At 44.4% G+C, this 144,179-nt stretch overlaps 1 protein-coding gene across 1 annotated transcript; it reads right to left on the bottom strand.

The window, feature by feature from the left end:
- Nucleotides 1-54,689: 54,689 nt before the first annotated feature.
- ACTR1B (actin related protein 1B) lies at nucleotides 54,690-109,158 on the bottom strand. The gene is made up of 11 exons (XM_069214393.1): nucleotides 109,045-109,158; nucleotides 96,181-96,245; nucleotides 76,959-77,034; nucleotides 76,478-76,603; nucleotides 72,344-72,468; nucleotides 72,036-72,252; nucleotides 71,750-71,842; nucleotides 71,470-71,644; nucleotides 70,514-70,575; nucleotides 59,598-59,638; nucleotides 54,690-59,088 (listed from the first exon to the last, which is right to left on the bottom strand). The coding sequence occupies exons 1-11, from the start codon at nucleotides 109,090-109,092 to the stop codon at nucleotides 58,986-58,988; spliced, it is 1,131 nt and encodes a 376-aa protein (XP_069070494.1). The 5' UTR covers nucleotides 109,093-109,158; the 3' UTR covers nucleotides 54,690-58,985.
- Nucleotides 109,159-144,179: the final 35,021 nt, after the last annotated feature.

Below are 144,179 nucleotides of genomic sequence, written 5' to 3'. Positions count from 1 at the left end.
AGTATTTGTCACTGATAGGGATTTTCAAGTTGGTCAATAGGGTTCAATGGTTGTGGTGTTTGAGGATAGATTTGTATAAGCCAGTAGGGAAAAGGATCTTGACGCTCTTACTTGTTATTACATGCTCCTTGGCATCAGATCTACCACACAGCTCTCTTTGTTTTACATTCAGGAGTCATAACAAGAGGACATAACAATGTGTGGGCTAGAGAAGTAAATGTATGGGACATCTGCAATATGCAGCTGTGGGGAAACATTCAGTGCAAAGAGAAAATGTGGTATTAAAAGAGGTCATGTTAGGTGCACAACATGTGCCCCAGCATTACTTTGCGTCTTCACAGTACATTAATGTGCAAATTACCGTTCATTCAACTTTAGCACGAAAGTGGAAAACATCTAGGAGTTCAGATTAGATTTAAAGGTTTAAAATAGTTCTAAGTGCAAAGAATTGTTACACTTATAATCAAAATCACATTTAGGTGCAAATGCACCCTTGGTGCAGTATCAGCAGGAATATAGAAAACCTCGAGGACAGTGGTTCTTAACTTGTGGTCCATCCATGATAGCTTCTCCCCAACGTTTAACAAACAATATTAGCAGATTAATAAAGTATACATACATAAAAAAATATATATATTAAATTGAAAAAAATACCAGCTCTCTTAATGTGAAAGAAATAGAAATTGAAGGCTTGAAATTAAGTTGCTCTCCTTAGCTTGAGTTTTTGGGAGCAAACAAAATCTAGTTTGAATGATTGGTGGCCTCAATGAAAGCATTGATATGCACTGTCAAAAAGAGAGCAAGGATATGGAGCCAAACGAACAGTGTTATGCTGAGTCTAGTATTACTTTGTCCTTTAGAAATAAAATCAAATGTGGACTTTTGTTTTTTCTTTGTGTGATAAATAAATAATATCTGTATTTGTGAAGTATAATTGCTTCTGTATTGTTTTATGGTTCAAATTATAGAAATTGCTTAGGCCAGGGACCCCGGTTCCGATAGTGATTCAGTGGGGGTCTGCAGAAATTAAACAGTGAATAACCTCTGCTTTAGGAGTACAGATCACATTTAGATGTACAATACCTTTTTAGTCAATCACCCATGAGGGTCTTGAGACGCTGGAGCTGTATGCTGCTGCGTGGAAGAATGATCATTTGAACATCCAGCTCTTTAGTTCTCTTCTCAATCGCTGGAGTGATGGTGTGGTCCTGAGGTGCAGGGGTGGTTATTCCAAGCCTTGGCTGCCAGGTGTGAAAAGGTGCATCCTCTGCTGTTGGCTCAATGGATCTGTGGGGTGTCTGCGATGGAGAGGGAAGCAGGTCAGATGTGCCTGTTCAGTTGGTGAAAGGTGAGGCGTTTGTTGATGTATGCTGGTCCTTCATTGTTCAGGGCCTTGTAGGTGTGGGTCAGCATCTTGAACTGGCATATCTTATGAATCGGAAGCCTGTGTAGTTTTTTTAAAATGGGGTGTGATGTGGGTCCTTCTGGGACGGTCGAGTACGAGTCTTGCCACTGAGTTCTCTATTGTCTGAAGTCTCTTCAGGAGGTGTGCTCTGATTCCTACGTAGAGCATGTTTCCATAGTCCAGTCTGCTGGTGATAAGAGCCTGCATAATGGTCCTTCTGGTGTCTGCTGGGAGTCACCTGAAGATCTTGTGGAGCATGTGAAGGGTGTGGAAAAAGGCAGATAAGACCTTGTCAACTTGTTTCTTCATGGATAGCTTGCAATCCAGGATGATGCAGAGGTTGCAGGCATGGGCTGTTGGGGCAGGGTGTGTGCCGAGCTCTACGGGCCAACCTGTGTCAGTCCGTGGTGAGGTGTTGTACCCAAAGATGAGGACTTCCGTTCATTTGGCGTTGAGTTTGAGACAGTTGTCCTTCATCCAATTTGCTACGTTCTGCATGCATCTGTAGAAGTTAACTTTTGTGGTAGCGGGATCTTTGGACAGTGAGAGAATGAGCTGTTTTATCACCGTAGGAGATGATTCTTAGTCCGTGTGATCGGACGGTGAAGGCCAAGGGGTGCCACGTAGGTGTGAGGCTGAAGGACTATCCTTGGGAGACTCCACAGATGATCTTCTTGGGCTCTGAGGTGAAAGGTGGTAGATTGATCATTTGGATTCTGCCAGTGAGGTATAAGGCGATCCATTTGAGGGCGATTCCTTGAATCCCAAAGTATTTGAGTTGGTTGATCAGGATGTAGTGGGAGTCAGCATCAAACACAGCAGACAGATCCAGAAGGATGACTGCTGCTGTTTCCCCATGGTCCAGGAGGGCTCTGATGTAATCAGTGGCTACAATCAGGACTGTCTTGGTGCTGTGGTTAGCTCAAAATCCAGATAGATTGGGAGGGGGTCCAAGATGTTGTAGTCTTCTAGGTGTTGGGTGAGTTGCTGGCTGGTAGTTTTTTAGAGGACTTTTGCCGGATAGGGGAGCAGAGAGATGGACCAGTAGTTCTTCAGTTCGGCTGGGTCAGCAGATGGGTTTTTCAGGGGGAGCCTAATTTCAGCATGTTTCCAAACCTCCCGGAAGGAGGCCACAGTGAAGGAGGTATTCAGGACCTTCCTGAGCTCGCCACTAATTGTCTTGCTTCAGAGGTTGAAGACGTGGTCGGGGGCAAGGGTCCATGGGTGCTCCCAAGTATACAGACTTTATGATGGAGATAGTGTCTTGCGTGGTTAGGAGTTCCCAGTGGATGAGAAGGTGTTTGGAGTTTGTGTTTGTGCATGTGAGCTGGTTGATGCTGTCTGCAGCGGAGGGTTGACGTTTGAAGTTTTCGTAGATAGCCGAGATCTTGTCGTGGAAGAAGTCTGCAAGGTTGTCTCACAATTCCTGTAAGGGAGTGATGTCATTCTCTGTGGCTGTGGGATTGGTGAACTCAGTCATGATGGCGAAAAGGTCTGTGCTGTGGTTTGTGCTGGCTTTGATGCGGTCTGCTAGTGCGTTCTGCCTGTTTTCTTTCAGTAGTCGGTGCTACTGGTTGAGGGTGGTCCTGAAGGCGTACAGTCTTCTGTGTTTTTTTTTGCTGATGCACCACTTCCTTTCAAGTTGTTGGGAGTTGCATTGGAGGAGTGCAGTTCCTTGGTGAACCAGCTTGCTCTTTTGCTTTGCTCTTTGACCTTGGCTGTCTTGGTGGGGATGACGGAGGCGGCACATTCTGTGATCCTCTGGGAGAAGCTCTTTGCTGCTTCTTCGGGGTTGTGTGTAGAGTCTGGGAGCAGAGAGTGTCATTCCACTGGTCTTTTGATACCTTTGTCCAGTTTCTTCGTGTGGATCTGGGGGGGCAGTGCCAGGGTATGTGGGTCCAGAGATGGTGAAGTGTACACTGTGGTGGTCGGACCAGATGAGTGGGGTGGTGTGGTGTGGATGTACCTGACTGTCGTTAGAGGTGAAGATGGGGTTAAGCATGTCGCCTGAGATGTGGGTAGGTTTGATGATGAGCTGCTTGAGGCCGATGCTGCTCAAGCATTCCAGGAGGTCAATGGCATTGGCGTCGCTAGGGTCTTCAAGGTGGAAGCTGAGGTAGTGCTTGGAGTCAATTGCTTGTGGAATGATGAGTTCTGGAATGGTGTTTTAGAACCTGGGGCATGATCCTGGTGATCTGTAGGTAAGGGTGTCTCTGATGGTGCTTTTTCTGTCTGTGTGGGGTTGGAAGTTGAGGTGTTCCATTACGGGTGTCAGGTCATCAGGGATATTGTGCAGCGGATGGTGTCCCTGTAGATGATGGCAGTTCCGCCTCTGTACTTGTTGGTTTGGTCCGGGTGTGTTATCTTGTAACCTTCGGAGGGGCGGTGGCGATGTCTGGTACAGAGGTGGGGTTGAACCAGGTTTCTGTGAGGAAGATGACGTCCAGGGTGAGGGAGAAGATCGTGCCCCAGACCTCAGTGGTGTGTTTAACTAGTCAATGTGCGTTGAGTAGGATGACCTGGAGTTATGTCGTGGTGGTCTCGGTCGATGTGCCGGGTGCATTGGTTGCTTCGGTGCTGAAGGTGAGGCAGCATTGTTGGAAGGAGAATGGTCCTCTGGTAGCATGTGAGGATGAGCAGCAGCAGTGGTTGTTGGTGTGTCCAGGCCTTGGAGGTCAGCAGCAGAAGTGAAAGAGCCAGGCATTGTGGGACTGGGCACGGTCCAGGCACAGATGGCTTGCCTTCAGCGCGTCAGTGCTGGGGCTTCCATTAAGTAGGTCCTGGGAGGAGAAAGGGTCGCTGAGAGGCAGTGGGTGGGAGGCGGGAGCAAGAAAGGAGGCAAAAAGCAGGAGAAACTACTCAGTAAAATGGGGTGAAAGGAGGGAGAAAGCAGCTAAAAAATAGGCAAAATAAGGAGAAAGCATTAAAAAAACAGAGGGAAGGGAAGGATAAAGCAGCCAAAACAAGGCAGAAAGCAGGAGAAAGGATCAAAAACAAGGAAGAAAGCAGGAGAAAGCACACAGAAAAACAGGGGAAGGAGGGAGCAGGAGAAAGCACTCAGAAAAATGAAGGGAAATGAGGGAGAAAGCAGTGAAAACGAGGCAGAAAGCAGGAGAAAGCACTCAGAAAAACAAGGGAAGAGGAGGAGAAGGTTGTGAGAACGGGCAGCAAACAGGAGTGAGTGATGCAGCAGCAGGGGAGAGCTGGCCTGGGACCGGCTCAATGGAGTTGCAGTGCGGCCTCCATTAAGTAAGTCCTGGGAGAAGGGACGGGTGCTGGGAGGCGGAGGGTGGGGCTAGGTGGGAAAACGGGTAGCAAATGGGAATGGGGAAAAAAGAATGAACAGAGAAAGAAATGAGGCAAAAAGCAGGAGAAAGTACTCAGAAAAATGGGGGGAAGGAGGTAGAAAGCAAAAAACGAGGGAAAAGGTGAAAGCACTTCGTAAAATGGAGCGAAATGAGGGCAAAAGCAGTGACAACGAGGCAGAAGACAGGAGAAAGCACTTTGAAAAACAGGATGAGAATGAGGCAGCAAACAGGAGAGACGAAGCAGCAGCAGAGGAGAGCTGCTTTTAGTTTCAAAATCACCTTTAAGTGCTAAATCACACTCTGAAACTAACCACAGTGTAAAACACAAACAAGAGCAAAAATCACATTTGTGTGTACAGACACATACAGGTGCACAATCGCTATTGGTGGAAAGTCAGCAACTATGGCATTACACTTGGCTTTAAACTCATTTTTAGGTGCAGAATCGCCCATGGAGCAATTTAAGCACCATTGGCTTTAGTGTGGAATCCAGTAGCAGCTCAAGTGACATTTAAGAGCAAAACCATAATTAAGTACTGATGGTGAAACATCAACAGGAAAGTGTAACATCTTTGGGACCACACATGTACTCTTATGCAAAGCATTGACAGCTCATTTCAACGTCTACGCAGTGCAATGGGAATGCACTCTTTCGGCAGGTGAGCTAACACAACTAACAACCAATTAACTATGAGACTGACATACTAAACTGGAAAGATCTAATTTGTGAATTAAACTTTCACTAAGTAGTGGTTGAAAAGGGCAGACATAAACAAACCTGTGCCTGAGGAGGGCTGACTCTAAGCATGTGTATATGAAACCATCTCTATTAACAACTCAGGAAGAGAGCACATTTGCAACAAAAGGGTTCAGAAATGTGGGTACCTAAAGTTCTGGATCAAATCAGTAGATAAATGGCACTTGACTACATGGTGTGCATAATATCGTTTGAATGAGGCCGTGGTCCAACAAGAGATAAACACTAGACAGGTCAACTGTTTTAAGTGTAACATGTAAATTTACATTTACCCTGTAACAACAAATGGTCCAATAACAAAGAAAACAAAGCATTCAGCAATAAAGCAAAAATTATGGAGGGGGGAGATAGTGGAAATGTACAATTGACGGGTCCCATTAATGTCATAAAAGCGGATGAGACATAGAACTGATGTATTAGGCATGAAGAACAGCCCATCAGCCCAGGCTCTGATGGAAGTTCAACTGAGGAATAAACACCATAACATACTGTAACCCCAGGTGCACAGCAAATATGTGTTGTGTTGCAGGTGCCCCTCATATTAGTGCACTACCTGTCCTTTATCTCCCTCATGGCAGTTGCAACCAGTGCTGGCTTGACACCTTTACCGAACATGCTGCATGGAAATCATCGCTACAGGAGTTACACTGCTGACCTGACTATATTCGGCTCAGTTCAGTAACACCTATACGTCCTGGATGCCAGGTAAAGCAGAGCAGAGCTGCTTTTGCAACATGCGGTATCATAATAAATCCTACATCACTTTGGTTTAGTAAACCAGTCAATACTAAAAAAAAAAAAAAAAGTTATTGGCTGAAGAGACCATCCGCAAATAGCTGCAACAATGGAGAATTCGAATATAGTTTATCCTTGCAGATACAACCTACTGTCCTCAGGAATCTTAGACATGTTTTACTCACATAAAGGATGCATGTGATGCAGGACATCCAGGAAGATCTCTCCTCCTTTTCTCCTCCATTTGCCTATTCCTCCCAGACTCGCAAGACTTTACACAGTCCTCGACCCAACTGCTACAGTCATTATGGTAAATAAATTGAAATATAAAGCAAAATACAACACCGTACCTGCAGTCTAAATCATAGCCACAATCAAAGCCACTAGCTAACAAAATATAATACAACTTGTGCGCCTAGCTTAGACTTATTCCTCCATCACAGCGCTAGGCACTGCGTCCATGATAACAGCAACTCTGGCCACTCATGCCACCAAAACACTTGCCATATAAATTCACAATTAATAAAACACTCATCCAATCACGCACTCCACCCACAGTGCTACCCATCCGATAATGCAGGTTGACTCATCAGTGGAGTGTGAAGTGCTACATACATGCTATGCTACAATACCATGGTTATAAGGCAAGTGATGGTGCATAGGTCGAATTGTTTCTGCTGGTGGGCATGCTGTTGATGGTGCCTGCATTGCGCACACAGAACTTGCAGAACATGGCCAGAATTCATACACACATCCCGTATACGCTGTCTATGGATTGCGTGAGCAACAACACTGCTTCTTGCATAGGCAATTCAGGTGCAACCTGCATAATTCCCCACACAGAGAAAATATACAAATGCACATCAGAAGTGCAAGCTTCCCTCACACAGAGAAAAGGAAAATCATCCATATCATAACTTAAGTCTTTTGTACTCTATGGATCTTATTTAGTAAAAGTTCTCGTTTTAGGATTTAACTGGCCAGATGATAACAAAAAGCTGTCAAGGATGCCGAGAGCTGTGTGATAGATTTATATTGGCTACTCCTCCCACAATACCTCAGCCAACAAACTGGGTTAATTCCTTGTTCGTGTAATGTTAAGGTCGGGGGCTGTTTGGAGACAGGAAGGTTCAGGACAACCAATATTATGAAAAGTACCACGGCCCAGTGGGGGCCACAAGGGATTAGGATATACACTGAATACTATGGACACAATTATCTAGCAGGTAGGTAATTTGATAAAGCATTGGAGTACCCAGCCTCCACATTCTTCGGTAGAGCCTGAGACATAATGGACAACTCCTTTTGAGGCATAATGGTACACCAACGATCAGGAAGATGGTACTAATGCCCAAGTTGTAACCACAACGGGTGGGGCATTCCTGGCAAGGACAAGAAGAAGAAATAGTCCCTTTCAGGTCATACACATCACTCACTGCTTAGCAAGCCAGCAAAAGAAGGCCTGCAAAGCTACCGTACTACTTGGTGAGTTAAGCTTGAGAAAACAATGTATGGTAAAAAGGGACATATGCAATAAATTCACTTGTCCATAACCACTGATAGATTGTTGATTTATGCTCAATCTAAAATGTCACATAAGATGTTAGATGTTTTCAAATTAATTTGCATCAACCTTTTGAAATTGTAATTCTTCCTACTTGTTGAATAAAACTGTGGCCACTAAAATTCAAAGGTTGACTAAGTATAATTTATTGTGTGTATATCTTGAAGGGTCATGGGCTAGTGACAGGAGAAATTGTGAAGGCGACCAAGGGTCTAGAAAGCCCAATGCTGCACAAAGTGGCATAGGTGGGAAGAAGTCTGTGAAAACGCCAGGCTCCTAATGCTATAGTGCATGTAAAACCAAACTATAGAAGTAATTTTCCCACAACAATTGAAAGGGTCAAGCAAGGGGTCAAGGAGGCCAATTTAAGAAGGCCTCTGAGAGCCAGCCATCACATTCTTCTATGGCAGCCAAGACCCACTCAGCCACACCAAATAAGGAAGTCAGCATATAGGGACCACTACGGTATGATTTGTCAGTAGATTCGCAGCTATGCGGAAATGCATGCACGCTAGAGATAGTACAAAGTAGACAGTCTGCTTTATTGCTTATCTGTGTCAGAAGACTGTGGGCTAATGACATGAAAGCTTGGCTATCAATTTACAAAGTAGTGGCTGTACTATATCTTAAGGTTTCACTGCATGCACATTCCATGAATATAAGCTTCAAGTCAGGCTTCTGAAGTCTCTTATTACCAGAGTCTGCTATGTTCTAAACTGTTTGGATATATGCTGCTCTGGCCTTCTCGGGTGTTTGGTTCTTCATCAGTTCAACACTCGTGCTCAAGGAATCCAGACTAACCTCAAAAGGCTTTTGGCCTCCCTAGAAGTCCGCTACTATTATTATAGTAGTAAATTCTGGCATCGTTTTTACATAGGGAGAAAGGGAAGACAGATTAGCACACTGGCTCTTTCAGTGGGCAGATGGTCAGTGAAGCAACATTTCCTCAGACAAAAGGTGTGGTACAGGGTCCAGGAAAGATAGCAACGCTTTCCATTCCAATATTGCAAAACATCCTTTTGCAACTAAAGAACTCCCATAGCAGCACTGTTTTGCAGGAGGGCCATAAGTGAGAAGGAAGGATACAGTAATGAATCTAGTAACTGCCATGCCTCCTTTGCTGTTTTTATAACACACATTTGTAATAAGTCTTTGATGACCTGACTCCCAGTGCCCCCTACTCCACAAAAACACAACTCAGTGGGAGGGGTAAGAGACACCAGCCAGTTTTCCTTTTTTTCTGAAAAGATTGTAGTTTCCTTCCGGCACACGGGAAATCCATTGGTTGCGACCCTATATTATCAAGGTAGCACAACAAGGCATCCAGCTTTATGGGCCTGACCCCTGAAAGCCTGATACCCCAAACATTTTAGGCACACATCTTAAACCTGGGACATCCTGAGATGTTTTAGATCCTTCTTAGGCATATAGAATATGTCCCAATGAACAAGTTACTGATCTTCATTGATGCTCTTTCTAGTTGAAACTCTCTAATCGCAGATTCCTCACCTTTAAAATGTCACGTGAGTGCCAGATTAGATTTGGAAATCTTAAAAGCAGTGCTCCTCGATGCCGACAGATGGTACTGTGTGACTCCGTGTCAATGCCCTTCCGCCGTGGATGTGATGAATGGACCATAAATAAGCGTCACCCATCTGACATCAGTTTCTTTCAAGAACTCTTTCGTGTCCTCAGATGCAAAGCCCATTTGTAAGTTGATTGGGCTAGTGTGCAAATTCCTCAAGTGAAGTATTTTTAAGTGGAAGAGATCATACCATAGAATGGGGAGGTGGGACAGTGGTGAGGAATCTGCAGTTATATAGTGTATCCGCCAGAAACAGCATTACTAAAGGTAAGTAACTTGTTCTTCTAATTGATACTTCTAACCACAGATTCCTCACCTTTAGGGCAGATGCCAAAGCAGTATATCTCAAGGTGATGGGTCAGTAAAATGAGTCAAACATAAATGTCATGCAAGACATAGCAGACAAAATACCCATCTCAATGGACCTCACTGTTGAGCAGTAGTTCTTTGTGACACACTGGTAGCAGCCTTGGCCCTGGTGGAATGGGCCCGATGTCTTCTGGATTCTTCTTAGCCAATGTGTAGCACATCTTAGTGCAGAGGACTAGTCATTGAGAGATGTGCAGTTTCGCCATCTCTTTGCCCTTCTTCATCCCAGATAATCCCACAAAGAGCTTTTTATCCACCTATTATTCTCTGGTACGACTGATATGAAAATTGAGTGCCTTGTGCAGTCCAAACAATGGATTCTGTCTTCTATTTTTGAGGGATAAGGTGGAGGTATGAAGAGTAATGGCTTGTCCAAGATGGAACGGCAAATCCGTGGAAAGGCCTTTGGTAGGACGCAGCTTGAGCTCTTAACTCCAGTTTGTCTGATTAAAAAGGTGAAAAAGGGAGGCTTGACCGAAAGGGTCTGCAGGTCATTCACCAGTCATGCAAATGTTATCACTACCAGGAAGACCGTTTTAAGGGAGAGTAGATATAATGGGCAACAGTGACTCGGTTAAAAAGGGGTACAGATTGGAAACATGAGAACCAAATTTTAGTTCCACTATGGCATCACAAAGGACTTAGGCCTGATTTAGAACTTGGCCGGAAGGGTTATTCCTCACAACGGTGACTGATATCCCGTCTGCCAAAATCTAAATCCCATTCTATCCTTTGGGAATTGGATTTCGGCTGAGAGGATATCTGTCACTATTGTGATGGAGTAAACTGTCCGTGGGGTTCCAAACCGGGCCTTAGTTGGAAACATGTTAGAAAACGCATCACCCCTGTTATTTGAATACTAACGGTTGGTCCGGCAAACAAATGTAAAAAGTCTGAAAGTGCTGACAGGGAACCTTTAACTGTGCCCAGAGCAATTCCTTGCCATGCTAAAAACAAAGCAAACAACAACACATTAGAACAGGAAAGATTGATAATGTAAGACAGATTGTTTTTGGTAACCTATACAACGACGCAGCACTTTTGGCCATATCTCATAGGTACGAGGCTACTTCACAAGATCTAACAAAAGGTAGTAGTCAAAAATTCTCTCTCAAGTTTATCTGTGCTTGAGGATGGACTTTCTGGGAACCAATTTACAACTACCCAAAAAACAAAATCTAAAGCTGAAAACGAAGGGAGTGCTAAAGAGAAGAAACCAGAGGCAGAGAAATCCAAAGGAGATGGCTCAAGAGCTCAGAAAAAATTTCCTTATAAAACAGCTTCAGTATAATCACGGAAAGGAAGATCTACAGGAATACAACGTGAGAGACAGAAAGGGGTTGAGCGCTCCAGTGAGATTACAGTACTTTGAAAGGCATTATACTCATCATCCGCAGGATCATAAAGACAGACATTCTTATCCACAGAAGAGTACCTATTCACCCCATAAATCAGAGAAGGGACAAGTTTATCAGCTGGGGCAAGGGGATGGAAAATTATTAGACCAAAAACAACACTTGCAAAAGAAGAAGGTAGCTGCCACAAAGACAAAACGTCTCACAAAAAAGGGACCTTCTGTAGAACGGAGAGTAGAAGTGCCCATCCTAGATAGTGAGGCAGAAATCACAGCAGTGCCTTTAAATCTTATTGATGTGAACCAGATTTAACATACAAAACTTACATTTGGTCTGAGGAGAATATTGGGAAGAATACCTCAACGATCTTCTGGGCTCAGCTGACAGATTCACTATGAAGCCCAATGCAAACATGGATTTAAAACAAATTCTACAGAAGTTGCAACATCAGGGAATAATCAACCCATGCACAGCTACAGGGAATACCCTGATTTTTCAGTTTTTAAATCCCAATGGAGATTAGTTTTAGACAATCGAACTCTCAACCAACATTATAAAATACATGCTGTTCAAAATGCTCATAGTACCGGGCTAATGACGCAGCGTACATGCAAAAATATATAAAAGTACCATAGATTTGGCGAATTGATTTTGCAGTATTTCACTCCATTCACAGTTGTAAGGGAACAGTGCCGATTCACTTCATTGGAACAAGGGTATACAAGTTGCTGGCAAACATTTCAGCAAGCATCACAGACTAAAGACAGAAAGGTATTATTAAACTGTCCTATGTGGTTTACACATACCTTACTGATGATGATGTAGAGAACCACGTTGACGGGTATGACAAAAGCTTACAAAACGAATTTTTAAACAGTAATATTTAAATTTTAACGTTTTTTTAAAGATAGGAGTTAAGCAGTGAGGGGAAGGGACTTGCCTCAAAGTTTCTGAAAAAGTGTGGAGTACTTGAACTACAGAATACACTCCAAACATGATCTGCATTAATCGATTTTCTACATTTCAGTTGCACAAACCTTGCACATTAAGCAGAAATGGTAAAACACTGTATCAACTTATTAATAATTCCATTCACGAAGAAAGACTTCAAGGAAGAACATACCTGTATACTCAGGGAGCTACAGAATTAAACATTCTTTCAGGTTGTATGTAGACATGCGGCACTTTAAATTTAGTGATTAGACTAGAGTCACATAATTTACTTAAATAATGTACAAACGACGGCCAGACTGCAACAGCACAAGAACGCTTTTTTTTTATTCAGCTGCAGAGAAGCAATTATTCCAGAAGAGAAGATTCTCACTATATTACAAACAGCTCTAATCGAAGAAGGACCCTCAAGAATGGGGTTGACCAATATCACCAATACTCTGGAAACAGCTACAAAAGCTAGCAGCTAGCAATCCAAATTCTAGAGCTTTCCAAATTGGATGGGAGCAATGGGCCATTAACCAAGCAAGTTCCGATATTAATGAGATTGATACTTATCGTCATGCAATTCCATACATATTGTCTGTAAAGTCATTAAGTGAATATCACATTGTATGACTGATTAGAGAAAACAATAACAGCTAAACAGCTCTGGGTAGGGATCAGTGCCTTCAAAATACATCGTCCATTGGTCGGTATTAGGCACACACTAGCACATCAGTGAGTGAATCCACTTAAAGGGCAATTCTGTCTCTCACAAATGGCACAGATATGCAAAGCAGCATCAGTGACTAGATAGTAGGCTAAAATCGACACAGAAATTACCTCAGTGATACAGAATTAACAGAAAAAGACAGCCACGCCTCCAGGATTTCTGGTGACATACAATTATCACATGGGTCATCATTGCTTCCCTAATTTTACAATACTGGGAATGGGCGACTGATTCATAACAAATTAGTCCGTTTGATCTGAACTAATCAGAGGAGAGCATTTAGGCATTGCTTCAATTCATTCTGGAGTATTGCAACTTTAAATATTACATGATCATTACTGTTTGGCGGTCATTGCCCAAACCAACCCAGCCAATTAATTAAACAATCAACACTAACCAGGTCACCTCAAACGCATCTCACGAAAACAGTTAAACATTTCAAAAAGATTTATATCATATTGATCCATTCAAGCCAGTAGAAAAAAAATTCTATACGGATAGCGGTAGATCCCCTGAAGTCACTTTATATTGGAATTACCTCAGTTTTAAGCCATAACTAGGAAAATACTTGTGCTTCTGGTAGAAAGTGCATCCTTCACTTAAATAAGGAACCTGCTTTTACTTTAGGGTGACCACCCGTCCGTAAATTTCACGGGCTGCCTGTAATTTCACCCTGCCGTCCGTTGTCCGTGATGAAAGGCTTAACGGACAGAATTTGTCTGTAATTTTAGCCTTTCACCTAGTAATTAGGACAGATCAGTTCCCCAGCTGGACTGAAAGGCAGGGAGTCTCCTGCGCTCTGAGGGAGGGGCAGACAGATACTAAAAGGCCTTCTTGCCAGGGTGTCTCCTTCCCTAAAGAAATGTAAATGTGGGCAACTGGTAAATCTGCAAATGCTAAGGGGCTTGGAAACCTGAAGCTTTCTGATGACAAAGATATTTTCTTTTAGAGAGATAATATAAGGGTGTTCCAAGGTGAGCTGTGGAGCGTGTGGTTTTATTGGACTGTTATAAAAAAATGTTTGTACTAGGTATAAACTGTATATTATTCAAATCTGTATTTTAGAAGGACTTTTTTTTATTTAACCGAAATGTATTGGCGCTTTTTGTAGCAGCCTATATTGAGGTGTGTGTAATGCATGTTTAAAATAAGGACTTACACATTCACAGTTCTTTCAGGGACCTCGGTACCTCATAGTACTAACAAACATTGATCAACCAATAGGTCTTGTCTACGCAAGAATTATTGGCTTTGCTAATTTGTTTTGGCCATGTTATGCACCTGAGTGGCTGCTGTTCATGGCTAAAGGTTAGTAGCATAGTGGTGTACAGTGGAGTAGAGTGGCATAGGAGCAGTGGCGTAGAGCCCAGAGATACAGAGTAAAGTGCAGTTGTGTACAGTGCAGTTGTTTAGAGTGCACTGGCATGGAGTGGTGTGGGGCAAAGTAGAGCAGAGTAGAGAGACACAGAGTGCAGTAGTGTAGAGTGGTACAGTGGCATAGAATGCAGAGTAGACTCACGTGGCATAGAGTGCAGTGACAGAGTGGTGCAGTGCAGAATAGAGTCTAGTGCTGTAGAGTGCAGTGGTGTGGAGTGATGCAGAGTAGAGTGGCATAGAGTGCAGTGGCATAAAGTGCAATGGCGTAGAATGCAATAGAGTGGTGTAGAGTACAGTGGCGGACAGTGCAATGTTGCAGAGTAGAGTGTCAGTGCAGAGGTGTAGAGTGAAACAGAGAGCAGTGGTGTGGAGTACAGTGGTGCAGAGTAGAGGGCAGTGCCGTAGAGTGCAGTTTAGAATGCATTGGTGTAGAGTGCAGTGGCACAGAGAGGCATGGGGCAGAGTAGTGTGGCATAGAGTGGAGTAGAGTGGCAGAGACTGCAGTAGTGCAGATTGTGCAGTGGCATAGAGTGCAGAGTAGACTCGTGTGGCATAGATTGGTGCAAAGTGGAGTAGTGTAAAGTAGTGCAGTGCATAGTAGAGTATAGTGATGTAGAGTGAAGTGGCAGAGTGCAGTGGCATATAATACAGTACTACAGAGTAGAGTGGTGTAGAGTACTGTGGGGGAGAGTGAAATGTTGCAGAGTAGAGTGTCAGTGCAGTGGTGTAGAGTGGCGTAGAGTGGTACAAAGTAGTGGCATAGAGTACAGTGGTGCAGAGTAAATGGCAGTGGCATACAGTGCAGTTGTTTAGAGTGCATTGGTGCAGAGTGCAGTGGCATAGAGCAGAGTAGAGTGGCTAAGAGTGCAGTGGAATAGAGTGGCATACAATAGAGTGTCAGAGTGCAGTAGTGTAGAGTAGATGAGTGGCATAGTGTGCAGTCATATGGTGGTGCAGAGTGTAGTAGTGTAGCGTGGTGCAGTGCAGAGCAGAGTATAGTGCTGTAAAGTGCAGTGAGTGAAATTATGCAGAGTAGTGGTATAGAGTGCAGTGGAATATAGTGTATTGGTGCAGAATGCAGTAGTACAGAGTAGAGTGGTGTAGTGTATCATGGTGGCCAGTGTAGTGTTGCAGAGTAGAGTGTCAGAGTGCAGAGGGCACATAGTGCAGTTGTTTAGAGTGCATTGAAGTAGCGTGCAGTGGTTTAGAGTACAGTGGGGCATAGAGTGCAGTGGCATGGAATAGATTGTTTCAGAGTAGAGTGAAGTGGCATAGAGTGGAGAGGTGCAGGGTAGAGTGCAGTGGCGCAGAGTGCAGTGGAGTAAAGTAAATTGTTTCACAGTAAAGTGAAGTGGCGTAGAGTGGAGAGGTGCAGGGTAGAGTGGAGTTGTATAGAGTGGCATAGAGTGTGACGGCATAGAGTAAAGTGGTGTAGAGTGCCGTGGCACTGAGTAGATTAGAGTGACGGACAGTGTACTGATGTAGAGTACAAGGGCATAGAGTTGAAGGTTACAGAGTAAAGTGCACTAGCATAGAGTGTATTCACATAGAGTGCAGTGGCGTACAGTGCAGTGTTGCAGAGTTGCATAGAGTGGAGTTGTGCGGACTAGATTGGTGTTGCCTAGACTGGAGTAGTATAGCGTGCAGAGGCGCAGGGCGCAGTGGTGTAGAGAGGCGTAAAATGTGTTAGCATAGAGTAGAGTGGTACAGAGTAGAGCGGTGTAGTGTGGAGCACCATAAGGTGCAGTGGCATGGAGTGTAGTGGTCCAGAGTGGAGAAGAGTGCAGTGTCCCACAGTGCAGTGGTGTAAAGTGGAGTGATGCAGAGTAGGATGCAGTGGTGTGGAGTGGTGCAGAGCAGAGTGTAGTATGCATGGTGTGGTAACACACTGCCATTACAGACAACACATTTTTGATTGAAATGACCATTACAATGCACAGACATACAGTTTTTCAAATAAAACTTTACAGTGCACTGATGATGTGTGGAAATTGCATCACCTAATGCAATGATTTGTTTTAATCATATAAAATGTATTTGTTTCAGGCACAGTTCAGAATTAACAAAAGTGTGCTTAATTTGTACTCCTAATTCTGATATATTTTGAAGTTTATTTAAATGTTGTCATGTGATAGAAAAACTCTTTCCTAACCCCAGTATCCAGCAAAATTGTTGGATAAATCCTCTCACTTTGAAGTCAGAGAAAGAAAAGTAAACACTTAGTTCCCACTGAAGACAGACTGACATTTGACCTTTTTCTTTGAATGCACAGCAAATGTGATGAGATAAGAACAAGAGTTACAGGCCTATGAATATACTTAATGTGACAGCCGAAGGATACATTGTGTGGTAAGTACAGTATTTTAGTCCTGGAGTGGTCTCAGTGTTGTAGGAAAGGTCTGTACACCCATTCTGTCAGTTTGCCACCAGTCCCTATGGTGTACACCTCATGTAGGGTTAGTGCTAGGTGGCAGACATGAAATAGGGCATTTAATGATTGTTTAAGGTGGATGTAAGTAAGGAGTTGACCGGGATGAAGATGATAGTCTGTCACAAGGGTTTGGAAATTTAATAGCTCGCCATCCAGAACCAAATCCCCCACCTGCTGCATGCCAATGATCGAATTGCTCTGAGCACAGCCATCCTGTGAAAGTGGGAAGGCTTAGCAAAGGTAGTGCAGGAGCACAGGTTTTCTTCATGTCAGTGAGTTTACAGGTTCTAGCATGGCAAGAGAAAGCTGTGCATGATAACCCCGGATGGTGATCCGTAGAATGGTCAGTAGGAAACAATGAGCAGTGCAGTAGGCCCTCCTTAAAAGTCTTTATGGATAAATCCCATTTCATGCCACGCATTGGACCTGTGCAGCTGAATAATAGCGCTCTAAGTCCAGAAGACCTAATCCACCCACAGTCATGGGTAGCTTTAGAGTGGAAAGAGGTACCCGATAGCGCCCCAGCAACCAAATCAGATGTGTGGCATGTCTGAAGAAGGACGAGCAGGGGAAGGTTTGCAAAATATGCTATCATCAGAGTAGCACACCATCTTCACTAGTGCCATGTGGCACACTACAGAAAGCAGAAGAGAAGACCGAAAAGCAAACAGGGCTCGGAAGGACCGTGACGCTCTGCCGAGATTTCAACCCTGCAAATCATTTGGAGAATGGTAGATATTAATCACTAGGTATCGAAAGGTAACTGGTTCCTAGTTCAATCTGAGGCCTATTTGTATATAAAGGGGAAAGCAGTGCCATATGTTAAAGAAACACTAATTACACTTTAAAATGTTCACATTTTATTTGTGCAATTTATATCCCAAATATTTTGAAGATTCTATGTGTACTTGACACTTAGGGATAACCCAGATCACTAGTTTGGCTTTTGCTCAATTTCAAAACCATTTAAGACATGGACAAAGTAGGCAATTGCCTTGCACAACCTTGCAAGGGGTCAGGCCCCTGCTCACCCTTCACAAGCACGAACAGTGGACCACTGCACCAGAAGAGTTTGCCAAGGTGGGTGGGTACTGCTTGTTCAACCACTTGACAGTGCCTCTTCTGTTTTTGTGACTACAGACAAGTTGTGGGTAATTCACATCCTGACATTAGGGTGGGATTGTCTCCCACACCATCTGCCCTGCCTCATTAATTCTTTTTAGGGTGAAATTCCATGGGTGGTTGGGGTGAGCCAGATGTTTTTGTTCAATTTGTTTAAACTAGCACAAGATAAATTACATTACATTTTCCCAAACTGTTTGCCAGAGCTTTTAAAATGTTCAGAAACATAATCAAAATGTTGTTGTTACTTTCTCTTTAAGGATTGGGTAGATTTAGGTAGAGGTGATGGCCTTAATACAGTGCTGAAGGGCATTAATTTACTACTGAACAAGGATGTTAATGTGACACCTGAATGTAGCATATTGGGAGGCAGTTACAAAAAGACAATAGTGAATAAATAGTACTATGTTAAAAAGAGTAAGTAAATGCACTGATAACGTAATGGGGTATGGCCTCTCTTGGGTGTGTCTGTAAAACTGAGGTTTGTTCTTGAATTTTTGTCCTGACTTTTGACCCTTTGTCCTGAATGTTTGTCCTGAATGTTGACCCTTTGCCCTGAATTTTTTTAAGTCCTGTCCAGAATTTGCCTCAATGCCAGGTGATCACCCTACTAAGGTGTTGGTGGGGGCCTTAATGGGTGGGTAAACTTAAAATTGTTTAATTCCTTGAATGCTAAGTCAAACAGTGGGAATGGGACGTTTAAATAAGTCTTAACTGTGAGGGTTTTAAGTAGTAGTGCACCCTAGCTAAATACCCTTTATTGAGCACAGAGAGCTTTGAATTATTTGCTGTGGCATGTATTACTTAATTGTGCAAATTATGAAGTATTGTTTGCATGAGATTGTCGCACCAAACGTTTTAGGGGATGAAAGCCCTCATGATACATTGTGCTATAATCTGTTACAGGGTTTGCAGCAAACTTGGCTAAGTTTGTGTGAAGTGCAGGCTACTGTCATTGGCTTGCTGATCTCATTACCAAAAGGTAGGTTGAAAATGAGCAATTTGACCAGTCTACGGAAAACCTGTGCCATTTACACCTATGGAAAATACCAGAACTGTAATTTTGCTGTCAAACATATTGAAAAAAAAGCTGAGTGTCAACTCATTTATTCAAGCCTGATCATGTGGCCCATTCTTCACAGTCAGCCAGTGCTGCTGACAGACAGCGCCACAGCCAGGAAACCCTCCTAATAAAGCGCAACTGAGTAAGCACTCTTGTGGTTAAAAGTGAAAGAGAACATGCTGCTCTGCTGTAGGGCTGTCAGCACCACCAATATCTCCTGTCCCAGAAATGCCTGACATAGAACATTCAACTAATTTAATAATCAATTCACCATAACCCCGCCATATTCAGACTTTCATCTTTCAGAGCACTGCTTCATGTGAAGAGTTGAGCGATGCACAAACCGAAACCCTTCATTCATATAGATTTGAATTTGCTGTGCATTTTAGTGTAAATTGGCAAAATAGAGGAGTTCCATTCAGGCGTGCAATTTAATGCATACACTAGATTCCTAAGGACTTACGTATGCAAAGTTGAGATGATTAGATTTGTAATATGGATTTCATTTGTAATACCGAGTACAATGGTGGTGTTTTCTCATACAAAGCGTGCATGGAGAATACTGGACAGACGTTTAGTTCAGTTACAGTAAGACTGGGCAAGGAATATGTGTTTCACAGATATACACGGTGTCTGCTGTCAACCTGACAGCCATTTCGCTGCAAGATGATATCTATTGGAAGGTATTGGGGTACCAGATACTGCGACTAGCAGAAACTGTGCTGGTGTCACATCTCTTTCACCTAAGCCTAGATGAGATTGCCTCACCAGGACCTTCTGCCAGTAAACAGGATGAAGACACTGCCAAGAATTTCACCAACCTACAGTCCTATCCTTGCTCATATGCTGCAGATCCTTTTATGAACAAACGTAGCTACAAAGATATGTAATGTTTTAGTTGGTATGCAGACAAATCTCAAATGCTACTAAGGTGGTGTTTCCTCACTTGCAGTGAGAACATTGCTCTGTTCAGAGATGGGATCACACACTAAAAAGTGCAGTCTAATTTCCCTATTTCAAAGTCACATAAAAATACTCATTTGATCCATGCATGTATTTCTATACTCAGAATACCAGAACCTAAGTGGTATCTTTCACTCTAAAGATAAAATGATATATGCATCTTCATTTTAAAATAAGCATGATGAAAAGGGTTTTGTGCTCTAAATCGCAATTATTATTTTGCAGATATTTTGGGGAAATCAAGATTAGCACATGCAAGGAGCTGATACCTTTTTATAGCATGTTATCGAAGGGATTTTCAGTTTTAAATGATGCCATATAACAGACAGCATTCTGTTTTTTTTAGTAGGAATTTAATAGTGCCTACAGTACCGAAACAAAATAGTTTACATTTTGCTAACTGGAAAAGCAGTAGGGTGCTATGCAGTTAAGAAATAAATGCAGTACTAGAAAATGGTACATTTGATATAGTAACTAATGTGTGCAAAGGAACTCACATTTGAAATTTCCATGACATAAAATAAATGTCATAAGTAATTTGTTAGAGGAGTTTCAAGACCACTAGGCAACTGTACATCCTAGGTAAGGTTACAATTTACTGTGCCAGGAAGCTTTGTCAGATGTGGTCTAATGATTTTTCACTGGCTGCAATCACACGACCACACTGAATCCTTAAATGAAAATATGAATCCAAATGTTTTTCTAAACAGTCCACAATGAACACACGGACTGAAGCAGTATTTGAGAACACTTGCAGAAATGGTGGTTATGCAAAAATCATCATATTCTGCTAGAGAAACATCTAGCCGCATGAGAAAAAAACAACAACCAATTGAATAAGAAGGTGACCTTAAATAGTAAATGAAAGCACACATGGTGATTCAGAACTCACATTGTCAGTTTTTGTGAACAAAACAGTACAAAGTACTATTTGCATGGCAGTCTACTTAACAGATTCTGCCGACTCACTGGGTGCCATGGAGCTTCATCAACGACAGCCATTTTAAAAAACTTTATGAGATTAATTTTATGACAAGACCAGAGGCTCATATTATACTATCTTTTCTTGCTTTTAATCGAATAGCAGCCACAGTCAAGAAAGATTGAACCAATCCCAAGGGCAAGCGAACAAGCAGCAGATGGGAAAATGCAGAATATATCATACACCAATCAGACACAGGCAGCTACGTAAGGTATACCAATCTTGAACGCAAGCAGCCCTCTTTTCTTGCTGCTCGCAGTTAAGATAAGTATATTTTCCATTACATGCCGAATGTTAAATTACATCGCATACTGTGCAAGCTGTGTTTTGTTCAAGACGTATTTACTGGTTTATTAACTTCTCCTCTTACTCTTCATCGCTTCCCCTCTCCCCACACCGTTACCCCTTGGTGCCGGCCTTAACGGCTCCTGATCACAACATGCATCTTGTTAACAACTCATTTCTACTATCTGTCAGAGCGCGTCATCTACCCGCTCCTTCCTTCCTCACCCCTTAAAATAATCCTGTTGCCACTCCTGCGGGGCCCTTCATTACGGAGCTCCAACCGCGTTGTAAGAGCCTCTCCGCAATACTTTGTTGGTATTTCCTGTGAGAGTGCGGCCTTTCCCTCGGCCTGTCACACCCCTCTTCATCGGCTTCAACAGTTTGCCCCTCCCTTACTCACAAAAATCTCCTTCCAGAACAATACCCTTATTTATTTTTATTTTTTTAACCTTTTCCTTACCAAAATTGATTTTTCATATGAAACTAATGACAGTAAAGAGTAGTTTAAAAGTAATTTAAATACATTTATTCAATCCTCTGTCGCCAAGGCAGTTTCAGCCTCAATGACCAAGGTTTCCAAGCAATTTGAGAATACTGTGTCATCTTTTATGTCACAATCTAACTTGGCCCTATCTACGAGGGAAAGCAGAAATCGGAAATCCATGGTGGGTTCTCAAAATAGCCAATCTAAATCTAATTCTGTGCTTTTGGATGATGAGTCTTCCTCACAATTGATAGAGGACTACGTTCCTCACAGCCCTCCTAATCAGGAGGGGAAAACTTCGGGCAGTAAATGTAAGTCAAAAACAAAACATTTATCTCCTGCCCAAAAGATTGTGATTTTTACTATAAAAGACACAAATGACAATCTGGAGGATCCTGATTCAGATGATGCGGATGAAACGCATAGTTCAGATTTCTGGTCTGGTCCTCTTCCGAAAACGCTAACATTTTCTCTCTTGACTGATCCTTTTGATTCCAAAACAATTCCAGACTCAGATGGCAATCCCATGTTCGACCCTAAATTGATCCACCATCCTAATGCCACGGAGTGGCTACCCTCAGACCATGTGGGAGATTATAGTACTGCAAAACTACGTTTGCCATTGGACAAGCAATTCAGATATAAACTCCGTTCCGAATGCCCAGACCTTCTTTACCCCTACACATAACTTGTACTCCAGTTATTGACCCTTCTATGATTACCTTCTTTACCAAATTTGGAAAAGATCCTCATAAAGGAATTGACAGAGCTTGGTCCGTCTGCCAAGACAAAATGTTGGATATCATTGGTCCTCTTTCCCTTATTTTTGACATGGCAGAAATTGCAACACTGGGGAATAATGTTATTGATCCAGAGGAATTATCTCTATGGGTTCAGAGAGCTTTCTGTCTCTTAGGCAAAGTGAACTCTGCCATAACACACAAGAGACGCATAGGGTCACTTCTCAACCTGGATTCCAAATTAGCCAACCTAGCTGTTATGGATCCAGGACCTAAAGCTGATGGCTTATTGTTTGGAGATTCCTTCATCAAGGAACTCAGCAGGTACGTCACTACGTTTGCTTTATCTGGACAAGGCTCAACAGTCACTTAAGAAGGTTTTCAACAATGGTGTTTTTGCCAGGGCCAGTAGAGAATGGAGACGCTTTACCGGCCGCTTTGGCAGATCTCAAAGTTTCAGAAGCTCCTCAAATTCTTCCCAACAAGAATATTGCCCACAGTTCTACCCCAGAGAACAAGAGAGTTCAGAGGTAAAAATCAGAAGAACTTCAGATTCCATCACCCAGCAAGTAAGTGTTCCTTCTGGCCATCTTTCCGTAGGAGGTCGCTTAAAAAGTTTTCTCCACAGATGGAAAAATATCACTTCACATCCGTGGTTCTAAATACAGTATAGGGCTATTACATACAACTCTACAAAAAAACCTTTTCAAACGTCTCTTCCCTTTCCCCTAACTTTCTCCTCAAGTATCCTTCACAAACACGCAATTCAAATAACCCATCGACATCCAATGGGGTTTATAAGTTCTATCTTTCTGGTTCAAAAGAAGAACAAGAAAATGAGGCCGGTCATAAATCTGAATCAGTTCAACCAATTTGTGGTGTATCGACACTTCAAAATGGAGACTATCTTGCATCTCAGGGATTCTTTACTTCAGAACAATTGGATGGTACATCCAAGATGATCGAGTTGTCAGGTAACCTCACTATTTCTATTCATCATCATCACAGAAAATTCTCACAATTTCAGTGGCAGAATCAAACTTATCAATTCTCCTCTCTTCCTTTTGGTCTGTCATCAGCCCCATGGTGTTTTACCAGATTAATGAAATCCACGGTGGCTCCTCTCAGAGCATCAGATTAATAATTTACCTGGACAACATCCTTATGAGTCAAAATCTTCATACTGTTCACAAACAAAACCATTATACCTCTTCTATCGAACTTTGGCTTCATAATAAACAGAGAAAACTCTATTCTAACTCCTTCTCGAGTCATGTAGTTTCTTGGTTTTCTGGTGAACTCCACAGAAGCTACTCTTCATCTGCCCCATTTGAAAATAAATGCTATAAAATCAGAAATAACCCAATCTTTACGCCTTCTCCCTGAGGTCTCTTGCAAGGATTGTATGTCTACTTTCTTCTTCCATTCAAGCTATTTTTTCAGGACCTCTCCACAATCAGGCCCTTCAGAGATTGAAAATTCGCCACCTAAGCAAGGGTCTTGCTTACTCAGAATCCATCCCCCTGGTTCAAGAATCCCATATAGAACTTCAATGGTGGCTAGATCACCTGGACGCTTGGAACGGCAAGACTATCTTTGCATCAGCCCCAGATCTTGTGTTAGAATACGATGCAAGCCTAACAGGTTGGGGCGCAAGATGGGGACCTATATCGACTGGAGGTATATGGTCTCCACAGGAGTCCCTATTGCACATCAATTGTTTAGAGATGCTTGCAGGCTCCTTTGCAATCAAAAGCAAAGTTCACTGCTCTATTCTTCTACGGATGGACAATGTCTCTGCCGTCAGGTATATCAATCATCTGGGCGGTATCAAATCCAAACCATTAGCAAAAATAGCGAAAAGTTTCTGGGAGTTCTGCCTCCAGAACAGAATATCAGTTCAAGCAGAATACTTACCAGGAGATCTCATCTCAGTTGCGGATTAGTATATCCGCCATTTGCCCGACGCCAGTGATTGGAAGCTTCATCCATTTGTCTTCCATGCCCTTTCACAGAAATGGGGTCCTCTACACATAGATCTCTTCGCGTCCTGCCTAAATTCCCATCTTCCTCTATTCTTCAGTTGGAGGCCGGATCCCCTAGCCTTAGCAACAGATGCCTGTCTGCAGGACTGGTCCCGGTCAACAAACTACGCTTTCCCTCCTTTTCTGATGATCAACAAGGTACTCGCCCAGGTGAGACGACAAAAAGCCATTCTGATCTTGGTGGTTCCGTTCTGGCATTCACAGGTTTGGTACCCTCACCTCCTAGAACTGGCAATGGACTTCCTGATTCTCCTCCCCTCCTTTCCCGATCTCCTTCTCAACCCTCAGGGTCTTCCTCACGACCTTGTCCTCAACAACACACTTCATCTTTCAGCCTGGAAGGTCACGGTTCTTCCCTCTCTTATCCAGGAATTTCAGCTGAAGCTTCAAACTATATCAGCAACTCATGGGCTCCAGGCACAATGAAGGCATTTAAATCAGCCTGGTCCATTTGGTCTAGTTGGTGTTTGGGAAAATCTTGCAATCCCTTTTCAGCGCATATCTCTCTAATTGCTAACTTTCTGGCTTCTCAAGCCAGTTCAGGCAAATCTTATAGAACAATCAACCTCTATTGTTCGGCCATTTTCGATAAATCATCCTTTCATTAACGGCAAGCCTGTTGGTTAGCACAATCTAGTATGCCATCTGTTAAAGGGAGTAAAAATCTCTAATCCTCCTATTCCTAAATAGTGAATTATGGGATGTTAATCTCGTTTTAAAGTTAGTTTTTGTCCTGGCCTGATAATTATTCATTATCTCTCAAAGTGCTCTTGGCTAAATAAACAATGTTATTATGTTTGATTTTGATAAGGCAACTTTCAGATGTAAAGGCTTTAGATATTTCAGCCCGTCATGTCACCACTAATGGTATTCTTTTCAGTGTTACAAGATGTACTAAAACTAACATTTCTACTGTCTTTTAACCTTTTTTTTCCCCCCAGTCAACCGAAACTGTGCATTGGAAATTGTAGAACTTTCCATCTCAGAACGTCCTTTGTTACCTTGTCGTAGTTTGGACTCTTGCTCTGGGCAAGACTGCTGGTTTAATGATGACAGTACTTATGTTTGTAGGCGACTATGCCTATCCTACAACAAGTCGCAACTGTCGTCCCATGCCTTTCCGGCTCACTAGCAGCACCTCACCAAAAACACAAATAGTAAAAGGTGATTTGTGGCAGCCTTTACGCATGGACTCGAGAATAAGACATCTCAGGGAGTGTCGTGGTTAAACGGAGATTACCCCTTTCTCACAGATAGATACATCATGTCTCATCCAAACACAGGCAATAACGAAGATGCAGTAAAGTTTCAATAGTTTTTATTTAACACAACTGCAATCTGCGATATGTTGCATGGGCTGCAATGATTAGGGTAATGAACAGTGTAAGAAACAGAATTATAAAGACAAGAGTCATTATTACAAAGACCCCCACCATCTTACAATAGCATATAAAAGACATAAGATGTGTAATATGTCCTAATACCCTAATATGATAGGCCTAACCTCCTACCTAAAGGAGAGCTGGGTTTGCTAAACCTAATCTGCCAATGCCATGTCCATGAGAGGAGCCCCCGACCCTTGTTACCTTGGAATGAGGTCTCTATCTCAGACTCCGCAGGGACACGAAGACTGGGTCAGCGTCAGGACTACGTGCTGCATCCATATCAGTGATGGTGGCGATGTCCTCTGGTCGGAATCCCTCTGATTATCTGTCTAAAGTGCGATGTATTTATACAGATCTATCAGGACCCCTGACGTAGGTGTGTTCCCAAACAATAGATAACAGACATGCTTGGGGCAGCAATTATTATAAACAAATCCCTCAAAGGTATAGAGAGGGAAAGTCCCTAAGTGTGAACACCTACTGTTTGTTTGTCTTTGTCACCTGATCTTGATGTCTTAGCGCGGTGGCACTGATAATGCAAAGAATAACAAGTGGCCTAACTATAAACAAGGCAGCCATCTTAGATGAATTAAATAATTAAATGGGCTAAGACAGAGCAAGCTAAGTAGGTTAAAAGTCACTAGGTGAAGGGGGCACGAGTCTGCAAGCCAAAGGCTAAGATAACTCCTGTTATCCCATTAAAACAAACTAGGATTCAATACAACCCAACTCCTCATATCCTTCAGGAAACCCCACAAACCTGTTTCGTCTCCCACACTAGCTCGATGGGTTAAATGAGTCATGTCCCTAGTGGGTATTGACACCTCTAAATTTGGAGCCCATTCTTCCTGGGGTGCCATGGCTTCCAAAGTCTTTTGGGCAGGTTCCCGTTTAGAGGACAGTCTGAGATTGGCCAATTGGTCTAATGATTCTATATTTCGCACTTTCTATTGCAAACCTATTAATACAGCATCGTCTGTGGTTATTGATATGCTTTAAAAAAGTGTAATATGAGCCTCTGGTCTTGCCATAAAATGTAGATTTTCCAAATAAATGATGTAGGAAAGTCTTAATTTTATTGAAGACCCGGAGGCGAGTATTATCCCGCCTCAGGATTTCATTAACTGTGTTTATTTCTCTCTTCCCTCCCTTAGACTCAGAAAACGCAACATCATCTTCCACCTAATAATCTTCATTACAACGTTTCTCTAGGCTGGAGTTTTCTAACGGCGGCTGTTTCTTCCAAGGACCCTTCTCCTCATGTTCCAGACAGAACTGTTACAGACTTCCATTTGGACCGGATTCAAGACTTTTTCTCTCTAGGTTTGGCTGTTGGCATTATTGCATGTATTTTACCAATGTTTAATACTTTCTCATGACTATTCTTGCACAAGAAAAGAGGGCTGCTTGCGTTCAAGATTGGTGTACCTTACATAGCTGCCTGTGTATGATATATTCTGTTTTTCCCCATTGGTTGCTTGTTCTCTTGCCTTTGGGATTGGTTCAATGTTTCTTGACTGTAACTGCTATTCGATTAAAAGCAAGAAAAGATAGCATAATACTTGCCTCTGCGTCTTTAATAAAATGAAGACTTCCCTACATAATTTATTTGGAAAATCTACATTCTAAATAACAGGGAATAAGTAGGAAATATTCAATGCATAATCTAATCTCAGACCTAATATTTGAAATATCACTTTTCACCATTTGAAAAGCATAGCCGTTAGTGGCTCATCCACTGAGTAATGTTCATAGCAAGAAAGCAATACAATTTGATGGCCAATCATTGGTAAATTATGTTTTTTGCTGGATAACCAGCATTATTTTTAAGCACAACTGAGTGCACTAGCCTACTAGGAAATTCATTTTTACATTAAACTCCGAATTTAATTGCCAGAGAGCTGACTGTCTCAGCCTGTGTCAGCAAAACAATCCATTTCAGAAGTATGTATAGTTTTGAAGAATGGGACGTATCTATTCTATTTGAAAGAACAAGCTGTTTTTTAATGAGCAAGGTCCATTTACTTAACTGTAAATGAACAGATTAAATGATTACGATATGAATTACTACAAGGAACACAAAAATCAGCTGTGTTGCTTTGCTGTCCAAACACTAATAAGGTCTCACGCAAACCTTGACAAACTAGAAAGCACAATATCATTTTTTCTGTGAAACGTTAAGGGCAAGCTATTACACCTGAGAACGCATAATGAAAACCAATTAATAAAAGCAGACCATCCTTCTGCATTCAGTGAAACATTAGATACTATTTTACATGTTTCTAATACATCAGAGACAATTTCACATTCAAAGTCAGCTAGTAAACTTTTACTGAACGCATTTCATTGTAACCTAGGAACAGTTGTTGTTTTAATCAGGCTGCTGTTTTGAAGAAAATGAAGGAGGAAAGCAATGTTTCAAACTCAACAGACCGCATGGGAGTTGAAATGTGAAAGATATGATGAAAAAGAATGACTTTTGATACTGAAGCAGTGTTGTGCACGAACTGTGTTCCGGAGAAAAAGTACTGAAACTAAACATGGAATAAGAGAAGAACATAAGAAATAAGTTACTTCACCTGTAACTGTAGTTCTCCAGTATTGGAAACTTTCATAGATTCACATGCTTGAATCCTTCCCTGTCGTCGAGATGGGAGCCCCAGGTGTTATACAAAAGCTGTGTTCCAATGTAGATACACATTATATGCATTAGGCCTTTAACTTAGTAACATATCACAGTCATTTTGAAGAAGAAAAAAAAAAACTCCACAATCCACCAATCCGGTTACACCATCCTCTAAAATCCTCCTGTGAGGAGCTGCCTTCCCTCAGATTTTCCAAGCATAGGTGCTATAATATAGATCAGACTGAGAGAATGAAGATGAGCTTCCCAGAGGAGGCGGGTGGGTAGCATGTGCATCTATTACAGTTTCCATTACTGGAGAACTACAGTTACAGGTAAGTAACTTATTTCTTACTCCAGTATTGGAACTTTCATAGATTCACATGCTTGAATCAGAATAGCAAGCAGTAAGAAGCACATTTTCTGTAGTTAGGTATACAAGCACTATCATGATACATGAATATGGGCATTCCAACGTTTATGATTAGCCATTAATATGATAATAAAAGAACTGCAAAATTATAGAAAATGTGCTTATAGACAGTAAGAAGTGGATGGTGGGTAATACCAGACTGGCTCACTTTCATTGGAACAGATGTCCGAGTAATGCTTGACCAACCGCTGCATCCCTGATGGTTTCAGTGTCCAAGCAGTAGCGTCTTGTGAAAGTGTGTGCCATTTTCCACGTTGCAGCTCAACAGATGTCTGGTAATGAAACTCCTGAAAATAACGCACAGACATGGAAATGGCCCCAGTTGAATGTGCATGTACTTTAGAGTCTAAAGGTAGACCAGCCTTGGTATGACAATTAATGATTGCACTAGTAATCTAGCAAGGTATTGTCTGTTTGTTCACTGGGAACCCTTTTGTAGGGTTACTGTAAGCTATGAAAAGTTGGTTTGATTTCCGAAAAGGTTTTGTTCTTTGTAGATAAAACTTGAGACATCTCTTTAAATCCAGCAAGTGAAGAGACCTTGCTGCCGCCATTTGCGGGTTAGGGAAGAAAGTTTTCAATTCCACAGGTTCGTTAAGATGAAAGTCTGAGGGGACCTCGGTAATAATTTAGGGTTGGTGTGTAAGACGACTGTCTCGTCTAAATTGTAGAAAGGGTTCCTGTATTGTGAATGCTTGTATTTCACTAACCCTATGCGCAGATAAGGTAAGGTGTATGCCGGAGCAGAAGACAGAGGATGTGCCTTTGCGGACCTGCACCACAAACAGAATCTTTTCCACTTAAGGTGGTATGTCTTCTTCGTGCGATCCGCCCAGGCCCTGGCTAGTATTTCTTTGCAGTCATTAGGGATGTTTAAATGGACGGACTCAATGAACTCGGGCGCCATGCAGACAAGTTGAGAGATTTGGGATTCAGATATGTCACTTGGCCGTGGTTCATGGTGAGCAACGATGGAATTGACTATCTTCATGGGTGGACATAGGGACATTAGTAGAAGTTCTGTGTATCAGTGTTGGCGTGGCCACGCAGGGGCTATTAGGTTTATTTCTTGCTTTTTACCCTCTGGAAGAGAGGAACTGGAGGAAAAGTGTAAGCATAGATTCCTGACCAAGCAATTCGCATTTTGGGACGTCGCGAACAGATCCAAGTTCGGTTTTCCCCACTGCCGGAATATTTTGTTTAGTGTGTGCTGATCCAATTCGCATTCATGGGTAGATGTTGTTAGCCTGCTCAGATAATCTGCAATGGCATTCTGATGATCTGGGACATGTTCTGCTTTTATGTGTACCGAATGTTGAATGCACCAATTCCAAATGGCTTGCGCCTCCTGTGATAGAAGCTAGGAGTGAGTTCCCACCTTCTTGTTAATATAGTGCATTATCGTGGTACTGTCCGTTCTGACCAGCACTGATGTTCCGCCAATTCTTGGGAGAAAGGCTTCGCAACACTAAGAATGCTGCTTTCAGCTCTAGAAGGTTACCATGGAGAGCTCAGTAAGAGATGGGCCATTTGCTGCTCACCCGAAGATCCTGCAGATATGCGTCCCACCCGTCCACTGACGCATCTCATGTTATTGTTAATGGGGGAGTTTGTGGCAAGAACTGCAGCCCTACTGAGACATTTGTACGGATTGTCCACCAATTGAGGGATGTTACCATCAAAGGAGTTACCTTTATGATGTTGTTGAAAGAACCCTGCGCTTGAATCCACTGTTTGTGCAGCTCCTCTTGAGGTGTGCGCATATGAAGTCAACATTGTGGGATCAGATTGATACAAGATGACATCATTCCAAATATTGATTTGTATTGTCAAATTGAAAGATACTTTTTTGCTTGCATGCTGTTCGCTAACGAGATAAGTCTGTCTTGCCTGTCCAATGTTGGGTATGCCTTGGCCTGGTGTATATCGGATATAGCTCCCAGAAATGCTATCATTTTTGATGGCTGAAGCATTGATTTCTTTTGATTGAGATTGAGGCTCAACTAGTTGAAAATACACAAGGTTGCTACGACGGTTTGGCATGCTGCCTGAATATTGGGCGCCTTCACCAGCCAATCGTCCAAGTATTGGAAGACTTGGTGTTGATTGCGTCTCAGGTAAGCGGCCACTGGAGCTAAACTTTTGGTAAAAATCCAGGGTGTGGACTTGAGGCCAAGGGGAGTACTTTGAATTGAAAGTGTCTGCCGGCTACCGCTAATCTGAGGAATCTAAAGTGAGTTAGGTGAATGGGTATATGAAAATAGGCATCCTGCAGATTTAGGGAAGCCATGCAATCGCCTCTGTTGAATAATTGCAAAATGTCCTGCAGTGTGACCATCCGGAAGGTTTGCTTTTTAGGTATTTTTTTTAGCTCTCTTAGATCCAATATCTGCCTCCATAAATGAGACTTTTTTTTGGATCAGGAAGAAGCAGGAGTAAAAACCTTTCCTCTTTTGAGACAAAGGCACAGTCTCTATTGCCTCTATTTTTAACATAATTTGCACTTCCAAGTTAAGGAAATGCAGGTGTTTTTGTTGTGCCGAGAGGGTGGCGTGGGTGGAGGCATTTGTATAAACTCCAGGAGGTGGCTGAATTGAATTATATCTAATACCCATTGGTATTTATCTGACGCCAACAATGGATGTGATTTTTGAGAGCTCCATGAGATTTTACTGTGGAGGAGCGAAAGGTGGGTGGCAGATGAACATTTGTCATTGTCTACGGGAGGAATCCCTGGTCTGTCTCCCAGGCTTTCCTCTTTGTGGAGGCCTGCCGTAAGCCGCTGAAAGTGGCTGCCGCTGTTGATATTGCGGTCTGGTGGAGTGGCTAACGGCAGGGTATGTCTGGTACCTATATTGCTGATATCCTCCACAAAATGAAGACTGGCTTCTCCTCCTTTCTCCATGAAAAGGAGTCTTCCTGAACTGGAGAGTGCCAAGTGAACTGGCCACATCTGTGTCTGAATTTATAGCCTGGCGAGCATCATAGATGTGTTTCCCTCATTTAATGCTTCCCCATCATACGGGAGATCCAAAATCTTAATTTGTATTTCAGGCCAGAAATGAGTGGCTTTAAGCCATCCTTGCCGTCTTAACGCTGCTGCTCCAGCCAATTGTCTAAACCCCATGACTGCGATATCAAGGGCACAGTCAATGATATTAGTAGAAGACCGTTTTCCCTCCATTAATACTTTCTTTGCCTCACTCTTCATGGCTTATGGCAGTTCCTCCAAATATTGTGAGATATCCGACCATAGCTGCCTGTCATACCTTCCAAGAATGGCCAACGAGTTTGCCGCTCGCACTACAATGGCAGACATTGAAGAAAACGTTTGCCAATATTATCAAGTCACCTTCCTTCCTTCCTTATCTAGTGGTGAAGTTAAAGGGGCAGAAGGGTTTCTGGAGCGGTGTTGTGCTGCTTGTGAAATGACAGAATCCGCCTTAGGATGACCTGTAAGGCACGTTGGAGTGTCATCTGTGGCCTTGTACTTTTTGTCTAGCTTAGGCAGAACTGTCGGGCCTGTTGCAGGGTTGCACAAAATCTTTAGCCCGTGGCTCCATATGTGATCTATGGTAGTGATAGCTCTTATTGTTTTTCTGTAGGGCTCTTTAAAATCGTACAGGAAACAATCCTGTTGCGCTGACAGCATTGGTAAATCAAAACGTGAGGTTGCCCCTTCTAAGAAGTTATGAAAACCCCTTATATCCTCCAGGGGAATTCCATTGTGGGCTTAACGGGAGAGGCAGGTGCAGGGATAATTATTCATCCCATTCGTCCTGATGGGTGCGAATCTCACCCTCTTCCCCTTCATCATCCGAAGAAGTTGCTGCCTGAGAAGGTATAGTTTGAGAGGAAGTTCTTGGATGAGGCAGAGAACTGACTTGAGGTTGTTGTGGCATTGTAGGCATCACAGGAGTCTGATGCTGTTGTACTGATGTGGGTACTGGCGGGAAGCGATCTCTGTAATCTGCGAACATAGCCTGAAGATCCGACACGAATGCGGAAGGGAGACATACCAGCTCCTGTTGCGGCTGAGATGGTTGGGAATAATATTGTTGGGAAATAGGAGTCATCGTCTGAATATTCCCGACATTTGACATGCAACTGTGAAGGGCTTCCAGCTATGCCATATAAAACATGTTCATCCGAATTGTCGCCATCCAACAAGTGGGACGGGAGTGGACGTGAAACTTTACTAGGCAACGTGATAGATGGCGTTAATATATGTCTTTTATGTCCCCTTAGGGGTGTCTGTATAGTCGACGAGAAAAAGACACAGTGTTGATGGTCTCTGTTTCTTTGCAGGTACATTCATGATCGTCGACGATAGATGAACAGTGAACGGCGGTGGTGTCGTTAATACCGTCGTAGACGGATGTACAGTCGCCGGGAGAGTCATCTACGGGAGGGCCCTCGATTTGTGCATTGTCGACAGGCTCGTAGTTGACGGTATCTTCGTTGATGGTTGTAGCGTCGTCGGTGGCATCTGCGACGAGGTGTCCGTTGTCTGTAGTGTCAACGAGATGTCCGTCGGCGGCAGAGTCGACGATGGAATGGTTGTCGAGGTGCGCATCGTCGACGGAGACTGCAGCAGCGATGTTATGGGGCGCACTGTTGACAAAGATGTCAATACCATTGATGATGATTCTACAGACGCTGCAGTCGATCATGAAATGGTGATGACAGAAGCTGTTGTTGTCACCTGGGCTGTTGTCGGTAATGTCGACGACCTTGTCATCAATGGCGCAGACGACGGCTTCTTGAACCTGTGCTTGACCTGCAGAGGTGGCTTTGGGGGCTCAGAACGATATTCCTGCTTAGGTTTTGACAAGGAATCTGTTTTCATTTTTATTAACTTGGCAGAATGTTTCTTGGAAGGGCTGTGAGATTTTGAGGAGCCCTCAGATGATTTCTTGAGTGCCTTTTTTGGAGGTTTATTGGTATTATCCTCTGTATACCTCTTGACAGGAGTTTTTCTGACTGAGATAGAAGAGGAGGCACTATCATCGCCAGAAACAGGGTTGGTTCTGGTTTTTAACTTCTGTAGCCACAGCAGATGACCCTCTCTATCCTTTAAAGTTTTTGTAGAAAATGTCCGACATACCTTGCCGTCTCTGGTCTTATGGTTCGGGTAGACACAGTAGATGCAGTCTTCATGTGGGTCATTAATATGAAGCCTCTTCTTCATACAGGTAGCACAAGGTCTAAATAGCCCCTTTTTTGGGTGTCTCTAACATACTGGTCAGTTTGAAGCACCTACTTTAATTGATGTAAAAGAGTAGTTGTCCAAAAGCACCTCAGAACAGGATTTTGGAGAAAAACTGAGCAGAGCTCAGAGGAGACTCCCAAGCACAACTTGCAGTGGAAAATCTGAGGGAAGGTTGCTCCTCACAGGAGGGTTTGAGAGGGTGGTGCAACCTGACTGGTGGAATCTGGAGTTTGGTTCTTTTTTTTTTTTTTTTTTACAAAATGATGGTGATATGTTACTAAGTTAAAGGCCTAATGCAGGTAATGTATATCTGAATTGGAGCATGGCCTTTGTATAACACCGGGGGCTCCCATCTTGACGATGGGGAAGGATTCAAGCATGTGAATCTATGAACGTTCCAATACTGAAGTAAACTCAAGCATCTTATTGGATTGTTCCTTAATAAAGAAGATATCCATTGCAGACAGAACACACATCAGTGATCAATGTTCCACAGATTAATATCACCAAGAACAAATGATTAGCAAGGTACTTAACACTCCAAATGTCAAATGAACGGAAATCTTTAAGGTTTACATTTTCCACAATTGCATTATACACAGATTAATGAACAATAACCGTGTTACAAATTAAGATGCACACAAAAAGGGGACATATTTGTCAGGATATAAATTTGCACATGCAGGTGTCATTTGAGTCACACTTTTTCTATGATCCTTGGTATTGATATATTTATCACTTGCCTTGATGCTGTTTACATGGTCGCGTTTTGAGTACTGAAGAGATCTGAGTGCATGACAAGCGTTAAGCCTTACTGTTCAGGCTTCTATTAATGTGGACCTCATTGCATTCTTTTGCAGGCCCACAAAAAATGTATCTGCTAAACTTTCTCAAATTCCTCATATTGCAAAGCCAGGGAAGGATTTTCCCTTCCCTGAAGTGTCCCTGCAATTGCTAGAGATCTGCAAGCAGGCTGACCCTGTGCAAGTCTCAAACTGGAGAAACTAAAACATTCCACAGAGAAGCTTCAGTGCGCTTTCTAAAATAGTAACTAAACCAAAATTTCTGTCCTGTGGAGCAAATGCAGGATCTGAGTGTGAAGAGCTCTCCTTCCTCCATAAGCTTTAAATCAAGTAAAACGTATAAAAAGCAACTAAGCCAGGGCTAGCAGGTGGACGGGTTATTAAGGAAGATGCTGAGAAGGGGCTCCAATAAAATGGCTTCAGACATAAAGGTACACAGGGGAACATCATAATTCCGCAAATATTATAAAAATGATTCGAACTACAATAGCAGGCTGCTAAGTCAGATAAGTATCTAGCTTTCACTCTAATTCCATTTTTATTTGCTGACTTGTCCATTATGGTGATCATTATTACATTATTTGAAGATCAACGATGCTGATGATGGTTGTCATAGTGGGGCTCTGCTATAATATCTGCAGATGAAAGAGATTCGATAACAGTCTTGTCTGACTCCTAACACCTCCACTTTACAAGAGCGCAACTCTCTGGGAGGGTGAGACACCAGTCATTTTTCTTTTTTTCTGAAAAACTGTAGTTTCCTTTTTAGGCACATGAAATCTTTGGCTCCAAGAATAAAGGGTATCAAGAATTATGAGGGTCCAATTTTAGTGGGGAAACATAACAAAAGTAATCTGGATAATGCAGGTGTGTTACATGTAAGATCAGTACGTTCACTTTATACATACTCTCTAGTTTATGCTCTGTTCACAGGTTTTTCCAGTATGTTTTTTTTGAAAACCTAATGTTTAAATCCCAATTCCTAAAATGTTAGCTCCTCTTCCTGTAATCCTAATACCGAATTGTAGGTTATAGTAACTAATTCTATTTTGTTCTTAATGATGTTACGTCATATATGAATTGTTCTGATCTATCTAAAACGCTGTGCTACCCAAGTGGTTAGGTTTCTGCAACATACATATATAAAATAAATGGTAAAACCAGACATCTGTGTAAGAGGAACATTTGGTCTGACTACAAATAAGACTCTTCATACTTCATAAAGAGGTCCAAGGAAGTTGGCGCCTGATGGCCTTTAAAAAATGTAATTTCATGGAGATTTGTAGGACTTATTGTTTTTGTCTGATGTTCTTTGGTCATCCATTACCTTCACTTCAACTGCAATGGGTTAGTGGATTTTAAGAAGAGCACAAAAACAACAGAGTTGCATTTTGGGACAGATTGCCTTGTACATGATCAAGTTACAGGAGATGATCTGTCTTATCACTTACGGATTTGGAGAATATAAAGGCCTTATTTTTTCAGTTATTTTGGAAACCCCAAAAGTGTAATCACCCCACACTTCCTCTAATCACAGGCTCATTGTGTAATGCCATTTTATAGTACACTGAGCACACCTCTAATTCACATTGCCTTTAATTGGTCTACTGCATTTTTGTTCTCATGAGCATACTTCTCACTACTTTTGGACACATCTCAGTCTTTATTCAAGACTGACCCAAACCAGCAAACATATTAGTGTTCTAGGTTGTTCAGAAAGAAACCAATGCAAACGTCCAATTTAAGGTAAAGAATACAAGGGTTAGCTTTGACCTAGTATTAGTTATTCGTTCTGAAGTGAAAGCAACAACAGTACACAAATGTTATCATCCAAAGTAAGGTGAAGAACCCAGGAGCTTTCTTTGATCTAGAAGTGTTATTTATTCTATAGTGAATGCTATAACGTTGGGTGTATATTTCATCTAAGCTCAGTAAAGTTAAATCAATATTTGGTTTTAACCACAAATTAAAAATGTCTGCCGTTTAGTGGTGTATTAGCATAGTCCCGGGTCTTCTGAAAAAGTTGGTAACATTTCTATAATTGCTAAAAAAAAATGTTTTAAAGTAGCTCATGAAGAGGGTATAGCACATTACACCAGATGGCCATTATATAGGGTACCAATGGAATGTTTCACTTTAAATATACTTTGCATGGCCTGAAGATCTTACTGGCTGAAGGGCCCAAAATTATTAACCAAGCAAATTCAACACTAAAAGTCTGGTACCTGAGATCAGGTTCAGATAACAGAATAAGGAGGATAACAATAGTAATTGTGCTAAAACATTTTGTTGCAGGCTTTCAGGCGTCAAAATACAAAGCCCAGCTCTGAAACATTACAAATTTCAAAGGGAACTGAACACTAGTGACCTAAAGGAATCTGTTAAACCAGACCTTTAAAAACTAGTAATTGAAAGAAAACTTTGACTGGACTCCGAAAATAATCAGTTGTGTCAATTACTCGATGTGATGTCCAGTAAATGACACAACTGACTACTAGCATTTCATGTACAATCTCCAGAGGATTGAACAGTCTCTACTGTCTTGGCTATTGGAATAACCTTGAAAGGTTTAAGTACTATCTACACTTCTAGGACAAGCCGAGCAATTCTTGCCTCTTGCATCACTTCCTCACCTTTACCCTGCTACAGGTTTTGGATGCTGCAACCAACTACAAGCAGCACATTATACCATAGAAAGCATCAAATCTAGCAAATGGCTCTGGGAGAGAATTTACCATAAATGTCCTGGTTCAAATTAGGAAAGCACCTTTTCATAAATATTTCTCTGCTGTACTTTTAGCAAGATAATCTTAACAAGCATTTGCAATGAAATGGGTCTTGCGTTTGCTCGAGTTAGAGCTATTAGTATTGTAAATTCCTAACTGGACTTTTCTTGTACATAAATTGAAAATGAAAACTAAAACAGCTGACATATGCAAGTCACTTCAAAGTGCCACGGCCGTCATGAGTGTGAAGGACAGACACAAAAGAAAAAATAAGTTTGCTCGCAAACGTGCAATGATCCTTGTAACAGGTTCGGTCCCTGAGGCGGTAACAAAACTGTCCCAAGGTGGGACAAACGTAAATCATTTACCAATGTCAAAGGATTTTTGAAAGGCAAGCCCAAGAACGAGTGAAAGTGATGGGCATGAGGTGGGCGTGGTTTAAATCCCACATATATACCAACATGTTGGAAAAGCAGCGCTTGCGCGCTGCTATGCCCAACCTAAAAATTACTCTTCCAGAGGAAACTAAGTATCAGAGAATATACTGCCTTCAATATGCCAATATGTTAAGCTGTAGGTCAACAGTATGAAGTTTAAAGGAGCACCCAATCTTCTAGTTTAATAAGTTATGCATTAAATGTGTATTTGTGTCCAATGTCTTTTTGCTATTTAACTACCCCCAAATACTTTTATCACGAGTACCTTTGTGTAGGAAAGTACCATCTTGCCTGGCATGTTACCCCCATTTTTCACTGTATATATGTTGTTTTAGTCGTATGTGTCACTGGGACCCTGGTAACCCAGGGCCCCAGTGCTCATAAGTGTGCCTGTATGTGTTACCTGTGTAGTGACTAACTGTCTCACTGAGGCTCTGCTAATCAGAACCTCAGTGGTTATGCTCTCTCATTTCTTTCCAAATTGTCACTGACAGGCTAGTGACCATTTTTACCAATTTACATTGGCTTACTGGAACACCCTTATAATCCCCTAGTATATGGTACTGAGGTACCCAGGGTATTGGGGTTCCAGGAGATCCCTATGGGCTGCAGCATTTCTTTTGCCACCCATAGGGAGCTCTGACAATTCTTACACAGGCCTGCCACTGCAGCCTGAGTGAAATAACGTCCACGTTATTTCACAGCCATTTTACACTGCACTTAAGTAACTTATAAGTCACCTATATGTCTAACCTTTACCTGGTAAAGGTTAGGTGCAAAGTTACTTAGTGTGAGGGCACCCTGGCACTAGCCAAGGTGCCCCCACATTGTTCAGAGCCAATTCACTGAACTTTGTGAGTGCGGGGACACCATTACACGCGTGCACTACATATAGGTCACTACCTATATGTAGCTTCACCATGGTAACTCCGAATATGGCCATGTAACATGTCTATGATCATGGAATTGCCCCCTCTATGCCATCCTGGCATTATTGGTACAATTCCATGATCCCAGTGGTCTGTAGCACAGACCCTGGTACTGCCAGACTGCCCTTCCTGGGGTTTCTCTGCAGCTGCTGCTGCTGCCAACCCCTCAGACAGGCATCTGCCCTCCTGGGGTCCAGCCAGGCCTGGCCCAGGATGGCAGAACAAAGAACTTCCTCTGAGAGAGGGTGTGACACCCTCTCCCTTTGGAAAATGGTGTGAAGGCAGGGGAGGAGTAGCCTCCCCCAGCCTCTGGAAATGCTTTGTTGGGCACAGAGGTGCCCAATTCTGCATAAGCCAGTCTACACCGGTTCAGGGACCCCTTAGCCCCTGCTCTGGCGCGAAACTGGACAAAGGAAAGGGGAGTGACCACTCCCCTGACCTGCAACTCCCCTGGGAGGTGTCCAGAGCTCCTCCAGTGTGCTCCAGACCTCTGCCATCTTGGAAACAGAGGTGCTGCTGGCACACTGGACTGCTCTGAGTGGCCAGTGCCACCAGGTGACGTCAGAGACTCCTTGTGATAGGCTCCTTCAGGTGTTAGTAGCCTTTCCTCTCTCCTAGGTAGCCAAACCCTCTTTTCTGGCTATTTAGGGTCTCTGTCTCTGGGGAAACTTTAGATAACGAATGCATGAGCTCAGCCGAGTTCCTCTGCATCTCCCTCTTCACCTTCTGATAAGGAATCGACCGCTGACCGCGCTGGAAGCCTGCAAACCTGCAACATAGTAGCAAAGACGACTACTGCAACTCTGTAACGCTGATCCTGCCGCCTTCTCGACTGTGGGGGTAGTCTGCCTCCTCTCTGCACCAGAAGATCCGAAGAAATCTCCCGTGGGTCGACGGAATCTTCCCCCTGCAACCGCAGGCACCAAAAAGCTGCATCTCCGGTCCCTTGGGTCTCCTCTCAGCACGACGAGCGAGGTCCCTCGAATCCAGCGACACCGTCCAAGTGACCCCCACAGTCCAGTGACTCTTCAGCCCAAGTTTGGTGGAGGTAAGTCCTTGCCTCACCTCGCTGGGCTGCATTGCTGGGAACCGCGACTTTGCAAGCTTCTCCGGCCCCTGTGCACTTCCGGCGGAAATCCTGTGTGCACAGCCAAGCCTGGGTCCACGGCACTCTAACCTGCATTGCACGACTTTCTAAGTTGGTCTCCGGCGACGTGGGACTCCTTTGTGCAACTTCGGCGAGCACCGTTTCACGCATCCTCGTAGTGCCTGTTTCTGGCACTTCTCCGGGTGCTACCTGCTTCAGTGAGGGCTCTTTGTCTTGCTCGACGTCCCCTCTCTCTGCAGGTCCAATTTGCGACCTCCTGGTCCCTCCTGGGCCCCAGCAGCGTCCAAAAACGCCAAACGCACGATTTGCGTGTAGCAAGGCTTGTTGGCGTCCATCCGGCGGGAAAACACTTCTGCACGACTCTCCAAGGCGTGGGGGATCCATCCTCCAAAGGGGAAGTCTCTAGCCCTTGTCGTTCCTGCAGTATTCACAGTTCTTCAGCCTAGTAAGAGCTTCTTTGCACCAACCGCTGGCATTTCTTGGGCACCTGCCCATCTCCGAGCTGCTTGTGACTTTTGGACTTGGTCCCCTTGTTCCACAGGTACCTTCAGACAGGAATCCATCGTTGTTGCATTGCTGATTTGTGTTTTCCTTGCATTCTCCCTCTAACACGACTATTTTGTCCTTAGGGGAACTTTGGTGCACTTTGCACTCACTTTTCAGGGTCTTGGGGAGGGTTATTTTTCTAACTCTCACTATTTTCTAATAGTCCCAGCGACCCTCTACAAGGTCACATAGGTTTGGGGTCCATTCGTGGTTCGCATTCCACTTTTGGAGTATATGGTTTGTGTTGCCCCTATCCCTATGTTTCCCCATTGCATCTTATTGTAACTATACATTGTTTGCACTGTTTTCTAAGACTATACTGCATATTTTTGCTATTGTGTATATATATCTTGTGTATATTTCCTATCCTCTCACTGAGGGTACACTCTAAGATACTTTGGCATATTGTCATAAAAATAAAGTACCTTTATTTTTAGTATAACTGTGTATTGTGTTTTCTTATGATATTGTGCATATGACACTAGGTGGTACTGTAGTAGCTTCACACGTCTCCTAGTTCAGCCTAAGCTGCTCTGCTAAGCTACCATTATCTATCAGCCTAAGCTGCTAGACACCCTATACACTAATAAGGGATAACTGGGCCTGGTGCAAGGTGCAAGTACCCCTTGGTACTCACTACAAGCCAGTCCAGCCTCCTACATTGGTTGTGCAGTGGTGGGATAAGTGCTTTGAGACTACTTACCACTCTTGTCATTGTACTTTTCATAAGAGAAAAATATACAAAACAAGGTCAGTGTATATACACATAGCCAAAAAGTTTTGCATTTCCTCTTTTCACTCTTTTCTAAGTGCTGAAAAGTACTTCTAAACTTTCAAAAAGTTCTTAAAAGTTTAAAAAGTTTTTTCTGTCTTTCCAAAAAGTTCTGAAATTTTTTTTTTCTCTTTGTCTATCACTTTAACTCTCTCTAAAAAATGTCTGGCACAGGCCAAAAAGTTGAACTGTCCAAACTTGCATATGATCACCTTAGCTGGAAAGGAGCAAGGAGTCTCTGCATAGAGAGAGGTTTGAGTGTAGGGAAGAATCCTTCCTTAGAACTGTTAATTAATATGCTTAGAGTACAGGATAAGGCCATAAGTGCCCAATCTGTAGAAAAAGTAGCTAATGGTTCTCAATCTGATCCAGGGACTCCCCCAGGAAAAGGTTCAGGAAAGAAACTTCTCAGCCTGCCCATTACTAGACAGTCTAGCATAGTTGGTACAGAGGTTGAATCACATCATACTGATGATGTGCTCTCACATTATACTGGTAGCCAAGCTGTTAGGGTGCCCTCTGTAAGGGACAGGTCTCCTTCTGTTCATTCCCATCATACCTCTGTATCTAGAAATGTCCCTCCCACCCACCCTGATGACAGATTGTTGGAAAGGGAGCTCAATAGATTGAGAGTGGAGCAAACCAGACTGAAGCTCAAGAAGCAACAGCTGGATTTGGATAGACAGTCTTTAGAAATAGAGAGGGAAAGACAGAAGATGGGTTTAGATACCCATGGTGGCAGCAGCAGTATTCCCCATAGTCATCCTGCAAAAGAGCATGATTCCAGGAATCTGCATAAGATAGTTCCCCCTTACAAGGAGGGGGATGACATTAACAAGTGGTTTGCTGCACTTGAGAGGGCCTGTGCTGTACAGGATGTCCCTCAAAGGCAGTGGGCTGCTATCCTATGGCTATCATTTACTGGAAAAGGTAGGGATAGGCTCCTTACTGTAAAAGAAAATGATGCTAACAATTTCCAAGTTCTTAAGAATGCACTCCTGGATGGTTATGGCTTAACCACTGAACAGTACAGGATCAAGTTCAGAGATACCAAAAAGGAGTCTTCACAAGACTGGGTTGATTTCATTGACCAGGCAGTGAAGGCCTTGGAGGGGTGGTTACATGGCAGTAAAGTTACTGATTATGACAGCCTGTATAACTTAATCCTGAGAGAGCATATTCTTAATAATTGTGTGTCTGATTTGTTGCACCAGTACTTGGTGGACTCTGATCTGACCTCTCCCCAAGAATTGGGAAAGAAGGCAGACAAATGGGTCAGAACAAGAGTGAACAGAAAAGTTCATACAGGGGGTGACAAAGATGGCAACAAAAAGAAGGATGGTAAGTCTTCTGACAAGGGTGGGGACAAATCTAAAAATGAGTCTTCATCAGGCCCACAAAAACACTCTGGTGGGGGTGGTGGGCCCAAACCTTCCTCTAATCAGAACAAGGAAAGAAAACCATGGTGCTATTTATGTAAGATAAAAGGCCATTGGACAACAGATCCCAGTTGTCCAAAGAAAGGCACCACAGCTCCTACCACTACAACCCCTACTGCTACACCTAGTGTCCCTACTAATAGCAGTGGTGGTGGGAGCAAACCTACTAATAGCCAATCCAAGGGAGTAGCTGGGCTCACTTTTGGTAATTTAGTTGGGGTTGGTCTGATTAGGGAGACCACAGAGGCTACTTTAGTCTCTGAAGGGGCTATTGACTTAGCCACTTTGGTTGCTTGCCCCCATAACTTGGAGAAGTACAAGCAACTAACCCTAATAAATGGTGTTGAGGTCCAGGCCTACAGGGACACAGGTGCCAGTGTCACAATGGTGATTGAGAAACTGGTGCACCCTGAACAACACATACTTGGACACCAGTACCAAGTAACCGATGCTCACAACATAACACAAAGCCACCCCATGGCTGTTGTAAATCTCAACTGGGGGGGGGTATCTGGTCCAAAGAAAGTTGTGGTAGCTTCAGATTTACCTGTAGACTGTCTATTAGGGAACGATTTGGAGACATCAGCTTGGTCAGATGTGGAGTTGGAGGCCCATGCAGCAATGCTGGGCATCCCAGGGCATATTTTTGCTTTGACAAGGGCTCAGGCCAAAAAGCAAAAAGGACAGGGAAGCTTGGATCCTGGAACAATGGACCAAGTGCTCCCTAAAGCTAGGGCTAGTAGAAGCAAACCACTTCCTACTATCCCTCCCTCTACAGTGGATTCTACTTCTGAGGAAGAAGAATTCCCTCCCTGTGCAGAACCTACACCAGAGGAGCTGGAAGCAGACACTGCTGAGCTTTTGGGTGAAGGGGGGCCTGCCAGAGAGGAGCTGAGTGTGGCACAGCAAACCTGTCCCACATTAGAGGGTCTCAGACAGCAAGCTGTCAAACAGGCTAATGGGGATGTCAGTGACTCACACAGAGTTTACTGGGAGGACAACCTCTTGTACACTGAGCAAAGGGATCCTAAACCTGGAGCTGCCAGGAGATTAGTGATTCCTCAGGAGTACAGAAAGTTCCTCCTAACACTGGCACATGACATTCCCTTAGCTGGGCACCTGGGTCAAATGAAAACTTGGGACAGATTGGTACCACTGTTTCATTGGCCTAGGATGTCTGAGGACACAAAAGATTTTTGTAAGTCCTGTGAAACCTGTCAAGCCAGTGGCAAGACAGGTGGCACTCCAAAGGCACCCCTTATCCCACTGCCTGTGGTTGGGGTTCCCTTTGAAAGGGTAGGGGTTGACATAGTTGGCCCCCTTGACCCTCCTACTGCTTCAGGCAATAGGTTTATCTTGGTGGTAGTGGACCATGCCACAAGATATCCTGAAGCTATTCCTTTAAGGACCACTACAGCTCCTGCAGTGGCAAAGGCCCTCCTGGGAATATTTTCCAGGGTGGGCTTCCCAAAGGAAGTAGTATCAGACAGAGGAAGCAATTTCATGTCTGCATACTTAAAGGCCATGTGGAAGGAGTGTGGTGTAACTTACAAGTTCACAACACCCTATCATCCACAAACAAATGGACTGGTGGAGAGATTTAATAAAACTCTCAAAGGCATGATTATGGGACTCCCTGAAAAACTCCGCAGGAGATGGGATATCCTTCTACCATGCCTCCTTTTTGCCTACAGGGAGGTACCCCAGAAAGGAGTGGGCTTCAGCCCCTTTGAACTTCTTTTTGGACACCCTGTTAGGGGTCCACTCACACTTGTAAAGGAGGGTTGGGAACAACCTTTAAAAGCTCCTAAGCAGGATATTGTGGACTATGTACTTGGCCTCAGATCAAGGATGGCTGAGTACATGAAAAAGGCCAGTAAAAACCTTCAGGCCAGCCAAGAGCTCCAGAAGCAATGGCATGATCAGAAGGCTGTTTTGGTTCAGTACCAACCAGGGCAGAAAGTGTGGGTCTTGGAGCCTGTGGCCCCAAGAGCACTCCAAGATAAATGGAGTGGTCCACACACAATTGTTGAAAAGAAGGGTGAAGTCACCTACTTGGTTGACTTAGGCACTGCCAGGAGTCCCCTTAGGGTGCTCCATGTCAACCGCCTGAAACCCTACTATGACAGGGCTGATCTCACCCTGCTCATGGCAACAGATGAGGGACAGGAAGAAGACAGTGATCCTCTACCTGATCTCTTCTCTTCCACAGAACAAGATGCTCTTGTGGAAGGGGTAGTTTTGGCTGATTGTCTTACTGCTGAGCAGAAAGATAATTGCATAAATCTCCTAGGACAATTTTCAGAACTCTTCTCCATTGTGCCAGGCACCACTTCTTGGTGTGAGCACACTATAGATACTGGAGACAGTTTACCTGTCAAAAGTAAGATCTATAGGCAGCCTGACCATGTCAGGGACTGCATAAAGCAAGAAGTTCAGAAGATGTTGGAACTAGGAGTGGTTGAGCACTCTGACAGTCCATGGGCTTCTCCTGTGGTACTGGTACCAAAACCCAATTCTAAAGATGGAAAGAAGGAAATGAGGTTTTGTGTAGACTATAGAGGTCTCAACTTGGTAACCAAAACAGATGCTCACCCTATACCCAGGGCAGATGAGCTAATAGATACACTGGCATCTGCCAAGTATCTAAGCACTTTTGATTTGACTGCAGGGTATTGGCAGATCAAAATGTCAGAAGATGCTAAACCTAAGACTGCATTTTCTACCATTGGAGGACATTACCAGTTTACTGTAATGCCTTTTGGTTTGAAAAATGCACCTGCCACTTTTCAGAGGTTGGTGAACACAGTCCTGCAAGGGCTGGAAGCTTTCAGTGCAGCATATTTGGATGATATAGCTGTCTTTAGCTCCAGCTGGGATGATCACCTGGTCCACCTTTGGAAAGTTTTGGAGGCCCTGCAAAAGGCAGGCCTCACTATCAAGGCTTCAAAGTGCCAGATAGGGCAGGGTAAAGTGGTTTATCTGGGACACCTTGTTGGTGGGGAACAGATTGCACCACTTCAGGGGAAAATCCAAACTATTATTGATTGGATTCCCCCTACCACTCAGACTCAGGTGAGAGCCTTCCTAGGCCTCACTGGGTATTACAGGAGGTTCATTAAGAACTATGGCTCCATTGCAGCCCCTCTTAATGACCTCACATCCAAGAAAATGCCTAAAAAGGTATTATGGACAGCAAACTGTCAGAAAGCTTTTGAGGAGCTGAAGCAGGCCATGTGCTCTGCACCTGTCCTGAAAAGCCCTTGTTACTCTAAAAAATTCTATGTCCAAACTGATGCATCTGAATTAGGAGTAGGGGCAGTCCTATCACAACTTAATTCTGAGGGCCAGGATCAACCTGTTGCTTTTATTAGTAGAAGGTTGACCCCTAGAGAAAAGCGTTGGTCTGCCATTGAGAGGGAGGCCTTTGCTGTGGTCTGGGCTCTGAAGAAGTTGAGGCCATACCTGTTTGGCACTCACTTCATTGTTCAGACAGACCACAAACCTCTACTTTGGCTAAAACAAATGAAAGGTGAAAATCCTAAATTGTTGAGGTGGTCCATATCCCTACAGGGAATGGACTATACAGTGGAACATAGACCTGGGAGTAGCCACTCCAATGCAGATGGACTCTCCAGATATTTCCACTTAGACAATGAAGACTCATCAGGTAATGGCTAGTCTTATTGTCCTTCGTTTGGGGGGGGGTTGTGTAGGAAAGTACCATCTTGCCTGGCATGTTACCCCCATTTTTCACTGTATATATGTTGTTTTAGTCGTATGTGTCACTGGGACCCTGGTAACCCAGGGCCCCAGTGCTCATAAGTGTGCCTGTATGTGTTACCTGTGTAGTGACTAACTGTCTCACTGAGGCTCTGCTAATCAGAACCTCAGTGGTTATGCTCTCTCATTTCTTTCCAAATTGTCACTGACAGGCTAGTGACCATTTTTACCAATTTACATTGGCTTACTGGAACACCCTTATAATCCCCTAGTATATGGTACTGAGGTACCCAGGGTATTGGGGTTCCAGGAGATCCCTATGGGCTGCAGCATTTCTTTTGCCACCCATAGGGAGCTCTGACAATTCTTACACAGGCCTGCCACTGCAGCCTGAGTGAAATAACGTCCACGTTATTTCACAGCCATTTTACACTGCACTTAAGTAACTTATAAGTCACCTATATGTCTAACCTTTACCTGGTAAAGGTTAGGTGCAAAGTTACTTAGTGTGAGGGCACCCTGGCACTAGCCAAGGTGCCCCCACATTGTTCAGAGCCAATTCACTGAACTTTGTGAGTGCGGGGACACCATTACACGCGTGCACTACATATAGGTCACTACCTATATGTAGCTTCACCATGGTAACTCCGAATATGGCCATGTAACATGTCTATGATCATGGAATTGCCCCCTCTATGCCATCCTGGCATTATTGGTACAATTCCATGATCCCAGTGGTCTGTAGCACAGACCCTGGTACTGCCAGACTGCCCTTCCTGGGGTTTCTCTGCAGCTGCTGCTGCTGCCAACCCCTCAGACAGGCATCTGCCCTCCTGGGGTCCAGCCAGGCCTGGCCCAGGATGGCAGAACAAAGAACTTCCTCTGAGAGAGGGTGTGACACCCTCTCCCTTTGGAAAATGGTGTGAAGGCAGGGGAGGAGTAGCCTCCCCCAGCCTCTGGAAATGCTTTGTTGGGCACAGAGGTGCCCAATTCTGCATAAGCCAGTCTACACCGGTTCAGGGACCCCTTAGCCCCTGCTCTGGCGCGAAACTGGACAAAGGAAAGGGGAGTGACCACTCCCCTGACCTGCAACTCCCCTGGGAGGTGTCCAGAGCTCCTCCAGTGTGCTCCAGACCTCTGCCATCTTGGAAACAGAGGTGCTGCTGGCACACTGGACTGCTCTGAGTGGCCAGTGCCACCAGGTGACGTCAGAGACTCCTTGTGATAGGCTCCTTCAGGTGTTAGTAGCCTTTCCTCTCTCCTAGGTAGCCAAACCCTCTTTTCTGGCTATTTAGGGTCTCTGTCTCTGGGGAAACTTTAGATAACGAATGCATGAGCTCAGCCGAGTTCCTCTGCATCTCCCTCTTCACCTTCTGATAAGGAATCGACCGCTGACCGCGCTGGAAGCCTGCAAACCTGCAACATAGTAGCAAAGACGACTACTGCAACTCTGTAACGCTGATCCTGCCGCCTTCTCGACTGTTTTCCTGCTTGTGCATGCTGTGGGGGTAGTCTGCCTCCTCTCTGCACCAGAAGATCCGAAGAAATCTCCCGTGGGTCGACGGAATCTTCCCCCTGCAACCGCAGGCACCAAAAAGCTGCATCTCCGGTCCCTTGGGTCTCCTCTCAGCACGACGAGCGAGGTCCCTCGAATCCAGCGACACCGTCCAAGTGACCCCCACAGTCCAGTGACTCTTCAGCCCAAGTTTGGTGGAGGTAAGTCCTTGCCTCACCTCGCTGGGCTGCATTGCTGGGAACCGCGACTTTGCAAGCTTCTCCGGCCCCTGTGCACTTCCGGCGGAAATCCTGTGTGCACAGCCAAGCCTGGGTCCACGGCACTCTAACCTGCATTGCACGACTTTCTAAGTTGGTCTCCGGCGACGTGGGACTCCTTTGTGCAACTTCGGCGAGCACCGTTTCACGCATCCTCGTAGTGCCTGTTTCTGGCACTTCTCCGGGTGCTACCTGCTTCAGTGAGGGCTCTTTGTCTTGCTCGACGTCCCCTCTCTCTGCAGGTCCAATTTGCGACCTCCTGGTCCCTCCTGGGCCCCAGCAGCGTCCAAAAACGCCAAACGCACGATTTGCGTGTAGCAAGGCTTGTTGGCGTCCATCCGGCGGGAAAACACTTCTGCACGACTCTCCAAGGCGTGGGGGATCCATCCTCCAAAGGGGAAGTCTCTAGCCCTTGTCGTTCCTGCAGTATTCACAGTTCTTCAGCCTAGTAAGAGCTTCTTTGCACCAACCGCTGGCATTTCTTGGGCACCTGCCCATCTCCGAGCTGCTTGTGACTTTTGGACTTGGTCCCCTTGTTCCACAGGTACCTTCAGACAGGAATCCATCGTTGTTGCATTGCTGATTTGTGTTTTCCTTGCATTCTCCCTCTAACACGACTATTTTGTCCTTAGGGGAACTTTGGTGCACTTTGCACTCACTTTTCAGGGTCTTGGGGAGGGTTATTTTTCTAACTCTCACTATTTTCTAATAGTCCCAGCGACCCTCTACAAGGTCACATAGGTTTGGGGTCCATTCGTGGTTCGCATTCCACTTTTGGAGTATATGGTTTGTGTTGCCCCTATCCCTATGTTTCCCCATTGCATCTTATTGTAACTATACATTGTTTGCACTGTTTTCTAAGACTATACTGCATATTTTTGCTATTGTGTATATATATCTTGTGTATATTTCCTATCCTCTCACTGAGGGTACACTCTAAGATACTTTGGCATATTGTCATAAAAATAAAGTACCTTTATTTTTAGTATAACTGTGTATTGTGTTTTCTTATGATATTGTGCATATGACACTAGGTGGTACTGTAGTAGCTTCACACGTCTCCTAGTTCAGCCTAAGCTGCTCTGCTAAGCTACCATTATCTATCAGCCTAAGCTGCTAGACACCCTATACACTAATAAGGGATAACTGGGCCTGGTGCAAGGTGCAAGTACCCCTTGGTACTCACTACAAGCCAGTCCAGCCTCCTACACTTAACCTTCAAAGTGTTTAAGGAGTATGTTACTTACCCTCTAAGCATCTGTTTGTGGCATGTGGTGCTGCAGATTCACATGCTTTACATACTCCTGCCATCTAGTGTTGTGTCCGGATGTGTGCAAATTGTTTTTCTTCAAAGGAGTCTTTCGAGTGACTTCTCTTGGTGATAATACGCATGGGAATTGACTTCACTGTCAGATTGTTTTCCCACAGGGGGGTGAGAATGGAATGTGAGTATCAGTAAAGAGATATTCATACATATGAAACTGTAAAAAGGAACTGCAATGGGCAGAGGTGTCCAGGGAGGAGGATGGGTGTATGTGATCCTACTGCACTACACGCCACAAACAGATGCTTACAGGGTAACATTTTCCGTTCAAGGCATGTTGGGCTATAAGTACACATGCTTTGCATAGACTGTATAATGCAGGTGGTGGCTAACCTATCAGTTTTGCAGTTGTTTGGAAAAGTGTATGTAGCACCGCCTGTCCTACGTTAGCTTGATGGTGTGCTAAAACATCCACACAATAGTGTGTAGTGGAAGTGTTTGGTGTAGATCATGTAGCAGCCTAACAAATTTCAGCTATTGGAACTTTACTTCAGAAAATCCATAGAAGCCCCTGTTTTATGAGTAGAGTGTGCTTTAGGAGGTGTGCTAAAGTTCTATTAGCTTTAGTGTAACATGTCAGGATGCATTTAATTGTCCATCGAGAAATGTCTAATTTTGAGATTGGCTTTTCTTTGTGAGGGGGTGAAAAAGCAACAAAGTTGTTTGGTTTTGAAGAAATCTTTGGTTCTGTCAGTGTAATACATTAAAGATCTTTTTACATTTAGCATATGAAGGGCCCTTTCCACAACTGAATCTGGTTGAGGAAAGAAGACTGGTAACTCAACTGATTGGCTGAGGTGGAAAGGGAAAAACACCTTAGGAAGGAAGAGTAGACAAGGCAAGAGAGTTGCAAATGGATAAGGTAGCAAACAACGGTTTGTACAGTTGCATCAAATGGATCAATGTGTTTGTTGCTACAATAGACGAAAAACTGTTTCCATTTAGCTGCACAACATGCTCTAGGTCTACGAGCTTCTCTGAGAATGGTCATAGATTCAGGTGGGAGATTTTGCTAACCAAATTTTATGACCTCAGGAGCCAAATCGCAAGGTTGAGCTCCCTTGGATTTGGATGCCTGATTTCATCATGGTTCTAGGAAAGAAGGTCCGGGTTGAGGGGAAGCTTCTCATGGGGAACTAGAGAGAGCTCGAGTACTGAACCATGGTTGATAAGCTCAAGTGAGAGCTACTAGATGAGGGTGAGAAACATTTGTTTGATCTTCCGAGCCACAAATGGAAGAAGAGGGAGAGGTGGTAAAGTATAGGCAAATATCCTTGACCAGTCCATCTATAGAGCATTGTCCTTGGATAGTGGATGTGGGAACCTGGAACTGTCTACGGTTGCAACCAGATCTATGTGAGGAAACCCCCACTTGCAGAGGTATGTCAGGAGAACTTTGGGATGGAGTTCCCACTCGTGGACTTGTTGGTGCATCATGCTAAGATCGGAAAACGTGTTGTCTGCTCCTGGGAGGTGTTTCGCAAACAGATGTATGTTGTGACATATTGGCCAACGTCAAATAGTCTGAGATAGGCATGGTAACTGTAGAGAGTGCCCCCCCGTCCCTCATTTTTGTAGCTAGTACATGGTTGTCAAGTTGTCCGTCTGGACTAAGACAACCTTGCCTATCGGGTGAGTTAGAAATGCTTTCAATGATAGGTGAACAGCTTGAAGTTCAAGGTATTTCATATGGAGATTCTGGTGTTTGGTGTCCCAGAGACCCTGAATTGTGAGACCTTGAAGGCGAGCACCACATCCTGTGAGAGGTGTGTCTGCTGTGAGAGTGATCTGGGGAACAGGGTTGAGGAACAGCTTCCCCCCCCCCCCCACCCTTTTAACAGGTTTTCAGTGTTCCATCACTGCAGAGAGTGATAAGTGTGGTTTTCTACCAAGACTAGATCTTGTCACTGACCCTGTGACTGAGGCCACAGGCACGACAGACATTCCTGCAGCGGATGCATGTGAAGTCAAGCATGTGGTACTATGAAAATGCAAGATGCCATAATGCCTAAGAGCTGCTTGACTGTAATTTGTTGATTGGGCTGAGACTGTAGTAGCAGTGTCAGGATGTTTTTGATCCTGGCTGCGTTTCGGTAGACTAAGCCCACCTGTGTGTTGAGACTAGTTCATAGATACGAATGAATCTATAAAGGTTGAAGGTGTGATTTTTGTATTTTGATGGTAAATCCTAGTTGATGGAGCAGATCTAAGGTAATCTGAGTGTGTCGGTGACACAGAGAAAGTGTACTGGCTTTGATGAGCCAGTCGTCCAGATACAGGAAGACATTAATGTTCTGTCTGCATAGATGTCTGCGTACCACTGCTAGACACTTGGTGAACCCACGGGCGAGGTAGTGACTCTGAATGGGAGCACCTTGAACTGGTAGTGTTTGCCAGATATAATGAACCTGAGGTATTTGCAGTGTGCTGGCTGGATCGGGATGTTAAAGTAGATGTCATTTAAGTGTAGTGCTGACATGAAGGCGGCCTGTTGGAGAAGTGGGATCACATCCTGGAGGGTGACCATGTAAAAGTGCTCTGATAGGACGCAGTGTGATTTAAGGGCCTGAAGTCTAAGATGGGCCATAGTGATCCGTCTTTTTTGGGGATTAGGAAGTATAGGGCGTAGACTCCTGATCGTTGATATTAAAGAGGGATGGGCTCTAAGGTTCCTTTGAGCAATAGAGCCTGTACCTACTGTTTGAGTAGGTTTCGATGTTCTACAGAGAGTTTGTGAGGTGGGATTTCTGGAGGTGTGGTGATGATCTCCATAACCATCTTTAATAATGGAGTGCCCTCATTGATTTGGCTACCTCAGTATCCTTTTTCATTTTTTCAAACACTTGGTCCATCTAGGGACCAAACAGCTGTTCCTTATCATATGGAACGTTCAAAAGTGTTTGCTGAACCTCTGGCTTGAAGGCAGAGATCTGTAGCCAAGGATGTCTGCGCAGCAATACATTTGTATTGATGCCTCTGGTAGATGTGTCTGCTGAATCTAGGGCACACCTGATTGAATTGTTAAAAATAAGTTTGCCCTCTTGTACTATTTCATGTCCCCTTTTTTTCTACTCCTCAGGGAGATCTTAGAGGAGTTTCTCCATTTCGTCAAAGTTGGCCCTGTAGTATCTTACCAATAAACCCTGTGTGTTGGCAATTCACCAGTGATTGGAGCTTGTGCTGCCACTCTTTTCCCCGAAGCATCAATGAGCTTAGACTCCTCATCGGGTGGTGGAGTGTCAGCTGTGGTCTATGAATTAGCCCTCTTCTGGGCATTAGACACAACCAGTGAATCTGGGGGAAGCTGGGTTCTGATGTAAACAGGGTCTGAGGGTGCTGTGCTGTACTTTACTTTTTGTTTACCGTGGGTGTAATGATACGTGCTCGCACTGGGTCCTTAAGATCTCATCTGTGTGTCACAGCATTCCCTTTAGCTTAGGGAGATACTGAAAAGCCCTATGGGTGCTGGATAGTGCCTCAAAGGGGAAATACTCTTCGATAGGGTACGTATGTAGAGGGACCTGGTGGTATGCTGCCACCCTACTGATGAGTTCCTGATAGGATGTTGCATCATCAGGGGGTGATGGCTTAGCTCGGAAGAGATCTGGGTCAGTATCTCCCGGGGTATCAATATCATAACTGTGCCAGGGATCTGTGGGCTGTGGTGCATCATATGAAACATACGCACTCCCCATGATCACCTGTGGATGACTGTGGGGATCCCTGTGGTGTAGTGTCCCTGGTGTTACCGTGTGGAGGAGGTGGTGGAATGGGGGCTGGATGGGGTGGTGGTGAAGCAGATAGAGGAGGTCACAAGTAACTGGTTGCTGTGTCCTTTCTTTTGGGAGGCACCGGCAAGCCTATAGCTTCTTCAAAGGAGAGTTAGTGCTTCGATCACATTGGCACCGACTGCACAGGTTTGGCTAAGATATAGCCAGGCAGAGGTTGTATATGAAGTTTATTTTGTTTGGGAATCGAGCTGCTCCTGCATGGTTTGAAGGAATGGTTGTGGAGCTGTTTTCGGTGCTGTGTCGAGGGTTTTGGTGCAGAAAGAGATTTAGGTTTCGGTGCCGAAGTGCTTGGAGCCAAGGTGTTCGATGCCAAGTTGCTCAGAGCTGAAGAGGCAGATGGATGGCTTGGTGCCGAGGCTGGTTGACTCAGCACGGAAGAGGATGGTTTCAGCTTCACTTTCGGTGCCAAGTCTGATGGCAGGGTGTCCGCAGCAGATGGTCAGTGACTACCATGTCCTGTTGGCAGTGGTGGCCGGGGAGCCATATATTTGGTCAGAACAGAGTGTTTCTTGGGCAGCTGGATGAGGGTGTGAATAATGATAAGCTGACCTGGAGAAAAGTCCTGCATCTCGAGATCGATCTCGGGGTCTGAGTTAGAGCCTTGGATGAAAAAGGTCTCTTCTTCAGCCACAGAGGCCTCATGGAGTTCTTCCTCCTCCTCCTCAACATCCTGTTGTCCGGAGATGTAAGGTGTCTCCACTATGTCCGTGCTCTGCATCTCCCTGCGATGTGCCCTTCAGTCCTGTATGGCTTTCTCCGAGCGGAAGGATCAACAGGCCTTGCAGTCCTCTTCCTTGTGATCAGGATACATGCATAGGTTTCAAACCTGATGGAGGTCAGCCCTCAGGTACTCAGCGTGGCACCTGGGACAGAAGCAGAATGAAGTCAGTTCCATTAGCAGCACACTGTTAGTCGAAGCCGATGAGATGGAAGATAGGCCCAAAAGGGCGAGGGCACAATGCTGCAATTGGAGCACTTCGAACCCACTGGCAATGGCTTTAACGAAGAAAATGCAATTGAGAACAATACAGATGAGAGTATAGGTGAACAACAAACTGAAAGGAGCCTGAAATGGTCTCAAACCAGAGCGCAGCAAAAAACATCTGAACATGATGGTGTAAAGAAAACAATCTAACAATGGAGGCAATGCCCATGCAAAATATCACCAAGGTGTGGAGTCATTTTACCTCATGACTCGAAAGACTTCTTCGAAAAAAAAAAACAAGTTGCATAAATCCAGACCCAACACTAGATGGCAGAAGTATGTAAAGCATGTGTATCTACAGCCACACATGCCTCGAACATAATGTTCCCAGGCTTAAAAATTTTCCTTATAAATCAAAGCGGGCGATTATGTTGCTATCCTCTTCCTAGCAGTACAAGCAATTATCTTCCACTTGGTCATAAAAGAGAAACAGTCACACACAGATTCAGTAATTTAGATTTATTATAATGAATTTACAAAAGAAAATACAAATAAAACGTCTTAAATTATTATACATTTCAGTCAAAGGGGCCATCCGGTTTCTTTTTAGTGTACTGTGGTAGGTCACTGGTTTTAAATACAGGACTGCCCGGAGATGGAGATTCCCATCCCACTCCCAACCATGGTACTTCATATGTTGTCTTCACCTTGGGATGATTTTTTCATTTCAAATCAAGAGGAATAATAAACCTCCCCAGTATGACATTGGCAGCATCAGTGTAGCAAAGGAAGATATTGTGGAAAGTAGTTGTTAAGAGTCATGCATATGTTGTGGGGCACCCAAAAACTTCAAACATTTGCAAAAAGACAAATCCAACATAACAGAAGCCTGTTAAAAGGAAAACAAAGCATATTTCATCTATGCCATCCGATTTACAAGCAGAGCAAATTAAAAGGGGAACATATCTCTCAACCTAGTTAGAGAAAAAGACATCACACACAATTACTATTATCTACATCGGGGGAAAATTCGCTCCAAAAAGGCCATCTATTTGACGGGTGATGGCAACAGAAAGCGAGAAAGGTAGAGAGACAACCTACACAGAGCGAATTAATAGTTAATAAAGTTTTAACAACTCAATTACAATTATTCTATAGGCTTCCAGTTACCAATGTGAAGGAACCATGTGAGTGTGTTTTGCTATTTATTAAACCCTGTCTTCTTAAAATTTTACCCATCAATAACTGGCCTATAAGTGACCCGAGGGGCAACGACTGCTCACCACAAGAATAGGAATTAGTAGAGGAATAACAGTTTGTTCAGCATTACACCGACTCAACTCATCATTGCCTTTTTGTAAGAATATAATACCAAGCAGAGACCACTTGCATTTAGCAAAAGGTTGTTAAGGACTGACTGACCTAACAGGGTAACCAAGCTCTAACTGCCATAGGCAGCAATAGAAATCACAAAGAGCAGCCTATGTGTCTGCTCTGAAAATGTCAGAAATTTCGGAAACCTCTTAAGATTTCTTTTTAGGCTGTGGTTGTTAATCCATTCCCTACACTATCAGAAAAGTAGCTGTCTTTGAATGTGTTAGCAAGGTACTCGGTAAGACACATGAGCAAACTTTGGAAGCTGGTCTTCCAGATGCATTGATCAGGCTTCTTGAAAAGAAAGTGTCTAAGAGTCTTGCAAAACTATTTTAAAACCCACAGCATGTCATTCATCTACAATATGCAAACATTTATTAGCCCTATACTGGTGTAAGGCCTGGAAAACAAGACAGGGCAAAGTACACCTGCTATGTGGATAAATCTGCACCCACGATAGGAATGAGGGTGTGTGGACTGAAAGGACAACACTATATCTGTGACAAACATATATGGACACAAACATGTAAACAGTAAAGATGGAGACTTTGACTAAAGACATCTGTATGTGGAAAAAATATTTTAAATGTTGCAATACGATACTCGGATCATACAGAGGGCGTGCTGCTTAAAAAGGATGGAGAATTTCCCCAGTCTCCTAAAGGAAAGCTTTGACAGCAGGTCGGTGAGTGGCAATCTGGAAACCAGGTTTGGCAAGAACGGCCTGGACTTTCTAAGGACAAATGGAGCCTCCTGCGTACTGCGATTTTTGTACAGCAGTGGCTCAAAGAGAGAGAAAACATAACTAGCAACACCTCTGAACAAATAATGAAGCTGACAAACACCAGGGATCCTGGCCCAACCAGGAGACATAGGTTTAGCATTTAAGTCTTAAGTAGTCAACCCAAGGAAGGCCCCTGAAGTTGAAGATTCTCAAGGAGAATATAGTGTTACTTTCCTATTTATATAGGGCTCTGAGGATTCTTCTACACCTGACTGCACATTACCCCTTAAGACCGACAGTGAGAATGGAAAGGCTAGCTAAGGCCAACTCTCACAATTCTGTTTCCAGTCAGCTGAGTGGGTGGATAGAACCTCTACTGCAAAGCCAAGACAAAGGGTATTGAAGCTCCATCATGTTATTACCAGGCTAACTGTAGGTCTTTTGCAGCCCACACTACAAACATCCATCGTTATCAAAGATGGGCCCAGAAGGAAAGCCACACTGTTTTCCGGTAATTCACAAGAGCTTCCCAAAAAAATATTAAGACAGAGCTGTGATTGGGATAGGAGAGCTAAGATTCTGGAACAGAACACCCCCAAGAACATTGCATGGACTCACCATGTAAGACTTATCATATCATACGGTAAGAGAGATATGAAGCTCTTTGATCAGTTTTTCCTAAGGAATATCTCAGCTGCAAGAGGCTGGTAACAGCAGAACCTCTGAAAGAACAATTTACTAGTATTGTGTTGGGAATAGAAATGAAACATTATCTTTCAGGTTGTCTAGAAAGGATTAAACAATGTTCTACGTTAACTTCTAAGAATGACCTGATGCACTGACATTTCTGAAAGGGTTACAGGGAAGAGTTGAGCAGCCTAAGGAACTTCAGTTCCAGGCTTCACCAGAAACCCAAAAGAGGGATGTATAGGGGGGTCACAAGCTGCCAGATGAGATTGGCAGTAGTCCTAACACTTTGTTGCATTGACAGAGGAGGATGGACTCCAGCACCTGTGGGCACAAAGTCCTTTTGCACCCTCAAAGCTTTCGGCTCCCTTTATCACCACAAAAATATCTTGAGCACTGCTGGCCTTTCTGTAGGGAGAGGGGAGTACGATGGGAAAAGGAAGATTAAGGATGAGAAGATAGCAGGCATGTCCAGTGAAGACCTCCTCATTTCTAGAATTCATTATAAAATTGATTACAGGGACCTATGAGAAGTCCAGTGAGCCTGAAGGTACTGGCCAGTGAACTTGAAGGTGTTGGAGTAGCTCTTCATTACTGATAAATCCCTCCCTCTCCCCCACCCCCAGAACAATGCCATCGTTCTGACTGGTACGGCTTGTTTTTGTTGCCATTGGTAGTCTGTCTTTTCCCATTAGCCCTCCCAAACAGGCCTCTTGGATGCCAAACTGAAGTCCACTACAGTGCCTCTGCGCATCAATAAATATGTGTTTCATCTGCTCCTCTATATTCATCAAGGTGATGTCATCTATGGAACAAGAATTGACAAGAGCTGATCTACTGCCACCACCACAGGCAGGTGCCAAAGGCATTACAAGGGGCAGTAACCCTACATGAAAAACACACAACAGGGCCTGGCCTCTGAAGCTGATGGAGCCAAAAAAAAAAAAAAAAAAAGATGCTGCACAAGTAACTGTCCTTGCATGGTAGAAAAAGGAGCTGAATGGAAACTGTAAAACAAAGGTTAAGCAACTTATCCCAGATGGTCCGTTAGTTTTTTTAAACTGCAAAGGTAGTGTTTGTCCTTATACAAGCTGTCACAAGATTGGAACACACTGCGAATGTAAAGGAGCCAGGCATAAGAGGTACTTGTACCAGGAACATCACATACAGTAAGGGTCAAAATTAAGTTGAAACAGAAAGGGACAAATAAAGCTACAACAGAATAATGGTGATATAGCAGTAACAAAGAAGAAATGGGAAGGGAATTAAGTGACAGGAAAAAAACTATGGCAACACGAGGAAAATGTGCAGAGAGAACTATATCATGGGGAGGGGCGGATGAAAGAATTTATAGGGGAAAATGAAACAGAGATAACTGAAAGAAGGTAGGACAACGTAACAGAGGAGACCAAAGGTGGTAACAGTAATAAGAAAAAGGTAACAAAGTAACAGAGACAACATTAAGACAAATAAGAAATAGAATGATGTGACAGAAACAACAGGGGGCAGTAACAGGTGAGAAGGAACAGAGACGAGACAACACTAAAAGAAAAAGAAGGGGGGGAGGCTTTCTATAATGGGATGAGGCAGTAAAGAAGCCCACAATGGAAAGAAGAATGGGCGACTAGTTTTAGAAGTACAGAATAATATGGATTTTGTCCGCACCACTTCCTCATTTTGCCTCAGTGAATCAAGGAACCTGGCTGTACTAGTTTGTAATATCTCTCGAAGCAGAGGCCATTGGCACAACTGGGATCAATATTGCAACTAGTGAACAAAAAACACTCCACAGGTAGGTGCTGTCCCGGGGCAGACAGGACCCATCTGGGGGGCACCGCTTGAGACATGCAAGGTCTAGGGGGCTCTTCTACATAAGAGAGAGGCAGAGGGAACATTACAATTGAAGCTTGCCAATGACGACAACTGTATATAGTACTACGGTGTGGGCATGTCCCAGAGTGAAGGGGTGAATCCCAGTTTGAAAGGGGCAGGTTCCAGTGTGGAGGGCCTCGCTTTTAAAAGGTCTTCCGGTGGATGGCACGTGCACCGTCTTCCTCATATTCTTTCTTTGACACCCACATCTTCTTAAACGTGTCAAGTGAGGCCAGGATGGATCCCCTGTGGGTAAAAGGAACAGAGAGGAGTTAAAGGTGCAAGCGGAGCAGCCGGGCAGGGGTAAGATGAAACAGACAGTGACATCAACAGTACAGCAGGAGAGAGCGGGACAGGCATTCCTGATGTTGAAGATGGGCATCGGAAGGAAATCAAAGGCATTGCCTTCTGTGTTTCAAAGCTGGGAGAGGACACTAACAGGCAACACTGCAGTGGTACGAGAAATAGCTCAAATTAGCCTAAGTAGGGGTGAGGAACGCAAAGAAGGTGAGAAGCACTGCTGAAGGGCAGTAGGTACTTAGGTCAAAGGTTTCATAACAGCATTATAATAGAGTACATTCGCGAGCCAAGCCAGTGCTCAGGAGTACGAGGGATCAACAAGGGAATAAAAGCAACAGAACAGAGGTGAAAAGCACCACTGCGGAGATGAGTGCACAGTGGGATACAGAGCTTCCACCTCAGGGGTGGGTGCCAATAAACAAAAGACAAAAGGGTAAATAAAAACCAGTGTTTACCCAATCCATGTGGAATACAACCTCTCCTGAGGAGCAGAAATCTGCAAGAAAGAGAAAAAAGGTAGATTACACATTTGAAAGAGGGCCTGGAACACCTGACAGAGCAGGCTTCTGAGCAGAGATCAGGGGAACCAGTGATGCCCTGGTGACTGGGTGCAGAGCTTGCTTCCCATATTTATGTTTAAAGCACTTATTAAAGAATTATGATAATACAATTTGACCGAACACAATCCTAGGAACACACTGAGAATACACAGATGTGGAGCGGTGCATTCTACAGTTCTCTGCAGCTACACAATAATGCAAACAGCAACAAACCAAGAAAACACCCCCCGCCCCCCCAAAAAAACACTCGACTATTGGGCATATGCTAAAGTCAACCTCGCCAATTCCTGTGTAGGACTCCTTCCTATATACTTCAAACTAAAGACCAGCCTCGAGGTCAATACAACAAGCACACAATCTGAGCCTGAGCACATAAAACGTAAAACGTTCAAGCACTGGGCTCCAGCTGGTCACAAACTTTACGGCAACAACCCACATCGAATATTTTCCATAGCCACTACCTACCACAGCTTATGGCACCATCTTATCAAGGATGGATGCTCTGTTTGCTTCCAGGCAGCTGCCATCGGTTGTCTCGTTGGGTCTCTAAACCATGATAAGATTTCTTCAGGAAATTCCGTCAATGGGTACCCCAAAGCCAGTTTAATCCTACTCCGCACCTCCTGGTAAAATCCTCACATACTCAGGCATTCCCACCAAATATAAGCATTTGTCATCTCCGCCTCATCACATCCCCAGTACCATCGGAGCACCCCAGCATAGCTCAGCTGCCATTTTCTTTTTGGAGGGGTGGGGAGGGGGTGATGTCAAATACCAACTGTACATTAATTTTCAGAATTACTCACTTAGTTGAACATCTTTGTACATCCCGGGTACATCTATCCATTACCTTTCCCTCTCATTGTCCTCAAAGTCCTTTCTTGCATCATGGTTCCACATAGGACCATCTCTGAAGGTCATCACCGTTTTTTAGCAGTTTGTAGATATTAGATGTGATGTCCTTCGATGCAGCGCATACTATCACATATGAGTCAAATTTAGCAAGATACTGAATCGTTGTGATCCTACTGTTAAGATTGAATTAATAAATGGCAATATTGTGCATAATTTATCTGCATCCCTTAGCGTAAGGTCAAGCTTACAGTGAGGGACAGATGTAATATCTCCTCTAAGACACAGGTCCAGTATTGTACAGCATTCTCCACTCCTCCAACTTTTCACATGTTTTAAAGTCTACACTTCAATACAGAATACGAACAATGTCATAACATATGTGAGAGGCATGCCAGCCAGACAGAAAATACTTGATATCTTCTAGCTCTGGTCCCCATGCTACACAACAAAACTTTCACATCTGTGTGACTTGGCTCTAACAATGTCCCCTCCAACTGCCTCAAAAACTAAAGCTCTGTTCGCTCCCAATATATTACTGCTAGCATTAAACTATATTTGTTTAGAACATCATAATGTTCCCCGATACTCTCTATCATAAAAGAGTTTACTCTTAACTACTACTACAACCAGTTCCACAGAAGCAGCGTCCATGCTTACAACCTTTTTTCAAAGGACCTTTTTCCTGGTACAAACATTTACAAAAGAGGCTTCCTCCTCTCCCAAAAGCTGACCCAATGCACATTCCAAGCTCTAAAACTACTGCACCAGTGTGAACTTCCTCCTTTAACATAATCTTTCCAATGGGAGTTCCACCTATTCCACAATTCTTCTGCTGAGACCTTCCTTCTCTGTCTATCTTCTACAACTCAATAAACCCTTCAAAAAAATCTTCATATTAGCTTTCTTCTGTCCCATCACCAGCACATTCCTCTCTATTGGTGGCCTGCTCTCGATTCTCCATTCCCTTTAACTTTTCAAGCTTCACGTCAAGGAGAAATGGAAATCCAGGACATGAAAAAGGTCTGACAAACAAAAGGATCAAAGTTGCATGTAGTCTACTCCTTTTAAATACCCAAGAAGGGAGAAAACAAATGCACAAAGACAGACAAACAGAAACACATGCAACCAACGTCTCATGTAAGGAAAGTATGGGTCAGGCAGCTGGAACAAAAATCCACTGCATGGCTTGGAAACGCTGTGCTGTGCTTTGCCATACTCATTTTTTTTGGGATACTTGAAAATGTTCTCACTTGACAATCTACAAGTGCACTTGAGGTACTCCACGTTTTTGATCAGCCGTTCAACAGCACAGCTAGGCTCGGGGTAGCCAAAACACTCCCAATTTTAGGGGTGAAGTCTGACACCTTGTTCCAGGGTCTGGTGGCAGTGTGGTTAGAGGGTTTCTAGTGCAGGTGTACATACCTTTTTACCTGTTAGACTGTGGTCAAATTGCCTAACAGCTCTCACAGGAACGGTCCATCCAGTCCACCATAACTGAGGTTGCTTGCCTTCTGTGAGACATTTGTAGGAGGACATGTGAATGCTGTGTGTGAACGTCTCACAGTAGAATAAGGAACTTTGGTGTGCAGAGGGATACTATGGTCAAGGGAGCAGAAGAAACTGCGTCCTCTATAAGCTGCCTTTGTCCTGGATGGACATGACTACCTCCATCCGTGTGTGTTCAGTACACCCTCGCCTGAAGTTGGATCTACCTGCTGGATAGTGTTACCTTCCTAGCAGCAATAATGCATGCATATAGAATATACCGAACAACTTCTAAAAGCCCAATGTTCTCTCAGAATTCAAGAAAACCCACTTATTCAATTTTTAGATAGTATGCACAGCATATCTTGTCTTGTCTCTAAAAGGTCTCCTCCAAAACCATTTTCTGTTACCCTCCTTGCAGTCTACATGAAGACACCAGGATCGTTGCCTTCCCCTACCCTCAGAGTCCTGTAACAACAGGCTCCCCTCTCTCTTCCTTTCCCTTGTACAGGGACATCACATAATTCCCTGTCACAAACGCCAAGTTATTTCTAGGACAGGATATGCATACCTTACTAACAAGTGTAGCTCGGGGCATCCACCTACCAAAGGCGCATTAATTATTCTACCCCTGAGACAGTCTATGTAAGGTCCGGATAGGGGCCTTGACTCAATGCCACAACACAATACCCTCGCCTGATTACTACATTGCAGTGCAAATCACAGCACCACATTAAGCACTTATGCCTCTATTGACTTTCACTGTTACTTCCAGACTAGTATTAATATTTCACGCAACACAAAATCAAATGGACTTCTGGCGGAGCTCAATATCGAAATAACACTAAATAGATATATGGCTAAATCAAAAATCAAACAAAACCAGTCAAACGTATGGCAGAATCAAATCAAATCAAATCATTAACATTTATAAAGCGCGCTACTCACCCGTGCGGGTCTCAAGGCGCTAGGGGAAAAAAAGGGGGGGTTATCCCTGCTCGAACAGCCAGGTCTTTAGGAGTCTCCGGAAAGCGGAGTGGTCCTGAGGCTGGTGGGAAGGGAGTTCCAGGTCTTGGGCGCCAGGAAGGAGAAAGATCTCCCACCCGCCGTGGAGCGGCGGATGCGAGGGACAGCAGCGAGTGCGAGGCCAGAGGAGCGGAGGAGGCGGGTGGGGACGTAGAAGCTGAGGCGTCTGTTGAGGTATTCCGGTCCCTTGTCGTGGAGGGCTTTGTGTGCGTGGGTGAGAAGTCGGAAGGTGATCCTTTTGCTGACTGGGAGCCAATGCAGGTGTCTCAGGTGTGCGGAGATGTGGCTGCTGCGGGGAATGTCGAGGATGAGGCGGGCCGAGGCGTTTTGAATGCGTTGCAGGCGGTTTTGGAGTTTGGCTGTGGTCCCGGCGTAGAGGGTGTTGCCGTAGTCCAGGCGGCTCGTGACGAGGGCGTGGGTCACGGTTTTTCTGGTGTCGGCGGGGATCCAGCGGAAGATCTTGCGGAGCATGCGGAGGGTGAGGAAGCAGGCGGAGGACACGGCGTTGACTTGCTTGGTCATGGTGAGAAGAGGGTCCAAGATGAAGCCGAGGTTGCGGGCGTGGTCTGTGGGGGTCGGTGCGGTGCTAGGGCAGTGGGCCACCAGGAGTCGTCCCAGGCGGACGGGGTGTTGCCGAGGATGAGGACTTCTGTTTTTTCCGAGTTCAGCTTTAGGCGGCAGAGCCTCATCCAATCTGCGACGTCCTTCATACCCTCTTGTAGGTTGGTCTTGGCGCTGGCGGGGTCCTTGGTGAGGGAGAGTATAAGTTGGGTGTCGTCGGCGTAGGAGGTGATGATGATGTCGTGCTTGCGTACGATGTTGGCGAGGGGGCTCATGTAGACATTGAAGAGTGTCGGGCTGAGTGATGAGCCTTGGGGTACGCCGCAGATGATCTCGGTGGGTTCAGAGCGAAACGGAGGGAGGTAAACTCTTTGGGAACGGTTAGAGAGGAAGGAGGCGATCCAGTCCAGGGCCTGGCCTTGGATTCCGGTGGAGCGGAGGCGGGTGATTAGGGTGCGGTGACAGACGGTGTCAAAGGCAGCCGAGAGGTCGAGCAGAATGAGGGCGACTGTTTCACCGTTGTCCATCAGGGTTCTGATGTCGTCAGTGACTGAGATGAGGGCGGTTTCAGTGCTGTGGTTGGTTCGGAATCCGGTTTGTGAGGGGTCGAGCAGGTTGTTGTCTTCCAGGAAGTTGGTCAGCTGTTTGTTGACGGTCTTCTCTATTACTTTGGCTGGGAAAGGCAGAAGAGAGATGGGGCGGAAGTTTTTCAGGTCGCTCGGGTCAGCCGTAGGTTTCTTTAGTAGAGCGTTGACTTCGGCGTGTTTCCAGCATTCGGGGTAGGTAGCAGAAGAAAAAGAGGAGTTGATGACGGTCTGGAGGTGCGGGGCGATGATGTCGTTGGCTTTGTTAAAGATGAAGTGCGGGCAGGGGTCCGAAGGGGCGCCGGAGTGGATAGAGTTCATGATGGATTTGGTTTCTTCCGTGTTGATGAAGGACCAGTTGATGAGGGTGATGGCCGTGGATGCCGGTTCGGTGGTGTTTGGTTGGGTCTGGTGTCCGAAGCTGTCGTGGAGGTCGCTAATCTTGCGATGGAAGAAAGTGGCAAGGGATTCGCACAGATCCTGTGAGGGCGTGACGGCGTTGGCGCTGGGGTTGGAGAACTCCTTGACGATGCTGAAGAGTTCTCTGCTGTTGTGTCTGTTTTTGTCCAGTCTGTCAGTGAAAAAGTTCCTTTTGGCGGCGCGGATCAGGTGGTGGTGTTCGCGGGTAGCGTTCTTGAGGGCGGTCATGTTGTCAGCGGTGCGGTCCTTGCGCCAGGCTTTCTCAAGGGCGCGACAAGATTTCTTTGATTCTTTGAGGGTGTCAGAGAACCAGAGAGGTTTTTTGGTGTTGGTCTGTCGATGCGTGCGTTTGAGGGGGGCAAGGATGTCTGCGCAGTTGGAGATCCAGTTTGTGAGGTTGAGGGCTGCGTCGTTGGGGTCGGTGGTGAGGGTGGGTTGGTTGGCGGCGAGTGCGGAGAAGAGTTGCTCTTCGGGGATCTTGTTCCACTGTCGACGAGGGATGGGTTGGGTGCGGAGGTGGCGGGTCTCGCGTCGGAATGTGAAGTGGACGCAGCTGTGGTCAGTCCAGTGTAGGGCGGAGGCGTGGCTGAAGAAGACGTGTTTGCTGGCGGAGAAGATGGGGTCAAGCGTGTGTCCGGCGATGTGGGTGGCGGTGTTCACCAGTTGTTTGAGGCCGAGGTTGGCGAGCAAAGTGGTGGTGTTGGGGTCGTTGTTTTGTTCCAGATGGAAGTTGAGGTCGCCTAAGAGGATGTAGTCCGGTGAGGCGAGGGCGTGCGGGGAGATGAAGTCGGCGATGGCGTCGCTGAAGGGGGCGCGTGGCCTGGGAGGACGGTAGACGAGGGATCCTCTGAGGGTGGTCCTCGGATCGGTGCGAATCTGAAAGTGCAGGTGTTCAGCGGCGAGAGGGGTGTCTTCGGTGGAGGTGGTGACGCTGATGGAGTCTGAAGACGATGGCGATCCCTCCTCCTACCTGGTTGGTGCGGTCTTTTCTGGAGATCTTGTAGCCTTCGGGGATGGCAGTGGCTATGTCGGGGGCCGAGGAGGCGTTCATCCAGGTCTCAGTGATGAAGGCGACGTCCGGTGCTATGGAGTCCAGGAGGTCCCAGAGTTCAACGGCGTGTTTGTGGACGGAGCGGGCGTTGACTAGGATGCACTTGAGGTGGTTGATGGCGCGTGGGCTTGTGGTCGTGGTTGTTGCGTGGTGGAAGGTGCGTTTGCAGGAGTTGAAGGCAAAGGGTCCATGGGTGCGTTTGGGGTGAGCTTGGAAGCAAGTTTTGGAGCGTCCTGGGTTGAGGGCGTGGAGGGTGGTGGGGTCGTAGCGGGTCAGCAGGGCTTGGGAGAGCTGGGGACCAGGGGTCGTGGCGCTGGGCGCAGGACAGGCGCGGACGGGCGCAGACAGTCCGCGCACCCGCTGAGCGGTTGCGCAGCGCCCGCCATATGAGGTAGGAGGGGGGGGAGGGGTCAGGTGGGGGGGAATGGGAGCGCGGGGGCGTGCAGGAGGTCGAGGCGGGAAAGCGCGAGGGAGGGAGGGACAGGTAGAGTGAGAAGAGCTGGGGGAGGGGGGTTTAAGGGCAGAGGGGGGTGAGTGTTAGGAGGTTTAGGAGATAGGGGAAAAAGATAGGAGTAGAGTTGAGAAGATAGGGGAGGGAGGGTTGTAGAGGTGGGTGAGAGGTAGAGTGAGAGGATAGGAAGATAGGTAATAGAAGGGGTGAGGGAGGGGGGAGAGATAGGGAAATAGATAGAGAAAATAGATAGATAGGGAAATCGATAGATAGGGAAATACATAGAGAGATAGGAAGATAGGAGGAGGTGGAGAGTGAGGGAGTTAGATAGTTGGGATAGAGAGATAGGTAGATAGGAGGAGTGAGGGAGGTAGATAGTGAACGGGATAGATAGGGGAGATAGAGAGGGGGATGCGAGTGGGGGAGGGGGATGAGGCAGGAGGGCAGGCGCGGGGAGAAGAGGACGGAGGAGGCAGAAGAGCCAAAGGCAGAAGACAAGAAGAACAGAAGAACAGAAGAACAGAAGACCAGAAGACCAGAAGACCAGAAGGAGAGAAGAAAGGAAGATCAGAAGACCGGAAGGAGAGAAGAATGGAAGACCGGAAGAACACAGAAGAACGCAGCGGAAAACAGAAGAACACAGAAGAAGATCCAGAAAACAGAGAACAGAGGGCAGAAGACCACCGAAGAAGATGAGGAAGAAGAGAAGAAGAGTGAAGACGGGGGAAAGAAGAGTACAGAAGAAGATTACAGACGCGGAGTGAGGAGGAAGAACAGAGAAGAAGAAAAGAAGAAAAGAAGCAGGAGAGAGGGTGAGTAGCGCGGGGCAGAGCGAGGGGTTGGGAGGGGGGGGTGTACTTACTGTTAGGTGGGTCTCAGGAACGCAGGAACTCAGGAACCTGGAGGGGCTGCAGCGGCAGGGGGAGCGACCTACCCTTGGGTCATAATCCCTATTATTAAATGGACTCCAGCTGAAACTCAGTATCTCAGGGAGACTAAACAGGCTGAATCAAAAATCAAAATCAAACCAGTCAAAGGTATGACAGGGCCCCTGCAGTAAGTAGGTATTGCAACAATTGTATTGTTAATATTTAAAGTGTGATACTATAGACGCTGCTCACCAGGTAAGCAACTGCTCTCGCAGCCCTGGGCTATGGAGACCAAATCTCCTCATAGTTGGCCCTTCAAAAAGCATCTTTTATGGCATTTACTTTTAAACTTGCATATCATGTGTAAATCATGGCTGGCAGGATTTCTCCCTCGCCGTGAATGTGTAGAGATGGGCAAAGTTAGATTGGCACATGAGTAAGCTGCATCTCAAATGGAAAGAGAGACCTGTTTGCCATTCAACCACCCGCACATTGGGTGAAGCATGGCGCCAAATGGGGTGGGCGTTCAAAATTGAAGCCAAATGGGATGAGAAAGGACAGGAAAACTACACAGAGGAAACATTTCACTACGGCGGGGGTATGGAACAGCCCTTCTTGGAAGACTGGTCCTGCATAGTCGGGGTTTATTAGCCTTATGTAATTCCCAAAACAGAAACATAATATAATTGACTACGATTTACTCCGTTCTAAGTTCAAATGTCAAGAAGTTTGTTTCTTATCATGAGATGCACCAAAGCATGGGTTTGTCCAACAGTACTATTAGAACAGATCGCAAATTCACTCAGCATAGCTCAGATATGCCTTAGAATGCGGTCAGGGGAACCTAGCAGCACTTAACAATAACAGCTTTCTACAGGTCACATAAGGCAGCATTCCGCAGAAGCAACCGCACAAGCATGCTATATACAGGGAGTGCAGAATTATTAGGCAAGTTGTATTTTTGAGGATTAATATTATTATTGAACAACAACCATGTTCTCAATGAACCCAAAAAACTAATTAATATCAAAGCTGAATATTTTTGGAAGTAGTTTTTAGTTTGTTTTTAGTTTTAGCTATGTTAGGGGGATATCTGTGTGTGCAGGTGACTATTACTGTGCATAATTATTAGGCAACTTAACAAAAAACAAATATATACCCATTTCAATTATTTATTATTACCAGTGAAACCAATATAACATCTCAACATTCACAAATATACATTTCTGACATTCAAAAACAAAACAAAAACAAATCAGTGACCAATATAGCCACCTTTCTTTGCAAGGACACTCAAAAGCCTGCCATCCATGGATTCTGTCAGTGTTTTGATCTGTTCACCATCAACATTGCGTGCAGCAGCAACCACAGCCTCCAATACACTGTTCAGAGAGGTGTACTGTTTTCCCTCCTTGTAAATCTCACATTTGATGATGGACCACAGGTTCTCAATGGGGTTCAGATCAGGTGAACAAGGAGGCCATGTCATTAGATTTCCTTCTTTTATACCCTTTCTTGCCAGCCACGCTGTGGAGTACTTGGACGCGTGTGATGGAGCATTGTCCTGCATGAAAATCATGTTTTTCTTGAAGGATGCAGACTTCTTCCTGTACCACTGCTTGAAGAAGGTGTCTACCAGGAACTGGCAGTAGGACTGGGAGTTGAGCTTGACTCCATCCTCAACCCGAAAAGGCCCCACAAGCTCATCTTTGATGATACCAGCCCAAACCAGTACTCCACCTCCACCTTGCTGGCGTCTGAGTCGGACTGGAGCTCTCTGCCCTTTACCAATCCAGCCACGGGCCCATCCATCTGGCCCATCAAGACTCACTCTCATTTCATCAGTCCATAAAACCTTAGAAAATCAGTCTTGAGATATTTCTTGGCCCAGTCTTGACGTTTCAGCTTGTGTGTCTTGTTCAGTGGTGGTCGTCTTTCAGCCTTTCTTACCTTGGCCATGTCTCTGAGTATTGCACACCTTGTGCTTTTGGGCACTCCAGTGAGGTTGCAGCTCTGAAATATGGCCAAACTGGTGGCAAGTGGCATCGTGGCAGCTGCACGCTTGACTTTTCTCAGTTCATGGGCAGTTATTTTGCGCCTTGGTTTTTCCACACGCTTCTTGCGACCCTGTTGACTATTTTGAATGAAACGCTTGATTGTTCGATGATCACGCTTCAGAAGCTTTGCAATTTTAAGAGTGCTGCATCCCTCTGCAAGATATCTCACTATTTTTGACTTTTCTGAGCCTGTCAAGTCCTTCTTTTGACCCATTTTGCCAAAGGAAAGGAAGTTGCCTAATAATTATGCACACCTGATATAGGGTGTTGATGTCATTAGACCACACCCCTTCTCATTACAGAGATGCACATCACCTAATATGCTTAATTGGTAGTAGGCTTTCGAGCCTATACAGCTTGGAGTAAGACAACATGCATAAAGAGGATGATGTGGTCAAAATACTCATTTGCCTAATAATTCTGCACTCCCTGTAGATGTGAGTCAAGGTATCAGTCAACATGTCATGAAAGCACACATCATGAAAGAAGGATTAACAAACAAAGAGGCCTGAATATGCAATAACAAGTATTAGGACACCCAAAAGCACTCACTATCAGCTACTTATAACACACGCCTTAGTCATATAACAGGCACGCATAGCCCCAGAGGAACACATAAGCAATTTGGTACAACCCACTCCAGTGATAAATATGAAGGCTGACAGAGCATCTATAGAGTAATATTCATTACAAATAAATCTTTTTGCCTGAACTGCCTCATTTGTTATTTACTGTGTCATGCTAAATCTGGGTTTCTAACAACCACCTATTAGAACAAGGCTTCACTGTTTGCCTTCAGTAACTTTCAAGAGTCATGTGCCTAAAGTCCACAACTTGATTATCCAACTGAACTTCACTAACAGTGGTGATCCTTGAACATGAGTGGTAAACAAAAGTACCCACCATGGATACTGCCCAGTAACCGAGAGTTGTTCTAGATTCCTGTTATCACAGTTAAAACTGACCCGCACAAAACCCACAAACAACCTTAATAAGCAATGCATTCACCAACAGACCTAATGTGTTGACACAGGCAGCCTAAGCACATTACAGTGAGATACACGAGAGGGAGGTAGCAGGAGCAGGCAGAGAGGACTACAGTTGTAAACAAGCTTTTCACGAAGTTTAGTGGAAGCACTTGAGTGGAGGAGGAAAAGGGATACACTCAGCCAGAACCATCAGGTGAGAGATTAATACGTCCCCCTGCACTGAGCCCAGAAGTGATTGACAAAGTACCAACCCAGTGGCTAGTCAGAGAAGGTCAATGGTTGAGAGAGGTGGACCCAGAGTCCATCGTATATATATTGTTAGTAACAGGTCCCTTCACTTTGACAGCGGTGCTGTCAAAACTCAGACCTAAAAATGGCAAAATATATGTGAATCATATAACATGTTATTAAGCATTCCCAGATCTGGTTTTGGTTTGTGCTGCGCAATTACAAATGATCATACCTTTATTTTGACATCTTTTGGGGCAAGTTTCTTTACTTCACTAAGTAAGCGATCACCAAAACCTGAAATGAAGGAGTCAACGAGTTATAGTATTTATATCAACGACAAGTCAGCTAATTACATTTTGTTCTAAATGCGCCTCAAACTAAAACAAGATGAACTCCCCAGCAGGTTTGTGCTGACATAAGCAAGCAGAACTGCGGTGGTAGCGGTAATGAATGGGTGTGCGCATGTCCTATAAGACAGAAACTGTGATGTAACAGAAAGGCGGGGGAAATTATAAAGGGATCAGGGTGTGTGGATTAGAACCGCATGCTAGTATTAGCCAAGGCCATGTTGTACACTGGAATGCTATTGAAACACTTAAAAGACGGTAATATCCTACTTTAAGGGCACATATCAATCCCTTTACCAAGTTATAAGCCCAGAGGGCGATAGGTTACAAGCTCTCTCCTCTTCCACAGCCAAATTCAATCATGTGGGGTGGCACCAAAAGACAATATGACATTTCCTGAAGCTCCAGCAAACTACTAAAGTAATGCATATTTCTGCCTGCAGAATGGTACCAATTAATAGCTCCAGAATTCTCAGTAGCTCCTCCCACTCCAGAGCTTTGTAGGATTATTAAGATGCTCAACACTGACTGGGTGTGTATAGGAACACTGCAATAAACTTTTTGTGTCTTGCCTTTACTTAACCTACACATGTTTCATCAATCCATATAGAGAAAGTGTCTTTTATGTGGTTTTATGAGGGAGCCGAAGGGGAGCTTTGTCATAAACTGCATCATAACATGAATGTATTATGCAAGGCACGTAGCTGGCATCTCATGGAAGAAAACTAAACACAAAGCCAGGTTACAAGCTAACAAGTTCACTTTAAAGGAAATACAATTGGACAGAAGGAAGAGTCATTGGACAGACGATTTCCAATTCAGTCCAGAGAGTGTACATCACCTTTAAACAGCGTAGAACCACCCGATAGAACGATGTTGGAGAAAAGGGTGCGTCTCAGGTCCATGTCAGACTTCTGGATGGCAAATGCCAGCACCTCATGAATTCCTTCACTCTCATCCCCAATAAGATCTGGTCGGAAGAGCAGCTCGGGCGCCCTGAAGCGGGCTGGGCCAACCTATTGGAGCACACAGAGTGAATACCATGGCAGAGTGCACTGATGGGTATTCAAGAGTAGCAGGTTTGTCTGGCTAGGAAGTTGCTGAAGCTCTGGAATACTCACATCTAGTGTGCTTCCATCTGGTAGGGTGTACTGCACCTTTTCTGCTTCTAGGGTCTCATCTTTCTGAGGGTTGATGGATAGATAACAAGCTCTCTGCACCGAGACAAAGAAAAAGACTTGTGAGCAAGAAAACGAAAGCAGTCGACATTTCTTTCTCTCTCTGGCCCAATAACACCAAACCTTTTTACAAAATTTCTTCTCTATATGCAGAGATCATTTTAAACCAATAGATAGCCCTGCCTAAGCACCTTTAAGTACGTCTGTGAAGAACAAACCAGTTATTCACCTCCTTTATGGTCTTCACCACTTCAAACTCTGCTGAGGTGTGGAAGTCATAGCCCTCCTTTCGCAAAAGTAACCGCAAGTATTTGGACACGTCCCGACCAGCTACATCCACTCTCATAATGGAGTGAGGCATGGCAAATCCCTCGTAGATGGGCACAGCATGCGTCACCCCATCTCCTGCATCCAACACCACACCCGTGGTGCGGCCTGTGGCATAGCTGCAACAGAAAGAACAGACATTACAACAAAAGGGCAGATGAGAACAAATGCCAGACTGCCCTCCTGCCAACCTCCCCAGGCAGAACTTACAGACTGAGCACGGCCTGCATGGAGATGAACAGAGCAGGCACATTGAAAGTCTCAAAGAAAACCTCGGCTGCCCGCTCACGGTTCTTGCTTGGGTTGAGAGGGGCTTCCGTCAGCAGAACAGGGTGCTGGAGGAAGAGACGAATGATAACAAATGAGCTCTGCAGTTACAAAAGATGACAATCCAACAGGCCGCTTTTGCAAACATTTTTTTTAACATGCAATGATGTACTTACTCTGTTTCAAGAATTTAAAGTATCATCCTTGCAATTTTACAAATCAAATAAAAAGACACAAATGACTACTTAAACTAATAAAGGTTATGTACGCAATGCTTTTTTTCACCCCTTAAACTTTCAATTCAAGGACCTTTATTCCATACTAAAAGGTTTATTCAGTGTGACGCTTTTCCTGATGCTGAACATTTTATAACGTTTGTTCACTAGGGCAGACTCTCTAGAATAGACTTGCTATTGGACAGCCAATTTCACTCCTCTTCCTCCCTTTTGTCATATGAACTGTGTGCATAGGTCATTTGGTGTTATGTCTTTATTATGAATGGTGTAACAGGTAGGTGCAATATCTATTGCCAAAATCTCCACCCAGGGCAGAACTCAAGCTGATCTGTCATTGTTACGCTTCTTCGTAAATTCGTCCACTAATTCATCCCAGTGATGGGTTGTATTCACGTCTGTCACACCAACCTCCTTTGTTGCACATGAAGTATTGTCCTTTCTAGCTCAGCCCCTTGAAGCACTTGCCCTAGTGAACTTCGAGGTCACTGCTGCAGGATATTTGGCGAGAATCAACACCAAGTCCACAAACCTGTTAATAATGTCCTTATTTTGGGATGATGCGTTAGGCCCAGTAGACATGTTTCTGGTTTAAACAATTCAGTCCTCACTAGTCTCATTGGCAAAGAAAGCTATGAACCCCTCAGAATTCAGCAAATGGAGAGTCCAAGATTGTATGATAAAATCCTGCTGCTGTGAATTCAAAATTTACATCTAGGGCAGACGATGCCCGAAGCAGGGCACGTTTTATGCACTCTAAGTGTTACAGTACTTTTCTGTGTAAAACATGACATTGTAGCAGTTTAAACCACACGTTCTTAGACATCATGGGAGCAAAACTCAAAAATATTTGCCAGAAATCCCCATTTTCAGAGAGCTTATTTCTCTATCATCCCTCTTTTTCTCAATCAAGCTTTCCCAGGTGCATTCTAACAGGGGTTTCCCTGCTCTTGCCATGGTGTTCCTTCCACTCAAGGAGCACCTCAAAGACAACAGTCTCCTGAGCTTGGTACTTCATAGAACGGCGCTGACATCTGCTCAACTGAAGAAGGGTAACTGGACCGAGCAGATAAGTTACCTCAAAAGATCAATACATCATAAGGTTGCCTCATACGTTTTTTTTTTTTTTTTTTAACTACTGAGGTACTTCCAAAAATCAATGCTTCACTAGATATCAACCGAAAACAGAGGTTTTTGGCCCAGGATATCAAGGCACGTTATTCCTATAAGTGCCATTTTGATCAGGTGGGAGTGCATTTTCCACAGATTTAACTGTTGGACAGAGCAGCACCTACTGTAAAGACGGCTGGAGCACACGTGTTATACCACGACCTCTAGCAGTTGGGAAACTGACTTAATTTCCTGATCAAAGTTTACTATCTCTAATCCTTCACACCAACCGCAAACCCAGGCTGGACCACCGGTTCCTGAAATGGAAGCAGATCATACTCAAATTTATAGCCTCTTTTTAGTAGTTGCCTAAATGTACAAGCAAACTAGATCATTTGTCCTTTGTATACATTCCCTGGAGGTGCAGAAGACCTTCATTTTGACAGTTACATTTTGAAGAAGAATCTTTCATTATATGCTGCTTACTAAGGAAACATTGTGTTCTTACAATGGTGTTGAAGCCATCTTTCCAAAACTGCTTTACTTACTTTACAGACTAATGGGCATACTTAAAACTCACACAAGGCTCTTCTTTCTGGGTTACCAAATACCGAAGGAAGCAGATCCAGTTTAGGTTCCTTTCATACACAATTATTGTAGAGATTTGAAGATGTTTACACCATAGCAGCATCCTCCTCTAGGTGCTGTCATGTTCACTGCGTGGTGCAGGGGGTGAGGGAGGACCTGAGATTTTGTTCCATTTTGAGCCTTTTAGCATCTCTTGGCACAGCAAGAAGAGTTTAGAGATAGATTGACGTTGATTTTTATAGTCATGTGTCTGCACATAAAAACTTCCCATTTATGCAATCAAGTAATTTCCTTTTAAAGTCCTATGCCTCAAAACGATGTGGAAGTCTGGATGAGCATTTAGATAGTCCATGGACAGAGGTCAGAGTTTCAGAGTAAGAAGGCAGTTGTGGTTCTTGGCTGTTTTGGCTTCCACCATTTAAGGTGATTGTTTGCATTAAGTTGTCCTGCGAACTGCCAAACCAAAACAACATTTTAAAAGGAGCATTTTAAAGAAATTCACTAAATATTTTGAAAATGTGCACGGACGGTTTGTGGGGACTTTACAACTAGCATTTCAGGAGATAAAGGGTTTTCAGAAGGACAGAGTTTTGGATTCACATACGAAGAAAAAAAGCAGCCTTGTCATAAAAAATAAATACTTTATACAAGGCACTTTGGTGGTGATCCAACTATATTCTGGGTTGGAGATTTATATAGAGGAATTGAAGAGGCCCAACGAACGTAAATACAAAATGTAGCCTCTTGCAAGAAAACCTAAGCCCAAAACTGGGAAACAAAGATGAACAGGGTATTCTTCACACAGAGGTGGTTCCCTCAGTTTTTTACGACTTGTTTTGTTCATTGCGATTTATTTTAATGGATTTCAAGCAAAATCTAAATGAATGTCAACAGTAGTTTAGGATAGCTAGTAAATTACTTAACTCCCATATTTTTAACTTGACACATTTCACTTGTGAATTATTTCCACATGTTTCTCCACTCAAAAAAAAAAAAAAAAATAACAAATAGTAAACAAAAAACAACCTGTTTGTCCAAATAATAGAAAAAGTAATGATTCATTTCATGTTTGCCAGTATTCATTATTTCTTTTCACCACTGAAAAAGATCAGGTGCTACTGAATTCAACTATCAAGTTTTATATAATTGAAGCCTATCCGAAAATATGCAAGAGGTGCTGGCAAAACATGGCTTATTTGGCAGATGTAGACTCACACCCAAGGACACATGGGTTATCAGCGCAGAGCTGAGACTGGAGTAAGAGGGTGTGTTACAGAAGGAGCAAAATTAAATATCAAACAAGAGCAATGACTGGCTGTGTCTTGACAATGCCACATTAGGGTAGATCTGGTAGATGAGGATAGAGCCATTCTAACCTTCAGAGCTCAAGCTCCTTCCAAAGACGGATGAATTCTGAGTCACATCATCCTTGCTTGCCCATTCTTAATGCTCTAGTAAAACGCAATAGATTAAATGCAGGATGGCCAGATTAGTCACAACAGCCACAATTTTGGTTATTCTGAAATCTGACAGGTTCTGTCACTACTCGGCACCCCTGATCTGGAACCACCAGCACAATCAAATGGCCTTGTCCTTTGTCAGTGACAGACCACCAGGGATCCAGATAAAGGCTGTCTTAAGATATGCATCTGTTGAGAGTCAGACTGTAAACTGTCATAGACCAAAATGCTTTAGCTGTTCACGCAACTGCCTGAGACTCTGGGAGAGAACATGAAGTCAAATGGTTAAGCACTGGTCTGGAAACCAGAACAGAAGAGTTCTAGTTTTGGCTTCGATGGCTGATAACATTGTCAGCATCATCTGCAAGTGGTAAAGTTCAGCTGACAGAAAACTGGGTATGAATTTCTTGCTCAATGACCTTAGACAAAAGGGGCCAAGGTCTTATAAATTAACACAGATAATTATGTTTTATGGACTAAGTTCACCACAAACTCTGGCAGCCCTGAATATGCTGAGGTTGCCTATAGTTTCTCAGAGAGAAACTTAAAAATCCATAACACCCCACACCAATACCCAAGCCCCAAGTCATCAGAGAATAATAGTTGTAATTATGGTAGTAAGGTAGTGACATCAAAAGAAATGAGAATTGTCTCCATTTCACCCTCGTCCAACAGCAGAGTCTCACCTCTTCGGAGAAGGTCTGCAGCTGGTCCTTCGAGTAAACATACTGCCAGATCCGCTCCATGTCGTTCCAGTCCCGCACTATCCCATGTTCCATAGGGTAGCGGATGGAAAGCAGACCACGGTGCTCCTGAAAAGGTAGATTGATCATTAATGTTGAAAAGGATCAGTACTTTCACAGCTCATAGCCAGAGCACAATCTGAAGTTTGCTGCATGACAGGGATGAGAGAGAAACACTCGGGTGGCTGGGGGCAGAGAAAGTGTCGAGAACACAGAAGAGTGGGCATGAGGTTTGGAGGAGATGCAAAGGGGTCACCGGGTTTAGGGATTACCTAAGGAGTGCAAGGTGGCAAAGCTAGTGGCAGATGGGAGTGGGTTTGAGGAAACAGCAAATGAGGGAATGTCAGGAGGTGTGGGGTGGGTAGATGGGTAGACTGAGGGGCCTTAAGAAAGGCAGAGAAGGACCGTAACCAAGACATGTTACCTCAGCTTTGGGTCCAATGAACAGATCCCCCTCGAGGGCTCCAGCCATGACGCGCACATGCTTTGGACGTCCAACACTACAAAAGAAAAAGTAAGGCAAACTATGAAGAACAAGGGAGAAAAGGTGGATTGTCACTAGGCCAGAATTCATGAGATGGAGGTGACTATTAACAAGTACTGCTTTAACAGAATTTTATTTTGACCAGACCTAAAAGTGAAGCAGAGTAACTAAGCCCACGATAAGACCTGACACTTGATGACCAAAGTTCTTCTAAAGTAATGCTGTATATTAATACGATGTTCAATAATGTTACATGAGTCACAGGCCTTGATGCATGCATTCATAACCTTGATTTGTGAACTGAAAGGATCTGATAGTATGGCTTAGTAAATGCTGATGTATTAGGCCTCATTCAGGCCCTTTTTACATGTGAGTTTCTAGCCTAATTTCTTGTGCAGCTAACATAGTTTGTATGTGATAAACTGTCATGTATTTTCTGCTGCTAAAGTTATAATAGGCAGAGGGGATTTTTCCATTCTGTGCTGCACAGTACACAGACCATGGACTGCACATTGACTGTGGAAGTTTTGTGCTCATAAAATTGGAAAGTTAAAAAACATCTCCTTCTGTAAACTTCCTAATACACTAAACGAAGCACTGTCTTCTGTCTGTTGTAGCAAATGCAGGATCCAACTGGAAAAGCGCCAAAACTTGCTTCATAGACCATAATGCATAGAAAGGATCTAAAGGACAAGAGCCACTGGGGCATTCTGACTGACTGGTTACTGGGGAGAGATGCTGATAACCGGTGCTTACAGGTATGTAGAGGACTATACATGAGTCGGCAAACATTAGGATAAATGAATACATCAAACGGAGTCAGCTAAATATAATATAGTTGGGGAATTATACTAATATGCTAGGAATGTGTGATGAACAATGCTTGAGGTGTATCTAGATTCTACCACGATTTCATTTTTGATTGCCGAGAATGACACAAGTTCTTGTACATTTAAAAAAATACCATTATATGCGCGCATACGTATTCTATGATTTAGTGCAGCGAGGGGTGGGGAATTCCTGTAGTCTAGGCCCGGAACATATTGTTCAGGGTCAAGGAAAACAAACAAAAAGGGTCAAGGAAAATGGATTGTAGTAGGGCAAGGTGGGGTAGATTGTGGTGGCGTGGAGTGAAGTGAGTTGGGTGAAGTGGGGTAGATTGGGGAGTGGATACTGGGGCCAAGGGGTGTGGGTGGAGTGGGTTGGATGGGAGTAGAGTAGATTAGAGTGGTAGATTGGAGTGAGGTGGGGTGGAGTTGGGTAGATTGAAGTTGAGCGGGTAGATTAGAGTGGAGTGGTAGATTGAAGTGGAGTAGAATAAAGTGGAGACGGGTTGGATAGAGTGCAGTGGGATTTGGAGTGGAGTGTGGCAAACTGGAATGGAGTGGGGTAAACTGGACTGGGTAGACTGAAGTTGAGTAGATTAGAGTGGATTTGGGTAGATTGGAGTGGAGTAGCTTGGACTGGAGTACAATGTAGTGGACGGGAGTGGGGTAGATCAGGGCAGAGTGGGGTAGATTTGAGTGGGGTGCAATAGATTGGGGTGGGGTGGTTGACTGGAGTGGAGCTGTTTGGGATGGAGTTGGTAGATTGGAGTGGAGTGGGGTGGAGTGGACTGGAATGAGGTAGATTGTAATGGAATGGAGTAGATTGTAATGGAGTGGGGTAGACTGGATCATAGTGAAGTGGATTGTGGTAGGTATGGTTGGAGTGGGGGTAGATTGGGTTAGGGTGGGATAGATTGGGTTAAGGTGGGGTAAACTAAAGTGAGGTTGATTGAAATGGTGTGTGATAGAATGAGGTGAGGTGGATAGATTAGGGTATGGTAGGGTGGGTAAAATGGGCTGGGTAGAGTGGGGTGGGCTGGAGTGGGGTAAGTAGTGTGGAGTGGGGAAGTAGAGTGGGGGGTATAGAGCGAAGAGGCATGTTGTGTTGTGGAGTTAAGTGGCTTGGAGCAGTGTGTCTTAGATTGGAGGGGTGTAGAGTGGAGTGTTGTAGAATGTAGTGGAGTGGCATAGATTGGAAAGGAGTGGAGTCACGTAATGTGGGGTATGCATGGTGTGGCAGTGCACTGCCATTACCAAAGCAAGGAAATACGTTTTTACTGCACACAAATCATCATTTGTGCAAATATAATCTCCTAGTGTATTGATGTGTTTTGATTACACTCAAATATTTGTTTCCACCACATTTCAGAACTACAAAAAAGTGCTTCATATGTACTAATTCTGATATATTCTGAAACATCAGCACAGTTAATTTTGGTGCGTGCTAGAAAAAATAACATTATCCTCTCACATTTACTAAGCAGGATTGGCACATACAGTCGCTCAATTTGAAGTCAGCAAAATAAAAACAAGCATTTACAATGCAACGGGTCTCGCGTTTGCTCATGTTAGAGCTGATCGCGTTGTAAACTCCTAACCCGACTTTTCACCTATCGGGCAAAAGTGCATTTATGTACATAACCCGAAAAAGTGAAATTAACTACGTAAAGCGCTCGACTTCTGCCAAGCGAGATCGCTCGTAAATTAGAGAAAACGAAGTCCACGAGCCCGATGGAAAACAGCGAGCCTCACATGTTTTCTGTACTTGGTCGCTGCGCTCGAGGAGGGCTAGCTCCCGGAAAAGGCATGACGTATGCGTGCCTTCGACTAATGAAAGCAAGCAGATTTTATTAGGCAAGCCCACGAACCAATAAAAAACACTGACGTGAAGTTAACAGGGCTCCGAGCCCTTTTCTAAATACTAAAGCGTCTCGCTGCGATACGCATGCGCGAGCTCATGCAACGCAGGCTCGACCCTAATAAACACCGGGTTCCCTTGAAAAAAAAGCCTGAAGTCTGACCTCTGTCTTTGAATGCACAGCAAATGTGACAAGATAAGCATGATAAGAACAAGATTTAAAGGCCTGTTAATAGAAAGAAAGTTTGTGGAGGAATAAAGTAAATAAGGTTTGAGCAACAGAAGGGACAAACTTAAGCTGGCTAGCCTAGATCAAATAAAGCCAGCAAATAGAAAACCAGAAAATGCGAGTTACAAAACAAAAGTCAATGGTAAGCAATGGGCAGAAAGCATTCTTAGGTCAGTTTTCTAAGTATCCGTAAGATGTCTTTTAGGCTACAACTTGAAAACGATGGTAGCCACAGGCAGTTTTGTTGAACTTAGTGCAAATTTGCTTTCAAAATAAAATGCTCCCAAAACATATTTGCACCTTGAAAAAAAACAGATAAAGGTTTCAGACAATTGTGGTGCAGTTTTAAGGATAACTTGTACAGCCTTTCTCTAAAGCTATCATTTAATAAAACATGTTGCATGTATGCCAATACTTAAAACAACAATTAATAACTGAGCAGTGTAAAACAATTTTATGCACAAAAACCAACAGTAATAAATTAGCAGCCCCAATCATAATAAAAGTCACAGAAGTGCACTAGCAGGTCGGTGCCCTTGTATGGGTGCAAATTTATGACTGGAAGGAATTCATAACGCTTTACAGAAGTAGGCCTAGAAAGCTGCAACAGCTGCTAGTTTACACTCATGCTCCTATAAAACTTCTGTATATTTAATTTTTCCATAAGCAAATATACAAATGTATATTAACTCGTGCGAAAATCTGCCAAGTAATTAATTTCACACTTACTTGCTAAAACGTTTTTTTTTGTTATCTCCAGGATGAAATGATCTCCTTACCAATCCAGAAAATTGCTTACTTTTGCCTATATCAGGAATAAATGAATGACCTTTTCTGGAAGGAAGAGAGGTTACGGGGGGAGTAGGAGAAGAACGTGTATGCTTCAGAGTATGCACAAACTCAAAAAGAACTCCAGCTCTGACACTCCCAAACAGTCCGTTTCCAGCCCCTGAGGGTAGATTTGCTCTCACGAAAAATGTCATAGTTTGTAAAACCTGACCAGTCTCGTAGAGCCTCAGTTGGTAACATAGGCACTGGACTGCGAGTATATCCTTGGATTATTTGCAGTAAGCTTTTGTTAATGAAGAGAATGCTTAAGAGTAAGTATGCCATATCAATTCACAGGGCACTTCCTCAGAAAATGAGCATACCTCTATAATCAGAATTCAGGCATAATTAAACTATGGCCACATACAGAGCCCTAACATCATCAGAAAACTGGACTAAACAGATGCAGTTCAACAATATAGCTTTTGCATGTTCTAAACCTGAGAATATTAAAAAAGTTAACACAAACTGAGCACTGGTATGTTCAGAGTTCATAATATTCAGAAAACTGACATAAATCAACGCTTTGCTGGAACATAAAACTTGATTTATTATGCGCTCCGATATAATCAGAAGTTATAATAACAGCTCATTTAAAGAGAATGCTGCTATCATGTGTCGCCTCACTGCATGGCACGAGATGAGACAAGTAGATTTTGTTTTTACCCGGCAAGTAGACTTCTGAATCATCTCGTCCCTTAGACAAATGGCTGTCTTATAAAAACAACACCTGGGATAGGTGCCTGCAGTATCACCGGCAGATTGTAAGAGATTGTCCAACAGGCTGTTTCTATAACTCTCAACACCCTTACTTCGTATCAGCCTAACGCACTGGGAGGAGTAATGGACACCTGCCATTTCTCTTTCCTCTGAAAAGGCCACAGTTTATTTCTTGAATGCAGGAAATCTTTCAGGTGTGGCCCAAAAAAACATATTCTGGCACACAACAGCACTCGCTGTGAAGGTGAGACAGATCCTGCTCTGAGACACCTGATGTTTATGGCAGGTAATGCTGCAAAGGTAGGACATAGTCTCCTGTTAAAAAAACTACTATAAGGTACGTCTACTGATCAGATAGCTGCATCGAAAGAATTCAGAGTAAAGGTGTCTTCATAAATTAAAAAAACAAAAAAAACACTGACACCACATGAGCAGGATAATATTCATAAACTGGAAAGAATAACATATAAAATACTGCAGATATGCCTTAAACATCTCCTGATGAATCATCACAAGATGAAAGAGGTCAACAAAGACACTATTTATAAATTCTTGAAGCCATCCCACACAAGAGCACGGATGTGAGAATGCTGCCTGACTGCACTGTTAATCTAAATCAGCCAATCGCAGCCCTCTGTGCAGCTGACACACTCCCATACGAGACACAAGACAAGCGTTACGGCTGCTTCTAGTAACATGATCTCTCAAAAAACGGAAACCACAACAAGGCCAACAGTAAGAAGTGATCGAAGACAATTTTACTTCAAATCCTAGATCGGGAAAATAGGTACTGGCCCTACACAGTACTACTTCAAATGAGTGGGGGCCAGAATGTAGTCATCACGAGTCCTGCAGTGTGTCTTTCAACGGTGGTTACTTGTATAGTGTTTATGCTGTCCTTGATCTGCTTCAAAGTGATGGAATGGAGCATATGAGGGAAGAAGGGGACGTGTAAAACTAGGACAGAATGAGATTTGCTTCAATGATACTTTTGCTTCCAGAGGGGGGGAAACCGAAGATTCCGGTTGTGGAGATACGAGGGAAAGATAGGCATTGAGTAAGGGAAAATGACTGGCGAAAGAAGGGAGTGGCAATCCTGAATCTTGTTTTTTTGGTACATAATGGTGATGTAAAGCTTAGGCTGCTTCAAAGTTAAGACAAAAAAAAATATAAAGGTATTTGGTGGACACGCATGAGCGAAGAGAGGAACATGAAGTTATTTCAGGTATGTTGTATGCAGAATGCATCTTATCTAGGTGTGCAACCTAGGACACCCTGTAGGCTGTAGCGTGAAGAAGAGGCTCGAAATTAGGTAAGTGAGTGACTAAACAGCGTCCGGATGAAATGAAAATAAAATGTGGAATAGCACAATTTGTGTTTATGTGCAAAAGGGACTGATACATTCAGAGAGGGCTGGCTATCGAAAAGGAAAGAGACGGAATGTGGTCTCCTTTTCAACTCCCCACCTTCTTTATCCCCAGTATTTGTCAGACAAGTACCCCTCCGAGGTCTCTCCAGAAAACTACTTACTACACGCCTTTCTAAAAAGCAAGTTAGGCACTGCAAAGACTTAGAAATAACATTTATAGGAAGGGGATGAGATCAAGAGCTGTTTAGCTCCCAGCATTTCCATACTAGACAGTGCGAAGTGTGAGATTTTAGGGTTCAAGTGATAGATTTGTCTCTGATGCTGAAGAACAAGGCTGGTCAGTGAACACTGTGCAGGTGTTAAGTTCAATTAAGTTACATAGTCATTGTGCCCTTCAAGGTTTGTCATGGTAGGCTGGGCAAGATGCAATAGGGCGAGGGCCAGCACATCTGTCCACTTTGACCCAGAACCTACCCCGCTTGTTGCTAATATGAGCCTGGCCATACTAAGCAGGCTGACAGACCTTGAGGGAGACTGCGGAGACAAGGCAACAGAGAAAGACAGCGATTTTGCAGGCCTGACTACCAGCACAAGAGTTTAGGGATTTAGACACACATGCTTCTCATCCCCAAAAGAAGGTTCCCCCAACCACAAACACAGAAAGAGCCTTATTATTATGACCTATTCTTATAGTCCACCCAAGTGACAGGTCTTGTGTTAGGCAAGCGCGTTTAAATTCCTGAGGAGCACACTCGACCACTCAGGGGGTTTGAAAGAGCATTCCGAGACATATTCAAGGTGTTACAATCCACTGGCTCTTCCAAATAAAACAAAACTATGTCTAAATACTCAATCACCAATAATGGCTTTCCTGTTATTGTTACAGGACCTGCAGAAGAGAGGAGCTGGGACAGACTGTCACACAAAGAACGGATACACAATGCATCTAGACTTTGCGGTCCCTCCAAAAGTATTTGATATGTTTACCATTCACAGAAACTTTAATACAGACCCATGGAACATACCAGCAGCTGCCTGCTAGCAGCTGTAGAAGGACGAAGACGTTGAAGAAGACGTTTAGGAGAACCCAGTAGCTGAGGTGTTCAGTCAAGGTGCTTTTCTCTATGTATAAGATCGACAAATGTTGGGCCATGATATGCTCAAACGTAAAACTGGGGGAGTATTAATAGAACCATTATTGGAACTCCATCATTCGCAGTAGGGTTTTCCACATATATAAATTCAGGCGACATTTTGAACAGACACTCGATTTTACCGTAGAGAGATTCAGATACAACTTTGTAAGCTTTTCGTCATTCTAGTGTGGCATTTGAGGGTGAGCACTTCAGCTGGGTGTCTTTGCTACCCGATTTCTGGGGTGTACAGTTTAGATATATAATCATTCATTACACTGATTTAAAGTCAGTTATAACCGGAAAGAGCTTCATTTAAATGCACAAATGTTAAATTTCATTACTAGCAAAAATCACACAACTTGCATAACCCTTTACAAACTGAATGGTCTCTTAAAATCTGTGACTTTATGGTTAGACTTCGATTTCTGCAGTGAATCATTATTCCTCTTAGCTATTTCGCCGACAGGCCAATAACTGAGATGACAAAAGAGTAAGAAGGTAGTTACAAGGACTAAGTTTTAGGAGCAAACTCATGACTTGTTTACTTTAAGGCAGTGTATGCTCACAGGCATTCTACTTGCATTTGGCTTCCATTTTCCAGCTAGTGTATCTCAACCGCACAGTCGTTTTTCTCCTCAGCGGCAAGATGCCCTTTCAGGCAGCTTTACTTATGTTTTAGTTCATTCATCTACTGACACCTTATCACCCTTAATTATCAAAACAGAGTGCTGAGAAAACAGCTGAACATCAATATTAAGCACAGCACACACAATGTATAAATATGTGGGGATAGCCAGTAGGTAGTTATGGTTAGGACCCAATCCCCATAGACAAAGGGTCTTATTTTGTAATGACTCTGGTGCTGTTTTGACGGATCTTTATGAAATTTTCTAAAGTACTGTGTTGGTCACTTTAGCTGCTGTGTGGAAAGTTTTGGTATGATTCGTTATGCGGGGCTGAGAAAAAGGGGAGGGTCACCAAAATGGGGTTTCCCCATACAATTTCCCATAGGGAATTTAGACACAACTACAGCCTGAACCCCTAGACGGAATTATACCAAATTTAGTAGAAAAGTAGCTCTTGGCCCATAAAGGTCCCTTTTTATTTGATGTACATCCGTTCAGTAGTTTTGAAGTTAATAAAAGAAACAAAATGTAGGTATCTAGAGACGCGGACCCTTCGCAGATTCACTTGCAAAGGATCCCCAGATCTGCGGGAAAAGCAAGGTCCTGATTTAGTGGCAGTAACCTGAGAGGAAAGTTGTGTCCACGATATTCTTCTTTGCATTGGGCTGGGAGTAGAAAAAACATTTTAAAAATAAGCATTTTCAATGCAATGGGGCTCGCATTTGCTCGAGTTAGAGCTATTTGCGTTGTAAACTCCTAACCGGACTAATCTTGATACAAATTAAAAGAAAAAAAAAAACACAGCACAATCACGATATTTAAAATGAAGTGCGATCGCGCTGAAATTGAAAACATAAAAATGGAGCGCGATCGCGCTATGTAAACCCCCAGCGTGATCGCGCTGCGGGGAAAATAAACAGATAAAAAGTAGTCTGGAAACCCGGGCTGAAAACATCGAGGCTCAAATGGTTTCAGTACTTTACCGGTGCTGTGTATGTGGGCTAAACACCGAAAAAGGCATGACGTATGCATGCCTTTAACAAATGAAAGCAAGCAGATTTTAAAGAGCAAGCCCAGGAACCAATGAAAGTGACTGACGTGACCTGGGCATGGTTTCAAGCCCAAAGAGAGATTACATCGTGGATGTAGCGCTTTGCGTTCGCCCATAAAAATGACATAAGGGGTCAGGATACAGGTATCGTGACCCCATAGAAGAGATGGAAGGGTCCTGGAGGGACTCCTCATGGGCAAAAATTGCCCTAATAACTTTGTTTTGGCTGACTCTTGGACCCATTGTCTTATCTAAAGAAACCATGACTCATTACATTAAGTAACTTTAGGCTACGAGTTATAGTTTCTTAACATAAGTATAACTACAAGAAAAACTAGAACTGCTTAACATCTATGGTTTTGTATGGGAAAAATAGGAACCTAATTATAACGTCCCTGTAGCCTTTGGATTTCTCAGTGAGTTCTTAATTTTTTTAAACATATGTATACATACTATATATGTACAAACACACACACATTCTGTTTTTCTTTAAAAACACCATTGTTCTACGAACTGTGGCTCAAATATCGTACACAAGACAGGCTGGGGGAAGTGCAGTAAGGCATTAAGGACGTACTTAAACAAAACACAAAATGCAAAGAATCAAACAAGGCATCAGAGAAGGCTCCTCAAGAGGAAAATGAACGTTCAAGGTACTATACGAAGACATTGCTTTTAGATGCAACTGAGAGCTCCCTTGAAAACCAGTTTCTGACACTATTACCCACGTCGAAAAGTTGCTAACACGAAGAATTCAGGGTGTCAATTAGACTGAACAGATCACGTGACAGATTTTAACAGTCTGACTTGGCATGGAAATGGAAACTGAAAATAAATTATGAAGAAGCCTGCTAACACCCTTTGTCACCAGCAATTCACCATGTCAGATCCTTTACTCTGCTAAATGTTTCCACCCTGCTTCCTGGTGCATTTTAACAATCATCACCTTTTCGCAGTTTTTTCACTCTCTGACCTTAATTACATTTTACATTATACTCTGCAGTTTCTGTTGTTCAAGGCAGGGATGTTTTTAGGCCAGACATGCTCTTTTGTCTGTGCCTGATCACTGGTTCTGGAAGGCTGATGACACCCAAGTGCAGATAACTCACACTACATTGTGGTCAAGTTGTAGGAGCTCCTGCTTGGAGATGGCCCCAGTATTACATGTATCGCTTTACACAAAGGCTGTTTCTGGAAAGCAGCCTTGGAATGACAACATGAAAGACAATCACTCCAAACTGGTTCTGACGTTTGAGACAGTAGGTCTACATCACTTGTCTGGATAAACATGGTATCCAAAGCACACACTGGTGTTCCAGGCTGAATTTCTTCTTGACCAAGGAAAGTAGTTCTCTGCAGAGTACTCAAAGAGCTGCTGTGCCTCCAGTGCCTATAACCGGTCTCCTCAGTCTCCCAAAGGTGAGGGCACATTATCTGAAGTCACTGCTTTCTGCTATTGGAGCTCATGGTCTGCCTGAAGAAGCCTGTTAGGCAATAATAGACTGCTATGGAAGAGGAGGCCCAGGAGGACAAGCATCCACAAGAAGTAGGTGGACTTAAGAGCATGGTCTAGCAGGTGAGGGGTGGCCCCCCTGGTCTCTGTCCAGTCTTGGCAAAACTGTGCTTCAGACTGGACTAGAAGCATGCCATCATAAAACAATATAGCAGTAGGTCGAAGTGACTGGTGCTGCTGCCATAGAAGGCTGAAAGTCTTAACAACGCATGCCTTTACTACGAATCAATTACCATGCATTTGCCTTTACCACACACGCCTTTACAACACAAGGTAAGAATACTTAAGGTAAGTGAAATCCCTATTTAGGGAATATATATATATATATATATATATATATATATATATATATATATATATATAATTTTTTTATTCTGGGAAATCCCCCAAACACCCTCTTTCACAATAATCTTTACCATCCCATACTCCTACCCACCCCCAAACCCTAAAAACACCCTTACCACCCTAAATCCTATAAAACCCTTACTTCCCAATATCCTCACCCAGCCCTAAACCCTAAAAACGCCGTTATCATCCTTACCACCCAACACCCCTATCCACCCCTAAACTCTAAAAAAAAAAAAAAAAAAAAAAAAAAAAAAAAAAAAAAAATATTATATATATGGAAAATGTCACTTACCCAGTGTACATCTGTTCGTGGCATTAGTCGCTGCAGATTCACATGCTGTGCACATCCCGCCATCTGGTGTTGGGCTCGGAGTGTTACAAGTTGTTTTTCTTCGAAGAAGTCTTTTTTTGAGTCACGAGACCGCGGGACTCCTCCCATTTCGACTCCATTGCGCATGGGCGTCGACTCCATCTTAGATTGTTTTCCCCGCAGAGGGTGAGGTAGGAGTTGTGTATGCTAGTAATAGTGCCCATGCAATGGAGTGAATGCGTATGTACATAATGAAGTTTCAAGTAATATATTTACAAATGTACAAATGTTTAAGATCTACTTTTAAACGGCTACAGGCTCCCGGGGAGGCGGGTGGGCGCATGTGAATCTGCAGCGACTAATGCCACGAACAGATGTACACTGGGTCAGTGACATTTTCCGTTCGATGGCATGTGTAGCTGCAGATACACATGCTGTGCATAGACTAGTAAGCAGTTATCTCCCCAAAAGCGGTGGTTCAGCCTGTAGGAGTTGAAGTAGTTTGAAATAATGTTCTTAGTACAGCTTGACCTACTGTTGCTTGTTGTGCAGTTAACACATCTACACAGTAGTGCTTGGTAAATGTATGAGGCGTAGACCATGTTGCTGCCTTACATATTTCATTCATTGGAATATTTCCTAGAAAGGCCATGGTAGCACCCTTCTTTCTGGTTGAGTGTGCCTTTGGTGTAATAGGCAGTTCTCTTTTAGCTTTAAGATAGCAGGTTTGAATGCACTTAACTATCCATCTAGCAATGCCTTGTTTTGAAATTGGATTTCCTGTATGAGGTTTTTGAAAGGCGATAAATAGTTGTTTTGTCTTTCGAATTAGTTTTGTTCTGTCAATGTAGTACATTAGTGCTCTTTTGATGTCTAAAGTATGTAGTGCTCTTTCAGCTACAGAATCTGGCTGTGGGAAGAACACTGGTAATTCTACTGTTTGATTCAAGTGGATCAGTGAGATTACTTTTGGTAAAAATTTAGGATTGGTCCGTAGAACAACTTTATTTTTGTGTATTTGAATAAATGGTTCTTGAATGGTAAATGCTTGAATTTCACTCACTCTTCTTAGAGATGTGATGGCAATTAAAAATGCAACTTTCCACGTTAAGTATTGCATTTCACAAGAGTGCATGGGCTCAAAAGGTGGACCCATGAGTCGTGTTAAGACAATGTTGAGGTTCCATGAAGGAACTGGTGGTGTTCTTGGTGGTATAATTCTCTTTAGGCCTTCCATAAGCGCTTTTATGACTGGTATCCTAAACAATGAAGTTGAGTGCGTAATTTGCAGGTAAGCGGAAATTGCTGTAAGATGTATTTTAATGGAAGAGAAAGCTAATTTAGATTTTTGCAAATGTAGTAAGTATCCTACTATCTCTTTTGCAGATGCGTGTAAAGGTTGAATTTGATTATTATGGCAGTAATAAACAAATCTTTTCCACTTATTTGCATAGCAGTGTCTAGTGGTAGGTTTTCTAGCTTGTTTTATGACCTCCATACATTCCTGTGTGAGGTCTAAGTGCCCGAATTCTAGGATTTCAGGAGCCAAATTGCTAGATTCAGCAATGCTGGATTTGGATGTCTGATCTGTTGTTTGTGTTGTGTTAACAGATCTGGTCTGTTTGGCAGTTTGACATGAGGTACTACTGAAAGGTCTAGTAGTGTTGTGTACCAAGGTTGCCTTGCCCATGTTGGTGCTATTAGTATGAGTTTGAGTTTGTTTTGACTCAACTTGTTTACTAGATATGGAAGAAGTGGGAGAGGGGGAAAAGCGTACGCAAATATCCCTGACCAGTTCATCCATAGTGCATTGCCCTGAGACTGATGTTGTGGGTACCTGGATGCAAAGTTTTGGCATTTTGAGTTTTCTTTTGTTGCAAATAGATCTATTTGTGGCGTTCCCCACATTCTGAAGTAAGTGTTCAGTATTTGGGGGTGAATTTCCCATTCGTGGATCTGTTGGTGATCCCGAGAGAGATTGTCTGCTAACTGATTCTGAATCCCTGGAATAAATTGTGCTATTAGGCGAATGTGGTTGTGAATCGCCCAATGCCATATTTTTTGTGTTAGGAGACACAACTGTGTCGAGTGTGTTCCTCCCTGTTTGTTTAGGTAATACATTGTTGTCATGTTGTCTGTTTTGACAAGAGTGTATTTGTGGGTTATTATGGGTTGAAATGCTTTCAGCGCTAGAAACACAGCTAACAGTTCTAAGTGGTTTATATGAAACTGTCTTTGCTGAATGTCCCATTGTCCTTGGATGCTGTGCTGATTGAGGTGTGCTCCCCACCCTGTCATGGATGCATCTGTCGTTATTACGTATTGTGGCACTGGGTCTTGAAAAGGCCGCCCTTGGTTTAAATTTATACTGTTCCACCATTGAAGCGAGATGTATGTTTGCGGTCTATCAACACCAGATCTAGAAGTTGACCCTGTGTCTGTGACCACTGTGATGCTAGGCACTGTTGTAAGGTCCGCATGTGCAACCTTGCGTTTGGGACAATGGCTATGCATGAGGACATCATGCCTAGGAGTTTCATTACTAATTTGACCTGTATCTTTTGGTTTTGGATACATGGCTTGTATTACATTGTGGAATGTTTTGACTCTTTGTGGACTTGGAGTGGCAATTCCTTTTACTGTGTTGATTGTTGCTCCTAGGTATTGCTGTGTTTGACACGGCAGAAGGTGTGACTTTGAGTAATTGATTGAGACACCTAGTTTGTGTAGGGTTTCTATGACATAATTTGTGTGTTGTGAACACTGTATTTGCGTGTTGGTTTTGATTAACCAATCGTCTAGGTACGGGAACACATGTATTTGCTGCCTTCTGATCTGTGCAGCTACTACTGCTAGACATTTTGTAAAAACTCTTGGCGCAGTCGTTATTCCGAATGGCAACACTTTGAATTGGTAATGTATCCCTTGGAATACAAACCTTAGGTACTTTCTGTGTGAAGGATGTATTGGTATATGGAAATATGCATCCTTTAGATCCAGTGTTGTCATGTAGTCTTGTTGTTTGAGCAGTGGGATAACTTCTTGTAATGTAACCATGTGAAAGTGGTCTGATTTGATGTATGTATTTAATATTCTGAGATCTAGTATAGGTCTTAGAGTTTTGTCTTTTTTGGGTATCAGAAAGTACAGTGAGTAAACTCCTGTGTTTAGTTCTTGTTTTGGTACTAATTCTATTGCCTCATTTTGGAGCAATGCTTGAACTTCTAATCCTAGAAGATTTATATGTTGTTTTGACATACTGTGTGTTTTCGGTGGGACTGTTGGAGGGAATTCGAGAAATTCTATGCAATAACCATGCTGGATAATTGCTAGTACCCAAGTATCTGTTGTTATCTCCTCCCAATGTTTGTAAAATTGGCTTAGTCTTCCCCCCACAGGTGTTATGTGATGGGGATGTGTGACTTGTAAGTCACTGCTTATTTTGAGGACTTTTGGGGCTTTGGAATTTTCCTCTTTATTTTTTTGGAATTGTCCTCCTCTATATTGCCCCCGAAAACTTCCCGCTGATATTGGCTTTGATAAGTGGGACTTGTTTGTGATGTTGTGGTTTCTGTAGGTTGTCCTCGAAACCCTCCCCTAAAAGGTGTTTTACGAAATGTGCCTCTGCTCTGCGGGGAGTAGAGTGCGCCCATGGCTTTTGCTGTATCAATGTCTTTCTTGAGTTTATCAATAGCAGTGTCGACTTCCGGCCCAAACAACTGCTGTTCATTAAATGGCATATTTAGCACAGCTTGTTGAATTTCCGGCTTGAAACCTGACGTGCGCAGCCATGCGTGCCTTCTTATTGTTATTGCAGTATTTACTGTCCTTGCAGCCGTATCTGCTGCATCTATTGAAGACCGTATCTGATTATTAGAGATACTTTGTCCTTCTTCCACCACTTGTTGTGCTCTTTTTTGTAACTCCTTGGGTAAGTGTTCAATCAAATGTTGCATCTCATCCCAGTGAGCTCTATCATATCTTGCCAAAAGTGCTTGTGAATTGGCAATGCGCCATTGGTTTGCTGCTTGTGCTGCAACCCTTTTGCCCGCAGCATCAAATTTGCGACTCTCTTTGTCTGGAGGTGATGCGTCCCCCGAGGTATGAGAGTTTGCTCTCTTACGAGCTGCCCCGACAACTACTGAGTTTGGTGTTAACTGGTTTGTAATATAAACAGGATCTGTTGGCGGTGGCTTGTACTTTTTCTCCACCCTTGGAGTTATGGCTCGGCCTTTAACAGGATCCTGAAAGATTTGTTTTGAATGTTTTAGCATTCCTGGGAGCATAGGTAGTCTTTGGTATTGGCTATGAGTGGAGGATAGCGTGTTAAACAAAAAGTCATCCTCAATTGGTTCGGAATGCAAGGTGACGTTATGGAAAGCAGCTGCCCTTGCGATCACCTGTGTGTAAGATGTACTGTCCTCAGGAGGGGACGGCCTGGTAGGGTACGAGTCTGGGCTGTTGTCCGATACTGGAGCATCGTAAAGGTCCCATGCATCGGGATCATCTTGACTCATGGCAGTATGAGTCGGGGAGTGCATCAGTGGAGGAGTTGCTACTGGTGATGTGTGCACTGATGGTGGTGGAGACGGTGGTGGAGGAGTTTTCTTTGCCACCTTTGCCTGTGGCTCCTTGTCCTTTTTTTGAAAGGCAAGTTTTCTTTTTATTTTAATTGGGGGAAGAGTGGTTATCTTCCCTGTGTCTTGATGAATGTGGAGCCTCCCTTGAGTATAGTCTGGCTCTACAGCTTGAAGTTCCTCTCCAAATCTATGTTTTTGCATTTGGGAGGACAATCCTTGTTCCTCTGTATAGGAACCTGTTTTCGGCTCCGAGGCTGGATGTTTCGGAACCGAAACTTTTTCGGACGTCTTTTTAGGCTCCGAAGATACCTTTGTAATTTTCTACGTGGTGGTTTCTTGGTGCCGAATTTGTTCGGTGCCGCTGTCACGATGCCGAAATTTCTCTGAGCCGATGTCTCGGGTCCGAGATTGCTGTGTGGCAGTATCTCGACCGGAGTCGGATGACTTCGACACCAGCGTGCCCTTTTTCGGTGCCTTGGCTCGGTCACCTATTTTTTGGGTTAAGCCATGGCCTGTTGGCGATGGCGTCCCCTGGGCTTTTGTTGACTTCTCGTGAGTCTTATGTTTCGACATCTTACTCACGGTTTTCGGCATTTCTTCGGCCTCGAGCTCTTCCAAGTCCGACTCGTGGATAGAGAAAGCTTCCTCTTCCTCCTCGAAAAGCTCTTGTCCTGTCGGCGTCGACGCCATCTGCAGTCTTCTGGCTCTTCGCTCTCTTAATGTCTTTCTGGACCGAAACGCTCGACAGGCCTCACAAGTATCTTCCTTGTGCTCTGGGGACAAGCACAAGTTACAGACCAGATGCTGATCCGTATACGGATACTTGTTATGGCATTTTGGACAGAAGCGGAATGGGGTCCGTTCCATCAGCCTTGAAGTCACACATGGCCGGGCCGACCAGGCCCCGACGGGGGATCGAAAAAACCCCAAAGGGCCACCGGAGCTCTTCAAAATTCGGTGTCGATCTGTTGTAACTAACCCGATACCGAACGCAAACAATACAGACGTTTTTTCCGAGATTCTAACTAACTTTCCGACCCGAAACACGGAGCGAAAGGAACACGTCCGAACCCGATGGCGGAAAAAAAACAATCTAAGATGGAGTCGACGCCCATGCGCAATGGAGTCGAAATGGGAGGAGTCCCTCGGTCTCGTGACTCGAAAAAAGACTTCTTCGAAGAAAAACAACTTGTAACACTCCGAGCCCAACACCAGATGGCAGGATGTGCACAGCATGTGTATCTGCAGCTACACATGCCATCGAACATATATATATACACTCACACACACACACACTTACCTTATATATACTTACCTTGCAATTTCAAGGCCATGTGTTGTCAAGGCAAATTTGTGGTAAAGTCTTGTGTTGTAAATGCAATGCATGGTAAAGGCACCCTGTGGTAATGGATAAGTGGTAAAGGCCCCTTTGTAAACGCTGTTTCTTCCATAGAGTCAAAGCAGTGCCAAAGCAAGAAGCCCCGAACTGGCCTGGCAGCTGCGGGTACCTTATTACCCGAAGAGGACTTGGCCTGGGGGCTGCATCCCCCGCCAGCCGAGGCAGCAGTTCATGCATGCCCAGAAGGCCCATCACTTCCAAGAACTGGGGGCCCTGTGGGAACCTGCCTGAGCCAAGTCCACAGAGATCATACTGTGCACAGCTACAGTGAACAAGGTCCGGATCTGTCCACTCCTTAAAGGCATGAATGACCACCTACGTGTCATCCAGTGCACAGCTCAGAAATCCACCAAGGAATTACTGGAAAGAGTAAGGCCTAAATAGGACTGGAGTCATGAGAAACAGACATGCATGGGTAAAACAGCTGTACTCGCTGAGTAACCATCATAAAGATTTTGAACCAAGTTGCCTAACCAACCTATGAGAACTTTGACCAATCTGCACCACAGCCTAATCCTTATATATTTTTTCTAGTATACTGGACAGAAATAGTGGGATTCCAGAATCACAAAGAGGGAAAACCGTGTCTTTTATCTGATTGTCAGATCTGCCCTCGATACCCATACTACCTACCTGAGAAGCCTGTGACTGTTTGCCTTTGTTACCCTGAGTGTCAAGTGTGGAAATCGTTACTTTTGGCCCAGTCTGCAGAGCCGCAGTTGGACGTGCCCCATCATTACAGCCTCAGTGATACATGTGGGAGTCCAAACAGGAAGGGTAGACCACGATAAGAACAGACCACGATAATCGCGTATCCCAACACTGTTTCACGCAATGCAAAATTTTAATTTATACAACCCACATTTGGCATAGTGCCCATTTATCCCCTGCTAAAATTAACAACTTTCCTTAAAGCCAAAACCTCCTGCACATGTTGTTAGATTCCACCACAATATATGAGACTACCCACAATTGATGGCTTACTGGTCTTAAGTATTGCGACAACTGATAAATATCACTGGGTTAGTCAGCTTGAATTTTTGGCAAGTCTGTGCTTCACGGTTATATAAGAGACCAAAAAAGAAACAAAGTAGTAGCACACTTTTAGGTTGTCTTGTTGGGAGCCAAACAGGCAGTGGCTATAAAAAGACCATTCAAAGCATCTCACCCAGAATCAGCATACAACAAAGTCTACGGCAGTCATATGACTGAAGGTGCAGAAATGACAGGGGAATTGCTATCCACGTCCAGCGGCCCTGCTCGTTCATCCAAACATTCCGGAAAGATGTTCTGGGCCACATTAAAATAACCTCTGGTTATCCCATTGTGGCAGATCCAAGACTTACTGTATTGGGTACGCAAAAGAACCAGCTATGGGAATAATGTCACAAAATTGGAAGTTGCTGCTACACATGCTGTGGGACTCCCCACAGAGGGCACTAGGGTCTGACAAACAATAGCTGCTCCTAATGATAGAGCTACTATTGCACCAATCAACCCAGAAAAAACACAAAATCAAGATTGTAGCCACTAACAGACTATTTTTCAACATCAGAACACCTCTTTTTAACACCTCCTCGCTTGGTGGCCATCCACATCTATGGCTGCAAATTCCTCCAGCTTATATCACATACAACCCCCATTCAACAGTACAAGCTAACGCTTGAATGTGTAGCTGCACACCAGAGACCCCTAGAATCTCATAAGTTGGTTATGCATCCTCCATATCACTCGTAGACCTACCTTCATCCTCCTTATCGGAGGGAAAACATGCGCCCTATTGCCGGTCTTCTTGACTCACATCTTCCTTAAGTTGAGGTTTGGGAGAAGGGTGAGAGACACACGGGGACTCGCCTCCCAAGTTGGTCATTTATATATGTATATTGTATTAATGATTAATTAAAGCCAGATGACATACACGTCTTGTTTTGCATTAAAAAAAACAAATCAAACAAACAACAATTTGAAATAACTAATGATAAACACAATTATTAGGGATGAGGAATGAACTGGCATTCTAACTATTAAATTTCTAGTTTTCTAACTATTAAAACCTTAACTTTAACATTTTGTACACTACAATAGTATGGGTTCAGTTTGCTGAAATAAATGTTACCATGTACAACATAGGTGCGTGAAGATTACGGTCTAGATGGAAAAGGCATAGTAAGCATACTTCGGCTTTCCTATTCATGATATGTCAGTCACTACAATAACCTAATAAAATTAAAGCTCTGCTACTGTAGAGGCTGAGATGTCGGGGTGGTAACTAAGATCATAAATGTAGCAAACCACAGCTTACTGTTCACTATAGGTTGCATTGTCAATATGGTGGTGACTTGTGTCTAAGTGATGCTGTCATACTTACAAGTTTGGGAAGCAGTATTTGGGTATTTGATCTCCAGCAAACCCTGCCTTCACAACGCCTGAACCCTGCAGAGGAAAAATGTTACTGGTTAAGAGGAGTCAGAACAACTCACACATACAGCTGGTTCAGGCATCATTAAACATGGATTGGTTCTCCCACAAAAAAAAACCTTGTTTTTTTTAACCCAGACCTAGATCATGCATACAACCCCCTCATGTAGGTAAACTGCGAGCCCAGGTTAACTTCATGGAAGTTTCACTGTAAAATCAGACCAAACACACTGACAAAGCCTCCAAATAGCTAATCTGATATACACCTGAATGTCAGTAAGAGGGTATTCAGTATATAAACCTTTTGAACCAAGGTTAGTCTCCTGAAAAGGGGCTTCCATGTATGAACCACATGAGTTTTAAGCCAGTCTAAAGCACAGGGCTACCCATGTACTAACCTCAGCAACTCAGATCACGAACAGTGAAATCCCACATAATCCACCTCGGCTAGGCTTCATTGCTAGTTACCATGTTCAGAACCCTCTCTTTAATGTATTAAGGAATAATTCTTCATGGGATGGAGACCTACTACATGCTCTCAAGAATGTATTCTTAAAACAGCTAAGCACTTTTCTGCTTATGCATTTTAAGACTGGACAACCACAAATGACAGACACAGACTGCAGCAGTTAACCTTTTAGGCCCCCACACAAAGCTCCTTCCAATCTATTTTATGAGAAATTCGGATGAAAAGGAATTCTCTTCCTAGAGTGCAGCGGTTCATGTCAATCAAGGATCTATGTGATCCTTTCTCTCTCCTTAATGTGGTAGAGCACAGCCTTGGTGTAGCACATCCAGAGCAAACTTCAAACATTATTAGGCCCCCATGACAAAATCTTTGCATGATGCAGTGAACCAAAACACAGTGGATTGTGCACTTTCTGCAAAGGACTGTTCATTGAGACTGGTGCCAGGCACTGTATATTTCTCCTAAAATAGCAGTCCCCACATTCCACTAGATAGGCACTATTCTAATTGTAAGGGGAGATCCCTCCAATCAAGTATGAACGCACTGAGTTCCATCTTTTTTGATGAGTTAAAAAAAAAGCATGGCACGCACTACCAATTATAGCAGTGGCTGAGGGAAGGCAGGCACACATTGCATTCTCGTTAAAAAGTTTGGGGATTCAAGGACACTTCGGTCGAGATATTGAGCATGTTTACCAAGAAAAAATACTAATAGAATGAGGTAGAGACAATGCACTATCTGCAAGCATTAGCTACGGCAGATTAATGTGGTGGCGCTGTATATTCACTGCAGTGCGTGGCTTCTGCAAATAGAATAAAAGCATGACAGTTTTCATACAATTAATGGGCTGTTTCTGTAAACTGGTGTGCAGTACACGGGCATTTACTACAGAATTGATATCAGTACAGATGAGTAAAACATGTCTACATTATCACTGCGTGGGTGATTCGTGTATAAAATGTTACAAACACATCCATTACATTTCTATCAGTTAGGTAAAGGCACTGTAATATTCCAGCAGACCACAGACCGTCACTTTGGAGTGAGGGGAAATGGCAGCTTTTACAAACGGATGCATTTCCTGAGTACAGTGATCACAGCACTGTTGGAAGACGCTATTATGCACAAACTCGGAGAATTGAGCTCTGAAAAGACCAGAAAGGAAGCTGTAGTCAAGTAGCCCACCCTAATATACGTTTACCTTTTCAAAAACCCCACACACAGGTAAGAACAGTACAGTAAACCCATGCATGGTCACCAATGGTTTTCATGAAGAAAGGCAATATCAGCAGAGATGCCATGGTGCTTTGCATCACAGCATACAAACAGAAGGATACCACCCCTTTTTGGAGGTCCCCATGCAGTCAATGGTTTCTGAGTTGTATCCTGTGTATCACTGACATTGTCATTTGTATTGATCAGTTAATTAAAACCATTACAAATAAGAATAAGAAATGCACTGTTCAAATACATTATAAAGCTAATAAAATTTAAAATATTTTTTTTTTAATGGAACCAGTAAATTTGCCTACATACTGTCTCATTTGCAAAAAGGGAATACTTACACATGATTAGGACCCTGGTACGCTCTGTTATCTATTCCAGCTGCCTGTGTTAGCAGCCTCCTGAGAGCTGTCACATATTTTGCACATCTGGCCAAAGCCCAGGGCGCGGAATGTGAGAAGCAAAGGTTGGATACCCTCATACAGGACAGTGCAACCTGAGCCAGCGCCAGTGGAATTATTGTCTTCTTTCAGCGGTTACTCTGGGACAGAAGCACGGAAGGTGTGGCCAGCTTTCTTGATGATAGGAGCAGAGCCTACAGGGGCTTTTTTGCCTGTGTGCGGACCAAGAGGGATTAAAGTCCTGAATTGGGAGGACTAATGTTCGCATATAAAGAATTTGGTGCCGAGTGCTTGCGTTTATTGCTGCTAGGAGGTATGGTTGAGTGGCTCCGACCAAATAGGAATCATTTAACGCAGGCACTGTTGTAGGTGATTTAATTAACAATAAATCAGACTCTCGTGAGAGTTCCTTTGCTCTTTTGTTAATTGTTGTTTTCCAAACACTGTAGGTCACTGTGTCTGATAGCTGGATGGAATTGGCCATTTCGAAAGTCTTTTGTGCTTTACTTAGTTGTGTGTGCCACAGATTGCCAGGAGTCTCAAAAATCGTTCTCATGTGATGTTTTAACGTAAGCGAGGTGGCCTTCCTGAGACTGATGTAATATTTCAAGATTGCAGCTTGACAATCTACCCACTGTGACTTTAGGCCCATTTCCAATCTGAGCCTGGTGCGACGTATATACTTTGGTTGTTGTAAAATGTTTAGATAAGCTCTGCAGTGGGCCTGTTCTATGGTGGATTCTAAGGACCCTGTAAATGCCAGCTAGCCATATTGCAGAACAGGGAGTAATGTCACCTTTGTTACTCTCAGTATTGGTGCAGCCGAAGTGCTTCTGAGTTGGTTATTCAATTTGGCGAGCTCGTATGTGATGGTAGCAGCCTTATGTCTAATTGCGTTTTTCTGTGACCCTACCATGTTGTTTTCTGTAAACCACACCCCAAGTAGTTGTATTTTCTGGCTGTACGGATGACCTGACTTCCCAATTGCCAGGTTACGTGTTTTGAATTCTTGAACCTTCCAAATATAAGGACTTTAGGCTTCTCATGGTTGACCTGCAACTGATTGGCCTTGTTGAAAGTATTCAGGGCGTTTAGGGCTCGCTGTAGTCCGATTTTTGTACAGTCCATTTTCACAATATCATCTGCATACTGGATGATTTGGAGTCTTGAGGAGCCCATCTTAGGTAGAACCAGACTGCGAGTTTTCAAATATTTCTCCTAATCTGCAGTATACAAATTAAACTGTAATGGGGCCAAAACACATCCCTGCTTTAGGCCTCTATTAGTTTCTATTTTCTGTGATAATGACCCGGGCCCTGTAAGGACCCGGACCCAGGTACTGGAGTTCAGTGAAATTATAGCTTTTACGAGGTGTGTGGGAATGCCCCAAGATAACAGCTTCTTCCACAGGGTTTCATGGTCAACCTTGTTGAAGGCCGCACTATAGTCAACAAAGCAGCAAAATAACGGCTGATGACTGAAGTTGACTGCCTGGTACTGTAGGTATGCAAGTGCCACAATATTGTCCACTGTTGAAGCCCCCGATCTAAAGCCTGATTGAAAATATGGCTGAATTTGGTGCTCTTCTACCCAGGCTTCCAATTGGTCCAACAGCAGCCGTGCATACATTTTTGCCTCCACATCCAGGAGTGCAATTAATCGATACTTTGCAGCTAGTAAGCAGTCCCCCTTTTTATAGATCGGACACAGTATAGAACCTCTCCAGGACTCCGGGACTGTGGTCAGGTGGTATGCGTTGTTAAAGAGATGAGTCAACTTCACTGCCCAGTCCGATGGGGCGCATTTGAACACTGTAGCTGGTAGACCATTGGGTCCTGGCGCTCCATCCTTCCTAGTCCTTTTTATGACGTTTTCTGTCATACTCGTGAAAAAGGTAGATAAAACCGTGGGAGGGGGATTATCACTTTGAGGGATCAAAGGACACTGAACGCTGTCCCGGCTATTGATGGCTAAGTTTGATGCTTGGTCGGGGACTTTATACAAACTTATTACGTGCGAGACCCATGCAGACTCTGGTACGTGTTCGCTCTTGCCCTGTGGCCATTTCTTAGCTTGTTTACATAGTCTCAGAAGCAGGCGTGATTTGGGTCTTTTAGGAGCTGGAATAAGATGCCCAATTCCTTCCTATCTTTTTCCCCCTTGAGCTCCCATATCCGTTTCTTAAGGGCTCTTCTGCTGTTTGATACCTGCGCCGTTGTGTGCTTTTGCTTGTGCCTACTTAGGGCTCTGCGGAGTGCCCGCTTTGTTTTACGCACATTTTTGTCCATTTGTGTTGTCATGCTTCTTCGGACCAAGTGAATTACTTGTCCACGCCCAGAGTTACCCAGCAACAGCATGTGTATATCGCCCACTGACTTTATCCACCATTCTAGGATCGAGTTTGGTTCCCTGGGAGAGGTTTTTAGCCATAGGATTATTTTAGAGTAATCTCCTGGTCTCTATTTGATTCTTCTCACCAGATGTATTTGCTCTATGCTCGTTGAGGCCCCTGCCACTAGATGCAGCTCGGCTGCTTGAGCTTGTAATTCAATTATGCATTTTAGGGGATTATGGTCGCTCTCCACCCTCTCAGTAATTTCAAAGTGGCTAATTCTCTGATTAAGCTTTTCTGAAAGGTACATATAGTCGATGGTTGAGCTTCCCTTGAATGACGGAAGAAGGCGGCACCCATTCTGATTGGCCCTTTGCTTCTGTCTGGCTGACCATAAGCCAAAAGTTGTGAAGAAATTTTGGAGTAGTTGACGGCCTCTATCCAAAGGGAGGTCCTCTGTTTTTACATCAAGTCTGTGTACAATGAAATCACCCATCATAACTATTTTGTGGCCGGGGTGACTGAAGATGGCTGTTTCCAAGTTTTCCAGGAGTACGAGGATTGTTTCTACTTTGAATTTCCTTGGGGCATTTATGTAGCAGTTGATTAGTATGAGATTCACATTTTGCTGGACAATGTTCACACCACTAATTGTGATTATTTGGGCCATTTTACTATTAATGGTAATCTTAGTGGTTACCAGACGTACCGCATGTTTGAAGAAGATGAATAATCCACCAGAAGGCCGACCAAAAATGCTAATATGCGTGGCTGACTGGAAAATTACATAATAGCCTGGCAGTAGAGAAGGAGCACATTCCCAGGTTTCTTGCATGCAAACAATGTCATTAGAGTTTAGGTAGGACATGGCCTCGCTAGATCTGCGATACTCCTGAGGCCTGTCACATTCCATGACAGAAATGACAAGTGTTTTCCGTGATCATGAAGGATGGTGCTCTATGGTTCCCTTGGTGCTTGGACCAATATCTTGGGTCTTCCCGATCCCTCCGCTTGCTTTGCAGGTATATTTGTGTGACCCTATGAACCTCTCTTCTATTTTGTGCACAGACTGTGGTCATGATCTGCGTGATCACAGTTGTTTTGGTCCCATGATTCTGCCCCCCAACTAAGCCCCTTAGAACAGATTTCCGCTTTTGAAAGGGAGCAGTGTTTAAGAGGATGAATGGATATTTATCGAGCGGGGTGTACAGATCAATGCCCCAGTCTGCGAAAAACTCCCTTGCTTCCCAAACTGCGGCCCTCTGTGCTACAGTTTTCCAAGTTGTTTTTGTGATCTTGTTTGTTGCATTCAGTGCAGGGGGCTCAAACCTTACCCATTCCATGTTTTCCGATGTAATGTGCCCAAGAGATGGAATTTGTGTAAATAGGCGCAATAAGTTCCCTCTATTTAGAATATCTATATGACCTTTTGAGGTGTAGTGAGGGATGAACACCAGGTCCAGAGTATCCTGCTCTGCTGGGTCAGGTGTAGCCTGTCCCACTGGCAGTGTTTCTGCTCTGACCCAATGGATGGGATCTCTGCCAGTGGAGACAAGATGAACTGGGTTTACCACTGAGTGGAGGGCCTGCTCTCTATCGTCCACAATGCCAGTGGTACCTGCTGTCTCTATGAGCCCGTGTGGTTGTGCCGGTCTTGGTAGTTGTTCTGTATGCTGTGTGGAGTGAAGTGCTCCCTTGCCCCTTCTGTGCGGGTACAATCTGTTATGATCCTTACTGATATTGTTTGCAGGCGGGGTGTTGTATGTTGAATTCTAAGGTCCTTGGAGGGGAATCAGAGCCCCTGGGCTAATTGGTTAGGCGATTGGGCTGCTTTTACTACTAGCTGAGGTCTCACACGACCCAATGGTTTCTCTTACTTCGTGATCCCTAGGGGTCAGGGTTATTGGCGCTACAGTTTGTTCTTGTGATTGAAGCAGTGGCAATGACTGCGGTGAGACGGGTAGCGATGTTTGTGCCCAGGATGTGACTCTCCCCTCCCTATGTTGTGGAGCCATCGCCAGATCCACCGCATGTTCTTGATGCTGGACTATTAGTAAAGTGCGTGCCTGAAACAATGGGAAATACTTCACGGTGTCACTGAATTCTGTTATTTCTGGGGCGTTGTTTGTTTTGTGCCTTTTGACTATTCTCATTTGGCACATATGTTTACTGGCTTGTTTTTTCTGTTTCTTTCTTGCTCTCCTTGTGAGGACTGTGGGTGGAACTTTGGTGGACTTGATGAGAGAAGTGTGTGATATTGTAGTTTCACTGGCGATTGTAATTACGCTGTCGGCCTTACTTTCCAGTTTTTCGCATGCGTGGTGCAATGTGTCCCTGCCTGGGCTGCAAACGATGACTGGAGTAGGGCCATCATCTCCAGGAACGAAGCACAGTGAGCTTCTTGAGTTTGTTCTTGCTTTAATGGTGTTTTGGCCTCGAGTGAAGACTAGTTGGGCGAATTGACACCTTTGGAGGGGGAGGGGGGAGGTGGCTGTTGTACCTTTATCTATTCTTGGTGTCTCCTTGGCTACTTCAACTAGCTCACGCAGAATATTTGGTAGGGCACGTAACTTTTTGAGGATCTGAGAGCAAGAACATTGGGCTCCCTTCATTGTGGTAATGAGGAGATTCTCCATATGTGTTAACTTTGTTCTGATTCCCAGCAGATGTGTGGCCAGAGACTGAAACAAGTCCAGTTGCAACTCCATTTTGTTTGACTGACATAGAAGCGCCCTGGCCAAAATAGCCTAAGAGGCTCTGATGGCTGCCAGCTCTTGTGCGTTTATGGAACACAGTGGAGTTGTTCTGGTTGATGTCCCACCCCCAGCCTCATCCTTATCACAATGTTTCTTTGCTGTTGTTGCTGTTCCTGTTGTGGTAAGACAGAGTGTTCTGTTAATCTGCTCCTCTAAGTTGTTGAGGAACTGCTCGGACAGTGCCCCTAGATCCTGGTCTGTGAGACTAGACCTGCCCTGAGTAAACTGCAACATTTTTGATTTGCCGCAGGGTGAGGATGATGTCTCTGGGGGATTGGCTGGCTCCGTCAGCTCCACTTGTACTGGGGACCACTGAAGTTCGTGGACTACCTGGACGATTGTGGTCAAGTTATGCATTTGATGGCCAATCCCCGCGGGAGTGTGTTCCACTGGCTTGTTGACATGCTTGTTGGCCCTGTCTGCTGTGACAATAAGGTCCTTGTTCAGTGGTGTGTCCCCAGGAGGGGAGCAGTTCACCTCAGAATTGTGATACTGAGTGATACTATTTGCTGTAGACGGAGAAGGCTTTGTTCGTAGGTGCAATAGTGCTGTGCCTACTTGTGAAGGGGAAAATTTAAGGCTATGGGATCTTGGTGACCGGCTATTGGTGTGGGGCATGAGAGGGATCTGTGAGCACTAATCTCCCCTGTGGATATAGCTGCTGAGTTCGTGCTGTGTGCGGGAATTTGTTCCTCTTCGCTAGTCTGGTTGTCCTCTTCCTCCTCTGTTGCATGTGGCCGTGCATACTCTCTTCCCCGCTCTGGACTCCCTGTTGCTGTTCTGCGGAAGAATCAAACTATGGAGCCCTTTTCTTCGAGTCTGGCCTGTCGAACCTGTGTTAATACCCGATCCGGAGGGGCTCCTCTTCTTCGGGTGCCCTGTCGGCCATTAAGTGGCACGCCCCCCTGAGTGCTTTGGCTGTGGGGTCGAGCTGTCCCCCATCCCTTGTCGACGACTGTTGTATTTCCTTTTGGGCATCGTCCTCGGGGGCTGCCAAGGCCGCTATGGAGGTTGGTGCGCTTGATGATCTTAGAGATCCTGTATGTGTTAATAGTTATTTATCACTACAGTTCCAGTGCCACCAATAGCAAAACACGCAGATTGGATAATCAAGTTACTCTCTTCAGACCTGACTCACCAAAAACTTCAAACTGAAGCCACCAATGCTTACTTTAAGATGTGGTATGTGTTAGAAGCTCAGACACAGTATGCCAGTGTAAAAAAACAAGCAATAAACTCAACAACCAGTGGAATCTTCGAACGAGAAAAACATATTTTATTTATAAGTAAGAGAATAACTACAGTTATGATAAATACAGAAAACCATATGTCCAGCTTCATGTGTGTGCTTTGGGTGTGACTCCAACCCCCCCAAATAAATGCATTTTTGGCTTGAAAGTTGAGGCAGGGGCCCCAACTCGGCTCTGCTATGTATTTGTTGGTGTTTCTCTTCGTCTTTGTTGAACTGAGAGGTTTTAACTTGTTAATTTTTTTGATCAAGTGATCAAAAACATATAGTATACGTATAAATGCATGTGTATATGCATATACACACATTTATGTATTTGTGTATATATATTTTATGGATTGGTTTATCAGAACAATTGTAATAAATCTGCATCCATAAAAATACTCTTTGAATAGGTGCAAATTTACTATTTTTTATTTAATTCCGAAACATTGGCAGTATTACTGGCGATGGGATAAATACTTGCAATAAGTCCAACCACTGGCAGTTTCTCAAGGCAGCATTTCAACCCATTATTTTTCACCTACTCTGCCACTGTAGACAGAGACCCGTTTAACGCAACTCAGTATTGACCCAGTTTTTCTTGTGAAAAGTCCATGTCAAGCCTTGGTCACTTTCACAAAACGCTTGATTCTGCTCCAATAGAAGCTTTAGAAGCATGCATAAATGTTCATACATTAAAATAAAACACAGCCAAGAACATTTATATAAGAACTCAGTTTGTAAGTACATAATGTCTCTGAGTACATTAAAATGTACATTTTAGTCCAGTTTCTTTCCAAGCTAATACTATACATTAAACAACTGCCTGTGTTTAAAACTCACCAATCAGTTTGTATATACAAATAATACATTAAATGACTAAATGTCTTAAAATTACATTATGTTTTGTTTCCTCTCCTACCTAATGCTATACATGACCCTCATCTTTCCCAGACGGATATTATATGAACAAAGTGAAGGCTACATCTGTCAAAATGATGCTATGCAATACGTACAGGAATGTGCTTTCACTTTCCAACAATTCTCCTGCATCTGACTACAAAGGCAAGGACGATATACACAGTGTAACACAATGTCAATTTGCAGCAGCTGCAAATACTCCAGTGCTTTTTTGCAACTTTGAATGTTTAATCTTCGCAATAAGGGTCGCGATATGTGGGTTCATTGGTCACTATATAAATTCACACAAAAAATAATAAAAGGAGTTGTGACTGTTGTGCTAATGAATCGCATGGACACGGAAGCAGATCCTTACTCTTGTATACTCTTGAAGGGTACGCTACTTAAAAAAAAAAAAAAAAAAAAAAAGAGAAATCCCCAACCTAAATCTAATGAGGTAAAACCTTTGATTATGTGGTGTTTTGAGTAGGTAGGGCTCAGTGGCTGGGGTAGTGCTTACTGGGAGATAGAGCTCTACGTACTTCTTTTTAATTTCAAACAACCACCTCTTTTCTGTTAGCAATTTCTGCAGTTTGCATTTCACCATAACTTTGTGGGACTGAGTTATTACTGATGGGGACTCAAACAGATCCCTTCTTCCAATCATATGTATGTTTTTGCTAACTTAGTTAGCAAATTGATTTTGCAAACCCTGACCAATTTAAGACTGTCAGTGATTGCAGCTTGTGTCATGTCTGCTTTTGGTCTAGACCATACAGACAACCACAACAAAATGGGTGCCAGCCTCAATGTATCCCCCATATACTGAGGTCCTAATTCCTCATGCGCTAATACAGAATGGACAGAATTTGTAAGAAATAATAACCTGCGGATAAATCTATCTTTGCTGGCTTGCAATTGGGAGGGATCGCCATATCCCCACACCCCTGCATCATAGGTGACAATCATTACAGGTCTGGATTTATAAACTGTGGTGGTAGCTTTCAAGGACATGAACCCTAACCTTGCTGCAAATTTAAACAATGCAGCTGGCGCTTGTTCATGCCAGGTTACTCTCACGTTCCTCAAATGCCTCTAAGGGATCTTATTATCCCCAAGATATGAAAAGGAAGTCACACATTTAAGTGCATTCCCGGTAATGTGGAAGCAAGTCAGCCTACCCTTGGGGTGCCCACAAACCACAGCTTATGATTTAGTTGTATCCGTGGCAGTGCAATAGCTATCCTGTCAAGCCAAGGTCCACACGGACTACAGTTATGTCGATTTTAACTTTTGTTACTCACTGTTGAGATGGGCCCCCACCCAAGTCCCCAACAAAATGATTCTAGGCGTATATACTAATGTGACAATGAGGGCTTCTAGTTATCCTTACTAAATTCAGCTAGTTTCCAAAACATACTTGAATCATTGGCTATAATACCTTACGTAGATCAGACCAAGCTTCATCCTATTTTTTACCTAAACCTGCAATTCTTTTTTATACGTTTAGTTTTCTACTGCACTCGAGATAGAGATTTGCCCTTGCCGGCAATGTATTTAGCTCTTTCACATTCTTTTTATGTCTGGATTTAAGTCCCATAATCTCACAAAAGCTATTTTTAAACTAAATTGTATTTAAGGTATACATTTCTGTAGTATAAACCCCACCACAATAAAGAACATGAACGGCCTTGAGCAATATGCTCTTTTAAGGAATGTCTTTGACTGACTAGTCCTACAGATAAAGCTGTGTTTTCAGTGCAACATCCCATCTAAGCCTCCTTTTTATACACACTCCCCTATATGCCATATGCAAAGTCTGCAATGATTTGCATGAAAGCGGACAAACTACTACATAAGAAGTTCAAATCAGTTACCACTCTGGGAGAAAAGTAGATATTTAAGAGTATTGTTTTACCTAATGTCTTTGATGAACCAATGTAAGTAAAACTCAAACACTTGTAGAGATGAGTGGCCACTTTTAGCACCCTTTCCTTGAAATCCTAGTCCTCTAGTTATATATATCCGACCAGGGTGACATTTTGAGTTAACTGCTAATAGCTCATGTTCAAAGAAATTCTGCATCAACGTTCCACCGCACTACGATTTCAGCAAATTCTATTAAATTCACGTTGCTGTGGCGCTCATACAATCCAGATAAGTTTCTAAAGTTGATTCCTTCGCTTGGTATATACTCTTTGAATTTACTTAGTAAGGAGTTAATTACCGACGTAGTACTACTTGAGAAAGCGATGATCCAGTGGCATCTAGCACCCTTCGACCAACTTGGGTTGATGGATAATTACTGATTTTCAAGATTTGCCAGACTAACAGCCGTTTTTTGACAGGACACCCTTAAAATGGTGTATTGAGCTTAGTGCAGAATCCTAATTTAGAGGAGGTTTTATTCTTTTTTTAAGTTACATTTTCTTAGCTTTGAAGGATATTTCGGTCTGCACACTACCCTTATACTGTCCAAAAATATCCAGCGTGCCTATATATATATATATATATATATATATATTTTTTTTTTTATTTTTTTTTACTGAAAATGTTTGTTCGTCCGAGTTATTTCCCTTCCTTTGTTTCAACTCCCAGCGTGAAATTCAGAGCTCAACTCTATCTCATGCCACCAAGTCCTTTTGCTCATACTATCAAGATCTTCCGAAAATGTGTATTTTGCTTCGGGGTCAAAGTTACCAAATATTTGCCATATTCCAGTTATTGGGTTTCCTTTTCCAAAATCACGATTTTCGAATGTGTACATCAAATTGCTTGGTTACAGGACCAATCTGGTAGCCTTAACTAAACTATGTCTTTGTATGTATGGCCAAAGTCTCTTTGTATCAAAGGGGTTCAGCCAGATATGAGTCACTTGCATCCTATCGGTAGCCATCGCTTAACTCTTTAACCTTCTCCGCTGCTGGAAGTGGTTAGTCCTCGATGATACCACACCTGAGTGTTTATGTGTTTCTTGACTCTTCATGACCCACAGCTCTACTGTCAGTACGTACTGTGACCCTTTTACCTCCACCCTAAAATGCAGGACACTGGGTGATCCGGATTCACAGTTCCGTGCACCTCTTTGCCCTGAATGTCGGCACCTCGGACCCCTTGCTAATAAGACGCTTGTCTTCTTTGGACCGCTAGTTGCACCTTTACTTGCCTTACTCGCTCTTTACAACCCCAATATTATGTAATTGGGTGTTTCCTTCCATTGTGGCCTCTCGTGGTACCTAAATCGGTCTGTTCCTGCTGATATATCAAATCTATGTCACCGTGGCTTGTCATTCCCTGGTTCACCAGCTTGTTTGGAGAGTGACAGTTCATCCTTAGAGCTAATCTGCTTTTTCCCAAAACTGGGCATCCCACTCCCTCACATTGGTTACCCCACCCATGTCCACCCTGTGATCACAGACACCTGTCTCCCACCCAAAAATTACCCCGTCCCTCCTCCCATCATCCATCTAATACCACATGGACCCCACCCTTCCTCCTTACATTATCGATGACCACCGGCTGATTGGCGATGATGTCGTACGACGCCATCTTGCGCCGCTCTAGCCACCTACCACCCGCTCTATCCCCGCCCTAGCGCCGCTTCCGGTGCTGATCTCACAAACGGAGAAAGACATTTCAGCCGCCATCGCACATTGGGAAAAGTATGGCATTTCAAACAGGGAATGAATGTAATGTCAATCAAACATGGCCGCCAATTACAAGGGCGTGGCTTTATGAGCGACAAGGAAAAAAGAGCTGCTTCTAACGCTGCCGCCATCTTTAAAAAGTAGAGGTCCAGGTTCGTACCATATTGAGACATTAATTTCGTAGTTTATATAGTTTGCCTTTCCAGAAATATTCACTAGTTATGCCTAATCATGTATTTTATATATCCTTTGTAATAAAATTGTTGCCTTGTAGTACATTTTCTCTTGTAATATTTTTCTCAGTCTCGAGATTTTTTCTAAATGATACGGCTAATTATCTATTTTTTAACTCTCAGACGACTCCGATATAAATATTAATTCAAAGCGCGCGCCCGTACTTTCATACCGCTACGATCATCAGTCGTATGTCACTGAGCTTTACGTCTTATTCCTTTGATTAGCTTGCCAAAGACAGGCTCCTGCCAAGTGGCTGTCCATTGCGAATCTCTCTGTGTCATACCTGTCAAATCACCCTTCCAAACCAAACCGAGGTTGTAATTTGTAGCTGGCGATTTACACCTTTGACGGGTCTGACGAAACAACAGGAACTGTGGAAGACGTTTAAAAGTAAATCCGGAACAGTGCTGTATAAGTACAATGACCATGCGCCGGTAATTGTTGTCGCGGCTACATATGGTTTGCAAAACACATTTGATAGATAGGTTGTACTACTATTCGTGGGTGTGCATAGACGACAGGATCTATCCAATCTATGTTTCAGAACATTTATTTCCAAAAAACACGACTCACTACAGCGGGGAGGTCTGAACTGTTCAGGGGTCAGCTACATCTAATCTGCGAAGGATCTGGAACTACATAAATGAGAACCTTGCATAAACAGCAATAACACATTAAATAACTTAAAAATAGATAAAAAAGTGTAAGGAAATGGCTCCCTGTTGGAATTACCCCCCACTTTTTGCCTGACACTGATGCTGGCTTGACTGAGAAGTGTGCTGGGACCCTGCTAACCAGGCCCCAGCACCAGTGTTCTTTCACCTAAAATGTACCATTGTCTCCACAATTGGCACAACCCTGGCACTCAGGTAAGTCCCTTGTAACTGGTACCCCTGGTACCAAGGGCCTTGATGCCAGGGAAGGTCTCTAAGGGCTGCAGCATGTCTTATGCCACCCTAGGGACCCCTCACTCAGCACAGACACACTGCTTGGCAGCTTGTGTGTGCTGGTGGGGAGAAAATGACTAAGTCGACATGGCACTCCCCTCAGGGTGCCATGCCAACCTCCCACTGCCTGTGGCATAGGTAAGTCACCCCTCTAGCAGGCCTTACAGCCCTAAGGCAGGGTGCACTATACAACAGGTGAGGGCATAGGTGCATGAGCACTATGCCCCTACCGTGTCTAAGAAAACCTTAGACATTGTAAGTGCAGGGTAGCCATAAGAGTATATGGTCTGGGAGTCTGTAAAAAACGAACTCCACAGCTCCATAATGGCTACACTGAATACTGGGAAGTTTGGTATCAAACTTCTCAGAATAATAAACCCACACTGATGCCAGTGTTGGATTTATTAAAAAATGCACACAGAGTGCATCTTAGAGATGCCCCCTGTATTTTACCCAATTGTTCAGTGCAGGACTGACTGGTCTGTGCCAGCCTGCTGCTGAGGGACAAGTTTCTGACCCCAATTGGTGAGGGCCTTTGTGCTCTCTGAGGACAGAAACAAAAGCCTGCTCTGGGTGGAGGTGCTTCACACCTCCCCCCGCAGGAACTATAACACCTAGCAGTGAGCCTCAAAGGCTCAGGCTTCGTGTTACAATGCCCCAGGGCACTCCAGCTAGTGGAGATGCCCGCCCCCTGAACACAGCCCCCACTTTTGGCAGCAAGTCCAGAGGAGATATTGAGAAAAACAAGGAGGAGTCACCCACCAGTCAGGACAGCCCCTAAGGTGCCCTGAGCGGAGGTGACCCCTGCCTTTAGAAATCCACCATCTTGGTTTTGGAGGATTCCCCCAATAGGAATAGGGATGTGTCCCCCTCCCCTCAGGGAGGAGGCACAAGGAGGGTGTAGCCACCCTCAAGGACAGTAGCCATTGGCTACTGCCCTCCCAGACCTAAACCACCCCCTAAATTCAGTATTTAGGGCTCCCCAGAACCTAGGAAACTCGATTCCTGCAACCTAAGAAGAAGAAGGACTGCTGAGCTGAAAACCTGCAGAGAAGACGGAGACACCCACTGCTTTGGCCCCAGCTCTACCGGCCTGTCTCCCCACTTCTAAAGACACTGTTCCAGCGACGCGTTCCACAGGGTCCAGCGACCTCTGAAGCCTCAGAGGACGACCCTGCATCTAGAAGGACCAAGAACTCCAGAGGACAGCGGCTCTGCTCCACAAAGACTGCAACTTTGCAACAAAGAAGCACCTTTGAAAGAACACACGTTTCCTGCCGGAAGCGTGAGACTTTGCACTCTGCAGCCGACGCCCCCGGCTCGACTTGTGGAGAACAAACACTACAGGGAGGACTCCCCGGCGACTGCGAGCCCGTGAGTAGCCAGAGTTGACCCCACTGAGCCCCCACAGCGACGCCTGCAGAGGGAATCCAGAGGCTCCCCCTGACCGCGACTGCCTGCTCCTAAGAACCCGACGCTTGGTAAGGACACTGCACCCGCAGCCCCCAGGACCTGAAGGATCCGACCTCCAGTGCAGGAGCAACCCCCAGGTGGCCCTCTCCCTTGCCCAGGTGGTGGCTACCCCGAGGAGCCCCCCCCCCCTTGCCTGCCTGCATCGCTGAAGAGACCCCTTGGTCTCCCATTGAACTCCATTACAAACCCAACGCCTGCTTGTACACTGCACCTGGCCGCCCCCGTGCCGCTGAGGGTGTACTTTTTGTGCTGACATGTGTCCCCCCGGTGCCCTACAAAACCCCCCTGGTCTGCCCTCCGAAGACGCGGGTACTTACCTGCTGGCAGACTGGAACCGGGGCACCCCCTTCTCCATTGAAGCCTATGCGTTTTGGGCACCACTTTGACCTCTGCACCTGACCGGCCCTGAGCTGCTGGTGTGGTAACTTTGGGGTTGCCCTGAAACCCCAACGGTGGGCTACCTTGGACCCCACTTTGAACCCTGTAGGTGGTTTACTTACCTGCAAGACTTTGTGTTGCACCACTTTGCACCTGGATTAGCTGTCCAGTGTTCACCAGTTGCAGACTACATTTTGTTTTCAGTTTAGATGTCTATTGACTTTATTGTAGCGATAGACACTTCCATGTTAAATGCGTTCGTATTTTTCCACATTGTAAACTGTGCTTGTTTTTGTGCTCTTTCTCACCAAAGAGCTAGGACATATTATGGGGGAGTCAGTATGCATGATAAGGACAGCAGGGAACAGATTAGGCTTGGGAGAGACACCTTGGGAAACTGGCCAGTTCCAACCTGTTTCTTTCAACTCTGACCTAAATTAGCCAGCACGTTTCAATTGCTAAATGAGGGTTTTTTTTTTACAGAAAGCTCCTTTTGTTTGTTTTTTAAGGTATAAAAGACCCAGTGCGACAGCGAGAGGGAGAGTGGCCGCAATCAGGATTCTTGACGTCGGATGCCTGATATCTGTCCCGTGAGGGTGGTTATCTCTTTAACTTTTGCAGTCGAAAGGGGTTATCGTCTTGCTGGCATGAAAAAAAGATGAAGAGCTTGGCAGGCACCACTGTGATGAATTTTTACTTTTTTATTTGCTTTGCATAATATAACATAACTACATATATTTGCTGTGTACATTGCAGTTGAGAATAATTTTGGTATATTTTCTTTTCATTGCTGTGACTGTTTTTAAATGTGTGCTTTCAACATGCTAAACTCCTTTTTAGGAACCTTGTGGTGAAACAATATTAAATGTCTTCTTTGAACTGAGAAGTGCATTCCAGAGACTTTTGTCAGCTCGGTCATTAGTGGAAAGCAAAACAGACATGTAGGAGCCACTTCTGGAAACACACAATGTCCAGACGAGCAGCAAGCCCGACAAAGGAATGTTTCTGCAATGCCATATCTTCGTCTAGAAAGGCGAGAATTAATAGTCCTGCCATGTTGTGACAGCGGAGGGCAATACCTGTTTGTTGCTGCCATGAAGAGCCGTGAGGCTGATGGCAGCAATGTTATTAGATTTGTTTTCACCTGTTGTGTTTCCTTTGGGCACCTGACTCGCACAAAGTAGTGAGGAGATGCAAGCTGCAAGCTGGGCGACAGGGGAGGCAGTAGTTAACCTGCCTCCTCCAAGAACCGAGCAAATGTAGGGAAGCTGAGGAGAAGTGGAGAGAGGCTGGGAGGAGATGTGAACTTAATTCTGCCTTCTTTTGCCTTCTTTCTTTGACTGTTTTGTTTAGAGTATTGAGCAGCAAGACAAAGTAAGCACTTGGTAAGATATTCTTCCCACTGAATCCCTTATTATGACTGTGCACTAGTCTTAGACTGTGTGGTAAACAGGCAGTCTTTCAGAAATAAATCCAAAGGTGCATGAGACTTTGTACCTGCTATTTTTGCTTTTCTAACTGCTGAAGGTATAAGATTTTTAATAGGAGAAAAACAAGTCAAGACAGTGTACTTGGTTCCTACTATCTGTCCTGATTGGCTGCTCGCCCTCCCGTTTAGAGTACACGTCTGCGACATTGAGCTGGATATTTTCTCTCTTGCTAGAGAGATTGATTTAGTTTGGTCTTGTCTTTCTCAATATTGTTTATTTGACTGGCAGTAGGCATTTTCAGGCAGGAATTCTGCACTTCAATAAGCAGAAAAGGAGTATGTTTTAAAAAAAGGGAGGGGGCAAAGAAATACAAAAGGGAAAAGAAATGAAAAAAACACTTCAAGCCTGGCACTGCAGGAAACACAGACCCCTCCGCAGCAACACAAATGTCAAGAAAAGAGCAGGGCAGCTTGTTGCAAGGGCAAATTATAGCCTGCACTTTCGTATAGAGAGCAGGATGTCCTCTAATTCTTCAGGTCCAGAGGAGGTCCTGCAGAATCAGTGCATCAGGGCAGGTACTGATGCTGTGCAGCAGAGGGTGGCATCCCTGGTGGGCCCTCTCCATGTTTCTTTTATCACGGAAACAGTGCCCGAGTTGTTAGTTCCTTCCACTGTTCCTCAGGAATCTGTTGCCAAGGACACAGGTGCCCTTTCCTCTCTCTTCCATCTTCCTCCGGTTGGGGCTAGCCAGGCTCTGGAGTCGAAGCCTGAGAAAGCCAAGGACCACCCTTTGTTTGTTAAAGGTGGAGCAGATTTTGTTGCATTAGAGCTCACTCAGCCTATCACCTCCAAGGCAGATTCACTGGAATTTGACTCCATTCTTTGCCCCTGCGTATTGCAAACACAGCTTCAGGACCAAATTGCGCAAGACTGCTCTTCTTCTGTTAAGCTCCCTGATCAGCAGGCACAACAGCAGCAAGTATCCACAAACGAACAGGTGATTATGCAGCAGGACACTAAGAATATGCTTAATATGATCTTGGATGAGATCAGAGGTCTTAATGCATCATATGCCGCTAAGGTAGCTGCTGTTTGTGCAAGGCTTGCCAAAATTGAGCAGGCAATGACTCAGCTTCCAGAGAGGCTCAAAGATGCAGAGGCCAGAGTGTTGCAACTAGAAGATCATAATGTATCAACTCAGAAGCTTGTCTCCCAGCTTCAAAAGCAGAAGATATACCTTGAGGCCAAACTTGAGGAGATGGAAAACCATTCCTGCCATTCTAATTTACAGATTGTTGGTGTTCCAGAGGGCTGTGAAGCCCAGTAAGTCCCTCAATGGGTCGACTCTTTCATCAGATCCCAGGTCATTCCAGATTCCTCTAGGGATCTATCGATAACCAGAGCCTATAATTTACTGGCTCAACACCCTCAGAGTGCTAAATTTCCACGCACTATTTTGGTCAACTTCATGGATTACAGGGTTAAGGAAAGGGTACATGCAGAGGCGAAAACAATTTTGTACACCCGAGATCCCTCAATGTCGTATTTTCTCCAATATGACTGCTTCAGCTGTTCACAGGAGGAAAGGCTGTGATACAGATGTATCTTTTTAAGGCCCAGGGCCTGCAAGTGTCTATTGTACAGCAATCAAAACTGAAAGTTCTGGCACAGGGACAGTTTCATCTATTCTTTAATGTGGTGGAGGCTGAGTAGTTTCTCTACGAAATTACTAAAAAGTCAAATAAGTCAAATGCCTAGATTTGTATGCCGATGTTCACTTGACTAGTTTATCATAGATTGTTTTGAAAATGCTAAAAAATGATGAATGTTTAGTGCAATTGCGGCTGGTAGGGGGGCACAGGGTGCAGAGTCATGGCACCCAATTCAAGTTGTACGGTGTTATATGTCGGGAGGAGTAAAGTTGTCAATTCCCCACCTGCAAGGGTTTTTTTTCTTGTTTTTTTTTTGTTTTTGGATCTCACTTTTGGGGTGGTCTCCCCTTTTTTGGGGTGATAAGTGGAGTGGTGTGGGAGGAGGCAGGGCTCACGCATGTAAAAAGAGCAGATTTGAGAGTACATTTGTTTACCGAGCATACATCTGTGCAAGGTCATTTTTGAAACATCTCAGGTGGGAACAATTTTCTTAATTGGGTGTAAGATAGGAAAGGGTATAAGGAAAAATTACTGTTCACATATGGAGGTGTTTTTTGAAATGCAGGCTGATATTTGCCAGTGCAGTTGGATGTGAAATTAGTTGTGTTACTTGTAACATAAACTGCATGCCAAACAGGGGGGAATATCTGGGAGTGTTACACTGGCTACGGGCCTTTCGGACAAATGTTATATACCTGCAAGAAACACATTTGAGGACTCATAGCCCTAAAATCCATATACTGGAAAGCTTTGGGCAAATGTTTTATGCATCCGCAGGTTTATCGGTAAGGGGAGTGGCAGTCTTTTTGGGCAAAGGCCATGAATGGAAGATTTGTGATGTGATTTGAGACCCTCAGGGCAGGTGATTATGGTTGAAGGAGCAAGTTAACGGTACTCATTTAAACCTGGTTAATTATTACCCCCCGTACTCAATGAGAAATATGCTTTGCCACAGAGTTATAAGGTGGTGATGGGGGTGGTTGGTCCTTTGATTTTAGGGATCTTAGTATTGGATACCTCAAATAAGTCTAAAAAACAACTGAAGCTAAAAACGAAAAAGGTATTAGAAGTAATTAAATATGATTTTGCTCTAGTCAATCCGGTGAGATGTGATCGTCCTAACACTATGCAATTCACCTGTTTTTCATAACAATATCATACTGCATCTCGTATTGACTTTTTTGGTCTCTCATATCGAGAGACTTAATTCTGATGTATGGACCAATTCTTTCTCTTACCATTTGGTGGTTGTGGGGGGCCAGCCCGCTATGTACTGTGCAAAATTAGGCACGCTGTGCAGAGGGTCCGGGCAACCACACATTGGTTTACAGAGGTAAAAACTAGACTACTTAATGCTCTAATTTTCATGGTAGCTTGGTCGAGCAGTTAGGCTTATCTTGGAGAAGTGCAAAGCGTTTGTTGTACTCACCATATCAATAAATCAACACATACTCAAAAGAGTAACTTGAGACCAATTTTACGAAAATACTTCACTTTTTAATAAAAACTTTATGACCAAGGATATAAAAATCGGGTTAGTGCTTTTTAAGTTACGACTTTTTGAAATTTAATAAGATTAGTCTTTTTGTGTGTAATTACGCACCATAGGAATCAATGGTGGATATGCTTTAAAATTACAGTTCTCCTTTTGCAGGTAAGTCGAGGTCGTCAATGGCCACTATTGGTCAGCTGCAGAAGTTTGGGCAGCTCCCGGCGGGAGCAGTGAGAAGTGGTCTTTGGAGCCAGTGGCACGCCACTACGAGGGGCCACTTGGAAAAGCTCTGCACAGGTGGACTTAAATGGTGCAGAGCGAATCAGTGAGCCAGGAGCTGTGCACAAAAATGCCCTTTGGAAGCAGGAGGTAGGTCGCTGTGAGGGTTGTTTACAGGTCAGCAGGGGCACTCTGGTGGGAGATCCTGGTGTTTTCTGAAGCCCGTTGACTAGGGTTTTTTCCTGGTCCTTTTCCAGTCTGGAGCGGACTGTCCTTCTTGGTGTCCGACTTGAAGTGACAACTACCCAGTGCAATTATATGGTTCGGCAGCTGGAGGGCGCAGTGCCACCAAACTTGGCACACTTGCAGGGTTTGTCCTCACGGGTGGAGTTTAGTGCAGCTGCAGCTTCCGGTTTGGCAGGCAGCAGCCGGTCAGTGAAGTGAACCTCACTGGCTTGTTGGTTCCTTGTGGTTGTTGAGTGATGCCTTCACTCTCAAGGGAGATCATTGGCAAGTTTCGAAGCATGGCGGTCCTCTGGGGGTTTCTAGAGTCCGTCAGATGCCCAAGCACTCCCTCAGCGGCGATTGTCAAGTCCTGGGTGCAGCAGGCAGGATTTGGCACCTTTTCTTTGTGCAGCAGGTCTTCGGTTCTCAAGCCTTGGGTACTCTTTGTTGCTGGTCTTCTTGTGCCCTTAGAATCTTATTACTTGGTCTAGGGATGCCCATTAAATACTGTATTTAGTGGGCGTTTTAGGGGGTACATTTTGTAATAAATCCAATAATGGTACCAGTTTGGTTTCATAATTCTGAGTTGTTTGATACCAAACAACCCAGGGTTCAGAGTAGCCATCACATAGCTGGGAAACTCGTACTGGCCAGTGTCCAGCATGTGCATTTAAAATGGCTGCTTTGCTCGCTTACTTTGTCCCAGGTTTGGCAAGGACACAGTAGGGGCACATTGCTCTTGCAGCTATATCCTCACATTCAGTATAGTGCACCCTGCCTTAGGGCTAGCAGGCCTGTCAGAAGGGTGACTTACCTATATTGCATGCAGTGTATAGTGGACAGGTCACACAGGCTGTGTGCCATGTGGAGTTTGCATTTTGGGATTGCACCAGGACACTCAGTCTGCAATGGCAGTTCTGGGTGCATCTGAATGCATGGCCCTTGAGGGTGGCACAATATGTGCTGCTGCCCTCAGGGGCCTACTCACGGTACCCTATACCTTGGGTACCTAAGAACCATTTACTAGGGACTTTGTATTGCTCTCACTTAGGCTAAGAGGACACAATGCCAAAGAATGCAACACTTGTAGTCTAATTGACAATTTTTTTAAGGCACTTCACAAATATCAAATAAAAGTCACACACATCTAGGAGAATAACCATATAACTCAAATGCCACAGAACATGTGTATACAAAGATGAACAAATATATCAAGTGGTCAAGAATGAAAAAGAAATATGCAATATATCAACAGACAATGTATACAAAAGTTAAATAATCAAGATTTAAAATGCACCACCACAGGGGTAAGCACCATCATCCTCACCAGCCAGACTGGAGGAACCTTTGATCAGCCATGGTAGGAGACCCTCCCGAATGGGATCAAAAGATCTTAGGCAGCACGTCATGCACACAGGTGAGTTCCTGTCTTAGCGCCAAGTCTCCCATCTTTTATACCTTAAACAAGCTCAAGGACAGCATTCTAGAACACTCTCCCCTCTGTTATGAAATTAAATGCTGACTGTACTTCGTCTGCGTCGAAAACATGCAAAAAGAGCTGGTCAGGCTCCCAAGGCTTGTTTTGAGGCAGAACTGTAGATTCCTCTGATAGGACATTCTCAGCATTGTGAACTCATATCTAGTCCACATCCTACATGATATGTTCCAGCACAGTGAAGAGAAAAACTGGTCTTGTACTTGTGCTGTCCTGCACCTGCAGGAGGGCACAAAGTGGAACCACTTGCACAAAATGGAGTCAATGGTCAAACATGGAGTCGGTGGTTAAATACATATAGCATCACACTCCACCCTTTGACCATTGTCTCTCATAGCATACTGGTTTCAATTCAACCTTTTTGTGGTCTTAACATAGTGATTAGATTAGGTATGCATTGTACACAGCAACATTATTATGACACAGATTACCATAATTATCCCACCTAAAATTAAACAAAGTTGACCAAAATCAGGCAGCCAGTTGAATAACCAGTCCCACCACCCTTTATCTACATATGTTGATCTAGATAATAACTGAACTCCAGAGTCAGAGTCTTCACTTAGTTGAACTGTTACACTTGTGTTTCGAGTATGTAAATCTGAATGTAATGGAAACATCATGAGTCCTAGCTGCGTAAAAGCACACAGGCCTCCTGTTATATTTGCAGGTCTATATGTATAAGTTATGTTTCCACAAGAAAATAACCATTCGACAGGTAACTTGACATGCTTAATGTGACTCGCAGCAGACACTATATTCTTGCGGAACATACTATTATTTCCATTTTTACACTTTTGATTGTTTCAGTGTTGATATAAACTCTGTTGTTCCCATGAGGTTGCTTGAGTCTCTTCAAGTCGCATCTGGGCACATTTGCCAATGTTGTTGGCATCACACGTTAAATTATAACACACGTCACTGGCAGTGACATTATAAGTAATACCTTGGGTTAGGTTATTCCATATGTCGTTGGTAGTCTCTTGGCAAAACCGACAGTAATCATATGGTGAGAAATGATAGCGTATGTCACTTTCTTCCACTACTTCATCCTTGTTGGTGGCGTTAAATATTTGCATCAGAACACTAGTGGGAGTTGGAATAGCAATTAGGCAGATGGAAATGACATAAATGGTGCTTTTCATATTCGTCATGCATAAGACCGACCTGTTCAGAATGGTCTGAGCCAAATGTATCCACACATTCTCAGACTGGTGCAGCAAGGGTGTCGATAGGAGCTGACGGTTGATTACTTTGGATCTATGGGCTTTCGGCCCCTCACAACCCCACTCAGACACATCTGAAAACACCCCACACAGTGCAGTCAGCACAAAGACACCTCATAGGATGATCTATAAAAGAGAAAAGTACGTTCATTCACATAAATAACATTTATCAGCTGGTACATGTTCACATTTTTCTTGTCCTGGTTTCATGACTAAAAGAATGTTGTCTTTACCCTTTGCTATGATTTTCTGCTGGTTCAGGGGGATGATTTGGGAATTTTACCCACACCTTAACACTAGGAATTTGGTCAGTGGATCCAAAGCCTCCCTCCCCTTACACTGTAAGAGGAGCTGGAGCAGTCCCTTTTTTAACTATTCCTCCATACATTAGAATGATCACGATTTTAGCAATTCTGTCTCCAGGATGTATTATAAAATCAACGTCTCCATTGTTCAACAGGATTACTTTAATTTCGTCTTGATAGTTTGCATCAATTATTCCCCCCAAGACTTGAATGCCATTGAGTGCCAGCCCAGATTAAGGGGCAATAAATCCAAAATGCTCTGGGGGAATTTGTATTCCGGCTCCTGTCTCAATAAGTACCATATCCCTTGGTTTCAGTCTATATATGTTCAAAGCATACAAATCAAGACCTGCAGCTCATGGTGTTGCTCGGTACGTAGCTCAAGCTCCTGTCTTTGTCTCCCAATACATAATAGTATTAGTTGCTACATGAGGTTGTATCTGTAAGGCTGGGGTCAGCATCCGCATTAAAGGAGTTTCTGCATTTGTCAAAGGTCTATTAATCAGTATTTGTAATGCTTCATTTAAATGATCTCTCCAGTTTTTCAGCGATCCATCTGACAGCTTACGTAATTGAGACGTAAACAATCCATTAATTCTCTCAATCAATCCCGCAGCTTGTGGGTAATACGGAACATGACAAATCCACTCCATATTGTGCTGCAAACAGTAGTCTTGCACCAACTTATCTTTAAAATGTGATCTGTTATCATTTTGGATCTGGAGTGGAACTCCATAGTACAACATCAACAAGTCTAGTGTCTTAATCGTATTGAACTGAGTAGCACTTTTACATGGAAACGCTATCAAATAGCCAGGGTATTTACCACTGTGCAGGCATACAGGCATCTGAGGCCAATGGGCATTGGTCCTATGTAATCAATCTGGCATATCTGCCCCAGCAACCTTCCTCTCCCCAATTGACCTCTGGCGTTTGCAGGACAGATCACTGTTGTGTGTGTTGACAAACAGGACACTGAATTATAACTGTTTTAATTACACCTGGGGGAATGTGCATCCCTCTAATCTCTGCCTATCTGTTAGTGGCCTTCTCTCCCAGGTGTCCACATTTTTGGTGAGCCCACTTAGCCATCCCCACCAAGTCAGAATCCTGTTTGGGACGCCACTTCTGCTTCCGAAATTTTAAACCACCGTTCTTGTGAGGCAGTGGTGATACACATGATATACATTGTCGGTACTTTGCTGTAACATTTTCCATATTTCCTGTCACAGTTCTTTGCCCCACACCTCCTTTGAATGTATTTGCTGGTTATGTGCATGCCACGTGGGGAGCCAGGTAGCTAGCCCATTGGCAGTAGACAAAGAATCAGTATAAATGTGACATTTCCCAGGTAATTCTTGTTTTAAGGCTTGATACACAGTGTACAATTCTGCATATTGACTACTCTTCCCCTCTCCAGTAGTAGGAAGCAACTTCTTAGTTATTGGATTGTATAACAGTGCCTTCCAATGCCTCTTGGCCCCCACACACAGTGAACCATACATTCTTCCTGTACTCAGGGGACAAGGACTCAAAGGTTCACCCTATCACTGGTGAGTCGTTTACCTCTAGCACCTCCTGCAACACCACCTCCTCTTCCATGGGGGCCTGTGCTATCTCGTCATGCAGCGCCACGGTTCCTGTTGGTCTCACTTGAGCCCTGTCCTGTATATACCATTTCCAATTAATGACACTTGCTTCTTGTGCATGCCCTGTTCTGTGAGTTTTGGGTGAACTCATCACCCACTGCATTATCGGGATGTTGGCCTCAGGATCACAACCCTGTTGTCATCTGCTCAGTATTCACTAGAGTGCAATAACACAGCTGTAACTGCTTTTCAAAGGTAGTGTACTGCTCTCCAGCGTCTGGTAACTTGTTGGTCCAGAAACATAGAGGCAGCCTCTTTTTCCCTGTTTTTGCCACATACTCCAATTTGCATATTGCCCTTGAACTGTCACATGTAATTCAATGTCTCCCTCCTGTACTGGCCACAAGTCTAAAGCAGTTTGAATTGCCTCCTTTGCCAATTCAAACACACGCTCTGCTCTCCCCATTCAAACTCCGGTTTCTTTCGAGTCACCTTGTACAAAGGAGCCAAAATCTGACTCAGGTGAGGGATATGCTACCTCCAGAAGCCAAACAGTCTAATGAATCACTGAGTTTCCTGCTTATTATGGGGTATAGCTGTAGGAGGCTAGCCTGGCTTATAGTGGGTACCTACTGGTACTTACACCTTGTGCCAGGTCCAGTTATCCCTTATTAGTGGATTATTAGCGTTCTAGCAACTTAGGCTGATAGAGGTAGCTATAACAGAGCAGCTTAGGCTGAACTAGGAGACATGCAAAGCTCGTACTATACCACTTATATCACTTAGCACAATACTCAGAGTTACTAAAAATAAAGGTACTTTATTTTAGTGACAATATGCCAAAAGTATCTCAGAGGATATACTCCCTTAGGAGGTAAGTAATATACACAAAATATACACACAAACCAAAATCAGGTAAGTAAAACACTTAGAAAAGTAGTGCAAACACTGTAGAACACAATAGAATGCAATTGGGAAAAATAGGCCTAGGGGCAACACAAACCATATACTCCAAAAGTGGAATGCCAACCATGAATGGACCTCAGGCCTAGTGTAGTGTGTAGATGGTCGCTGGAAGTGTAAGAAAACACAAAGGGTGTCCAAGATACCTCACACCAAGATCCTGAAAAGTAGGAGTAAAGTTACCCTACTACCCCAGAAAGACAGTAAAGTCGAGATAGGGAATTCTGCAAAGACAACAACTGACTGCAAAGCACTGAAGACGGATTCCTGGACCCGAGGACCTGCAAAGGAAGGGGACCAAGTCCAAGAGTCACGCAAGTGTCCAGGGGGGCAGGAGCCCACCAAACCCTGGATGAAGGTGCAAAAGGGCTGCCTCCGGGTGGAAGAAGCCGAAGATTCTACAACAACGGAAGGTGCCAGGAGCTTCTCCTTTGGTCAGAAGATGTCCCACGGTGTGCAGGAGGATGCAGAGTTATTTCCACACAGAAAGGCCGCAAACAAGCCTTGCTAGCTGCAAGAGTCACAGTTGAGGATTTTGGGTGCTGTCAGGGCCCAGGAAGGACCAGGAGGTCGCCCCTTGGAGGAGGAGACAGAGGGGGTGCTCAGCAACACAGAGAGCCCATGCAGGAGCAGGCAGCACCTGCAGAAGCACCTGAACAGGCGTTCAGAAGATCTGAGCACAATGGTCGTCTCAGCACAACAAAAGAGGGTCCCACGAAGTCGGTGTTCAACTCAGCGAGTTGTGCAATGTAGGATGGAGTGCTGGGGACCTAGGCTGTGCTGTGCACAAAGAAAGTCTTGCAGAAGTGCACAGAAGCCCTAGCAGCTGCAGTTCACGCAGTACACAGGATTACTGTCTGGCGTGGGGAGGCAAGGATTTACCTCCACCAAAGTTGGACAGAAGGGCCACTGGACTGTAAGGGACACTTGGATCCAGCTCCTGTGTTCCAGGGACCACAGTCGTCAAGATGAGAGGGGACCCAGAGGACCGGTGATGCAGAAGTTTGGTGCCTGCGTTGGCAGGGGGAAGATTCTGTTGACCCACAGGAGATTTCTTCTTGGCTTCCAGTGCAGGGTGAAGGCAGATAGCCCTCTGAGCATGCACCATCAGGAAACAGTCGAGAAAGCCAGCAGGATGAGGCGCTACAATGTTTCTGGTAGTCTTCTTGCTACTTTGTTGCGGTATTGCAGGCGCCCTGGAGCAGTCAGCAGTCGATCCTTGGCAGAAGTCGAAGAGAGAAGTGCAGAGGAACTCTGGTGAGCTCCTGCATTCGTTATCTGAAGAGCAACCCACAGGAGAGACCCTAAATAGCCCTCAGAAGAGGATTGGCTACAGAGAGAGGTAAGCACCTATCAGGAGGGGTCTCTGACATCACCTGCTGGCACTGGCCACTCAGAGGTTTCCATTGTGTCCTCACACCTCTGCATTCAAGATGGCAGAGGTCTGGGACACAATGGAGGAGCTCTAGGCACCTCCCCTTGGGAGGTGCTGGTCAGGGGAGTGGTCACTCCCCTTTCCTTTGTCCAGTTTCGCGCCAGAGCAGGGCTGGGGGGATCCCTGAACCGGTGTAGACTGGCTTATGCAAGGAGGGCACCATCTGTGCCCTTCAAAGCATTTCCAGAGGCCAGGAGAGGCTACCCCCTCAGGCCCTTAACACCTATTTCCAAGAGGAGAGGGTGTAACACCCTCTCTCAGAGGAAATCCTTTGTTCTGCCTTCCTGGGACTGGGCTGCCCAGGCCCCAGGGGGGCAGAAATCTGTCTGAGGGTTGGCAGCAGCGGTAGCTGTAGAGAAGACCCCAGAGAGTTTGATGGTCATTACGAACATGGCGGTTCCGCCCGCCATATAAAGAACAGGGTGATGGCCGCCAGCCGTCACCCACCACCATGCTCCCGCCGCTAGGCTGCCTGGCGGCGGGAGGAAACACAATCCGCCAGGGTAGCTGCGCTACCCTGCGTATAATGTTTCAAATGCCGCCAGCCTTTTCCTGGCGGGATATCCAGTCTTGGGTTTAGCATCTTCAGATAATTTAATCTGCCAATACCCTGCAGTTAAATCAAAAGTGCTCAGATAATTGGCAGAAGCCAGTGTATCAATCAGCTCATCTGCCCTGGTTATAGGGTGAGCATCTGTCTTGGTTACTTTGTTGCGCCCTCTATAGTAAACACAAAACCTCATCTCTCTTTTTCCATCCTTACTGTGAGGTTTTGGAACAAGCACCACTGGGTTAGCCTATCAGCTTTCTGAAGGCTCAATCACTCCTAAGTCTAACATTTTCTGAACCTCTTGTTTAATGCAGTCCCTGACATAGTCAGACTGCCCATAAATCTTACTTTTGACAGGTAAACTGTCTCCAGTATTGATTGTATGCTCAAACCAAGTAGTGGTACCTGGTATCAGTGAGAAGAGTTCAGAAAACTGACTTAAAAGATTTACAGTTATCAATCTGCCAGTACTACTCTCTCCACTAAGCCATCAGCTTCAGTGGTGAAGAAGAGATCAGGGAGAGGGTCACTTTCTTCTTCCTGTCCCTCATCAGTTGCCATGAGCAGGATGAGATCAGCCCTGTCATAGTAGGGTTTTAGACGGTTGACATGGAGCACCCTAAGGGGACTCCTGAGAGTGCCCAGGTCTACCAAGTAGGTAACCTCACCCTTTTTCTCTACAATTAGATGGGGTCCACTCCATTTGTCCTGGAGTGCTCTTGGGGCCACAGGCTCCAATACCCACACCTTCTGTCCTGGGTGGTACTGGGTTCCAGAGCAGGGCTGGGGGGATCCCTGAACAGGTGTAGACTGGCTTATGCAAGGAGGGCACCATCTGTGTCCTTCAAAGCATTTCCAGAGGCCAGGAGAGGATACCCCTCTCAGGCCCTTAACACCTATTTCCAAAGGGAGAGGGTGAAACACCCTCTCTCAGAGGAAATCCTTTGTTCTGCCTTCCTGGGACTGGGCTGCCCAGGCCCCAGGGGGACTGAAACCTGTCTGAGGGTTGGCAGCAGCGGTAGCTGCAGAGAAAACCCCAGAGAGTTAGTTTGGGAGTACCCAGGCTCTATGCTGGAGCCCTGGGGAGGCATACAATTCCATGATCCTAGACATGTTACATGGCCATGTTCGGAGTTACCATTGTGACGCTACATATAGGTATTGACCTATATGTAGTTCACGTGTTTAATGGTGTCCCCGCACTCACAAAGTCTGGGGAATGTGCCCTCACATTAAGTAACTTTGCACCTAACCTTCACTAAGTGAGGGTTAGACATATAGGTGACTTATAAGTTACTTAAGTGCAGTGTAAAATGGCTGTGAAATAACGTGGATGTTATTTCACTCAGGCTGCAGTGGCAGTCCTGTGTAAGAATTGTCTGAGCTGCCTATGAGTGGCAAAAGAAATGCTGCAGCCCATAGGGATCTCCTGGGACCCCAATACCCTGGGTACCTAGGTACCATATACTAGGGAATTATAAGGGTGTTCCAGTGTGCCAATAAAAATTTGTCAAATTAGTCATTAGCCTGCAGTGACAATTTTAAAAGCAGAGAGAGTATAAACACTGAGGTTCTGGTTAGCAGAGCCTCAGTAATACAGTTAGACACCACAAAGGGAACACATACAGGGCACACTTTATGAGCACTGGGGTCCTGGCTAGCAGGATCCCAGTGACAAAGGCAAAAACAAACATACATACAGTAAAAATGAGGGGTACCATGCCAGACAAGATGGTACTTTCCTACAATAGCAAATTCCAGTATCTTTTGTCTTACCTGCGGCAACACCTCCCTTTTTCCCTAATTCCACAAAATTTCTAGAAACTTCACATTTTGAGAGGGTACTTGCATCTTGTCTGGATTTATACCCACCCTTTGCTTTGCAAATGTTCCAACTGAGTCTGCACCTGTTTTTGTGTTTCTCCCTGAAACATCACGTCATCAATATAATTAGACAGCTGCATCCCTGGAATGACATGTACTTCTCCAGGTGTTTTGCCACCAGCCGGTGACAGATGGTGGGGCTGTTTTTTAAAAAATTGTCTCCCAAACCACGAAAAATGGAATTGCTCTTGGTTCTCAGGTGCCAATGGTGTACTGAAAAAAAGCATTGGCAATATCAATTGTTGCATACAGGTCCCTTTTTTTTGTATCCTTTCGATCAAAGTGATGGTGTCAGGGACCGTGGTGGTCAAAGGGGGTTATATTTATCAAATTCTAGATAATCAACGGTCATTCTCCAGCTCACATCAGGTCTGCACAAGGACCACACAGGATTATTTCATGCAGTGGTGACCAGGGCCACCACCCCTGCTTCTACTAAATCCTGCATGGTCTTACTTATCTCCTCATGCCCTCCTAGAATCCTGTACTGCTTTAAGTGAACCACCTTGGTGGCTGGGGGAACCTTTACTGCAGGTATCTTCAAATGAGCCACCCTCACTGCTGCTTCTGAGGTGTATTTGTTCGATCCAAACTGATAACACCCAACATCCAAATATAAAGTAATTCCCTTCAAATTATCAATTCCGAGAATATATTAAAAAAGGGGCACTATCAAGAAAGTGTATTCTCTTTTTGGCGTTCTCGCTATTTTCATGTGAACAATGGTTTGCAAAGCTGGGTTTCTTTTCCACCTAGCCCTGAAATGGTGTACCTCTGACCTTTAAACTTTTTAGGATTTCCAAATATCAAAGAGGCCTCCGCTCCAGTGTCCATGAGGGCCTGGAACTTCTGGACATTTCCAGTACATTTCTAAATCAACATGAGGTCTGTTATCCTTGCGCGCCCATCCCTGTACTGGAACTTAGCCTATTTCGTAATCTGATTTAAACCTGTTGACTTTCGCTCAGGTCAAGTCCGGATACATGCTTTCATACCGGCAAAGAGATTCCTCTCCTTCCCTGATCTCCTCAATCATTTAATCAGTATTCAAATCCTCCTTCACCCTTGCGAAAACATTTGTCTCCCTCTCTTTCTCTTCCTCCTGAGTCTCTGACTTGCTCTGACTCACCCGCTTATTATCCTGCTTATTCACCTTTCTGCTCCCCTCCTTTCTGTCCAGCCCCCGCATTCAATACATTTCCTGCAGACTCTTGGTATCCATTCCATCTATCTGTTCTTTCTTGACACCATCCTTCAACAATGCCATAAATATATCTCTTCTAGATACATTATTTTTGGCCATGGAGCTTTCAGACCGAGAGGTTCTTTCAGGTTTCATCCACTTTCCCAACTCACCTAGTGTATGGACTGCCTCAAGTACATCTTTTAAGGGGTTACCTGTCTGGTTGATTAACATGGTCAATATCATATGTCTGTAGGCTGGGTAGCCAAACAAGTTATTTTGTTTCCCACTGACACTGTCAGTGGTCCATCCAACAAACAGTGAGCATCACCCAGAATAATTGTGGTTTTCATACACTCTTCCTTAATGCTCTGCATTGCATCTCTTAATGTAAACCAGGGCTTGTCATTTTGTGGCCAGTCTGGCTCTGGAGGATATTTATGATTACACCCTGTGACTGCTAACTGTAATATTTTGATTTGTTGCCCTAATAACCTCTAAACCGCTCCTGTACAGTGGGGTCAGTGCTAAGTATACAGAACTTCAGCGTGTCCAGCAGGCGCTTTCTTCATTGTGGCATTGCCTCCAGGCCCCCGGACCCTATTTTAAATGTTTTTATTAGCCACAGAATGGACCAGAGAAAGTTTATCGTTTTATATTGAAGATATGAAGTGAAGTGCAGGCGGAGTCAGGCGAGGGTGGGGGTGGAGCTTGAATGGCTGAGTCACTATCACTATGACACATACAGCTGGGCTCCTTGGGGTGAAGTGCGCATGTCGGGTTGGACGGTTGCCTTGTTCTGTCCAGCCCGACATGCGCACTTGAACCCTCGCCCACCTGCAATGATACAAGCCCGGAGTGGATTAAATACACAGCCCTCAAGTCTACAAAGGAGCGCTGGCTGCCCCTGACCCAGCCAATCACTGCGCTGCTCGCATGCTGTTTACAGCAACAGAGCTGCACAAGGATTGGCTCAGGAGTTGGGGGGAGGGGCTGGAGGACCGTTGGTCACTTTCTCTCTTTCCTGCACAGACCTCCTCCAAGCGAAGGGGGCCAGCTCCATGCTACGTAGGCCGCTTTGCTTCAGAATACAGGTGAGCGCGGTGCCCAGGACTCACACTAGCAGAGCAGAGAGCAGAACACAGGCACTAGAGTAGGCAAGTGGCTGAGATGCATCCCATGTGTTTACATCATGATTACCGCTGAGTACACTGCTGATGTAACAAGTCTTCTGTTCTTTGATATTCCCCTGGCAGCACTGATGGCATATGGGAAATACAAGAGTCTTTGTACTACACAAGGTCAGATATTTGTAGGCAAAACAAAATGATGATGGACGGAGTGCTGACAATGCAAACACTCACCCCCAGTCACAGATCTGGGTTTAATCCATCGTTTTTTTGCTTCCCATGCCATTCCAGTTTGGACCCGGCCATATGCAAATCAGTCTTGACCCTGTTCCCTATGGGAACAGTCCAGCCCGAACTGCCAGGCCAGGTCTTCCCTGGACTGGAAACAAGCATCCTGGGACCGGTTTCGGGGTTTCACCCCTCATCAGCCAGGCTAGCTTGAATCCAGTGGCATGGGAAGCACGGGACCCACGTCTGGGCATACCCTTCCCACTTAGGGCGACATTAGCAAAACAAAATGATGATGGACGGAGTGCTGACAATGCAAACACTCACCCCCAGTCACAGATCTGGGTTTAATCCATCGTTTTTTTGCTTCCCATGCCATTCCAGTTTGGACCCGGCCATATGCAAATCAGTCTTGACCCTGTTCCCTATGGGAACAGTCCAGCCCGAACTGCCAGGCCAGGTCTTCCCTGGACTGGAAACAAGCATCCTGGGACCGGTTTCGGGGTTTCACCCCTCATCAGCCAGGCTAGCTTGAATCCAGTGGCATGGGAAGCACGGGACCCACGTCTGGGCATACCCTTCCCACTTAGGGCGACATTAGCAAAACAAAATGATGATGGACGGAGTGCTGACAATGCAAACACTCACCCCCAGTCACAGATCTGGGTTTAATCCATCGTTTTTTTGCTTCCCATGCCATTCCAGTTTGGACCCGGCCATATGCAAATCAGTCTTGACCCTGTTCCCTATGGGAACAGTCCAGCCCGAACTGCCAGGCCAGGTCTTCCCTGGACTGGAAACAAGCATCCTGGGACCGGTTTCGGGGTTTCACCCCTCATCAGCCAGGCTAGCTTGAATCCAGTGGCATGGGAAGCACGGGACCCACGTCTGGGCATACCCTTCCCACTTAGGGCGACATTAGCAAAACAAAATGATGATGGACGGAGTGCTGACAATGCAAACACTCACCCCCAGTCACAGATCTGGGTTTAATCCATCGTTTTTTTGCTTCCCATGCCATTCCAGTTTGGACCCGGCCATATGCAAATCAGTCTTGACCCTGTTCCCTATGGGAACAGTCCAGCCCGAACTGCCAGGCCAGGTCTTCCCTGGACTGGAAACAAGCATCCTGGGACCGGTTTCGGGGTTTCACCCCTCATCAGCCAGGCTAGCTTGAATCCAGTGGCATGGGAAGCACGGGACCCACGTCTGGGCATACCCTTCCCACTTAGGGCGACATTAGCAAAACAAAATGATGATGGACGGAGTGCTGACAATGCAAACACTCACCCCCAGTCACAGATCTGAGTTTAATCCATAGTTTTTTTGCTTCCCATGCCATTCCAGTTTGGACCCGGCCATATGCAAATCAGTCTTGGCCCTGTTCCCTATGGGAACAGTCCAGCCCGAACTGCCAGGCCAGGTCTTCCCTGGACTGGAAACAAGCATCCTGGGACCGGTTTTGGGGTTTCACCCCTCATCAGCCAGGCTAGCTTGAATCCAGTGGCATGGGAAGCACGGGACCCACGTCTGGGCATACCCTTCCCACTTAGGGCGACATTAGCAAAACAAAATGATGATGGACGGAGTGCTGACAATGCAAACACTCACCCCCAGTCACAGATCTGGGTTTAATCCATCGTTTTTTTGCTTCCCATGCCATTCCAGTTTGGACCCGGCCATATGCAAATCAGTCTTGACCCTGTTCCCTATGGGAACAGTCCAGCCCGAACTGCCAGGCCAGGTCTTCCCTGGACTGGAAACAAGCATCCTGGGACCGGTTTCGGGGTTTCACCCCTCATCAGCCAGGCTAGCTTGAATCCAGTGGCATGGGAAGCACGGGACCCACGTCTGGGCATACCCTTCCTACTTAGGGCGACATTAGCAAAACAAAATGATGATGGACGGAGTGCTGACAATGCAAACACTCACCCCCAGTCACAGATCTGGGTTTAATCCATCGTTTTTTTGCTTCCCATGCCATTCCAGTTTGGACCCGGCCATATGCAAATCAGTCTTGACCCTGTTCCCTATGGGAACAGTCCAGCCCGAACTGCCAGGCCAGGTCTTCCCTGGACTGGAAACAAGCATCCTGGGACCGGTTTCGGGGTTTCACCCCTCATCAGCCAGGCTAGCTTGAATCCAGTGGCATGGGAAGCACGGGACCCACGTCTGGGCATACCCTTCCCACTTAGGGCGACATTAGCAAAACAAAATGATGATGGACGGAGTGCTGACAATGCAAACACTCACCCCCAGTCACAGATCTGGGTTTAATCCATCGTTTTTTTGCTTCCCATGCCATTCCAGTTTGGACCCGGCCATATGCAAATCAGTCTTGACCCTGTTCCCTATGGGAACAGTCCAGCCCGAACTGCCAGGCCAGGTCTTCCCTGGACTGGAAACAAGCATCCTGGGACCGGTTTCGGGGTTTCACCCCTCATCAGCCAGGCTAGCTTGAATCCAGTGGCATGGGAAGCACGGGACCCATGTCTGGGCATACCCTTCCCACTTAGGGCGACATTAGCAAAACAAAATGATGATGGACGGAGTGCTGACAATGCAAACACTCACCCCCAGTCACAGATCTGGGTTTAATCCATCGTTTTTTTGCTTCCCATGCCATTCCAGTTTGGACCCGGCCATATGCAAATCAGTCTTGACCCTGTTCCCTATGGGAACAGTCCAGCCCGAACTGCCAGGCCAGGTCTTCCCTGGACTGGAAACAAGCATCCTGGGACCGGTTTCGGGGTTTCACCCCTCATCAGCCAGGCTAGCTTGAATCCAGTGGCATGGGAAGCACGGGACCCACGTCTGGGCATACCCTTCCCACTTAGGGCGACATTAGCAAAACAAAATGATGATGGACGGAGTGCTGACAATGCAAACACTCACCCCCAGTCACAGATCTGGGTTTAATCCATCGTTTTTTTGCTTCCCATGCCATTCCAGTTTGGACCCGGCCATATGCAAATCAGTCTTGACCCTGTTCCCTATGGGAACAGTCCAGCCCGAACTGCCAGGCCAGGTCTTCCCTGGACTGGAAACAAGCATCCTGGGACCGGTTTCGGGGTTTCACCCCTCATCAGCCAGGCTAGCTTGAATCCAGTGGCATGGGAAGCACGGGACCCACGTCTGGGCATACCCTTCCCACTTAGGGCGACATTAGCAAAACAAAATGATGATGGACGGAGTGCTGACAATGCAAACACTCACCCCCAGTCACAGATCTGGGTTTAATCCATCGTTTTTTTGCTTCCCATGCCATTCCAGTTTGGACCCGGCCATATGCAAATCAGTCTTGACCCTGTTCCCTATGGGAACAGTCCAGCCCGAACTGCCAGGCCAGGTCTTCCCTGGACTGGAAACAAGCATCCTGGGACCGGTTTCGGGGTTTCACCCCTCATCAGCCAGGCTAGCTTGAATCCAGTGGCATGGGAAGCACGGGACCCACGTCTGGGCATACCCTTCCCACTTAGGGCGACATTAGCAAAACAAAATGATGATGGACGGAGTGCTGACAATGCAAACACTCACCCCCAGTCACAGATCTGAGTTTAATCCATAGTTTTTTTGCTTCCCATGCCATTCCAGTTTGGACCCGGCCATATGCAAATCAGTCTTGGCCCTGTTCCCTATGGGAACAGTCCAGCCCGAACTGCCAGGCCAGGTCTTCCCTGGACTGGAAACAAGCATCCTGGGACCGGTTTTGGGGTTTCACCCCTCATCAGCCAGGCTAGCTTGAATCCAGTGGCATGGGAAGCACGGGACCCACGTCTGAGCATACCCTTCCCACTTAGGGCGACATTAGCAAAACAAAATGATGATGGACGGAGTGCTGACAATGCAAACACTCACCCCCAGTCACAGATCTGGGTTTAATCCATCGTTTTTTTGCTTCCCATGCCATTCCAGTTTGGACCCGGCCATATGCAAATCAGTCTTGACCCTGTTCCCTATGGGAACAGTCCAGCCCGAACTGCCAGGCCAGGTCTTCCCTGGACTGGAAACAAGCATCCTGGGACCGGTGACAGGCACTAAGAAGTGTAGGGTCCTCACTTCACCGCAGTGCTGGAGAATGTTACTGTGCTCGGGTGAAAAGCAGTCTGCTATACCTCGGGTCTGCAATAAAAAATATTTGATGTTCTCCGTTTAAACTTTTGAAATAAATGTCAGTTCTACATGCAATGAATGAACAAGAACACAGAAGCAAGACACTGTCATCCTCGCACGCCTGTGATGCCAATATTTCTGTAAAATTTGCCGCCTCTGACTAAAGTCCTTGATTTCTCATCAAGGATCCTCTTGAGCACAAGCAGCGCTTTCTGTCACTCGAGCTTAGTGATTACTATTGAATTCCGGCGTATTTTTCAGCTTAATTCAGTAGTAATCATGACGTTGAAGTGATATTTTTTCAGTGCCCGCATAGTGTTTATCTGACAAGAGTTGCACCGTCTTGAGCGCAGCATAAAAGAGCTCTGCGTATGGCACGTGGGCAGCATACATTTTGCAGGCTGGAAAGTCTTGAAAAGTTAGGAGATTTTATTTGTATTAATGTTTGGTATGGTGCCTGGCATTTGTCCAAACCGATGAACCCTTGATTGTCGCAATGAAAAACTCACTGTGTAAATTACTGGTTTTATTGTTGGGAAGTCATAAATTGTGAGCCGCAATGTGTTCCTCCCTTGTGACTGCCTCTAGGTGGAGTGGGGTACAGAGAAAATAAAGAAGAGAAAGCAGGTCTGAATTTTAGACAGTCACATCCACATTTGAAGCAATTGAAGTTGCTTAATTGACATTTGTTAATCATTCTTTGCAGGGGACCATCTGCTCTGAATAGCAGGTTTTGCACTATGGTGAAAGGTCAAACTATATATTTATAGCTCCCCAGTCTTCAGATTGCTTATTTGCAACATTTCTATAGTTTCATTTCCATAGTACTTATGTCCAATTGTATAAGTGGCTCACTACCGTAACTGTTGAACATATTGAGTGCAGTAAGATATGGGGCAGTTTTTGATGTGTTTGTGTGCTTTATAAGCGTTCTTCCTTTCTTAAACTTGCTTTAAAATGTACCATTTGCCACTGTTTTCTTCAAAATTGTCTCTGGGGAAGAACTCCCCAAACACCCTTTCTATTCATCGCGCTTGTGCACTTCACACGCTTGCAACGTAACACTTATGCCCAACTTTTACGCCCCACCACTTTCAAACATCACCAGCCTCTGCTGGGCGTGTCTCCTACATCTGACATCACTCCAGAAGCTCCTGTATCAAATAATCGCACCATTCATGTAAGCAATGATTCTCGGGTTTCTGCCAAAATCAGTCTATGATGTAATTAATCTCCTGCTGAGTGTAATCCTCCAGGGTGTCCATTGCACCCCCCCCCCTGAGGACACTGTGGGCCAGTTTTTATCTTTCGTCTGTGTATGGGCTGTGCACAAAGCACTTTCTGCTTTTCTGGCTCACCCTGACCACCACTATTTTGACAAGACTCTTACCTAGAGTCAGAAAACTCAGAGGAATCCCAAATATTACCATCCCACTCCTCTGGATTCCAGTCTAACTCTGCTTTGACAATAGCTAAATGAACCTTTTTTTTATGACCTCTTCCTCATCTCTTCTTATAATGAGAAACACGCACTGTGGCTCTCTCATATACAGTTTGGTAGGTTTCCAGTTTATCCTGCAATAATTTATTCTGCCATGATAACTTTGTGGAAGTATTCTTGGCTTCCACTACCTGTTTTTCCATCTGTTCACGTTCCTGTTCTAACTGAACACAGTTTTCATGCATTTTACGATAAGCACATAAGAGGATCCAACCTCTGCGTCCTAAAATAGTAAGCGCCCTGCCTTTTTCTGTTGGCACTTTCTGCAAACAAATTAATACATTTACCGCTCTGCATTTGCTGTACAAGCGTTCCAATTTTCACTTAAGCCACCACTATGAGCCCACTCCTGAGCAAGCGTACGGTACGAGGCTGTTTCCCACCCTGTGTTTTTATTTGGTATCTGGGGAACTGCCTTTGCCTTTTTGCCAAACATTTTTCATTGTAATCTTTTATTTCGTATACTGCAAAGTGACGCCAAATTGTATTGCACTTACTTAGACTAAGACTAAGAGAGCACAATGCCAAAAGAATGCAACACTCTTAGTCTAATTAATAAATTTATTAAGGCACTTCCCAAATATCAAATAAAAGTCACACAAATTTAGGAGAATAAGCATATAACTCAAATGCAACAGAACACTTGTATATACAAAGATAAACAAATATATCAAGTGGTCAAGATTTAAAAAGAAATATGCAATACATCAACAGAGCATGTACACATAAGCTAAATAATCAAAATTTAAAATGCATCACCATGGGGGTAGGCACCATCATCCTCACCAGCCAGCCAGGCTGGAGGAACCCTTTGATCAGCCAAGACAGAAGACCCCCTGAATGGGATCAAGAGATCCTGGGCACCGTGTCTGCTCCACAGATGAGTTCCTGTCGTAGCGCCAAGTCTTCCTGTCTTTTATGCTTTAAACAAGCTCAAGCTGAGCATTCTAGAACACCCTCCCATCTGTTATGAAATTAAATGCTGGCTGGAAAACACGCAAAAAGAGCTGGCCAGGCTCCCAGTGCTTGTTTTGAGGCAGGACTGTATATTCCTCAGATAAGACATTATCAGCCTTGTGAACTTGTATCTAGTCTGCATCCCACATAATATGTTCCAGCACAGAAAAGAGAAAAACATGTTTTGTACTTGCGCTGCCCTGCAGCACAGTACAAAATGGAATCACTCACACAAAATGGAGTTGATGGTCAAAAAATGGGGGGTGCTCCAACAGGGTGCCAGTTTCCCACAGTGGTTTAGATCACAATTAAGGTAGAGGGGCCTAAGAGGGTGAGAACTAGGTGGGCACTCGATCAGTTGCTGTTAGCTGATGAGACATGGCTCACCAATATGTGGCAGTTCATCCAGGATTTCTTTTTGGTAAATCGTGGTACTGCCTCAGTTTTTTGCTATGGGAGGCATTTAAAGCCACAGCAAGGGGCCATATTATCTCCCATCAGGCTTGGCAAAGCAAGAATCATAGAAAACAAATTGCTACACACCAAGTGACTGTTGATTTCGGCCTCACGGGCTAACATCGGAGGTAGTTCGCACTCCGCTACAGTACAGACTTTGGCTAAGGATAGAGAAGAGCCGCAGGAAATTTTTATGGAAATTAAGAGCTCAAGGGCTCATCAGCAAAAATCATATGAAGAGAATCAGCACATAGGTATACTTCTTGCCTGGTCTTCCGGTGTTAGGCAATAAGCATCGAAGGGTTAGGGAATTACTCAATTCAACCACGAGTGGAATAGTTACCAATAAGGCTTAGGTTTTTGCATTGTTTCGTCAGCATTATAAGGCACTTTATGAATCTGGCTATCAGACCAGGCAGCAGCAGGTACAGGACTATTTTCAATCTTGACCACTCTGTTTTTCATATTTTCAATCTATTAGCCTTCTATGGATGACCTGTTCACAGGCAGAAAAACATATTACTTTTATTTCTGTTAGGGGAGTACAGGAAGCTCTTTCTACTATTTCAAATGGGAAGGCGACCTGCAGTGATGGTTTCCTGTCGAATTTTATAAAACTTTTGACAAAGATCTTTTACCTTTTTTGACTGACTTGTTTAACTCAATACTAGAAGGGGAGGGAGATTACCCCACATTCAAAGAATCTACAGTAGTCAGCTTTGTAAAAAAAAAAAAAAAGGAAAGATTTCTTGTGATGTCAATTCTTACTGTCCTATAAGCTTGCTTAATACAGATTATAAATTATTCATGAAGGTACGGGCTGCCCATATTACTCCTTTGACTCAGACTCTAATTCATAGGGATCAGTCAGGCTTTGTGGCTGGTAGACTGATGGCTGTTAGCACTGTCTTTCTATTACAAGCTTTAGAATATTTCTCAACTAATAGTACCAGTGCAACAGTAATAATGGTCGATGCTGAGAAAGCTTTTGATCTGGTCAATTGGCGTGCTTTCTTTTTTTCTCTTGGAAAAGTTGGTTTCCCTCTCCTATTTCCTGACATGCTTTGTAAGATATATTAAGGTGCTCAAGCTAAAGTTATAGTAAATTCTCAGCTGGCAGGAGTTGTTGATATTAATCGGGGGACTCGCCAGGGTATAAAGTCAACTGTAATATAACTGAACTGCTTCTTTTTAACATTTCTGCTAGTAATCTTCAGGTCTCTTTACAACAACAAGCATAAGCCCCAGCCCCAATTCGATATCTTGGGATATATACGTGACCAATGACTTCTCAGTTGTTTCAGCTAAATTTCCCCCCAATGTTTTATAAAATCAAGGGCCTTTTTAGATAAATGGACATTGCTTCCATTGACTCTGGTAGGCAGGGTGGATTTTATTAAAATGTTTATTCTTCTGCTGCTATTTTTTTATTTTCTAATATTTCTATCAAAATCAACAAGAGATTTTTCAGCGACCTTGATACTTTGTTTACAATTTATATGGAACCATAAAACACTCAAGATGAAGTACTATGTGCTTCAGCTCTCGATTATACATGGTGGGTTTGCTCTTCCTCACTTACAAACATATTATGAGGCAGCCCTCTGAGATAGCCTGGCCAGAATGTTGACTCGTGGGGCTATGTTCAATACATTTCTTTTGGATACGATGATGTGTGAGGCTGGCACACAGCTTCCGTTTTTTTATGAAGAACCCAAAACTGCCTAACAAAAATAGATATAAGCTAATACAAGGCTGGAGTGCCCTGCTGACATTGTTTTATCATGCTAACCAAAATTCTTCAGGTTTTAAATGTTTAATTCTTTACGAGCTCAGGTTTGTGGGTTTACAACTTCCTTCATCTAATATTGAATTTTGGCATCATTCAGGGCTTGAGGAAATAGGACAGTTTTTACTTCATGGAAAAAGTATGACTTGGCAAGAAATTTGTGCATGACTCGGTGAGTCATGTAAGCGATTTAGTTTTAGTTTCCATCAGATTGTATATTTCATGAGATCCCCTGGTCTGGATCCTCACCCCGAAATGGACCCGGTTTTGAGGGCGCTTTGCAGCTCTAATCTTTCTGGCATAGGGAACTGGTATAGGCTGCTACAAAATCTAAGTGCATAGGTATGTCTCATTACGGCTCTAGAGAAGACTCATAGAATCACACAATGTAGATTTTCCAAGGAGGACTGGTAAGCAATTTCACTTTTGGGCCATAAGGCCTTAAGGGCGGACAATTTTAAGAGAATGTCATTCTTATCTCATTGGAGGGCATAGTATATACCGGCGGAACCTCCATATTTTTTTTTCCCTCTTTAGAGAATCAGTGCTTTCTGTGTAAACAGAGGGGCGCTGATGCATGGCTCCATATATTTTATTCTTGCTCAAAACTAATGCCCCTTTGGCATTCGCTTTCCTTGGCCTTGAGCCAGACTCTAGGGACAGACATAGGGCGGTAACCTGTGTTAGTTCTATTTGGCTTTGTTCCTCAAGCACGTGGCTATCAATTGAGCAAATCAGCACAGATTTATGTCTACTGCACTTTCCGTGGCCTAGTCACTCCTTCTTCAGTTCTGGCATACAGAGGGGGTCCCATTAGAATGGCTTGAGAAAATGTCTAGAACAAGAAGGTTTGAAGAGGCATATACTAAAAGGGTGGGGTGCTTGAAGAGATTTCAGTCATCATGGTATTATTTAATTTTTTTGTAGAATGTTGGGGTAGCTCTTTTTTATCTGAAATGCTGAAGGGGTTGGGGAAGGCACCGTTCGGATATTAGTTGTAAGTTGTTTACTTGTACATTAGCACTTTTGTATTGCAATGTGCAGCATTTTTAAGCCCTATAGCACAGATTCACTTTTATTGTAATCTGGATTTGTAATAGTAACCCTTTTCTCTTAAGCACATCAGTAATTTAATATTGCTCAATCTTGCAAATGACCCACTGGCGCTTCAGGGATGTTCGCTTTCCTTGACTTCGAGCCTGGTTCAGGGAGCAGATACAGAGTGGGAACTATTTTTGGTCCCACTCAATTTGCTCAACAATGATGGGGCGTTACAATGAGGAAAGCCGCGCAGGTGTTTACGTCTGTTGCACTCTTACGACCCTGCTATCCAGCATTAATAGGCACTTTAGCACATGTTCACTTTTAATCAAATTCTAGTTGTGCACCTTTTTTTAAAAGCGCTGTAGCATTTTTGTACAGCTCATATAGAATCTGTAGCACTTTAGCACATGTTCACTTTCTGTTGATTCGAAGATATTGTGATTTAGGGCCATATGTATGAAAAAATTTCCTTGCGAATCGCAAATAGCGATTTTTATGAAATCGCTATTTCCGAGTTGCAATTGGCCATGTAACAAATTTGCGATTCGGAATTAGCGATTTCTTAAAAATTGCTATTTGTGGTTTGCGAGGCCCATTTACTGAATCGCAATTTGCATTTTCGCAAATTGCAATTTTTTACCGAATCGGTAAAAAAATCGCAAATTGCGAGAAATTTCGAGAAAGCACACCTGGAGGAGCCTGATGACATCACAAGCAGGAAGTGAGTCATCCCAGGCAGGTTCAGGTGCCACACCCAAACCAGCATCCAGGGAGAGAGCAGCCCAGCCACACAGAGCAACACTCTGAAGGAGGCAGCACACATGAGCAAGGATGGACACCTCAGCCCAAGGAAAGGAGAAGGGAGAGAGAAAGAGGAAGCTCAAATTCAGCGAGCAAGAGCTTGAGGTGCTGACAGAGGAGGTGGTCAGGAGCCATGACCGCCTTTTTGGCAAAAGCTCACTCCAGGTGCCTGAGAGTGAGAAAAGGAGACTCTGGGCAGACATACAAACAGAGATCTGCGCAGTTGGAGTGGCACAGCGCTCCGTAGAAGAAATTAAGAAGAGGTGGTATGACCTGCGGTCCCGTGCCAAGGAGAGGGTGGCAAGAAGACTGCAGGAGGCCAGGGGCACAGGAGGCGGTCCACCCACAGAGGCACCATCCACCCCATTAGAGGACCTAGTGGAGTCCACACTCCTCCCTGAAGCTGTGACTGGGGTCACAGAGATAGACACCTCCGGCACACCAAGTACCAGCCAAGGTAAGTGCAATATTGAATAGTAAACCCATATATGTATGCACAAAAGGCCCTTGGGAATTAGCAAGTAATGTTACACATTGTGAGAAGTAGTCCAGTCCACATCTTAGAAGCAGCACAACAATGCATAATGGGAGTGGCAGTCCACAACCCACAGCTAAAAGTAGCCCATACAATGTAATTAAGTAGAGCGACACCCAGAGGAACACAACACTCACAACACAGTGAAGAGAAGTACCTGTACCTTTATTACCAATGTGTGACCGTAATTGTAACAAACAAAACTGACATGCTGCATATTGTCGTTGCAGGTGGGCCAGGCCCAGCAGCCACAGCATCAGCAAGCGTAGACGAGACTGACACCCATCCAGCCTCTTATTCCAACACAAGTGGGTCTCTCACCATTGCGCCTGTCTGACGCAGGCCCAGGGCACTGCCACTGCCAGAGCTCAGCCAAGACTCAGATGAGCAGCATGAAGGGCCAATCACACCATCACCAACAGGCAGGCGCAGCCAGATGCAGGAGGCCAGTTGTCAGCAGACGACAGCACCCCGCAGGATGCCGACAAATTCCGGTGCACAGCAGCATGAGGCAGGTGAGGGTCCGTCCTTCTTTGGTGGGCTGGAAGCTGCTATGTTGCAGCAGCTGCACCTACAAAACAAGAGGATCCTTGGTGTACAAAAACAGATGCAGCAACATAACAGCAACATGGGGGGCTTGCGTCGCCAGCTTGAGTGCCTCAATTCTAATATAGAACTGCTGCATGAGGGACAGGTGCAGGCATCACAGGACACCAGAGAGCTCACGTGTGCTGTGCGTGAACTATGCCAGGAGCTGCGCCATGAGAGGGTGAGCCACCCCAGACAGGAGCGCAGATTTATGAACATGTTTGGGGGCTTCTGTCGCTCTGTGAACAGGGTGGCAAATGCAACGTCACTGATTGCACGTCGTGCAGTGGCTGCACAAGTGGAGGCAGCACACAGCAGCAGGGATGTTGCGAACAGACTGGTACAGATCACTAATGTGATCGATAACATAATGGGACAGAGGTCAGCCACACCTAGTGAGCTTGCACTGGGGGACACAGAGGACAGTTCCAACCTCAGCAGTGTAGCTGTACCAGCATTGGACACCAGACGGCGCAGTGCCAGGCACAGCACTGCCTCTATGGCGGACAATAAAGGAGCCAGTGAGGCAACTGGGCACCCGAGTGGTGTGCGTTGCCGCAAAAAATAACTGTAGCTGCCAGAGGGGTAATGTTTTCACTATGATGTAATAGTGCATTACTCATGACCTTCATTGTCTCTAGTTTTTCACTTCATATTTTTTTTGCACTTCGTCGAACGAACATTACCTGACATTAAGGTAATAAATTTACTTCACTACAGGTACAGTTGTCAGTGGATTTGTGTCATTCATACTTACATCTGAAATGGTTGTGCGTGATGTCAGCACGCCTTTGCCTTCCCTCTGCTGCAATGGTCCTGTCTGCTGGCTGCAGGGGTGGTATGGGATCATCATCCTCATCAGATTCAGATTCACATATTTCTACAGGTATGCCCCTGGTGGGAGCTATACTGTGCAAGATTGCACAAGTAGCCACTATTCTACATGTGGTCTCTAGACTGTACTGTGGTGCCCCTCCACTTTTGTGGAGGCACCGGAAGCGACTCTTCAGCAGTCCAAATGTGCGCTCCACCATGTTGCGGGTCGCCCTGTGTGCTGCATTGTATCTCCGTTCAGCAGGTGTTGCAGGATTGAGGTAGGGCGTCATCATGTAGGTGCACACTGCGTAGGCACTGTCTCCTGGAAGGGACAGAGGGTATGATGAGTAACTGAGCCATCTGACATCAGCACGCCATCAATGCGCCATTGTACAGAGAGACAATACCTAGTAGATATCCTTCTCCGAACTCCCCAGCTAGCAGTCTTATGTGTATGCCGCTATGGCGAAAGATGTACGAATCATGTGTGCTCCCTTGTTACCTGGCCATGAGATCAGTTATGATGTAGGAAGCATTGCATATCACCTGTATATTCATTGAATGTTGGTATTTCCGGTTGCAGGTACACATACTCTGTGGCTGATGGTGGACAGATTGCCACATGTGTCCCATCTAGGGCACCTAGGACGTGGGGGAACTGTGCTATCTGGTAAAATTAAATTTTTGTCTGCTGTATTTCCTTTGGGGTGTGTGGGAATCTGGTGTACTGGTGTATTCTGCTCAGCATGGCGTTGATAAATGCATTGAAAAACCTAGAGAGGGTACTCTGTGAGACCCCTCCAGCTGCTGCTATGACCTCTTGATAGCTCCCTGAGGCGAGTAGGTGGAGGGAGCATAATACCTGCACACGTTTTTGAACTCGCAAACGGCCGAATTTTGCGATTCGCACCTTTTGCGAGTGCAAAAAGTTTCATACATCTGGCCCTTAGAGCTTAGACTAGAACCCCTATATATTGAGGTATTGAAACTCAGGAATTGGGTCAGTTGTCCAGCCCTGACCTCTATATTTTTTGATCATCGAAATGCTGTATTGATAAAGTTTGATGTGGGTTTTGGGAGGGTACAATTTGCTGATAAGGTATGATGTGTATTATGTCTGGGCATCTCTGCTCAATTAAAAATAAGTTTAAAAAATGCATGCTGCCCAGGAATCACTTACTGCCAGAAGACTTGACATCTAATCTCAACTTTATCATTTCACCTAAACACTGTTTTCAAAACAGGGCCCACAACACAGTGATATTTCCATGTGAAGGACAGTCCCCTGGCCTTGCCATCAGAGTCACTGCCCCCTAGTTGTGGACTAGCTTGAAACGTGGACCCAGGAAACAGTTTAAAATACTGATCTTCTAGTGTGTGCTCTGGAAAAGTCAGTTTTTAAACGTATTACTCTACTTACTTTTTGGCAAGATTGGAAGTATTTTCAGTGAATGTAAAAGCTGCTTGTAAGCATGTGGTTAAAATGTACTGGATGTTACCCGAGGGAGGTGGATAAATGGCATTCTCATTGTATGTTCACAAAATGCAATATGGTGGTGAATGTGTAGACTTTGCAGGAAGTAGAAGTGTGCTCCAGTCCTGGGTCTATTACTTTGATAAACTGTTCATCCTGGACAAATCATACTTTCCCAGTGCCTTTGACCACTGATCTTACTGTATGTCAGCACTCTGAAATAGGGGTAATGGAAGAAAAAATATCAAGTTTATATTTCTTGGACAGGTTCACTGACAGGTTTACAGACAGCCTCCAGTAGGTATCTCTTTTATAGCTCATAAAGGGCTGAAAGAGTGAGTTACTCATTCACTGAAAGGGTTAAAAGTGGTGGGGAACCTAAAATTGGAACAATGGGTGCCCTGCAATGCTTCTGTAGCGGTGGTGGGATATGAGCTGTAATTGTAGGACAAGCCTTCAAAATTCAGGACTGCTGATTACATCTAGCTGTACATGTTACAGTGTTGCAATTTAAAATGTATTGAAAGCGTAGTGGTCACGGGTGATCAAAGTATATATTGTGGATACTCACAAACATTTTCCCAGGGGCCAAAATGTTTGGTAAGTGATGTTACCAAGGACTGCATTAATGTCAGTAGGGTGGCAGTTGGGCATGGGGCTGGGGGTGGGGGATTAGCGGTAAGGTCGGTCTAATGGGAGCAAATCATATACATCTAAGGGCTGAATTGAACAATGTGAAACCAGAAAACCTGGGATTAATCACAATTTCCCCACATTACCAAATTGTGTGATCCTAGGAATGTGTTTTATTTCACTCTCTCCTTTTTCTTCATTATTATCACATATAAAAGGACCTTAAAAACATAACTTCAGG

The sequence above is a fragment of the Pleurodeles waltl genome, chromosome 11 (genome assembly GCF_031143425.1).
Source record: "Pleurodeles waltl isolate 20211129_DDA chromosome 11, aPleWal1.hap1.20221129, whole genome shotgun sequence".
In the NCBI taxonomy this organism is placed as follows: Eukaryota; Metazoa; Chordata; class Amphibia; order Caudata; family Salamandridae; genus Pleurodeles; species Pleurodeles waltl.
This window is presented reverse-complemented; position numbering and strand designations above follow the sequence as displayed.

Coding starts and splice junctions, on each gene's coding strand:
- ACTR1B (XM_069214393.1), bottom strand. CDS start 109,092: ATGGCGTCGTACGACATCATCGCCAATCAGCCGGTGGTCATCGATAAT. Junction 76,604..76,958: donor TCATTGGACCCAAAGCTGAG/GTAACATGTCTT, acceptor CTACCTTTTCAG/GAGCACCGTGGTCTGCTTTC. Junction 71,645..71,749: donor CAGATGGAAGCACACTAGAT/GTGAGTATTCCA, acceptor GTGCTCCAATAG/GTTGGCCCAGCCCGCTTCAG.